Source organism: Musca autumnalis, unplaced genomic scaffold (assembly GCF_047663935.1).
Source record: "Musca autumnalis isolate F117 unplaced genomic scaffold, ASM4766393v1 scaffold_3, whole genome shotgun sequence".
Lineage (NCBI taxonomy): Eukaryota > Metazoa > Arthropoda > Insecta > Diptera > Muscidae > Musca > Musca autumnalis.
The window spans coordinates 42376838-42516409 of record NW_027411866.1 but is presented as its reverse complement, the minus strand read 5'-3'; the positions used below and the strand labels follow the sequence as shown (position 1 = coordinate 42516409).

Genomic DNA, 139572 nt, shown 5'->3' with positions numbered 1-139572 from the left:
CAATTGGATGGTCATGTCAAAGGCAAACTTTAGTAGCATCTTCAACTTGTGAAGCAGAGTATATTTCACTTTCCGAAGCAGCTAAAGAAGTTAAATGGATTAGACAAATATTGGATGATATAGGGCGACCAGTTAATCAACCAACACCCATTTTTAATGACAATCAAAGCTGTCTTCGCTTGGTGAATGATGATAAGTTTTCTTTCAAAACAAAACACATGGATACCAAGTATAAATTAACAAAGGATTATGTTAAGAAAGGGATCATTACATGCAGCTACTGTCCTACAGAAGAAATGATTGCTGACATTTTAACAAAACCTCTACCAAGGCCGAAATATGAAACTCTTTGTCAAAAATGCAATTTAAAGTGAATGAGGAGGAGTGTTGAATACTTTGAAACACTTTGTTGTTCTTTACTAAAAATTCACTTGTTTAAATTACATCAATAAAGTTTTGAGTTTTGTATTCTATACGTCAGAAGTTTATGTGTATACTTTTTATATTTTTCAAGTTAGTTCTAAAATAAAATCTGAATTCAAAACAACGATTGTTGGCCTCGTGGTATTAATTCAATAAGGATATTCAATATTGCGAAGGGGTTTTTTTGAGGTTCCACTTACAATTCAGATTCAACATATTTCATTAACATTGGGGATCACTTGGATCCTTCGATGAGCTGAATTAAGAAGGGAGAATCTAACAGAGATCAATTTTTAAGAGATGCTTACTCCATTTTCCCCTGTATACTGTAAATCCTTTAGATTCCCCGTGGACCAAAATAGGGGGAGTTCTCGTAAAATAAATAAATACGATAGGGAAGTATAATAAAAGTTAAACAAGTTACGGTGGAGGGTCTAAATAACTCATTACCGGCAGCATGCTTTGGTATGACCACAAGCCATGTGTCATCGAGAACAAGCTATAGTGATGCGCCTGAATAAGGTTTGCATGAATTGGCGCCTACGACTGTCCACGCTATAAGTGAATTAAAAATTAGTGATAGATTAGTTGACTATTCGGCGATATCTTTGAACACTGATAGAGAATGCTGCAAATTACTCTACTGCGGACTTTATGGGAGAGGACGACTAAGACAGGATATTTAAAAAAAAAAACAAAGAAAGGAACTCCTTGACCGACTGGAAAGGCTTGCTCCAGAAGAGCAGAACCAAGGCATATCACCGGAGGACATGACACTCAATCTGACCTTGATCGACAAGTTGGACACATATGACCTATACCGATAAAAAACATCCTAGACAGGATACCACGGAGACATTGACTGGTCATGGAGAATCTAGAAGACCCCAACAACAGTCAATTCATCTAAGGACAGAAATGCCAAAAAAGTTAGATATACAAAGTACTGTTAATGTGCTCTGTATCTCCGCAGATTCGTGGGAAGGTGCCCGAATTTGCACTCTAGGAAGGAGATCTCCATCAGAAGCAAACTCAGGTACATGGAAAAAAATTGAAAAAAATTGCGAAAAACGCGAGAGTAAGGAAAATCACGGGGCGTTGATTTTCATGATCAGAGGCTAAGGAGGCTGCGACGGCTAGCAAACAATTATAGAAGGCGAAGCCTGCTGCCCAAACAACTTGGTGGAGTCTGGCTTCGGCGAACACCCGATAGGTATGAGAAGGCCACAACCCTACCCCTAAACCGAACGAGGTAAGTAAATGTGAACAATTGGCGAAGGGACATGTTTCTAAGCCCAACTCAAACCCGGAAGGTAAGGAAAAAAATAGAATGACAAACTGCTGTGGACACGTCCACAGGTTGTAAGGAAGTTGGGCTGCCTGAGAAGACGAACCAAGTTTCGCAGCAAATAAAAAAAAAACTTCGAAGGCCTGCATCTTTTGCCCAAGAAGACGATGTTGACGATGACGAGGCTGTCAAACCATCGACCTCCTAAGCAGCCGCCATTTACCAGAAAGCCAAGGAGAAAAAGCCGATTGCTAAGAACGCAGGAGGAGGTACGGAAACTTCAAGAATAGCGAGCAAAGACGCAGGAAGCCTTATTTCAGAAGGTACATCAGGGGGATCGCGAGTTTGGCGGCGTTTTCCTCCACAAGGACGTCAATGCCATTAACTGCCATGAAGACGTGTGTAGTTGGTAGGAAGAGAAACGCACTCTCCTTTCTTCAGTCAATACCCATTCTAACCCTTTGAACCCTGATTATTTTCCGTACAGGTAACATATTTTTCGAGCACCCATCAGCAATGTAAAATTATCCGACATTTATAGCGCTTTAAGTGACCCTAACGGTCATAATACGAGAGCATAGTATTTAACAGTGTAAATTAACAGTATAATTATTATTTAACAGTAAAATTTCATGCATTTTTTGGTGGTGCTTTTATTTTGATGCTTTGGAAACTTAGGAGCGGGTTTGTAGAATAATGTTGTACATTTCTGATTGAGTTTAGGTCCAAAAATTATATCAGACGTTATTAAAAGGTAACTCCAAGGCTTCTGCGTGTATTTTGCCCCTTGGTATGCTGAGAAAACTATAAACTTTATGAGAAAACTCAGGAATTCGTATATTTAGCGAAGCTCAGGAGCATATATTATCCACAAGAACAACTTCAAAGCACTCTAGAATCACAAAATTATTGGTCCCACTGTATTTTCTGGGGTTTTATAAACAACCAGACTGAAAAACTCAAAGAAACCTGCAAGGGTCCGCTTTAACGAGGTATACGCGAAGTCTGACCTTAAATAAAGGCAATTAATCCACAAATGTGTTCCTATTTTGTCAAAAAGATATCATTGACAACCAAAGACGTTTGATAAAGTAATAAAATGTAAAAATTTGTATTGCTTATTCCATAAATTTTACGGTAATCTCTGTATTTCATTGGGGTGTATGTACACTTTTTCTCTATTAACTTTTTATTTTTAACCCTGCTATTACGTTGGGGTCATTTGATGACCCAAATCGTATTTATCATCACCGTATGTCTTACTGGTGGGATATAATTAAAAGTCCTTACTACTCAGTGCATGCATTTTTGAGATATACTGAAATCAATTAGTTTCATCAATATTTTGTACTTAGAAGTCTATTTATTGCATGTGTATACACATAGCATGTTAGGGTAATTTTATGACCCCGTGCGTATATAATGTGGCATGTCAAAATTTAATTTTATTTTTTAGCATTTTCCTTACATATTTTTCTTGTTGTAGATGACAACAAAACAAAAAATTGACGTTTATTGTTTTAATGTTTACATTCAATAACAACCAATCCTAATACCCCGTTTATATATAACCGGATTTAACAAACCGACTGGGTTTTAAATGTCAATTCCATTGCTTATATTTCATACAAATCCTCTCAAAGAAGGTTAACCCTGCAAAAAGCTCTAATATAAACAGCATATAATGCTTTCAGTTCAGTGACAGATTTTTTACCGATAATATTGACATCAGATTTATGTAAATTTTTAGTTCTTTACTAAATTTATTACTGATCAGACAAAAATTTTCTCTAATAAACATTTCAAGCTATTATCCCACGCCTTAAAAACCTTTTAAAAATGTATACTATATAATTTTTTCATCAAATGACCCTAACATAGCGCATGTGATTTTTTTTCTAACGTAGTAGCAGGGTTAAAGAATTTACCGTTATTCGTATTATGGAATATATTTTTGGTGTATTTAATTTTGTTCATTAGGCATATGAAATAGAACTATGTACTTGGATGTTCATAAAAATGTTTCCTTTCCCAATAAAACTCGAGATTTATAGGGTGTATGTAGACTTTTTTTGGTTGACTGTAAGTATAATTATAATTACAATAATAATTGTTCCACAAACATCCCTGGCGGGACAAGGGAGATTTCTCTCATATTAGCTTAATGATATGGTTATGACGCCACTTGTAGATATGTTTTACGTGGCTGAAATACCCAGGAAATGTCCCCAACATTACTGAGGGATATTTTGCCACCGTTGATCTTCGCCCTAAAAAGGCAAAATTTTCAAATAAAATGCTTATAATTTCAGAAATTAACAATATTATTCTGTAAGTTAGCGACCAATAAAAAGTAGTCGAAAAGTTCTACCGATATCAACAGTGTTGTCAACTTTTATTTGATTTGGTCTAATTTTATTTTATTTTGGTCAAAAAATGAGTTACAGAATCGCACTGCTGGTCGCACTGCTGTTCGCAATTTTGATCGAATCGTCACGATGGTGGCTGGGAGGTGAAGAAGCCTATTGATTTTGGTGATGGTCGGATCATATTGAGGGGTTGGAATGGGCAAAAAACTTCTGTGGAGAAATAGTAAAGGTTGCCAGATAATTAGACATCGGATTTTTGCATATTTTTGAATTTTCAACCAATTGTAACTATGTTATTATATAGAATTATATCGTTCCAATAACAGAAATTCGATATCATATTGAAAATAATGAATAATACCTACAAAGCTCCAGCTTCTATTGTTCAAAACAAATTAATTGCATTATATAATTTTCAAAACTATGCGAAAATCCGATGTCTACTGATAATGAAATTGGAAAACTTAACCTTTACATTACGTCATAAAGTTCATTTTCGGGCGACAAGAAATTAGCTGTCGTCGTGCATATTTACAAGTGAATAAAAAAGAAAAATTGAAGCATAAGTAACATTTTCATTTATTTTAAGTGAATTTGTTTAACATTATATACGTTTTTTGGTGTTTGAGTACTTATAATGGTAAAAATTAATACAAAACAGCAATTTGAAATGCGGGTTGAAAAAAGCGAAACTAAAGCCACATTTAGTGTGGAACTATGGAAGGATGTTGCGGAGCAATTAAATAGTTGTGGTCCACCAACCCGTACACCAGATGAATGGCGCAGAGTGTGGAAAGTCAATTTCAATGCCTCTACTATATAAATAACAGCGTCTTTTGGAAACCGAAAATAGTATTTAAACCTAAATTATAAAAAAATATTTTGATGATTGTTGGAAACAAAACATCTACTCACAATACTGATGCAATTCTAAAGAATTCGATTTTCCTCTTAAATGTCTTCTTTCTTTTAGATGCTACGTTAAGTATATCTCATCGATCATCAAAAAATAGTTCCACTGAGCTTATAATTTTAGAAAAATATTCCTTTTGTTTACAATTTGTTCTGATATTTTTTCTCATTTATTCAAATCAAAACAAAAAACACTCCGCTACATCGCCGATAAAAAGTTATCGTTATTATTTTCTATCGCTTTACGTTATACAAATTTTAAATTTTGGCGCAGTAACGACTGACAACGCGACACGAGTCGTGTCGCAATACGGAATCGACACATTGATTTTTGGGATTTCAGTTGTAATGACGAATATCACAGTTTTGGTTCGTGGCAATCCAAAAGCAAAGCCTAACAGCTATACCTAATTTAAGTCGTGACGTACAAAAAATATTCACCTACCTACCACAATAACGCTCTCTGAGCGTCCGTATTACCCAAATACTTTGAATCCGAAATTCCATTTAAAACACAAAAACCGCGACTGAAACTTTTTCATTCGTAAAACAAAAAATTTTCCTTTGCAATAAATTGTATTTCATGTTTTGTTGGGCTTTTGTTTTCAAAATACAAAACATACACATACATAGATACAATAACATATCGTACGTTCTGTCAAAGTTGAAAATGTTCAACTTACAAAAAGAATAAGCTCGACGTATTTCGGTAGTTCTCATAAGAATACATGTGTTCTACTCAGTGTTGCCGAATTTGCTGATTTATCGTCATTTTGACGATTTTTTGGCCCAAAATTAAAAAATGACAATTTGACTTATGATTTTGATTTTATGTTCCAAAATGACAGTTTTTCACCTAAGCCAGAAATGCATGAAATAAAAGACGATAACTACATTTTGACCAAAGTTTCACGAAAGATTTTAAGATTTTAAGGAAAGCAATGTTCCAAACTCGATTTTTGAGCTTTTTAATGTCTTATAGCCATTTCTAGACGGATTGGCTATATTTAGGCACATATCTGGCATATCTAGGCACAGGTATTTCATAGTTTTTGCCCCACATTCAAATTACATGAGCTGAAAATGTTCCTTTAGTTTTGGTAATAGATGAAAATCTTCCTTAAAAAGTTTTCGAGATAAAATATTACTTATATATATTTTGTTATAAAAAATATGAGTCCAGCTTTATTAACTTCCTACAAATGCCGTCTTTAAGTTTTCAGCCAGTTTTGAATGAAAATGTTTATCGATTTTCGACTGCCCAACAACCAAAATGTACGTGTACGGACAAATATGGACAGTCACACTGTCAAGCAAGCGATATTTGAGCTAAGCTACCATTTAAAATGGCAATGTGTACCCAGCTTTACCATACTGCATTGCTCCAAACTCGATAACCATAGGAAAACTATCATCTTCTGAAAGCTGTTTTTATAGCAGTATTTAAGCGATATTGGGTTAGATTTATTGCTGTGGATTGTATATCTTATGTTGTCAGTCTCATTCACAAAAATAGCAGCGAAAAATCGCATTAAACGGTAACCAAACCGAATTTTGGACTATGTTGACGATTTTTTGACGATTTTTCAAATATTGTTGACGATTTGACGATTTCTGATCAAAAACTGTCGGCAACGCTGGTTCTACTTTTTTCACCACACACGCCCTGGGAATACGGTCGTATTTAGGCATAGCAGTAACAATAAAAATAGAAAATCTCACACGCTACAATGTACAATTTTGATCGGATCGTTACGAAATTTTAGGGGTCCCCGAAAGGAAGAAGCCTATTGATGTTGGTGGCGGTCGGGTAATATTCAAGACTCAGAATGGGCAAAAAAAATTACATATGTGGCGGAAATTTCTTCGTTTTATTACGATAATATCTGCGCTTCTATTGAGGGTATTCAAAAGGAAAGCCTATCAATGGAAGAGGAATATATCACATTTACAATGATGCAAAATAGGTTGGCGTTCCATTTCTTTACTTGAATTTTAATGCGAATATCTCAGCTTTCATTGGACGAATTTTAACAAAAGTGGCGTAGTGGTGTAGGGTATCACATAGTCGGCCCCGTCCCGACTATAGCCTATCCTCACTTGTTCTTTTTTACTAAAATTTTCTTTATTATTTTGCCTGAAATGACTTTGGCGTGAATGTCATGCCTCCTATGTACCCAGGCCTTAAGACCAGAATTCACCCCCTGTGCAACTACTAAATGAACTTTAGTAGCAAACTTATTTTTTTTTGTCAGAAAACAAATTTCCAAGATTCTTTTTATTTGTTATTATTGTTATTTATTTTCATACCTACCTAAAATTTTCCCATACATCTTCCATAAATAGTCTTCAGAGAATTACATATGTATGTATTTATTTGTTCATTCCATTATTTTTAAACGCCCTTAAACTGCCACTTTTGTATTCAATTTTCGTCAAAGATTAAAGTTCATTATTTTGTTAAGAATCAATTAGCATAAGACTACTAAATGAAATTGCAATTATTTAACTATTTATGCGAATGCATGAATATGAATTGTGATGATGGTTCAAGATAGGAAATGTAGATACATATGTATGTATGTTAGTGATTTCGTTTTATGGGACATTTTCTTATTTAAGAAAATAATGAAAAAAATTGCAAAAATTAGATTTAAAGCCTCAATACATAAGCAGCTTGGCCTTCCAGCTTAAAAAGCATTTTACATTTAACATGTTTTATAAAAGTTGCATCATTTAAGTTGTCATACAATATCTGTCAAATAAATGACGTAAACTCCCAAAAACACTTGTTTTAAGTGTAAAATGCGTTTAAGTCGTTTCTGATAAAGGAATAAAGAACGAACGGCCGAACCAAACTCTAACTAAATTGTTCTTCACCTTTTATTATTTTTTCAAACTAACTCGAGCAAGATGGCCTAAATTAATATGTTTATTGTTGTTTTCGAAGGTGTCAAATATTAGATCCATTCTTGTTGCAAAGATTTCGATAGACAAAATACAAATGTGGATTAATGTTTTTTCCATAACTTCTGAAACTATCTTCTACAGAGTTTCAGTAGGTATGAAATACATAGCCAACGCCTATTTGAGACTGTCTTATCAAAAAATGGTATATATTTCGAAAACACTTGGTTTTAAACTTCAAAACAATCAGCTCCATTCAATATTCGGAATTGTGAAATAATTAATAGCTAGACTAACAAATTTATGGGTAAAGTAATATTAACAAATTTTATAACAATATTATTTATTAATTAATTATTTAGTGATATGACATCGTTTTGAGAGGTTGGTTATCAATTATGGAGACTATCAAAAAATGACTGTTATATAGAAAATCAAAGGGCATTTGTTTTGAACACAAAATGAGGAAGCAGGGAATGATTGAAACCGCATATTTTGGCCAGCCATATTGTGAGATAATAAGTGCTAATTAAAAAATGTAGTATGTAGCTAATATTACATACGTATAAAAAATTGTTTGATAACTAGAGAAGTGGTGGACGCCGAGGCGTATACATGTTGACAACAATTAATCATAGTAATGTAAACATTCATTTATATATTTTTCCACTTTATTTCCATAGGCCTCGCACCAAAATCATACAGTGTGAACAATTTTTTATTTAACAATAACGTCGATCAATAACCCGGTAAAATCAAATATTTCGATACTAATTCATTGGTCATAAATTTAAAACAATGAATGCATTTATTAACCAAAATCGTTTTTCTACTCCTCCCCCACACTTTCAAAACATTTATGATTAATAAACATTTTAAAACATCAATCAAATTCTATTCGGGCTACTAATTAATTATGAGCGTTTATCGTGATTAAATAAACTGTCGATAGATTTCTTCATCAGGCTTCACATCAAAAAAAGAAATGGATCGTTGTCGTACAAATATTGGCATAACTCAACATATTTTGGTTAAAATCAACTTGAAAGCAGACATATCAAAATATTTGTTGAATTCACAAACAAAAAATAAAAAAACACTGTAAAAAAACAAAATGAATAAAATTCCCAAAAATGAAAAACACTTGTGTGTGCATTGAGGAACAATTGAATTCGCATAACAGTTATGTTTGTTATTAGCAGCGAACAAAAAATTGAGGCTTCTTTATTGGACGCAACAAAAACTTGTTTTGGTATATAAGATTCTGTAGACTGTAGGTGTGTCTTTTTACGTGATAATTTGTAATAATTATTACGAAATGTTACTAAATGCTGTCTTTTTACACAAAAGTTCAGTAAAAGAGAGCGAAGTGAGAGAACAAGTTTGACAGTTGTTTGCTGAGAAATTGCTAAAAGTTGCTGAAAGAATTTTTCCCAGCAACCTTTAGCAAGTTCGATCAGCTGTTTTTTAATCATCTGCAAATGGTCAGCTGCTCAATGTTTATCTTATTTTTTGTACAAAAATACTATAAATATTGCGACTCAGGTTTATTTATTGATTATTTTATTAATATATTAATTATTTTCTATTTATTTTGCTTAAAATTGAAGAACTTTTTCGTTGCTTTGGAGTTATTTTTTCGTTCATGCATTGGCGCCAATGTTTTTGTTTTGGTTATCAACTGTTATCTTGCTAAAGTTTACTAAATGCTGTCTTTTTACTTTTTTCTTTATTTTCGTATCAAAGAGTAAAATCTCTCTTACTCTCTGAAAAGAAGTTACTGAATAATTATTACTGAAAAAGTAAAAAGACACAACTTGTGTATATCTGATGCTGGAATGAAAGATATCAAGGAACGGTCCTGGCCGATTTTAACATGACAATGTCCACGACTTATTTTGGTCCCTCTTTCATCTCAAGTAGACACTGAAAGTTGTTAAAGTTTGTGAGCTAACATACATATAAGCTGAAGCAACATTGAACAAATTTATAGCGCTAATTCCTGATGGCTTACAGGGTCTCTAGTAAAAACTTCATCACGCCATAACGCGGAAGTTCGACTCTCGGCGGATTTGTCCTTTGGTATTCTTAATATCATCACCAAGGGCTTTCATCTCCAAAAGGAAATATCTCTGCCCCAAAATTTGTGTTCACATTGTAATTAATTAATAAATGCAAAAAAACTAATTTCGAAAAAAATTGGGTGTAATTTTTTGCACCTCTCTGAGTGTTTTTGCGTTCGCGAACGTGTTAAAAAACAGCTGATCTAACTTGCTAAATGTTGCTGGGAAAATTTCTTTCAGCAACTTTTATAAATTACTCAGCAAACAACTGTTAAAATTGTTCTCTCACTTCGCTCTCTTTTATTGAACTTTTGTGTAAAAAGACAGCATTTATAAACATTTCGTAATAATTATTACAAATTATCACGTAAAAAGACACAGCTATTATGTGTTGGTTTTCTGAATAGTTCGAGAAATCAGACTTCTTCCACTGGCCTACGAAAAACAGGAGAAATTTGTATCAAAGGTAAAAAATTAGCTGTATTCTGGGACAACTATCACACAAAACTAACCCAATGATTACACATGCAAGTAACTTACAGACAGTTGTGTATACATATTATAGTCGAAACTTCAATTTTTTCGAACTGACACTTGCATGTGTAGACGTTCGGAAAAAAATTGAAGTTACTTTCAAAGCACTTACATTCATTACTGACAAGGAAATTTTGTCGGCAGTGAGGTTGTTAGTTGGTGTGGCAGTGAATATGTGTGAGTGTATTGGTGTTTTTCGAACTGCCACTTGCATGTGTAAACGGGGGGTTAATGAATACAAACCTTTCAAAGCAGCGGGACCGGATGAGATATTTCCGGCCTTACTCCAGAAAGATATGGACTACATTGCGTCCAAGCTATCTGGAATCTTCAACGCATGCTTAAAATTTGCGTATGCTACCCCTAAACCTGGGAAGGCAAGTTACGCAATTCCTAAGTCTTATCGTCCGATAAGACTAACATCCTTCTAGCTTAATACGGCGTTTATATTATAGTTTTTTTGCAGGGTTAACCTTCTTTATGAGGATTTATTTGAAGTATACACAATGGAAATGACATTTGAAACCCAGACCCACTGGGTTAACCCGGTTATATGTAAACGGCCTTTAAAACCATGGAACGTATACACAGAAAAAAATTTTAGCCATTTGATAAAACAATTGACAAAACAATCAATAATTTATCGATTTTCCGGCGATAAAAAAATGTTCATTTTGACAAAATTCGATAAAATTATTTGATCACAAAGTAAAAATACAACTGATAAAATATTTCACATATTGACAAAAATATTTATCAAAATATTCCGCATTGTGCTTGATAAAACAAAATATTTTCTTGATGAAAAATTGTTGAATACATTTTTTTAATCGGTAAAAAATGTTCATATTTACAATTATTTTGTTGTTTTGGTCGAGAATGGTTCGATATTGCTTTTAAATTAGATTAAAACTATATCGATAAATATTTCAGTCAATATGTGCAATTTTTTATCAGTTGTATTTTTACTTTGTGATCAAATAATATTATCGAATTTCGTAAATATGATTTTTTTTATCGCCGAATTTTTGTTCTGTGTAGTCGATACCATGATTAAGAGCAAAACTCCAAACGATATGCTTAAATATGTACAAACAACATGCATACGTTAAAGGAAACCGCATTACACGAGGTTGTACACCACATTGAGAGCACCTTCGACAGGAAGATGTATACACTAGCGGTATGCATTGACATTGAGGATGCTTTCAACAACGTTAGCACCAAAACCCTTATCCAATCTTAAGATACATTTCAGGTGAACCGGGCCCTTAGGGGCTGTATAAGCCACATGCTAAGGAATAGGTAGATAAGCTGCAGGCTATATTAGGTAATAATACGGGACAAAGTTGGTCAGGGAACGCCGCAGGGGGATCTTATCCCCACTTCATAAATAGCCACTACCATAAATAGCCTATTAAGGACTTTAACCGATGAGGAATTTGACCCAGTCTGCTATGCAGACGGACGGTGTCCTTGAAACAATTTTAAATGGAAGGGGCTTACACCTCGGAAGTTTTTGCGGATTCTGAAACTACAATGTTTATAGATGAGAAAAATCAAAAAACAAAAAAATCGCCGGAGCGCTTTTTAAATAAATCGCGATTTAAGTTGACATTTTTAAGGGTTGTTTAGGTTTTTACTATTATGTTTAGAAATCACAAGTCCTATCAAAATGGGGCTAAAGAAAATGTTGTAGCTATGAAAATTCTCTACAAGATCGACCTTTATGGTATTTTCGTAGTTTTTACCATTTTTGAGTTATAGAAGTTCAAATTGGGACAATGCACTGACTGTATCGCCCCCTTACAAAACAATGTCTGAAGGGTGTGCCTTAACTAACTTGTGATGAAAACCGCTTACACAGGTAAAGTTTTTGTGAATTCTGAAACAGCAGTGTTTATAGATGAGAAAAATCCAAAAACAAGAAAAAATCGCTGTGGGGATTTTTAAATAAATCGCGGTCAAAATCCACATTTTTAGGTGTTTTTTTGGTTTTCACGATTTTGCTTGGAAACCGCAAGTCCAATCGAAATGGAGGTAAAGAAAATGTCGTAGCTGTGAAAATTCTCTATAGGACTGACGTTTATTATTTGTTCCCAGCCTGTACCATTTTTGAGATAATGAAGCTCAGTTTACATTTTTAGGTTTTTTTGTTAGGGTTTCGCGATTTTGCTTGAATACGGTAAGTCTTATCGATATGGGACCTGAGAAAATCTTAAAGCTGTGAAAATTCTCTACAAGACTGGCTTAAGTAACTTATCCTTAGTTGTAACACTTTTTTAGATATATAAGTTTAAGTTGGGAATTTGCAGTCATGACATTGTTTTATAAGGGGGCGATACAGAATTGAATTGAATTTGAATTGTCCCAATTTGAACTTCTATATCTCAAAAACGGTGAAACTGCCGAGAATGCCATAAAGGTCAATCTTGTAGAGAATTTTCATAGCTACAATATTTTCTTTAGTCCCTTTTTGATAGGACTTGCGGTTTCTAAGCAAAATCGTGAAAACCTAAACAACCCCTAAAAATGTCAACTTAAATCGCGATTTATTTAAAAAGCGCTCCGGCGATTTTTTTTGTTTTTTGATTTTTCTCATCTATAAACATTGTAGTTTCAGAATCCGCAAAAACTTCCGAGGTGTAAGCACCTACCATTTAAAATTGTTTCAAGAGCACCGTGGACGACGTTATAAAACTTCTGAGGGGTAAGAATCCAAATTTGCAGAACAGCTGAATCAGCCCTAAAGCTCGCGTACAATTGGGCTAGACCAAGAGGTCTTAACGTAAACCTGGAAAAACGGAAATATTTCTTTTCATTAGGAAAACAAAACTGGGACACTTTGAAGAACCAGTTTTCCTAAACAAGACAATCAGTATTTCCATTAAAGTTAAATATATATGAGTAATCCTGGATAGGAGACTTAAATGGAAAGACCATATTCCAGAGAGAGCTAACAAAGCTTGTCTAAATATGCCTGATGAGCTGAACTAAACCACCAGCGAAACGATCGTATCATATTGGTTGGATGTGTGTGGACTTCGCTAGATATCGATTTTTCAATACAAAACTCCTTAGGAACCGAAAGCTCACTTAATTCAGTTAAAAAAAGCTTATAGATGTTGGTCAACCTGTAGAAGGGCTATAGGCTCCAAATGGGGTCTTAATCCTAAGATGACACACTGACTATATAAAAGCGTAGTTAGACCTATTCTTACATACACATCAGTAGTCTGGTGGACAGCTATGGATCAGAAAGGATCACGTAGCATACCATCAAAACATTTTACGGGTAACAACGGGAGAGTCAATGGATAACATTGTATCGGACGGTATGCCTGAAACAATTGTAGCTGCCTCATGCGAGATATTAATTCCAGACAGAGACTCGTGGATCGATGGAACTCTAGCACAAATGCCGACTGGAAACTGTTGTTATACAGATGACTCCATGCTAGGTGGGAGAACGGGACTGGGTCTTTTTATTGAAAAACCAGAGACCGAAATATCTCTTCGTTTACCGGATCACAATACGGTCCATCAAGCGGATATCCGAACAATTACAGAGTGTCTGAACTGGCTCAATGCTAACACGAGACCAACTACTGTTAACGTCCTTACGGACAGTAAAACTGCAATCAAAGCAATAACATCCAAGACAGTAAAATCACAAACAGTCTTGGATTGTATAAATTCGATCAACAACTATTCTCAACATGGCTCGGTGCGTATAATATGGGCTCCGGGACATGCGAGGAATAGAAATAGCAAATTCTCTGGCAAAAAATGGAAGGGAATTAGCAACTGTAAACTTAGGGAACGCTAAGCCACGAAATGCGTCTCGTCTAGAGTTAAAAACTTGGGCAAAAAAATTCCACTTATCCCTATGGAATAGGGAGGAAATATGGAAAACCACAAAAATCCTATGGGAAGACCCAAATGAGAAAAAAAAAAAACTAAAAACCTATTACTGGTATGTAAGGCAGAGTTGAGTAGGCTTACAGGTGTCTTTACAGGTCACCTGGGTTTACAAGCTCATCTGCACAACATTCATTGTGCAGATAACAGCATATGCAGGACATGTGGAGTATATGACGAAACACTGGAACATTTTTTCTGCCAATGCCCCGCTTACGCAAACATGAGATCCCAGTTTTTAGGGAACGACACAATACCAGATCTTAATTTGGTATTTACCTGAAACAATTAAGGGATTTTGTTAAGGGCACAGAATTAAATAAATAAAATACGTCAAAGTCCCCTTCTTCAAATAAACCTAGTCTAGAGCGCAAACATGCCTACTTCTGACTTAAGTGTGTGTCCACCAGGGCATGTGGCGATTACTCGCCCCTCTTTACGACCTTACCTTAACCATTGTTTTCGCAAAATTTTGAAGACGTCAGAACTCGGAATTTTATCCCATCTGTTCTCTTGGGATTTCTATGAAGACTCTGTTTAACTTCAACTATAGATATTTGGAAGAGTATCATCCGGTTATTCGAGGTGAAATAGTTTGACAGATGCTGTTGTAACAGTATATGTAAAGTGACCAATATTTTTGGATGAAAATAGAGTACATATACGAGGGCTGCTACAGAAGATTCTGGCCTAGGTAACAATATCCAGCAACATGTTTATAGCCAAAGAAGTAGATGAATCATCAATGCAAGTGATTTCGGACTACATCTTTTTACGTGAAAGAAGTTATGATTTTTACAAGAGCATGGTGCAACGAGGATAAAGTCTAGTTTACATCTTAAACACAGTTTATGCATTAGGTCCCAATTTACATTGGGCGAGTTTACTTGCGGCAATTGTCATTTTGTAGGAGGGAGAGGTGAGGCATATGGTAACCCTTTGCCTCTCAGCACCCACTCTCACCTACAAACTGACAATTGCCGCAAGTAAACTCGCCTAATGTAAATTGGGACTAGTTCTTTGTAGTGAATAAGTCCATATGTAAATATGGTCTAAGTATACATTGGCAAGTTTTTAATTGATTTTTCGGTTCATTTAAAAATTGATTCCTAAGGCCCATACCTAAATACATACGGCGTGTGTGGTGAAACAAGTAGAACACATTTATTCTAATGAGAACTACCGAAATACGTCGAGCGTATACTTTTTGTACGTTGAAAAAATTTAAATTTGACAGAACGTTTTTGTTTGTATGCCTGTGTGTTTTGTATTTTAAAAACAAAACCCCAACAAAACATGAAAAACAATTCATTGCAAACGGAAATTATTTGTTTTACGAATGGAAACATTTAAGTAAGTTTCGGTCGTGGATTTTGTGTTTTAAATGTAATTTTGGACTTAACCATGGTGGAAGAAGAGGTGTTACATCAAATCATGTCAAACGTCAAATTTGCTCACAATAATGCATTACTGTGAATTGCTTGTTTACATTTTGTATGAGATTTTATTCACAATAACGCATTTTGACAACTGGTATGAAGATCAGCTGTTTTTGGCGTTACACCTTATTATTCCACCATGGACTCAACGTATTTGGGTAATACGGACGCTCAAAGAGCGTTGTTGTGGTAAGTTGGTGAATAATTTTTGTACGTCGCGCTGAGAGTTAGGTATAGCTGTAAGCAAGAATTTTGAGGATATCGGAGAATAAATAAAAGTCAAATAAATATAATCATATAAAGTATTACTTTTTATGCTAAATAATTAGCTTTTATCACACAAAAATACCCCAAAACATCTTAAAAAATGTTTCTTTACTCACAGACAAACAAAGATCGCAATTACTTGATGATTACATGATTACTTTTTTGGATACATACATACATAAATTATTTTTTGTGTCATTAACAATTTTATTTGCAAAAAGTTATTCGGGTATGTTCTGAGACACACTAAAGCCTTAAACACATCCAACGTTTGAGTAAAGTTTTGTGCCATTTCTGGTAGATGAATAAAAGACAAATGGTTGCCAGGTTTCAATTTTTCTTTATTCTTCTACCAGAAATGACACAAAACTTTACTCAAACGTTGAATGTGTCTTTAGCCTTAACCTCTCACTTCACGCCTAAATCATTGTGTTTATTTACTCCTATTGTTTGCGAATTTCTTGGGGGTAAAATTCATTAGGGTATTTAGAAAGAAAAATACACCCTAGTCCGTTCATAAAATACTCGAAAAATAAGCGTTAATGGGTTGAACAAAATGATTGAGGCGTGAAGTGAGGGAGAACATACCCGATTATAAACTTAAACATAGATAAAATATGAAATTTTTTGAAATGGATTCAAATCGGATATTGTCAAAATGTGAAGAACAGAATGCATACTTCAAAGAACTAAGCAATCACTACCTCACATAGAACAAATTCAAATAAATTTTGCTGTCCATTGAAAGTTTGACATTTTTGGCATAAACGTACTTAGTACAGTTTGACGTCCACCATGTGTGATAATAATCGCGTTTTCATTAATAAGAAGAAATACATAACAAAAAGTGTGAGGGCATTTTATAATACTTTAACAAAATAAATAAATAAATAAAACAAGTAAGAAAAGCGTTAAGTTCGGTCGGGCCGAACTTTTTATACCCTCCACCACAAATTTTAGCCATTTCGGTGGATTAATGTGGCCACAACCTTCAAAATACCGAAATTCGGAAGGTACCGTTCTATGTTCTATCAACACGTGGACCTATATAAACATTTTATGGTAGAAATGTTTCTTAGCCTCTGGAAACACAAAATACAAAGTTACAACAGATTCTTTGGTCAAATGGGTCTAATACATTCAAAATGTATTAAAATGACGCGTACTTTATATGGGGCCTTATATGGGGCCTATACCAAAACGTGGACCTATATAACCCAACTTTGGTAGCAATGTTTTTTGGCCTCTGGAGACACAAAATACCAAATTACAACCAATTCGGTGGTAAAATGGGCCAAATATCTTAAAAATTCCTTAAAACGACGACGCGTCAAGCGTCATTTTGTATGGGGCTATACGAAAGCGTGGACCTACATAGCCCGCTTTCAATACCAAAAGTCCTACGTAAATATAACATATTTTCCCAAAATGTCATCAACCTACGTTAATCCGTTCGGACGCTAGAGTGATTTCCACAGACGGGCAGACTGACGGACATGGCTATATCGATGTAGAATTGCACGCTGATCAAGAATATATATACTTTGTGGGGTCTACAATGATTATTTTGAGTATTTACAAACGTAGTGACAAACTTAATATACCCCCATCCTATGGTGGAGGGTATACAAATCAACAAATTGTCATGCTTCTATTATTAAAACATACCTACCAATGTTTTAAAATCAACAGAAAAATCAGTGATTTAATTTATACCAATGCACAGTGGTTCCACCCATTGGCAAGAAAACTGAATGTTATCCGTACAACATCTGGCAACTCTGACAGCTATGACATGGACCTCTTTATACCCTCCACCATAATATGGAGGGTGTAATTAAATTTGTCATTCCGTTTGTATATATATTCTAGATCAGGGTAAAATTCTAAGTCGATATTATCATATCTGTCTGTCCGTCCGTTGAAATCAAGATACAGCTTGCAATTTTTAAGATACAGCTTTGTAATTTGGTATAGAAGTTTCTATTACTCCTAGGATGTTTGGTACTGCAAATGGGCTATATCGGTCCACGTTTTGATATAGCCCCCATAGAACGGTACCACCCGATTTTCGATATTTTGAAGGTTTTAGCCTCATTATCACACCGAAATGGCTGAAATTTGATACTTACTCTTCGTTGGGGATACAAAACTTTCTCCCAGAAATTTGTCGGTATAGGTCCACGTCTTCATATAGCCCCCATAGAACGGTACCTCCCGGTTTTCGGTATTTTGAAGGTTGTGTATTGTGGCCACTAAAATAGCTGAAATTTTGCATTTTGTCTTCATTTGGTATATTAAACTTTCCATATGAAATTTGTCGGTATAGGTCCACGCCTTCATATAGCCTTCATAGAACGGTACCACCCGATTTTCGATATTTTGAAGGTTTTAGCCTCATTATCACACCGAAATGGCTGAAATTTGATACTTACTCTTCGTTGGGGATACAAAACTTTCTCCCAGAAATTTGTCGGTATAGGTCCACGTCTTCATATAGCCCCAATAGAACGGTACCTCCCGATTTTCGGTATTTTGAATGTTGTGACGTCAATATCCCACCGAAAGACTGAAATTTGTTATTTAGTCTTCCATGCGGTTAAAAAATATTCCAGAAGAGAATTATCAGTATAGGTCCGCGGGTTCCTATATCTCGCATAGAAACGTACCTCTTGATTTTCGATTTGATATAGCCGCCATGAAACGGTACCTCTCGAATTTTGGTATTGTGAAAGTTCGCCACATTGTTTTGGGAAGTTGCTGAAACTTGGTATTTAGCCTTCTTCATAAACGAAAGGAAACTCATTTTTCCATTTTACTTCAATACAACTCGTGGTGGAGGGTAGAACAAGATCGGCCTGGCCGAACTTAACGCCGTTTTTACTTGTTTAAAACATATTAGTTTCATTCGAACTCGCTCTTGTTAAAAAGCTCCAAAAGTCGGAACATTTGACTAATATTTTTTGTTGTGAGTACAAATTACTATTTACGTGCAAGTAAATATATACAAAAGTTCGCGAAACTAATATGTATTGCAAAATATAATGGATTTGAAGAAGGAGGTAATAGCTTAACTTTGTTAATAGATACTGTATTAACGTGTTGTGAAATTTCAGTTAGCTTTATGTTTTCTTTGTGTATTTTGTAATGCCAATTCGATTATATAAGATTATCCAGTATTAATATGAGCTGCCATCCAGTGTTAGACTTTAAATGGTGGACCGCAGAATAAAGCTGCCTCAAAATATGGTTTCTATGGATATATTACGGTATACATCTGTTATCTGACCGCGTACATTAATATATTTGGCACCAATGGAAAGGTCAAGAATTCTTCTTCCATATATGACTTACGTGGGAGGTACGTGTCTTCCACGATAAACGCTATAAGATCTTTATTAACAAATTTACCAATTTTCAGACAAAAATAAATAATAAAATATTAACCCGGTAAATTCGTTGATTTTTATGATGTTTTGTAGATTGTTTTGTTTCCCCATGTCTATTTTTACATTATAAGATAATCGGTACTTCTGTTCAAGACATTTTGTATTAACAGCATAAAACAGTTCATACCATATACCCCCACCAGAGGGAAAAGGGGGGAGAATGCTACGCTCATGGTTTCGTATGACAATCTTCGCAGCAGCACAAAGCTGTACCCAGTGCATTAGGTTAGGTTCAGGATGCGCAACTGCCATGTTGGCAGCTACTCCACTCGGAGACCTTGAAGCCACAGCAGTGGAGATAAGACTCCACCTTGTGGGGTGCCCCTAGTGACTGACTTCCTTACGGAACTCTCTCCAATACTGAAATTGATCAGTCTGCTTTCCAGCATTCTGTCAATCCAGTTGATTAGGATAGAAGCTCTAGAGAAGAATGAATGGATTCAAGCTTCACATTATTGAACGCTCCCTCTATGTCTAGAAAAGCGGCCAATGTGTGATCCAAGTTATCCATATTCTTCTCTATATAACTTACTACCTCATGTAGCGCTGTTTCTGTCGATTTCCTTTTCATATAAGCATGCTGAAAGCTGCTTATAAGGTCACAATTTATGTACGATCTGATCTCCAAGTCGAGCAGCCTTTCTAAAGTTTTTAATAGAAAGGAGGAAAGACTTATCGGTCTGTAGTCCTTCGGCAACGCGTGGCTTGGCTTCCCAGCCTTGGGAATATAAGTCACTATAACCTCTTTCCACAGTGCCGGTACGTGCGACAGCAATAGAAAAGCCCTAAAAATAACCTTCAGTATGGTGATCAATTCCGGTGGTGCGTTCTGAAGCATCGCCGGAATGACACCATCTGGGCCAGGCGACTTGTAGGGTTGAAAAGTGCTGATCGCCCAAGAGATCCTTGAGTCACTTATCAACCTATCGACGAAGAACCTCTCATCGGGTGTATAGGTTCTGTTCGTTTCCGATCTCGGATACGAAACAGCGTCCTTGCATCCCGGGAAATGAGTCTCTGCCAATAGGTCAAGAGTCTCTAGAGCAGAGTTCGTCCACGTGCCATCATTTCGTTTGATGCTCCCAATAGGTTTGGGGTCCTTTAAGATTACCTTACGAAATCTTGCCGCCTCGTTTACTCCCTCTATCGACTCACTAAAGTTAATCCAGGAGTTTCTCTTAGCTTTCCTCACCTCACTTTTGTACTTATTGAAACTGTTCTTATACAGATCCCAATCCGTACTAAGTTTGGTCCTGTTCGCTTTGTTGTATGCTCTCCTGCTAACCTTCCTGAGGTTAGCTAGATCTTTGTTCCACCAAGCGGGCTGTGTTCTCCTACCTGGATAAGTCAATGGGCATGTCTTTTCATAGCAATCCCTGACGACATTTGTGAGATCCTCAACCCGTCTGTCCACTTCCCTCTCTGTGTGAGGTTCAGATACATATTTCACACAGTCTTGAAGAGGCCATCGAGTTGAATTTCTCACAATTAGTTTTCCTGGGATTCCTATGAGGTTGTTGCCGTTTACTTCCACTCGGGACTCGAAAGTGTATCGTCCTATGGTCCGAAAAGGAGCATTCCTCCGATACTCTCCAGTCCGTTATGGAAGTATCCTCCATATTTGTAAGGGTGAGGTCTATTACCTCCTCCCTTACCCTATTCTGGAAGGTGGCCGTATTTCCCCTATTACACACTCGTAGATTATTAATTAAAATAAAATCGAATATGGACTCACCTCTCGTATTAGTGTCACTGCTGCCCCAGTGGAAGCGATGGGCATTAGCATCACAGCCCATTATGAGATTACAACTGCCCGAGATCTCCTCCACTAGCTTGCGCACCAATCGACTAGGTGGGTCAGGTACCTCGTACGGCATGTAGACCGAGGCTAGCACCAAGGCCCTTCCGGAGCCTACTTCCAGCCTCACTACCGCCGTGTCGCCATCACTGTAATTATAGAGATGAATAGGGTTTAAACTTTTCTTCACTATAATACAAGATCTTACCTTCTCCCCATTCGACGAGTAGAACAGGGAGTACCGCCCATCGTTTAGTCCAGAAACCCTTTTTTTGTAGAGATACGGTTCCTGGACCAAAGCGATGTCAATTACCGAATTTGTAAGGGAGAGAAGGAGTTCTGAAGCCGCCGCCTTGCAGTGATGCAGATTGATCTGCACCACGCGAAGGCCCTTCTGCCCGAACTCCTTACTGAGGCTGTGAGAAGCGGAATCGAAGCCAACCCAACCCGAAGTCCAGCTCTCCCTTACAATTCTTGATGAACTCTGCGCTTGCACTGTCCATGGTGAACTTCATCACCGTGCCTTCGCCTTCTGGATAGGATCTCACCAATTTCCAGCTGTCAGTCTGGATGGGCGTGTTTTGCTTCCTGATCAGCTTCAACACCTGTGCCACATCCGAAGCAGGAGGTGGCACCCATGTTGTAGCCGCTACTCTTGATGGGATCTCGGCGATGGGAATCGCAGCCAGCCTGCAGCCGTCCCACAGAGCGCCAGAGCTATTTACTGTTTGGGTGAGGAAATCACGCGATTCCTCATCCTTGCAGTTGATAACTTTGACACCCTTGTATACGGATACCCTGCCAAAGCCGGTCTTCCTCTCATCTACATCATCGGAAGTAATGACATTCCTCAGAAGACCTTCTACCAGCAACCAGTGATCGTCACCGATCCTACCTTCAGGGTCAGTTCTATCAATGATTGCCACCAGAAGGTCATCTGGGGCCGTCATTCTTGCAGGCCTGTGTGGCTCATATGGCTTCTCTCCAGCAGGTTTAGGAAGTTTTTGGCCCGGGCTGCCTTTACAGGCCCTCCCTGGTTGAGCTCCCTTAACCGTCTGTCGGGCGGCCATTTTAGCATACGATGCCGGTCGATTGTCGGACTGGCGACCACCCAGCCTCTTAGCATCTGGATGCGGATCCTCAGAAGACCTCACTCTCTTCATACCTGGTTGTAGTGAAGAAGTAGTCTTCTGACCGCTAGCCAGCTTTGAGGTTGAAGGGCCGTCAGTCCCATCAATCACCCGACCTCCAGCAGAGCCGATATTCCCTTTCGGGCCAGTTTTGTTGTTCCCCGAGGGGCTGGATTTGTTCCTCGTCACTGATACCGCAGATGCCTGTTTAACAGGCTTCCCCAAATCAGCGGCCTTGGAACCTTTCCCGCCTATGTTTTCCCCAGCAGTGCATTAGCTTGATATTAACACGGGAAATATTTTTGGACTGTTTCTCCATACAAGTGGATCCACTGTGCAATGTATATATTATATGATACCCTACACCACTGTGAATATGTAAAATATATATAGGAGATATATTTCAATATGAACTGATTTCTATATATGGTAAACTTATTACTAGACAAAATTGCGTCACACATCCAAAATTTGGTCAAAATCGGACGTATATAGAGTGTTTGATGCAGCAAGTAGGTCAAATCGGCCGTAAATATATATGGGAGCTATATCCAAATCTGAACCGATTTCGATGTTATTTGGCACATTTATTTTTATACCGAATTCAGTCACACATTCCATATTTCATCGAAATTAAACATATATAGCGTGTTTGGTGAAGCAAGTATGTGAAATCGGGCGAAAATATATATGGGAGAAATATCCAAATCTGAACCGATTTTTACCAAAAGCCATAGCGTTCTTCCTATGGCTAAAAAAATATATTCACCAATTTTCAGCTGAATCGGACAAAAAATGCGACCTGTACGTTGCGAACAAAAATACATGGACAGGCGGACGGACACGCATAAATCAACTCAGAAAGTGATTATATATGTATGTCCCCAAATGGAACTATGGGTCTATTTCGTTTCCTTTTGATGTTACATAGAAATGCACAAAGACATAATACCCCTTACCACAGTGTGGTGTAGGGTATAAATAGAGGACATATAGTAAGTTTACATTTACGAAATCCACTCGATTTCAACTGTCAAATCCATAGCTTAAACGTCAAATGAAATCGAATTGATTTCGGAGGAGTTTTCATTTGACGTATACGCAAAGGAATTGACAGTTGAAATCGAGTGGATTTCGTAAATGTAAACAAAGCAATAGAGTATGTGCAATGAAAATAGAGGACAAATAGAGTACGTTAAATTAATAGAGTACGAACACCTAAAATAGAGTACTGTACTCTATAATAGAGAATAGTTCGATTTTTTCATTCACGAGCAAATACTCTATCGTATCGAATACCGTAATTAGACGCTGGCCGGAACACCGGTGATGAGTGATTCCGGGTCAACCCATCGCATTTAAATTGTTTTTGCTTTATTTAGAATTTTTTTTTTTGAGAAAAATGCGTGGAGCGGCAGCTCTCTTCGTTCAATCCCCCCAAAAAAAAACACAAATCAATTTGTATAGAAATTTAATAAAAAAAAACTGTTATACTCGTACTACAGTTATGGCATAACATTTAATTTAAATTTTAAATTCATGTACATATGTATTTGACTTTCCCCCCTTTACTTACCCACTCACATATGGAAATAGTTTAGTTGTACTAAAGTACTAAATTTCTGCTTGATTAGCACCTATGTCAATTGTTATTGTTTTCCACCCGCCACATATATTAGTTGTTTTGAACGCTAATAGTATATGTGGATATGTGTGTGTGTGCGCTTTTTGTTCTTTCCCTAAGAATAGCTTCCATTTATGCCCTCTTTTTCAATTATGTATATTTAGCATGTCATCTACAAAAGCAACAATGCGTGCAAAACGTCATATGAAAGTGGAGAAATAAAGGGAGACTGGATTTGGGAATGAAATAGAATGAAAAGGCTTCAGCAAATTAAAGATAAATCTCGAATACATGTTGGTATGGTCCGGGGAAATGTATCTTCAAGGGTTAAATTGTGTAGTATTTATATTGTTGTAGGGGCGCTTGTTCTGAACTTAAATTTCCCGCGATTTTTCTAGCTGCTTCCTTTAAGAAATACAAAACTCAAAGGGAATTTTCGTTCAGAATAGTCCCCATTATTTCAATGATTGCTTTAACTGATTCAAATACCTACTTTCTTTTATAACTTCCGTGTGCTATATTTTTATAAGACCTGTGGAATTTTATTTGTCTTCAAATTGAACTCTGTTACTGGGTGTGCTAATTTCAACACAAAACACACACAACATTCTTTCAAAAGGATTAATTGGCATTGTTTGTTTGAATGTCCACACAATAGACGAGGAATTAAAACCCCAAGCCATATCACTTGTAATGTAAACCATTTCAATGCTCTAGCTTTAGTTATTTACTACCCGTATAATGTCGCATGTGGGTGTCGGACAATAATTGACTTATAAAATGTAAACAATGCCGGGTGAATAGGCAATAGATGGCAAACAAATAAATGCTTTAGAAGAATATGAACTTTAAATACATTTAAAGCTTTTAGTACAAGTCAAATTGCCTTCACAGTATGATTATTCAGCTGTCAAAGGAAGGGGAACATATTTTAAAAAGATCTATCAGTGACCCTATTGAGTAGTAAAACATGTGTATGACATTTCTTTCGTTATAGTAACATCCACGATGAAATTATAAGGTGGTGTAAAACGAGCAGCCGATTGGTTTGTATTGGTTGTATGAAAACGTAAACAAACCTTTTGATATATTAAAGAATTTTCGGCCAAAAAAAAGTTGTTGTTGTGCTACTTCCGTGGCCTGATAAATATATCTTAGTAACATCAAACAAACAGATACGTTTGGAGTCCTCCGCTTTTCCAAAGTTAAAGCTTATCTCTTTTAACGCATTTACACTAAATGGGTTTTAATAACACATCATTTATTCTGTGAAATCCATTGAATATTTGGCAATGTTTGACGACTTTCAAATAACTACCACCTTCCCAATGTAAATTCTATATCTATTATATTACGCCAAGTAAATCCCCTTCCTAAATCCAGTGGATTGGTGGCGTATACGCAATGGAATTGACATTTGAAATCCCGTGTATTTCGTAAACCTAAATGTACTTATAACATTTCCTAAAACGCTTTTTATAGGCCATTTAGTTATGCCGGCCATGCACTATGACATGCAGGACAGCTACCGATAAACCCTTGTGTACGTGTGTGATTGAATAGTGTGAGGCATTCCTTCAATCCATATTCCAAACATGATGAATTTTTATTCCAAAACTCGATATTGGGTTGAGGTTTTCCATTTTTTTAATTTTCTCAGGCCCATACCTATATACGGACGTATACCCAGAAAATAAACAAAATTCATCGGATTTAAAGGGCTTCATTTACAAAATCAAAACAATTTTGAGTTCAATCCTGCTTAAAATTCTTACACATACATTGACAAAAACTTCAAAATTTACCAATACTATTACAAATGCTGTCGTGCATGCCCACAGTGTATGGGATACTTGGATTTTACATTTGCTTTTGATAAATTTAAAGAATGTTTAGATTTATATTACTGTAATAATTTCTAGTCTGTAAGGATTGTATTTCCATAGACTGAATAAATGAATAAATAAATAAATAGATACTTTATGAACTGATAAGCTAGATTTAGCGCTTTATAAGGATTTATTTGCTAAATCCGGCCATAATCTACCAGATTTATAAAAATAATACCCCGGTTACACTATTGAAGTTTAACCCACTGGGTTAAATAGATCCAGTGGGTTAATCTTTGCTGGTTACACTTAGCTTTTCGAGGATATAAACTGTCAGCTGATGTTTGTTTACGTATACATACAAAATAACTAATAAAGTCGTGTGTTACACTTTTACAATTTCTCGTATGAGATATCGTCCCCTCTTTGCTCATATTGGTATATTTAAACACAAGGATACATTTTTGTATCATGGTATCAATCGTACTTTTTGTTAAAAAAGTGTCTAATGAAAAAATAATAATTTTATGATTTCCAAATAACTTTAGATTTATTAACCCCATAAAATCTCATGCGACCAATCGTAAACGTGTAAAACACGACAAACTCTGTTGCAAAAACAGTTGCAACTTTTGGTACTTTTTGAGTAGAGTTGGATTTTTTTGCACAAATACCGAATACAACACTGTATTTTTGGTGGATTTGTGCCGGATTTAAAATAAACCCAGCCATGAGAGGATTTATTTTTTGTATGGCAAATCTTGTCAGATTTGAGCAGATTAAGCAAATAAATCCTCATTAAGTGGGTTAACCCGGTAATAGCACGGTTACACTACAGTTTTTTGCCGGGTTAACCCACTTTATTAGGATTTATTGCTTAATCTGGTCAAATCTGACCAGATTTGCCATACAAAAATTAAATCCTCTCACGACTGGGTTTATTTTAAATCCGGCACAAATCCACCAAAAATACAGTGTTGTATTCGGTATTTGTGCAAAAAAATCCAACTCTACTCAAAAAGTACCAAAAGTTGCAACTGTTTTTGCAGCAGAGTTTGTCGTGTTTTACACTTTTACGATTGGTCGCATGAGATTTTATGATGTTAATAAATCTAAAGTTATTTGAAAATCATAAAATTATTTATTTTTTTACATTAGACACTTTTTCAACAAAAAGTACGCTTGATAACATGATACATGTGTGTAAAATATACCAATATTAGCAAAGAGGGGACGATATCTCATACGAGAAATTGTAAAAGTGTAAAACACGACTTTATTAGTTATTTTGTATGTATACGTAAACAAACATCAGCTGACAGTTTATATCCTCGAAAAGCTAAGTGTAACCAGCAAAGATTGACCCACTGGATCTATTAAACCCAGTGGGTTAACCTTCAATAGTGTAACCGGGGTATAAAAAGCTGTAGTGTAACCGTGCTATAAATCCTCGTATTCAGTTGATTAGTTTTTAATCGGGTTAAAAAACTCGAATACGACACATGCTCTGTTCCAGAACCTGCAAGAAGCTACAATTTTTTACAACGATAACATTTTTTCCTTTAGGTTATCGGAATAAATAGTAAAAATTAGTAGATACTTGCAAACAAAACAACGCGCATCGAAGCAAAATAAAAAGAAATAAAATAAATAATAAAAAATGACACCAGTGAAATAGAAAATAAGAAACAGTGAAATTTATTTAATTTGTTGTTATTTTTTAGGCAGCCATGGTGGTTCTTTTGACATTGCTGCCAGATCTATTATTTTTTCGTTCCTTTGCTTTTGCGCAAAACTTGTTACGTGAGAGCAATTTGGACAGTTCTCTCTATTGCTACTTTTACTATTAAAAACGTAAAGGAACAAAGCTAATGATTCTAAAGTAGAAACAAGGCACATTTATACAAGGTAGAAATGACAATCAGCTGTATTCTTACTTTTTTGTAAATATACAGCCAGTTTCTGTATGTCGAAAGAAGAATGTGTGCGAATGAAACACGCCCGAACTTTAGTTTTCGAAATAATTTTACCTTAACTTTTGCTTCAAAACAAAAAACAAATTTGAAAAACACACAAGAGTTTGGACGTATTTCTTTCGCACACATTCTTCTTTCGACATACAGAAACAGGCTGTTTTCAAAATGTAATAGGGTCTACTCATGAAATTTGAAACTTCGAAATTTGCTACCATAAAATACTGCTTTTCATCCTAAACGTGAAATAAAAATTACCTACGAGAGTTCTGAATGCTTTATATATACATTTTGATTCAAATTTGTTCTATTTTAGAGGATTTTTAAAATGTATAGGGTGTTTTTTTAAGCGCGATAGAACTTGAAATTGTAAAAAATAACACAAAAAAGATAAATTGTAATCAAAATTTTTTTATTCGAAAGATCAATACGTGACATTAACATTTGAAAATGATTTCGGGCATATGGGCACCGCGGCTGTTCTTGACGAAGTTCATTCTGGACGCCCAATTGTTGGCCACTTTTTCGAGCACTGCTGGCCGTATATCACGAATAACACGAACAATGCTGGCCTCCAAGGCATCAATTGTTGCTGGTTTATCAGCATAAACCAGTGACTTCACGTAGCCCCACAGGAAATAATCGAGAGGTGTCAAATCGCACGACCTTGGAGGCCAATTGACAGGTCCACTTCTCGAAATCAACTTATCGCCAAATTTTGATTTCAATAAGTCGATGGTTGCGTTCGCCGTATGGCTCGTAGCGCCATCCTGTTGAAACCACATCTCCTCCGGATCAATGTCATCCATATTTTCAAACAAAAAATCATTGATCATGGTAAGGTAACGAACTCCATTGACCGTAACGCGAGCTCCGGCCTCATTTTTGAAGAAATAAGGTCCGATGATGCCACCAGCGTGAAAACCGCACCATACGGTGCATTTTTCTGGATGTAATGGAGTCTGTAGGGTCTCTTGTGGATTGGTCTCACTCCATATGCGGCAACGAATGGCTTGTTCAGATGGACGATTATGTACGCCATACAAATGACTAAGTCGTCTATAAGTTGCGCGAATCGACGACTGATTTTCAAAGTAAATTTGGATAATTTCGTAGCGTTGTTCAAGCGTGAGTCTATTCATGATGATTTGTCAGAGTATACTGAAACAAATAAAAAAAAATTTTCATCAAAATTTAATTTTTTGTGTTACTTTTTACAATTTAAAGTTCAATCTCGCTTAAAAAAACACCCTTTATTTGTGTTTTTCCTAAAACAATTTTTAGAACGACCCTATTATTCAATATTTTCGTTGACAATTAATTTTAAATAACAACAATGTTGTTTTTGTAAATTTGTAGTTGTTGTAATTCATGCATTTACCTTATATAAATTTGCTTTGAGTAGAAATATATAGTTCACAAACGAACTAGTTCAATTGAGCGATACATTGAAAAGAGCGTATGAACTAGATCAGCACCGACCGAAAGACAAAAGAACGACCCACCATTAACACGTTCGCGGACTTGAATGCCTTTCACGGTGATGTAGGATGACGTGAATGCTATGTCATTCACATGCAAAGTCAATTTTTGGTCATTTACTTGTGTACAATCGTATGTTTTTTGTGATTAATGTACATAATACGACTGATTTCATAAATATCCATAATATAATAAATAAAAAATTATAACATTAACATTAATTAATTAATAAATTAATTAATAAATACAAAAAAAAACTAATTTCGAAAAAATTGGGTGTAATTTTTTACACCTCTCTGAGTTTTCTTTTACGTCAGCGAACGTGTTAAAGAACGATTACACCAATCTAGTTCAGCACATCATAATCATCATGTATCATAATACCTTCCCAGCAAAATAAATTGGAAGTAGTGCAGTGTGGACTAGTTCTTTCATGGCATGTTTTGATGCAGTTCAAACGGAGTCGTGAAAAAGCACTCCATTCCTCTCATTTTAACCGCATTTGGATGCAATCCAAAGATTCACATCCATTTGTCACATTTTAACAACATCCGCATGCAGTTCAACGGAGTCGTGAAAAATGCACTCCAATTCCTCACAATTTAACAGCATCCGGCGCAGTCAAAAAGAAGTCGTGAAAAAAATGCGAACATTTTTGCAGTAACTTATGATAAGACAATTTCCCAATGGAGTGCTCTTGGAGTACATGTCGAAATCTTAGCTGGTGATAGGAAGACAATATCAACCCCATTTCGCAGATGAAGCAAAAACAGTTCAGCTTGGATTAAATAGAGAGCGGAGGAAACACGCATGGTTGCTATTGAATTCCATGGAGAATTTTCATAATTTGTGTTAATGTAATAAAGTTCTTAATATTTTTGTTTTACACAAACAATAAATGCATTTTATTTGTTCTGGGATATTTTGCAATGGCTTGCACACATTGCGTAGAATGCCTGTATCAAACACGTGCTTTGGAATGCATCCTATTCTACCCGAAAGGGTTAGTTAAAATGCAATGCAAAAGGGTTAGTTAAAATGCCGTGCCAAAGGTCAGGTAAAATGCAGTACCAAAGGGTTAGTTAAAATTTAGTGCAATGGAGTGCCTCTTTCCGGGGTCACGCTCTTGTAAGAAGAATGAGTGAAAATGCATAACTTGATGCACTTCCAAATCACTTGTGCATATGATTTAACTGCCTCTTTGGAGGCAAACATTTTGCTGGGCTTGTTCCTTTACGTTAAAGTTTTTTAAATAACACTGTGCAACACTGGAAATGCAAACAACTTCTAATGTGCATTTTCTGAAAGTACATATTGAGACTACAAAAACCTTAATTGGGTTTTGTGTTCTTAGATCGGGTTTAGATTTTATGGCATCATCTAAACCGACCTAAAATGAGCCTTTTTTCCAGTGATCGGACCTTTATCTCTGAAACTAATAAGAGTTTTGCTTTACAGTCTTCAGCAATATTGTAGTACTAAAGTAGTAGAACTTATGTGTCAAACAATTGAACTAGGAAAAGCTGCATCTAGCGCATCAAACTCGTTAAAAAATAGAAAACTTTACATAATTTCTGAAATTCTGGTCAGTAACAACTAAACTATTGGAAGTTGAAACAAGCAACCATTCTAAAAATGTTCCAAATAATGTGACCATAAATTCTTCAGAACACTCTGAACCTCTAAAATTGTTATTTCACGCTGTTTAAGGGGCATTTCATAACATACCTTTTACAAAACTTATTTCAAACAATGTCCACACAGGCTGTTTATTTTCATGTTGGGGATTTCAATGAATTATTGAAATATTTACCAAATTGTTGTTGAAAAATTTGCTATAAAAAAGGCGATAGAGGCATTTTACAACAACATAATGTTCTGAAGAGTTGTGTATTACATTCCAGAGAATATTTTCCCAAAAGGTAGCATTAAGAAGAATTTAATATTTTGGGAGAAACGCTGCGAAATTTACACAAATTATAGAATTTTTAGATATATTATAAAATTTGAGGCAATAAATGCAGTTTTTCGAGTTCACTATTCCTCCAAATATTTTCTTTTTGCTCTTACCTACAAGTTTGCTGCAGCTGTCAAAACAAGATTCGTATTGGTTTCAGAGATACAGCCCCGATTTGTTTTAAAAATTCGATCTTTAACCATTTTTAAATAAGGCCATAAAAACCGAACCCGATCTAAGAAAACAAAACCCAGAAATGGTTTTTGCCTATTGGTCCTCTACTTTCATAAAATTCTGGAGAGAAGTTGTTTGCACGCGATTTGCTCAAAAATGTTGCACAGTGTAATATATGTATATAATAATATGAATAATAAAAAATTCTTCTGTTAATGTTCCTTTTCGGTATATGTATACATTACATGTCAGAGCTTAAGGCCTCGACACATAAGAAGCATGGCATTCTTGCTTAAGTCATATCTGGTAAATGACTAAAAACCAAGTTCGACCTAATAAAAAGATTTCAGAATCACATTTGGATTTGGTCGAACTTGGTCTTTAGTCATTTACCAGATATGACTTAAGCTAGAATGCCATGCTTCTTATGTGTCGAGGCCTTTTTGACGAACGATTGAGCTACTGAACTAAAAGAAGGACTAGTTCGCTTAACTAAAAGAACTAAAGAGTACCAGTCTATTTATTTTAAAGGAACATAGTTCGTCAACGGGATGTCCACTTCATGTCGAGTTGCAAACGCCAAGTTAGCTTGGGCGCCACTTTCTTCTCGTGGCAGATGAATGTCTGGCAAGTTTTATGTAATTAGCTGTTCTGGTTCAATATAAGAAATGATCTTGACATTACCGTAACTATGGTAAAAAGACATTTAACACATTTTGTCTAAATTTGAGAGGATTAAACTCTGTGGCATGCAGATTTCCGCTTCTTAAGGGACCAGTGTTGCCGTTCGAAAAATTTTTTTCGGCCCAAAATTTTCCTAAAAACGGCCCAAAACGGCCCAACATTAAAAGTTAAAACAAGAATATATATTTCTCATAGATACCTTTTATTACTTTTAGAAAAATCGAAAAAAATATTGTCTAAGTCCCAATTTACATTGGGCGAGTTTACTTGCGGCAATTGTCATTTTGTAGGAGAGAGAGGTGAGGCATATGGTAACCCTTTGCCTCTCAGCACCCTCTCTCACCTACAAACTGGCAATTGCCGCAAGTAAACTCGCCCAATGTAAATTGGGACTATTTTTACGTAAAAGGTAGTATGTCGCAAAAAATTAAGTGCGTGTTTCCCGAAACGGCGCTATAAAACGAATTAACCGATCTTCATATGACCTTATTATATTATACATGTGAGCTTATTAAATACACAAAACGCTCGCCTTTACGCGAGACAGATTAAAAAATATTTTGCCCAATTTTTTGACAAAAAAGTCAATTTTTTCGGTAAAGTCGAAATGTTGACTTTGACAGCTTAAATTTTTTTAAGAATATTTTGTTTTAAATTCTTTGTAATTAGGTTCCTAAAACGCTTATAAAAATATACTATGATCGCATAAGTTTTCGAGCTATCGTTGGCACCGCAAAACGCTTTTACAAAAAGATGGTTTCGCAGATAGCCTCAAGATTATGCACTATTTTTCAACAACAAAAATTCCAAAGGTATTATAAGATGTGTTCTTTGAGATTAAAGAAAGTATAGTTTCACCGAGTCTTAGCAAATTCCAATCTGTTACTATTAAATCGGGGTCACATTCTACAAGTTCTGGGTTCATAATAGGCAAAACTTCGTTTGAGGTTACCTTGTATGGAGTTATTGTATTTAGTAGTTTAAGGGCCATTATTACATCCTTTCTTTTACTATTGGATGGATTTGAAAACGCATTAAAAGTGTAATTTTCACACTAAACGTTAATACATAGAAGGTCCTCCTTCAATGGGCAGAAATTATTCTTGTCACTGAAAGGGTTAAGTAAGAGTGCATAAATGTAATTGTCTGCTTTTGTGCCTACAAATATTTATGAAGTTTCGAGCTGGTACAATTTCTTTTTGTAGTCAATGACAATATATTGATGCTCTTTTTATTAGAGTTGTACAATCTAGTTCATTTGAAAGATCTAGTTCAATAGCTCAGCTCTTTAAACTGAACTAGGTCAGTAATCTAGTTCATAGTTCACTGTCCAGTTCAATCATTCGGATAAAAATCATTCACCACCGGCTCTTAATCGGTCGTTTGATGAAAACGCATACATACGCCAAATATAAACAAACAAAAGGCTAATATAATTTAACTACTCCATAACAAAAATAATACATTTACATAGTTTTATTGCATTCTTTAAGAAAGATTAATTAATTTTAGAAAAAACATCCTTCATTTAGGTGACTGGCAAAAAATCTTATGTTGTGCGTGTGTGTGTGTGTAGAAATTGTCATTGCGTAGAAGCTTTGTGCGTGTGTGTTTCTTTTTATGTTTTCCCTTTTTTTCTATCTAAAAAGGCAGATTCATTAGGTAATCGATTCGACATATTGTAATATGTTATGTCTCTGTTTTTGTAGAAATTTTCATTTTCGGACAGCTATTCCATGTACCTTGATTCAAAACATAAACAAACTGATCACATTACGAAGGCATCCCTTAAGATAGACGACGTCGTCACTTTATGTATTTGAAAACGACATGTTGAACTAGATTGTGAATCGTTCGTTGATCGTACGGTCACCGACTGATTATAGTTCAGTGAACTATTGAACTATAATGAACTATATCCACTGATCTAGTTCATACTCTTTTTTCAATGAATCGTTCAATTGAACTAGTTCGTTCATGAACTATACAACTCTACTTTTTATACCCTCAGCATTTATGCTAACGAGGGTATATACACTTTCATACGGGCAAAATGTGCCTCATCGAAATAATGGTTTTAGACCCCAAGTATGTTTGGAAGAAATGTGTTTCAGACAATTTGGAGTTGATTTAGCCATGTCCGTCCGTCTGTCTGTCTGGCTGGTGCGCACGATAACTCTCGAACGGAGCAACCGATTCGGTTCAAAATTTGGCTTTCGTAATATTTTGGCCAAACTTAGTTTAAGTTCGAAGATGGGTTATATCGGTCCACTCCTTCCGGTACCTCCCCCAGAAAAGTTCGAAAATGTTCGGAAAATATGTGCGCATAATAACTCTTGAAGGGATTAACCGATTTGGCCCACACTTTGTACATCGTGAAAGTTCTACCAGACTTGGATGAAGTTTAAATATGGACTCAATCGGTCCACTCCTTCGGGTACCTCCCATACAAAATTTCGGAAAAGTTCAGTTTAGGACCTGCTCTCGAATCGCTTTGATTTTTGTTGTAACAACTTGTATTCGCTGTCCCCCATACGACGGCATAAGTTTCATAAGGGGCAAGTCCATACTTCCTGAGAAAATAGCCTGAAAGGTCCAAAAAACCCCTATAGTCACATTCGTCTACCCACCTTAATACCCTTTTCCACCACTATCACTCATATTTCTCTCTCAATATTATAATTATCTCCTTACCTGTACAAACTCCTTTCTTTACTCTCTAATATCAACACCTGGTTTAAATTACTCTCTCTCTCTCACTCACTTTCTAAAATTTACTCTCGTATAATATAATCTCTCTTACTCGCAAATTGTCTCCCACTCACTCCCACTTTAGCTCCAATTTTTATTGATGTAAATAATTATTAGTTTAAGTCAGGGATGGAAAATTCAGTACAATAGTACTTTTTTCAGTACCATTTCACTATAAAAAGTACCCATGTACCCCCGCGGACAATTCAGTACCATTTCACGTACACGTTGAAAAACTGTATGTGAAACTAAAAAAAAATCTCAATTTCGTAGTCGGACTTTCGTTAGTTTGTCAGCTAAGCCATAGGAATGTTTTATACCATATCGAATAAAAAAATACCTAATTTCAGTCATTTCAATGGGATAATCAGGCCAAATCCTTAAAAATACCGAAAACCGGGTGCTATCGTTCTATGACCAGCACTGACAAATTTCTGGAGGAGAGTTTTGTAGCCGCAACAAAGATTAAATACCAAATTTCAACAAGTGTGGTATGATAATATGAATCAAAACTTCAAAATTCCGAAAATTTCGAGTAGCTATGGCATAAAGAAGAAAATATTGGTTGTACCGATGATATTTTTGAAAATTCTATATTAATTTTTTATAGCATATACAGTCAACCAAAAAAGTCTACATACACCATATAAATCTCGAGTTTTAAGGGTAAGGAAGCATTTTTATTAAAATCAAAGTACATATTTCTATTTCATATCCCTAATAAACAATATTACATACAACAAAAATATATTCCATAATACGAATAACGGTAAATTCTATAAAAATTAAAAAATTAATAGGGAAAAAGTGTACATACACCCAATGAAATATTAAGATTACCGTAAAATTTATGGAATAAACAATACAAATTTTACATTTTATTGCTTTATCGAATGTCTCTGGTTGTCTATGATATATTTTAGACAAAATAGGAACATATTTGTGCTTTAATTGACGTTATTTAAGGTCAGATTTCGCGTATAGCTCGTTAAGGCGGACCCTTGCAGATATCTTTGAGTTTTTCAGTCTGGTAGTTTACGAAACCCCAGGAAATACAGTGGGACTAATTTTGAGATCCTAGAGCGCTTTGAAGTTGTTCTTATGTATAATATATGCTCCTGAGCTTCGCTAAATATGCGAATTCCTGAGTTTTTCATAAATTTTATAGTTTTCACAGCATTCTAAGGGTCAAATTACAAGCAAGAACCTTGGAATTACCTTATAATAAATTTTTGGACCTTAACTCAATCAGAAATGTACAACATTAATATACAAACCCGCTCCTAATGTTTCCAAAGTATCAAAATAAAAGCACCACCAAAGAATGCATGCAATTTGTATGAAATTTACACTGTTAACTAGTATGCTCTCGTATTATGATCGTTAGGGTCACTTGAAGCGCTATAAATGTCGGATACTTTTACATTGCTTATTCAATGGATGCTCGAGGATTGTACCAGACCTTATTACAAGGTAATTCGAAGGCTTCTGCATGTAATTTGCCCCTTGGAATGTTGTGAAAACTATAAAATTTATAAGAAACCTCAGGAATTCGTATATTTAGCGAAGCTCAGGAGCATATATTATCCACAAGAAAAACTTCATAGCGCTCCTGGATCCCAAAATTGTTAGTCCCACTGTATTTACTGGGGTTTCATAAACAACTTGACTGAAAAACTCAAAGAAATCTGCAAGGGTCCGCCTTAACAAGCTATACGCGAAGTCTGACATTAAATAGCGGCAATTAATCCACAAATATGTTCCTATTTTGTCTAAAATATATCACAGACAACCAGAGACATTCTATAAAGCAATAAAATGTAAAATTTGTATTGCTTATTCCATAAATTTTACGGTAATCTTAATATTTCATTGGGTGTATGTACACTTTTTCTCTATTATTTTTTTAATTTTTATAGAATTTACCGTTATTCGTATTATGGAATATATTTCTGTAGTATGTAATATTGTTTATTAGGGATATGAGATAGAAATTTGTTCTTGGATTTTCATAAAAATGCTTCCTTACCCTTAAAACCCGAGATTTATAGCGTGTATGTAGACTTTTTTGGTTGACTGTATATTCATTGTTATATTAAATTTCACAAAACAAAAAAAAAAAATACAAAAACATAACTTTTATTCGAGTAGCTATGGCATAAAGAAGAAAATATTGGTTGTACCGATGATATTTTTGAAAATTCTATATTAATTCTTACCTATTTTATAATATGTTGGTAATATACATATGAGTAGTTATGATGTAAAGGAGGCAAATTATAATCAATGCAATCATTTTTTTTTTAATTTTTATGTATAGTTTGTAAGAACAATAATGTTTAATATTTTATTTATAGAGTAGCTATGAAGTAAGGTGGAATCTTTGTAATTATATCTGAATTGGCCATTGAATTATCCACATGGCTTCGATTGCAAAGTAATGAAATAAATAAAAAAAAAAAAATTTGGAGGTACCGTTGTATGACCACTATATCAGAACGTGGACCGATAGAGCCCCTTTGCAATACCAAACATCCTAAGAATAATTGAAATTTCTGTATTAAATTAAAAAACTCTATCTTAAATATTGCGAGGCGCATCATGATTTCATAGGGTTAGTTATGTTAGTTATACCCTCTAGAAGGGTATACAATATATACGATTCTGCAACATTCTTCAAATTTCAAAGATATAAGGCTTTGTTGTTTTTTTACTGAACAAAATATTTTTAATTTTTTTCTTAAAAAATAATAAAAAATACCTTTTCAATAAAAAAGTACCATTTTAGTACTTTTTGAAATTTTTAAATTTACATCCCTGGTTTAAGTCATTGTTTAAAGAGATATTTTGAAGTTCTAATTGATAATATAAGAAAATGTAATTAGCTGAAGAGTTTGAGTCGTAATCAAGATCTTGATAGGTTCATACCGTTTTTGTTTTAATCCGTTGAAATTTGTATTTGAATTCTGATGTGAAATATTAAACATAATAAATGAAATATATTTAAGTGTTTTGAAGAAATAAAGTGTTTTATTTGAAAAGGAAAGAATAAATGTTTTATCAACCCGATAATAACATAACTCTATGACAGCGTGTGTAGTGGTTGCAGCGCAAGATAAATCTCGAACGGAGCTGCCAATACCGTCCAAAATTTGGCCTTCGTAATATTTTGTCCAAACATAGTTTAAGTTCGAAGATAAACCATGTCGGTCCACTCCTTCAGGTACCTCCCTCACAAAAATTCAAAAATCTTCGGAAAAAATATGCGCACGATAACTCTTGAAGGGATTGACTGATGTAATCCATACTCTGCACATCCTAATATATCTACCAGATATAGATCAGGTTCGAATATGGATTATATTTGTCCACTCCTTTGGGTACCTCCCACACAAAATTTCGGATAAGTTCAGTTTAAGACCTGCTCTCGAATCACTTTGATTTTTGTTGAAGCGATTTGCATTCGGTACCTCCATTACGACGGTAAAAGTTTTTTCAGGGGCAGGTCCATATTTCTTGGGAAAACATCCCGAAAGGTGGAAAAAGCCCTATGTCACCACGTGTAGCTCTCGAACTGTTCCACCGATTTGGTGCAACATTTGGTCTTCGTCATATTTTATCCAAACTTAGTTTCATGGGGCAATACCGGTCCACAACTTCCGGTACTTCTACCCAATATTTAAAAAAAAAGTCACTAAAATGCTAGGACGATATCACTTGAATGGTGCAACCTATTTGGTCCAAACTTTGGATCTCCTAATATTTTGTCAACATTTAGTTTAACTTCTAAAATGGCCCATATCGGTCCTCCCTGAGGGTACCTCCCCCACAAAAGTTCGACATTTGTGTTAATTCCTAATCCACATTTTTGTCGGCAAGTTCAAATGTTGAAAAAGGGCCACAAAATTCTGAAGAGACGCTAAATACATTCTATCTGTCCGTAGATGAATGTTTCAATTCACATTGGCTGAGGGTATACCTCTGTCGGCAAAGCCGACTGACACTTTTTTACTTGTTTATTTTTTTTTTAAAAAAAAGACAATTTGAGTTGACACTCGCATACATATAGGATAGACCTGAACTATCTTCTTGAAATTCATTCTTAAGGTTGTTAATTATAGGTAAAATATATGCCAAAAATAGAAAAAAAACCTCTAGCTTGGCATGATTCCGTTGCCACCAATTTATTATGAACTTTTTTATTTATGAAAACAATGCATGAATCTTTACCAAATACTTAAGTATTATGAAAAATATATTTCAAAACCCGGTTAACTAAAATTTAAAAGTGACAATTAAACTACTAGGAGGACCTTCTTGGCATTAAGTTTTAATGTGAAAATTATATTTTTAATGCCACCAAATTGCTTTATTTTACGTTTTCAAATTTATCCAATAGTAAAAGTAAGCATGTAGTTTTGTTTTTCAAAATAGTCAGGCTTAATCCCATAGTCGTTGTTTTAATATTTTATTAAAACAACTTTAATTTATTAGTGGAAAAAAATTGGCGATTAAGCCTGACTATTATGAAAAACAAAATAGAAGTCGTCATCCCAAATAAAAAACGCCAACCCTCCTAAGTAAGCATGTAATAGTAGCCCAAAGACTATTATTTGATATTTTATAAAATATTGTTTAAAATGATTAGCATGAAAACGGCCAAAAGGGATTTGGGCCGCCCATCGGCCCAAAATTAAAAATTATTTTTTATTCGGCCCAAATTTGGGCCGAAATGCCCAAAACGGCAACACTGTAAGGGACATTTCAATGTGCTCACGAAGTGTTCACGCATCGTCAATAGGATATCATCAGTATAGGTAAGCAGTATTCCTTTTTCAGGCGATCCTGGTTTGTCGCTGATGAAGTTATACATGACTGGTACCAGTTGCGATTATTGAGGCACCCCTGCATTGACGGGTCGTTGTTCGGACATCCTGACTCCTACTGAAAAGACTCGATCCTTAAAATAGCAATCGAAGCCAAACGATTGTATTTTGTATATAATGTAATTTTGCAATACCGTATCGAAACCTTTGGTGAAATCCAGGCACACCGCCATTGTCCTTTTTTCGTTTCCCAATTTCCCAAAGGACCTATTATCGCCATTTTGGCCTATAACTTCCACGGAGACGAGCATCAGCTTCAGGTTTCGGATATTAATTTCAGAAACTCCTGATCAGCACTTCGATGCCCCCACCAGTGCGCTCATGTCTACACGGAATATAAGGGGTATATCTTTCGAGTTTTTGATGATGCCTTTCGATAGTTTAAGTTCGACCAATAACAGAATATCCGGTTGGTGCTTGCTAACAAATAAGTGCAGATAATGTCACATCTCAATTGAAACGGCAGAATTAATACACATTTTAACATAAATATCCCATGATATGCAACCAACCAACGGCATGGTTTCCCTTCCGCCTTTTCGATTTGCTTGAATTTTCCTCTGAAGGCTTCAAGGTCCTTAACCTTGTCTCCTATACCTTTGCCAAAATATGATCTTCATCCGTCTCCAATCTCCTTAGCTAAATTAGCAACACCTTGTGCGTGTGTAGCCTTTAGTACAGAGGTAGGCTTGGTGTTAGCTCCTATGCGAGCTTCTGTTGCTGAAGCAAAGGACACACCATATCTAATTTCAGCCAAATGTTTTGGATTTGCCTTCCTAGCAGCGACTTTCTCCTCTTGGCTCTCTTTCTCCTTTCGAAGCACAGCTTTCCTTCCAGGGCTGTATGTGAAACCAGGAAACTCTTTAAGGTTTTTGGGTTATGAAGTAAAGGAAAATTATGTATATGCTAATATTTGCAAGAAGCATATTCTTGTCGAGAATAATTTCAACAAAATCAATGGTGTCGCGTAACATGTAGTGGACCCCGTTGAAAATAAAAGTTGTCTGACATAAAAACAATAACTTGAATACGACGAAGTTCAGGCCCAAACTGATTGGATTTTTCTTGCTTTCGTTGCTTCATTTCTGGTAAAAGAAAGGTCGAAACAAATTCGAACTAGGTTTCTCTTTATTTAACCAGGCGGGGCAGCTTATGTACCCAGGCCTTTAAGGCCTACGTACATAAGCTACCTCGCCCGGTTGCCTTGCTTGCTTCTGATAAAGGAATAAAAAGAAAGGGCAACCCAGTTCGAAATTTGCTCGGCCTCCTTTATTCTTTTACGTCATGTCAAAAATGAAGCAGGGAAGCAAAGCAACCAGGCAAAGCAGCTTATGTACCCAGGCCTTTAGTGCTCGCTACCCAAAGAGAGATTTCTTAGAAATTAAAAATTACTTTTTAAAATATTTTCTTTGCAGCCTGTACACAAGTATATATGTATGTATGTACGACTGAATAGGTGTAAACAATATATCGATGTATGTGAGTGAGCCTCTCTCGTGTGTATGAAATTGGTTTGTTTTTAACTGTCTTTCTATAACGCGCTCTCATTCTCTAAACCTTCATAGAAAAGCTTTAATTTTCACATTTCTGTTTTTTCGTTTTCTGTTCGAAAACCAAAAAAGTGTAATACAAACGTTATTTTCTGTTCGAATTTCAAGTGTGAAATTTCAACAACAACCAGTGAACAACGGCGACAGACAATTGCACTTCCCCACACATGGTTGTGACGCTGATGGTAGTGGTAGTGATCGTTGTGGTGAAACACCATTGTTGGTGATAGTCCCGTCCGTACGTCTAGCATTTGTTGTAGCAGACTGCCAGCAGCAACGGCGCTTACTTACAGCTACAAATGACAACGGTAACAAAAACAACAACGCAACTAAAGTCAACAAATCACAACAACGGACAACACACAGAATGACTGTCTTTACCGAAACGACGATCAGCAACAGAATTAAATATAAAAAAATAACACAGAAAATGTAAAGAAGAAGCAGCAAAAACAACAACAACAGGCGCAAATAACTAAATGAAGACGACACACAGACAGAATGTGAAAATCATTTAATGTGTGTAGAATTTGACCGTTTAACGGCAGTCAGATGACGAACTCCATAACGATCGTACATTAGAACCGTGCCAAGTTGAATAAAAAAACAACATAAAACGAGCAACGAAAGATTTCCGCCGCTATCAGTAAAAAAGGAAGAATATAACGGTTTTAACATTCGAATTTTCCAAAACGAACCTTAATAAAAAGATTACACGAAAATATTACAGAAAATCACAAATTTTGTCTGGAATATCTTTAAAAAATCTTTAAAAATATTTATTTGAAAAATATTTAAAGAAAGTTGAAGTGCAAGCATTTATCCAATTGGAAAATATAAAATTTGTAAATATTTAAGCAAACTATTAAACATGTTTTAATATTTAAAATAAACAGTGAAGTGCTAAATCAAGGATCAGTGATTTAAGGTATAAAATGTTTTCAAATTGGTCAAAATACGAAAAAAGTTAACGGTAATACATTTGAAATGTGTGGAATTGTGAACGTTTTTTGAATTAATCTCTCTAGAATGCCGTCCTGTGGGATTATTGTGCAATTTGTTAATGCATATTTAAAGTTTGCCGAAATCAAACCGGAGTTATAATCCTGGCTTAAAGGTTTCTAGCTGACTAACCTATCCTTAAATATAGTTTGATATTTGTTTTCCTTACTTTAACTCATGGATGTGTAGTGCAGAAGATCGTATTTATTGAAATTGTGATACATATTTCAATACTCACAACTTTTCGTGCCTTGTACGTGATCTTTGGATATCTTCTTGGCATGTGGTGTAACCAATATAATGTATGATTTTTAATAATCCTTTAAGGCTGAGATACATAAAATGATTATTTTGCTCCCATAGGTCATAGACTAGTATGGAATGGAAAAGAATAAAGGGAAACGGCAACCCAATCCAAATGTGGCTCAAGTCCTTTATTCTTTACGTTTCAAGACCATGACATATGTAAAAAAATCAATCGCACCAATCCTTAGTTAGGAATTATGATCCTATTAAATAATTTATGATCCCAAGATTCAGCTTAACTACTTGTAACATTAATAAAATTAATTTGTTTGACATTTATTATCCAGGAATCGCCTCTTCAGTTTTAAATACCTGGGTGCCACAAATAACAAGTTCAAATGATTTGCATTCTGCAATAAAAAATAAACGTATAAATGAACATAAATGCGCCATAAATAAAAAACAACAAACAAAACAAATACCAAGACAACTTAAAATAAAATTTTGCAAGCCTGTAGTACTACCGGTACTTACACCCAGCTGTGTAACCTCTTCTTTGAGAAAAAGTAATTAGACAAATATACGGAGCAAGACGAGAGGGAGATTGAGACTTTCAAAGAAGAAGGAATGGTGAAATCGATGGGAACTAGGAGCTAAGTTGGGCATTGTATGTAGCGAAAATATTAGTAAAAGAGCACAAAATACTAAATGGAAAACCCAACATACACGCGGGCAAAAGGGAAGCCTATAACAAGGTGGATGGATTGGGTAGAAAAAATGACAGTATGCTAAACATCACCCTACAGACTGACTATTGAAACGTATTTTCAATGTTTTCCCATTAGCGAAATTCTGTAATTATTTTTTTTTTGTTTTTTTTGTTTTTTTTTTTTTTTTTTTGACAAAAGTCTGTGAAATTAAAACTTCAAATATACTACGCCCGTTTCAGTTTGGGTTAAACAGAGATTGATAGTACGTCTACATTGTATGGGATTTAGAAAAGCAATTCCTCCGCATATTCGTCAAAAAATCCCCATAAAGAAGTTAACCCGGCAATTAGCTTCAATATTAATATGCTATACGCCCCTTAGATTAATCGCATCTTTAGATATGAGAAATATGATAATGACTCATTTATAATAGTAAATACCTGGGTACATAAGCAGCCTCACCTACTTATATTGCTTGCCTGCTTCATTTCTGACATAACAAAATTAAAAGAATAAAGAAGAAAAGGGCAACCCAGGCCTAAAAAGCTTTAGAAGTACATTGGAGTGCATACTTGTTGATAATACGTATACGCCATCGTAGTCCTTACCGAACGTGACTGGTCAGAAACAAGACGATCTTCAAGAAGACAATCCATATTCAATTCTCTGACCTCTTATGTACTCTTAACAATCTCAAGAAACTCTAAATACCTAGCTCGGACAAGAACCAAAGTTCAGCAGTAAAAATGGGAAATAACCTTTTCAATCTTTAAACCACATAAAGCCACTGGTCGTGAAACTCTGTTTTTTTTTTTCGAATAGTTTTGTTGTTTTTTTTTGCATTTTTTATAGCCTGTTATCTGTCATTTCACGCTTATAAAGTTTCATTTGACCTATGCATTTCCACGCAATTGGTCTAAAACGCAAGCTATTCAAAAAATCGATTTGTTTTTTAATTTTCGACTTTTGATGAAAATTTCAATATGCGATAAAAGTTTAATCCTGTTTGATAACTTCGCAAGAAAAAGTATTTGCAAGTTCTTACTTACAACTACTACTCATTTCTCTTTTAATGAACAAGTTTGTTATCGAACAGCATTTTGTAAATGTTTGTACAAATTTGTACAAACTTTTGTGTTATCGAACACACCTAATGTTAGATTCATATAAAGTCAGGGATTTGTAAAGGGCTGCGTACATAAGCTGACTTGCCTGATTGCCTTGCTTTCCTTCTTCATTTCTGACATAACAAAAAGAAAAGAATAAAAAAGAAAAGGGCAACCTGGTTCGAAATTTGCTCGGCCCTCTTTATTCTTTTATTTTATGTTATGTCAGAAATGAAGTAGGAAAGCAAGGCAACCAGGCGAGGTAGTAAAGGGCTGCGTACATAAGCTGACTTGCCTGATTGCCTTGCTTTCCTTCTTCATTTCTGACATAACAAAAAGAAAAGAATAAAGAAGGTCGAGCAAATGTCGAACTGGGTTGCCCTTTTCTTTTTTGTTCTTTTATCAGAAGCAAGCAAGGAAAGCAGGCCTTTAAGGCCTGCGTACATAAGCTGCCTCGCCTGATTGCCTTGCTTTCATACTTCATTTCTGACATAATAAAAATAAAAGAATAAAGAAGGCCGAGCAAATTTCGAACTAGGTTGCCCTTTTATTTTTTATTCTTTTATGAGAAGCAAGCAAGGTAAGCAGGCAAGGCAGCTTATGTACTCAGTCCTTTATGAATGTAGTAATACCCTAGACAGGCGGCAGCGTTAATTTGCATTAAAGGTAGAAACACAATGACTTTTGTTGCATGCTTCACGCTCAGTTTCATGTAAACGAACAAAGGCCAGGTACTATCTAACACAAATGCGATACTGGATTTCTTTATTCTTTTACAGAAATTGAGGCTTTGGTAAGCATGAATTTCTCATTCTGTTTTCACCTTAACATCTGCATATAATTTTTGCCTGACAGACGACAGTTTCTGCAATTACGAAACAGCTGATTGCTGGTAGACAACTGTTTTGTTGTTGTTTACCCTGCAATTTGTTTTTTCCTTGTGTCTCAGAGCATGAATATATGAATATGATCTCTCTCTTACATGAATATGGGCTCTTTTTTACGGTATTACCATATTGAAATACCTAAATCCACTTTAAATTCAGTTTGAATTTGTGCATTAAGAATGTGGATAATGCACGAATTAGTTTGAATTAAGGCAGTAAAGGCCTACGTACATAAGCTGCCTCGCCAGGTTGATTTGCTTGCTTCTGATAAAAGAATAAAAATGAAAAGGGCAACCCAGTTCGAAATTTGCTCGGCCTCCTTTATTCTTTTATTTTTATTATGTCAGAAATGAAGCAGGAGAGCAAGGCAATCAGGCAAGGCAGCTTATGTATGCAGGCCTTTAAGGTAAATTAACGCTGCCGTCTGTCTAGGGTTTACAAGTATTTTCTCAATAAAAAACCAAGGGATGGGATTGGCATATACGAATACACCTATATTATATATTTTAAAATTTTTTGGCACTTTAAAAGAAGGACCGATTCCAGAAAAGCTATACTTTTTAAAGCATTTTTTTAAATGCTGTAAAAGTCTCAGAAATATCATTTTCATGTACAATTTTAAGTTTTCTCTCAAAAAATTCTCGGCGTTAAGTGGATTAAATATCAAAGATATTTAGGAGTTGTCCCATATATTCCATTTTTATACCCTCCAACGTAGTATGGAGTTTGTTTTTTCCGTTTGTAACGCATTGAAATAACCATTTGCGGCCCTATAAAGTATATATAATCTTGATCAGATAGATTTTTTTTATTAATTTCTCTTTCGAGTTTAGCTGAATGATCGAAGATTTTCGCAAACAAAAAGGAAGAAATTGTAGAGGATACCGCACAGCCAGCATATTATGCGACCGGTTCTTTAGGCTGCGAATCAGGAATATTGGATGTTGGGTCTCCAGCGTCATTGCTGTTAAAGCCTCGCTACATAAGCGGATTTCTTCCTTAAGTCGTTTCTTGTAAAAGACTAAAAGGCAGGGAGATCTACACTAGAGTAACGTTATGTCTTGTGTACCGAAGCCTTCGGTGCGAACAAAATGTGAAATTCATGCTTATCCTAGCCTTAATTTATGTAAAAGAATATTTTATTATTTTACATGAAATTGAACGTGAAATAAGCCGCATATTTCATTGTGTTTGTACCTATAGGCTGTTTGTCATTTTTGCTGACTTCAGTATCGTCCTTTGCTTTGGTTGTTAAAACTTCGTCAAAATATTTGAGTTGCACACTCATGCATTGTTCCTCGAAAATGCAACTAAATGCATCAGAAATAAAAATGATACATGTTTGCTTTTTACCTGCGTTAAAAATGTGTATTTTTGACGTTTTGAAACACGTAGCTTCACAGTTGTTAAGTACACGGCGTTAAGAAACATAATAGCTTTGTTCCTTTAATTTTTTAATGGTAAGGGTGGTAAAAGAGAAAAATGTCAAAATTGCTCTCTCATGAACATTTTTACCAGAAAAGTAAAGGAACGGAAAAATTGTAGATCTGGCAGCAATGTCAAAAAGAAACAAAAAATCAATTTTCGTCTTTTATTTCACAGTTTTTAATTTAGTTTTGTCAGCGTTCGACTTTTTCTTCTGTTTTTTGTCCATTTTCTTTTTCATTGTGAAATCGTCAAACAAAAGTCGAAAAATCAGTTCTGCCATTTTTTACCTGCAGAAATTTTGCTGGTTGCCTGTAGTAGAAGAGAAAGCCATTTTCGGTCTCTCTCTCCACTCTCACTCTCTTAAAAATTGCTTCCAGTTTTGCCACTTTTCGGGGTTAAGGAACGCTTTGCAGGTTAAAAATGGTAACAAATGGTAAAAATGGTAACCTCAGGTAAGTAAAGGAACACAGCTAATACTTCACACATTTGCAGTCATTTGCCAAGCAACCGACGATACGGAAGTCATCCTTTCACGACATCAGCTTGTCAATAACTACAGAGAGTTTTCAAGATAGAAATTAGTGCAATGCTTTGTGTCCCATACTGTTGATTGCGGAATAAACTACATAGCAAAAAAAACTCACCTTATTACGGCATGTCACCAAAAATCAGTAGTTATTATTAGGTCACTAAAAGTCGACGAATAAGTAGTTGCGACTTGTAGTAGCCAAAGAGCAACCTGCCTCCGGACTCAGAAATTGTTTCATTGATCATATGACTCGATCAAGTATACGAAGTTATTGAAACTCCGGCAAGTGAACACAAAATAAACACCAAGGTTAAATGGTGATCGCATTTGTAAACCGTTAAACTGTTTAGAAATTTCTCTATAAGCATGATATGACCCACAACGAATCCTGCTCATATAACTTCTTTGATTTTGGTATTTGATATCAGTATTTATTTATGAAGCATTAGCTTTGTTCCTTTACTTTTTTAAAAGTAAAAGTAGCAAAAGAGAAAACTGTACAAATTGCTCTCAGGTAACAAGTTTGGCACAAAAGTAAAGGAACGGAAAACCAGTAGATCCGGCAGCAATGTAAAAAAACAAATATGGCTGCTTAAAAAATGACAACAAACAAAATAAATTTCATTGGTTTAAATTTTTTATTATTAATATTTATTTTATTTGTTTTTTATTTTGCTGTTTGCGTGTAGTTTCCTTTTGCTTTAATTTTCATATAAATGTCAAATCAGCGGTCCCTTTTAACACCACGAAATTAGTCGATCTGAAAGTGGTAGAAGAGAAAGCCATTTTGACATACTCTCCCTTAAATCTTGCTTCAAGTTTTACTACGTTTTGGGCTTAAGGAACGCTTTCCGAGTTAAAAATGGTAAAACTTTAGAAATGTAAGGGAACAAAGCTATTTATCAAAGCCACTGGGCCTGGGTACATAAGCTGCCATAATAAAAGAATAAAGAAGGCTTAACAAATTTCGAACTGGGTTGCTCTTTTCTTTTTTATTCTTTTATCAGAAGCAAGCAAGTTAAGCAGGCGAGGCAGCTTATGTACCTTAAAGGCCTTGGTACATAAGCTGCCTCGCCTAATTGCCTTGCTTTCCTGTTTCATTTCTGACATAATAAAAATAAAAGAATAAAGAAGGCCGAGCAAATTTCGAACTGGGTTGCCCTTTTCTTGTTTATTCTTTTATCAGAAGCAAGCAGGCGAGGCAGCTTATGTACCCAGGCCTTAAACGTTCAGCTAAGTTAAACCCACAAATTTATTCTAAAGATATGTATGTAAATATATCATTAAATGATTTCAATCTAAATCGGACAACGGCCTAGATGTGATAGAGTCTATGTTGATATTTATTCTTCGTCTATGTCATTGTATATTTTTTGACAACAAATCAGTTTCTCAGATAACGTGAGAGTGCGATCAACCTTTATACACTACCCCGTGTAATGAAAGGTATATGAGGACCGTTGTTCCGTTTGTAACCCCTTCAAATACTTAAATATTATGGAAAGAGGAAAAGATTGTGTGTTTGATAAGTTTTAATTGGTTTTACGCTATGAATATTCCATAAAATAATGTCCGAAGATTTTCAAACATTTCATACACTTTTGTTTAAAAAGTACGGAAACGAAAAATTATAAAAAAATTGCAAGCAATCTGGCAGAAATGTCAAAGTATCTTCAATCAGATGCAAGCAAGTATGAGTACGGAGTATAGAACACTTTTCTAGCACAAAATGGAAAAAAACACTAGATAGTTTCCCAATAAAATGTTCGATGCCAAGTGATGAAGGTTAATTGGTGCAAGTGATCCGGCATGTCATCCCAGCAAAAAGTTTGCATCCGCGGATGCAGTTAAATCACTACAAGTGTACAGTACATTTGCCGAGTACATCTTTTCCTATGAATTCACTTATGAATTTTACAAGAGAGCGCGCAGCTAGGATGCACTCCATTTTGCTTCCATAGCACACAGCTAGGATGCACTCCATTTTCGATCCAAACCACAACTTTTTATGTAGTCTTTTGGATTGAATTTATAGGCACTCTTCGGATTGTGTTTTTAATCAATCCAAAGAGGCAGTAAAAATGCAAGCTATTGCGAAATATCCCAGAATAAATAAAATGCACTTATTATTTGTGTAAAACAAGAATACAAAGAACTTCATTATATAAACATAAATTAAAAAAAGATTCCATTAAATTCAATTGAGTGTACTTCCTCCGTTGTCCATTTAATCAAAGCGAACCTGATTTTACTTCGTCATCCTAAAGGGTTTTTATGTTTCCTTCCCATCACTAGTTCAGCTTTCGGCATGGACTCCAACTCCACTCCATTAAAAATTTCCGTCTCGTAAATTACCACACAAATGTTCGCAACTTTAGTTTGTATTTTTTATTTTATAACAAATTCTTCGAAAAATTTTCACACTTGTTTCTCTTTTGAAGAAATTATGTCGGCAGCGACGGGTAGGGATCAACCAACTGTTTTTGTTTTGTAGGGTTCTCTAAAGCAACTGCTTATAAAATGTATCGAATGGGGTGCATTTTTCATACCTCTGTTGGACTACATCGAAAGATGTTGTGAAATCATAACTCCAATTGCACAACTTACAATTTTTTTTTTTGCTGGGATCTTTTTAGCTTTTTAAATCATGAGCGTAACCGAGTTTTGCAGGTTTTGACGATTTTTTGGACCAAAAATGAAAAATTACGATTTCACGTTTTATGGCCTAAAATGACGATTTTTCACTTAAGACAAAATTGCAAAACTTTTTCACAGATGCTGTTGGGCAGCGCAGAATAAAAATTGTCTATTTATGTATAAATAGGCTAAGTACATGACTAAAGCACGTCCACTTTGCGCTCAGAAGGTTTGCGGCTCAATCCCTGACCAAAACATCAACATTCTCGGCTGTGGCAAATCCCCTCCGAGCAGAAGCCTAGGTACATAAGCTGCATCGCCTGCTTGCCGTGCTTGTTTATTATGTTTTGCTTCATTTCTAACAAAATAAAAATAAAAGAATAAAGGAGGCCGAGCAAGTTTCGAACTGGGTTGCCCTTTTCTTGTTCACATTTGAATTAGGTCGAACTTCGTCTTTAGTCATTTACCAGATATGACTTTTGCAGGGTTAAGCTTCTTTATGAGGATTGGTTTGAGGTATATGTAATGGAATTGACATTTGAAACCCAGTGGGTTTGTTAAATCCGGTTATATATAAACGTACTGTAAGTCTGATTAGAACAGATTTATGGCTGTGGCGGAATATCTGATCTGAAGGCTATCAATGACATACAAATCTGCTAAAAATTTATATTAAACGGCCAACAATCTTCGTTTAGAACATTTTGACGATTTTCGGTCAAAAGCTGCCGGCAACACTGTCGGGACCCCCAAGAGATTTATTCATTTTCGGATCCATGTCATTTTCACCAACCCTTTGGCATGTTATTTTTACCAACCCTTTGGCATGACATTTTCATGTCTTGGTTGGAAAATGTTGTATTGAAGTATGATTTTCATGTCAAACAAAACTCTCTATTAATTCAAACGAATTCATGAAATAACTACAAATTTCACTTTAAACAGCGTTTGCATTATAACTTTTTGCCGGGTTAACCTTCTTTATGAGGATTTATTTGACGTTTTCGCTATGAAATTGACAGTTTATTAAATCCGGTTAAGTGCGAGCGGGGTATTAATCACCGTCGCTGTACCCCAACAGATGTTTACTTCCTTCGTTCTTCGCACTGACTTTGTTTCATCTTACAAATGATTTTTCTATTATCTTCCCATCAACAGTTCAGATTTCGACATGGACTCCAACATCACTCTTTTAAGATTTTCTAGTTCGTGAATTACTTTTAATTTGTAGTTTTGTTATTTTAAAACAACATTTTGTAAATTTATACTCGTTTTTTGGGAAGAAATGATGTCGCTACTTGTAGGGATCTACAACCCGACTTGCTTTTAGGGATCTCTAGAGATTAGAATGTAACGAACGGAGAGAGTTTTTCATGAAAATATAATTAATGCGTTATTAATTAATTTTTAATTTGTAAAGGCCTGGGTACATAAGCTGCCTCGTCTGCTTGCCTTGCTTTCCTGCTTCATTTCTGACATAACATATATGGTCTGTTCCAGAACTGCAAGAATTTACTAATTTGTTCCGATAACATACGAGTAAAGAGAAAAATGCTATCGTAGTAAAAATAGTAGCTTCTTGCAGGTTCTGGAACAAAGCAATATGGTATGTTCCAGAATTACAAGAATCTACTAATTTTTACTATTTTTTCCGATAACATAAAGGAAAAAATGTTATGGTAGTAAAAAATAATAGCTCTTGCAGGTTCTGGAACAGAGCAAAAATAAAAAATAAAGAAGGCCGAGCCAATTTCGAACTAATTTGCCCTTTTCTTCTTTATTATTTTATTTTCTATCCACAAGTCGTTGCTTCTTTCATTTCAGATTCTTGTTTCGGACTTTTTGCTCAAATTTCGAGAAGCGAGATTTGATTTGACATTTACGAAATCGAGTGGATTTTAACTGCCAATTCTTTTGTGTATAGGTCAAATGAAATCTCATCTGAAATTCATTGGATTTCATTTTACGTTTAAGCAATGGAATTGACAGTTGTAATCGAGTGGATTCCCTAAATGTAAACCAAGCATAAGTCAGTTTTAGAATAGATAAGGAACTTTTGTAATATCAAAGAGTGCAGCCCCCTTGATGACTGCGGACTTCTTTTTTATTGCAGAGTCTGAAGGACGTTTCGAACTTCGTACAACACTAACAGTTTAGAAGTTGTACTTGTTGATATACAGGAAAATCAGGGTTACGTTTACACATGACAGGACAGTTGAGTAAATGTATTTGATTGTCAAAACCACAAAATTTGGCTGTGTGACGAAGGCGTCCAATTGTAAAATTATGAATGAAAATCGTCGATTTCCTTTTGTTTTCCATTTACATATTTTGTGTTTGTTCATGTTCTTTTGATTTCAACACATTTCAATTATTTTCTCATTTATTTTTACAAAAATGTCAATAATTTGTCAAACCGACTGTCTGTGAAAAAATTATGGACGGCTGGGAGAAAGCCGACAAATGTATGTAAGTGTTAGTAAATCAGAGTTCTTTTTGAAGACAAATTGTCTGGTGCAAACGCCTAGTGATTTCACAGTAAATAAAAACCTTATATAGGTTTAAAACATATTTATAAATAAAAGAACATATGCAGGTGTATAATTAAAACACAAAGTTCATCTCTATTGCATCGATGTGATGGGATCAAATGCTGATGAAAAGATCGGATCTTTCACGACTTATTTTGAACCAATGCAAAAGATCCTATGAAGTCAAATCATCGCAAGGAAGACCTTCCTTCAAATTTTGCTGGACATAGACTAATGAATGTATAGACAAACGGGCATGTTCTGGAATTCACCGTGCATCCATTTCACATTACACATGCACTTCACCTGTGAAAGCAATTGCGTTTCTGTATTTCACGTGAAAAGAGCTTTCATCAACGAATACACATGCGTGTGCTTTGTTCGTTTGATTGTTTACGAAACAGACGAAATAACATGTTGAATTTGGTACTTTAAGAAAAAATAAATTTTTAAAGCATATTTTGTTAAGGAAATTGAATTTTTTTTAAATGTTCATAGAGAACACATTAGATTTTAGTCCTATGCAGTTTTTTGTAGAAAATTTCAATTAGTTTCATTAAAAAATAGAGATTTACTCAGCTCTCGCCATCAATATTACAGTAGCTGTGTTCGTTTACTCAACAATTTGTACAAGTTCTGTAACTTCTTGTAATCGGCTAAGGTCTTTTGCTTTAGTGTAGAGTAAACGAACAACATCCAGTAACAATTTGTACAAATTTTGAGTAAATGAACACACATGGTGTGAGGAATACACCCCAACTAGGTGTAAAGTATGTTGCATAACAGCTGTAGGTGTGTTCGATACACGTGAGGTGCAGAGCTGAATGCCAGAACATGCCGGAAAGAAATCCTCTTACTGAATATATACACTTAAATACAATTAAAATTTATTCTGGTAAAAGGTAGTATCCAGATCTACATATATAAACACCAAAATCTTACAATTTACCCTCAAAAGGTGTCTTCGTTTGAGTCACACGACTGTGCATAATAGGAGTATTTATTTGTCTATGATTCAAGGTATTTGTGCTGTTTTCAAGAATGAAACACCTTAAGAGAGCCCCTGTTTATTATGGATTTTTTTATTTTTTTTTATCACTTCAAATTTCATTTTCAATACGGCACCACATTAAAAGGCTTTCAGTTGGTAGTTCTTAATTTTGACATTTATACGTGTTAGCAATTTTACGACAATTTCCTATGCACGTTTTTAAAAATTTTTGTTAAAGACCATTTATGGTATTCGTACTTAATAACGTAACGACAGCATGACCATTGCTGAGCATAGAAAGAGTACTGACATTTTTTGTGGTTTAATATTAAAGCGTGTGTTAGTTATAAGCATGGGAAATGTTGGTAAAAAGTACAGTGAAACCTCGGCGTAAGCGAAATAAGTTAAATGTACTGTGTCATTTCTTCTTAACGGATTATAGAGAGCATAGTTAACTCGATGCATTGGAATGCTGAATACATCTGTATATCTCAACTGCCTCGGATATACATATATTGGAATAAGAGAAAGTAATTCCTCTGAATTTATTATATTATTGATTATGTCAAAAACAAAAAGAGCAGACTGCATTCTCCGCCGATGCTCAAGGGTTTGCAGAACCAACAGAAAACATTTTGAAACGTAAGGACTGTCGGTGGGAAATGATCTTAGAGCATAATCTTCTACCAGAAATGACGCAAACTTTACTCAAACTTCATGACTTACGTCATTTTGGTGAAAGACTAAAAGCCAAGGGCAACCTAGTTTGAATTTGGCATTGCGACTTATGTATCGAGGTCTTTACTTATGGTAGCACTTAAGGCCTGTGTACATAAGCTGCCTTGCCTGCTTACCTTGCTTTCGTACGTCATTTCTGACATAATAAAAATAAAAGAATAAAGAAGGCTGAGCAAATTTCGAACTGGGTTGCCCTTTTCTTTTTTATTCTTTTATCAGAAGCAAGCAAGGTAAGCAGGCAATGCAGCTTATGTACTCACTCACCCCTTTACGTCCTGTATTAAGGCCTTGGTTCATAAGCTGCATCGCCTGCTTACCTTGCTTACTTCTGATAAAAGAATAAAAAAGAAAAGGGCACCCCAGTTCGAAATTTGCTCAGCCTTCTTTATTCTTTTATTTTTATTATGTCAGAAATGAAGCAGGAAAGCAAGGCAATCAGGCAAGGCAGCTTATGTACGCAGGCCTTTACTCTTTTATTTTTATTATGTCAGAAATGAAGCAGGAAACAAGGCAATCAGGCAAGGCAGCTAATGTACCCAGGCCTATATTTTGTTGGGAGCTTCCTTACTCTGCTTCTTCGCTGCGACCTTTTGTTTCCTGGCAGAATTTTAGCGGACATAACATGGCTTAAGTCCTCGACACATAAGAAGCATGACATTCTTGCTTAAGTCACATCTGGTAAAGACCAAGTTCGACTTAATTCAAATGTGATTTTGAAATCTTTTTACTTGGTCGAACTTGGTCTTTGGTCTTTTTATCAGATATGACTTCAGCAAGAATTCCATGCTTCTTATGTTTCGAGGCCTTTACACACTTCACAAATGCATTTAACAGGCTGTTTCTGTATGTCGAAACGAAAATGTGTGCGAATGAAACACACCCAAACTTTAGTTTTCGAAATATTATTACCTTTTCTTTTGCTTCAAAACAAAATTACATTTGAAAACACACATACGAGTTTGGTAGTATTTCATTCGCATACATTTTCGTTTCGACATATAGAAACAGGCTGTAAATGAATGTCAAAATGGAAGTTTTCGAACAAAAAACATTTGATTGATTTTCATGACTCTCATCAAATGTAAAATTACCGAAATTTTGATTTTGGCGCCAAAATTTAAAACAATATTTGGAGTTTAAGGCGGAATAGAGTTAGAACTTACCCATCTAAATTCAACTAAAATGTAACACAAGTATTTTTAACTGATATCTTCAAGCATGTCATTCAAGCGATCACATATCGTGTGACATATTTACATGAACATTTTAGTGTAAATAATTGTCATTCATTCAGTTTTTTCTCGCTGCAGTTATTTATACCTACCAACGTTTAAAAAAATGCATTTAATTCATTTTGTTTTAATTTTTTGTTTCGTTTTTGTGAAGAACCGCGATTTTACATGAATCACACAAAAGATTTTTGGAATATTTTTAAATTTGTTTTAGTGTTTTCATGTAAACCACGTAATTTATTTAAGATGTATTAATTCTGAGTGCTGATCGCAGGTTACTTACTGCCTACCTATCGCTACCGTATATTACGTTATACAATTTCATAATCATAACTTTGGATGAAAAATTACTGCTTTATTGTTATGAACTAGCAAGTGCCCGCTACTTCGTTAGCGGAGAATTCACACGAATATAAAGGAGGATAATCATTACTAAAGGGATTTAGTTATGCCATATTCGAAGTAGTGTAGGGTACCAAATGTTAATGGTATATGTAGTTTTAACAATAGTCGTTGGGAATATAGTTTTAAAAATACTACGGCCCACATTTTTTGAAAACAAAATGTTGCCGTTGATAGCTTCTAGCTACTTCTACGCGTCATCAATAAAGCAAAATTAACACAAATCGATTTATGTAGTTCTATTTGAAAACCACAGGTATGATATGTGGTAAAACCTTAAACTATCGTACTTTACTGGATAAAGAATTTGTAAATAGGAACGGGTGAAACTATATTCTGCATTTTAATTTATTTATTTATTTATTATCGTCCTTTACATTCGTCTGAATTCTCCACTAACGAAGTAGCGGGCACTTGCTAGTAAATAAATAAATTAAAATGCAGAGAATAGTTTCACCCGTTCCTATTTACAAATTCTTTAACCAGTAAAGTACGACAGTTTAGGTATTACCACATATTCTTTCGATAATTACCGAAATTATAAGCATTTTAATTTTACCGACACTTGTCAGTAACTCACAAAATTAGTTTGTGAATCGCACTACTGAACAGATTTCATTACACATTTGTTTTAAAATAATTGTTTGGTGGATCGAATATACGGAATCGGGAGAATATATGGGAGCTATATCCAAATCTCAACCTATTCTCGTCAAAAGCAATAGCTATAGTCCTTTGGACAAAATTGCGACCATCATAAATTTTAACCCGGATAGGATAATAAATGCGTCAAAAGTGCATTAACGGATGGACGGGCACGTATAAATGGACTCAGAATGTGATGCTATGTAGATCATCGAAAGGAACCATTGACCTATTTCGTTTCCTTTTGCATGCTACATACAAATGCACAAATTGATAATACCCCTTAAGCTACTTTGCTTCATCAAAAAAGTCATCCCAATGAGCAGTGGGAAAACAAATATGATCGGGAACTTTGTTTCGCAACTATTTCTTAAACTTAAACGAATCTAAACAAAACCAAATGGTAAACTTGCTGATCTCTACAATTTTATCGTAGTTTGCGTTCACCACAAAAAATATTTTAACTGATATTTTTCCTCATAAACCACTGTTTTGTTTTGACACATTGTGTGCGCAATGTAAAAATAAAGTGGACTTCAATAAGAGCGCTGTTGAAAGATATTGTTTTTTAATTCGTTATAGGGAGGTTATTTTGTGTGGGAAATATAATTTGTGCTTAAAAAAACTTCTTTATAGAGAAGTATTCGTTATAGGGAAGTTCGTTATATAGAGGTTAAAATAGGTGAGCATGGACTGAAAAAACTGTGTTTTCAATATTTCTTCGTTATAGAGAAATTCGTTATTGGGAAGTTCGTTATTGAGAAGTTCGCGCCATACTTTTTGGGTCCCCTCTCATTAGACAATATAACGTCAACAAAGTACTTTAAAGGGCTTGAAATCTTCTCTGTAGAAAATTCGTTTCCCTATATTTTACGGGGAGAGCAGTGGTTTTTCCTATCCCTTCGTGATAATGCTTTTCTGACTTTTTCACGTAACGCACATATTCCAAAATCGTTTTCAATTACAAAACCAACATTTGATTCTGGTTTGTGGTCTATTATTGATTTCCTAAATTATTTAGTGACGAAAAGTTATAGACTCTACATTTCTATATATTTTTGACGGAATCGACATCCTCAGATGTAAAAGAAAATCTTGCAATTTTTCTCAAAAATCTACTTCGAAAAATGTTGAGTATTTTGGTTTGAGTCTGTTGACATAATTTTCATCTCATCAGAAAATATAACGTCATCAAAGTACTTTAACGGGCTTGAAATCTTCTTAGTAGCAAATCTGATTCGTTCGTTTATATTTTGCGGGGAGAAAACTTTTTCCTAACCCTTCGTGATGAATACTTGTTATGTAATACTTTTCATGTAACACACATACTCCAAAATCGTTTTCAATTACAGAACCAATCTTTTGTCTCTGGTTTGGGGACTATTATTGATTTCATTAATTATTTAGCAATTTCTTCAAATTACAGATTTTGAAATTGAAAATTGAATAGTTATGACTGTACATCTCCATATACGATAAAATCCTTAATTGCAAATAAATCGTTGTAATATGCACAATTTTATTGGAATTTCATTGATTTGCAAACATTTAGTTATTACCAAAAATTCAGGTCCCTACAGTTTTTAGTTGTTGTTATTTCTGGCCGATTTCTGAATTCATTCCCCTAATGTTGTCTTCAACAGCAACTCATTTGTTCAACAAACCCAACATTATTTATTGAAAGAATTTTTGTTTTAATTTTAAATTGAAAATCAAAATTTTTACAAATGCATCGTTTGTAATCATTTTTTCTAACTGGATTTTAACGAATGAAAATCTTTTGTGCGACACCTGTTATGTGAAAACAAAATCAGGATCGGTTTGTATTTTTTGCGTAATTGTCTTTCTATTATTTAGTGGTTTACGATAAAATAAGTGCGCCTAGAAGTAAACTACAAAATTTGAAATTATGTGTGATCTCTTACGATATCAAGAAGTTATAGCATTGTTAATTTGACACATGTCTTGCAGAGGGCCAACTAAGTGAATAAGTACGTAATAGTAATGAAAAATAAGGATTTTTGTTGTTGTTATTTTTTGTGGTTCCAGGACGAATTTTCTAAAACCCGACCTTATCTCGCACATTTGCATCAACAGTGACCCACTGGTAAAATTTCAAGCTCCTAGCTTTAGCCGTTTTGGCTGGGCGTTGATGATGAGTCAGTCAGTCAGTCAATCACTTATCACCAAGCTCATTTATATATATAGATAAATGACTGACCACCAACCGCTGATGGACTGTTTGTTGTCGGTGTGAACTGAAGGCATTGAACTAGTCCAATAATAATAATGATGTTTATTAATAATGACGCTTGGAAGCGGAAGGTTTCCTGGAGACATAAGCTTATCAAGACATAAAAACGTGACCACATGGTCGCCACAAATCATATCAAGTATGAGGATGTCTTCATTATGGGCGGTGGTGTTAAATGAATGGTAGTGGCGTTTGTCATTTCAGTAACTTATTGCCGGATCATTCACCTTTATTAAGCAGTGGATTTGAATGAGGGTAGTTTGAGTTATAATAATATGAAATTAGTTTAATTGAATCATTTTTGTTAGAGAGATTTCTTTTAAAACTTTAGGTGAAGGCACATAAAGCCGAAAGCACATCACATTTTTCAGTAAGAGAATAAAGAACAATTTGAAATGACGTCCAACCCATGGTGGAATAAGAAAGTGCTACATGGCATCATACTAAACGTCAAATTTGATCACAATAATGCATTACTGTATTGCTTGTTTACATTTTGTATGTGATTTCATTCACAATAAAGCATTTTGACAACTAATATGATGATCAGCTGTTTTTGGCGTTTTATCTTTATTATTGTGCCATGGTCCAACTTTACTGAAACGTTGGATTTGTTTTCGGCTTAAGCAGCATGACATTTTGCTTAAGTTATATTCGATAAAAGAATAGAGAACGACCGGGACCAATTCGAACCAGGTTGCTCTTTGACTTTTACCAGGAATAACTTAAAATGAATGCAATCAAGGACCAAAGCCGCATTTACACGTAGCATGTTTAATTTAACGTTTTGAGTCATTTTTGTTAGAAGAATAAAGCCCCAAACACATCCAACGTTCCTTTCCAAAAAATGAACCCATGTTCGCAATTTTTGGTGGAGAAATATGTTGGAATCTTAAATACCAAATACCAAATCGGCCTGAAAACGTAGCCAAAAACAGCAAAATAACTGAAATCGGCCGGAACAATTTTTGTGATTACCACAGATGGACATGCATATGTAAATCGACTAAGAATTTTATCCTGATCAAAAAGATATATACTTTATAGAATGATTATTTTAAAGCACTTTACACGGAAAACAAACTTAAGGCCTAGGAACATAAGCTGCCTCGCCTGATTGCCTTGCTTTCCTGCTTCATTTCTGACATAATAAAAATAAAAGAATAAAGAAGGCCGAGACAATTTCGAACTAGGTTACCCTTTTCTTTTTTATTCTTTTATCAGAAGCAAGACAAGCAGGCGAGGCCGCTTATGTACCCAGGCCTTTAGAATACCTTCCATATTATGTCGGAGGGTATATATTATTAAAAACAACGTTTTTACATTTAGCATTATTTTTTGGCATTTCAATATTTATTTTAGTATTTTTTAGTATTATTTCAAAGCAGATTCAGCTGCAACACTTTAGCTTTGTTCCTTTACTTTTTTAATGGTAAGGGTGGTAAAAGAGAAAAGTGTCAAAATTGCTCAAAATTGCTCTCTCATGAACATTTTTACCAGAAAAGTAAAGGAACGGAAAAATGGTATATCTGGCAGCAATAGGTGTGTACGATAACTTCGCAAGTGAAAAGTACTTGCAAGCACTTAGCAAGTTCTCAGTAACCTCTCTCCACCAATTTTACTCTCTCGAAGCAAAAAATTTGCAGATTGTTATCGAACAGCAATTTGCAAAAACTTGCAAGAAGTCAGCTGATTTGACAAACAAGAAGTTGACGGAAAAGATTAAATTTAACGATTGAAGATGTCTACCATTTCTTTTTTATTTTCCATTTTTATACCCTCAGCCTTTAGGCTAAAGAGGGTATTTACACTTTGATACGACCAAAAATGTGCCTCATCGAAATAATGGTTTTAGACCCCAAGTATGTTTATACGATATCAGACAATTTTGAGTCGATCTAGCAATGTCCGTCCGTCTGTCTGGCTGGCTGCAGCGCACGATAACTCTCGAACGGATCAATCGATTCGGTTCAAATTTTGGGTATCGAAATATTTTGTCCAGATTTGATTTAAGTTCGGAAAAATTGTCCGCACGATAACTCTTGAAGGGAGTAACCGAATTAGTCCATACTTTGCACATCGTGACATTTCTACCAGACATAGATGAGGTTCCAATATGGACTCTTTCGGGTACCTCCCACATAAAATTTTTCTAAGTGCAGTTAAAGGCCTGCTCTCGATTCGCTTTGATTTTTGTTGCAGCCATTTGTATTCACTACCCCCATTACGACGATATAATTTTTTCAGGAGCAAGTCCATACTTCCTCAGAAATCAGCACAAAAACTGCAAACAACCCATATAATACCATGTGTCGTAGTTGGAGCGCACGATAACTCTCGAACGGATCAACATATTTGGTCAACATTTTGTCCAAACTTAGTTAAATTCGAAGATAGACCATATCGGTCCACTCCTTCCGGTACCTCCCCCACAAAGGTTCAAAATGTTTTGCCAAGATTGTGGGCATGATAATTCTAGGAGGGAGTAACCGAATTGAGTCAAACTTTGCTATTGGTAATATTACTTTCAGGCATAGATTGGGTTCTAATATGGACTATATCGGTCCACTCATTTGGGTACCTCCCACACAAAATTTGTGATGCAGCAGGTTGCAATTGCGGCCCCTGTTACGACGTTGTAATTTTTTTTTGTGGGCAAGTCCATACTTCCTGAGATAATGACCCAAAAAGGTTCAGCATGGTTTACTTATACCATGGGTTCAGAAAATCCTACCGGCACCACCTAAACTGGCTAATGTGTAAAATAACCCTTTAAGAAAGAAATCGATTTAACTCAAATTTTGTATATTGAAAAGTAAAATTGTAATATATTTAAATTTCAAAAATTAAGTACAACATTTTTTATTATATAGTCTGTAAGGAAAATATCCATAGACTAATAAAGAACAAAAATATTTCCTACAGATTTGTATTAGGTCCGAATATATACTACATCGGATCACTCCTACGGGATCATTCTGAATTTTGTTGCAACATGTAGTTTTTTGCGGCCTTTTCCATCCAGGAAAATTTTCCCAACAGCTAAAAAATCTACAGAAGTATTGTGTTAACTTTTTTTCTTCGGGTACGTGGCTGAGGGTATATCTCTATCGGCTCAGCTGACTGATACTTTCTTACTTGTTTATTTTCCATTTCCTTTAGGTACCTTCCCCACAAAAGTTCAGAAATGTTCGAAAAAATTGTGCGCACGATAACTCTTGATTTGGTCCTAATATATCTACCATATATAGATCAGGTTCGAATATGAACCATATTTGTCCACTCCTTCGGGTACCTCCCACACAAAATTTCGGATAAGTTCACTTTTAGACCTGCCCTCGAATCACTTTGATATTTTTTGAAGCAACTTGCATTCGCTGCCTCAATTACGATGGTAAAATTTTTTTTTAGGGGCAAGTCCATACTTCTTGAGATAACAGCCCGAAAGTTGTAAAAACCTCTATGGCACCATACGTAGTGGTTGGAGTGCACGACAACTCTCGAACTGAACCGAACAACATCGTCATATTTTGTCCAAATTTAGTTTTAGTTCGAAGATGGGCAATACCGGTCCACCAATATTTAAAAAATGTCACTAAAATGGTAGCACAATATCTCTTGAACGGGGCAACCAATTTGGTCCACACTTTTGATCTCCTAATATTTTGTCCAAATTTCATTTAACTTCTAGGGTACCTCCGCCACAAAAGCTCAACATTTGGGATCCTTGGGAAATGTATACCGATGCTGTTCGTTGTGGTCCTGGCTTCGGTACATAAGGCTGAAATCATTTCTGCCTCTTATGTGACGAGGCCCTTATAATTCCCTTTCCAATGCACAAATATAAAACATACTGGAACGCAGTGCATTCATTGTGTTTCTCCTACTCCATGGATGCACCGCTTTTTGCTGGGATTTGATACCTTTAAAATAAAAAAAATAGTCACCACAAACTACAAAATAAGTTATTTTACATACATTATCGTTTTTCATAATTTATTTAATAATTTTTTCCCTTTTTTATATCAATTTATTTTAATAGCCAAACGTTTGTTTATGTTTTTGCCAAGAAGTTCGCCACAAAACGTTCGAATTTAAGTCAGCTGATCAAACTTGCAAATTCTTACAAGAAAAATTTTCCTTGCAAAAACTTGTAAACAAAAGTCTCCAAAACTCTCCAATATTCTCTCACAATTGTCTCCAAATTCTCTCTCTTTTACTTTGCAAGTTTGTTATCGAACAGCATTTTGTAAAAGTTTGTGCAAATTTGCACAAACTTTTGGGTTATCGTACAGACCTAATGTCAAAAAGAAACATAAAAAATCAATTTTCGTCTTTTATTTCACAGTTTTTAATTTAGTTTTGTCAGTGTTCGACTTTTTCTTCGGTTTTTCGTCCATTTTGTGAAATAATCGTCAAACAAAAGTCGAAAAATCAGTTCTGCCTTTTTTACCTGCAGAAATTTTGCTGGTAGCCTGTGGTAGTAGAGAAAGCCATTTTCGCTCTCTCTCCCCTCTCACTCTCTTAAAAATTGCTTCCAGTTTTGCCACTTTTCGGGGTTAAGGAACGCTTTGCAGGTTAAAAATGGTAACAAATGGGAAAAATGGTAACCTCAGGTAAGTAAAGGAACACAGCTTTTTTTAGATCTGTAGTGCGATTCTCTAACACATTTTTGAGTTACCGACAAAAATCGGTAAAATTAAAACGAAAAGTTATGAATGAAAAGTTCAAATAAAAGTTGAAAACACTCTTCCTATCGGTAGAACTTTACGACGACTTTTTATTCGTCGCTAACTTACCGATAAACATCGTTAATTACCGAAATTATAAGCATTTAATTTTTACCGATTTTTGTCGGTAAGCCAAAAAATGAATTAAAGAATCGCACTACTGGTCACACTGATTACCATGGAGATTCAATCTGGGCCCAACGCTTTGGATGATTTAGCGCTCCTGATGACATTCGCAACATCATCCATTATAAGTGCGAAGTAGTACTCTTATCATCGTCATGTCACACTTGCGCACCTCTTCCGATCAGTCCGCGTAACGTCGCAAACGTGACTATCTTCCTTCTTTCCAGAGTTCGAGAATGACTTAACTGTTGCCCACAATTGACTTATTCCGGGTCCAATGTTGCATCTCTTCAGGCGAGCTATCAATTTGCTCTGCCAGCATTTTACCCCTCTGGTCGTTTCCGAGGACCGAATGCCACAATTCATGATGAGCATTAAATTCTCCTAAGACCAGACGGGCATAGCCTTTCGAAAGCGGGCTAATGTTGGGCCTATAACCTGGAGTGCAGCTATTTATCGGCGGGGTGTATACGTTACGCAACTCAACATCGGCAGTTCCACCTCTTCTACCGCAATATATTCCATGTATATGTCATAAGAGCCAGGCTCAAGCGATATAGGTCTGTATTGAACAGACTGGAGCAATAGGAAAGCTAATCCCCCACCACCACTTTTTGTGCGTTCTTTCCTCAATACGTTGTAACGTTCACAACGCTGTAAGCTGCATAACCTGGAAAAATGCTCATGAAATCCGCTATTTCCTCGATCTTACCACGGAGTCCATTGTAATTAAATTGAAAACAGGATGCATTTTCAGGGACTGGAAGAGCAACTGCTGTCATTGGTCCTTTTTGGTTGGTTTTCCTTCGTCCCGGCACGGACCATTCCTGGATATGCTGTTCCTAACAGAGAAAAGCGATACGAATACAAACATGTTTACACTGAGGTGGCAGCCTCTGGTCGAAACACGGGTGCTGTGTGCTTTCAATCCGGTATAGGAGAAGCCGCCGCCGTGCGTTTAATCAATGTTTGAGTAAAGCTTTGCGTCATTTTTAATAGCAGAATAAAAAACAAGGGCAACCAAGTTTGATTTTTTTTTTTTTTTCAAAACATTATTCAAACGTTGATTGTGTTTTCGGTTTAGGGTCTTAAGCTCTATTTATATTGCACCACACGAATTCAAGACCACTTCTACTCCAATATCATCCGCTTTCTTGCGAACATTTACCAACCTTATTGGGAAGATTGAAATTATAATCGACAAATTAAATCCATTCTTTAATATACATATATGAATCATCAATGAATGCAACGTAATAATTTTGGTTTTCCGCTATTGACACAGAACCCATGATGGTCAACACAGCAACAACCGGTGGGTTGGTAATAATACATATATCATATTTTTCTGCAATCGAAAACCCGAGTATGGAGATATAACAATCGATTAATTATTATCGCCATTGTTTATCATATTATTGCGAATATACAAATGTTTGACAATTGTTAAATAAAGTCGGTACTATTTTTCTTTTCCTATTGTGTCTCATTATGCTTTCTCTTGTTCTACTCGTTGTCTACTACTGATTGGCCTAACTTAATTACACTGTCATTGTCTTAGTTACTTACTTAATTTTGTGCTTTATTTCTTATCGGTACGACGACAAAGTAAAGCAGCGCACAATCATCCCAATCCCATGTGACCCAGTACTTGATTTTTACTTTTGCAATTCAACACATGTGTTGGGCTAGTATACAATAAACAATTAACAAATCAAAACAACCACAACAAATTAATGTTAATAACAATCGTTATATTTTATTATTACAGATGTAAAATAGTTGGTAATTGGTGCAGTATTGTCATTTAAAGAGAATTTGTATCCTCGTTGTGGGTTTTAAATGTCAATATTGGTTTATTTAAATTATGGAAAAGACAGTAATTAATTTGTGGCGGCATAAAATGAAATAAAGATAAATGTAATGGAGTTTAATATATTTAATATGAGGCTATGTTTACAACAGAAGTGATTAAAGTCAATGGAATAAGGAACAGCCGAGCCAAATTCGAGCTAGATAGGTTGCACTTTGTCGTTTAGTCTTTTACCAGAAATAACTTAAGTTAGAAAGTTAGTTGCTTATGTACTTAAGGCCAGAGCAGAATCCATCGTCGCTTGCTTTGCCTGCCTCCCCAACTGTCAAATTATAAAGGAATGCCAGAGCCTCTTTGCAAATCCGCCTGCGTTACCCTTTAGGAGGCTCTGGCATTCCTTTATAATTTGACATTTGGGAAGCAGGCAAAGCAAGCGACGATTGATTCTGTTCTGGCCTTTAAGCTAGAACACATCCCAGCAAAAAGTTACAAATGCCATTGGAGTACATCTTTTTCTATGAATTCACCTATGAATTTTACAAGAGAGCGCGCAGCTAGGATGCACTCCATTTTGCTTCCACAGCACACAGCTAGAATGCCCTACATTTTCGACCCAAATCACAGCTTTTTATGTAGTGTTTTGGATAGAATTTAGAGGTACTCTTCGGATTGTGTTTTTAACATGAAACAAAACATGAATACAAAGAACTTTATTGTATAAACTTAAATTAAAAAAGCTTGCATTAAATTGAACCACATTTTAGCTTACTTCCTCCATCCTCCATTTAATCCAAGCGCATCTGATTTTGCTGCATCATCCTAAAGGGTTTTTATGTTTCCTTCCCATAAGTATTTCAGTTTTCGACATGGACTCCAACTCCACTCCATTAAAAATTTCTGTCTCGTGAATTACCACAAAAATGTTCCCAACTTAAGTTTTTATTTCTTTATTTTATAACAAAAATTCTTAGAAATGTATACACTCTTTTTTATTTGTGGTAGAAATTATTTCGCCAGCGGCGGGTAGGGATCAACTTTTTTTTTTGTAGGGATCTCTAAAGCAACTGCTTATAAATTGTATCCAACGGATTGCATTTTTCATAACTCCGTGTGGACCGCATCGAAGGATGTTGTGAAATCATAACTCCACATGCACAACTTCTAAAATTTTTTGCTGGGATCCAACGTTTCAGTAAAGTTAAAGAATAAAGAATTGCCCTTACTAGTTTATTTTTTTATCAGCTTGAGACAGGCGGAGATATTTTCATAGTCCCGGTCCACACTAAAGTGATTTCATTAAAAAAATTGCATGAAATTATGCGTCTCTAGATCGACTTCCATGCTAGAATAAAATCTTAAAATTACTGTAATGGGGAATTTGTTTTATGAACGCCTAATTTCATGAAATTTTTTAATGAAATTCCCGCTAGTGTGGACCAGGACATACATAAGCGGCATGATATTCTAGAATAAAGGCCTAGATACATAAGAAGCGTCGCCTCCTTGCCTTGCTTGCTTCTGATAAAAGAATAAAGGGCTGGGTACATAAGCTGCCTCGCCAGCTTGTCTTGCTTTTCTGCTTCATTTCTGACATAACAAAAATAAAAGAATACAGAAGGCCTAGGCAATTTTCGAACTAGGTTGTCTTTTTCTTTTTTATTATTTTATCAGAAGCAAGCAGGCGAGGATTCTTATGTACCTAGGCCTTTAATCATTGATTGTAAAAGAAAGAATAAAGATCAAGCATGGCCTAATTCAAAAATTAAAAAAAAAAAAAAAAAACTATACTCAAACGGTACATAAGTTCTCGGTACAATCAACGATTGAGTAAACTTTTGCGTCCTTTCTGGTAAAAGAATAAAGAAAAATTCGAACTTGGTTGCCCTTGTTTTTTAATCTTCCACCAGAAATGACGCAAAACTTTAGTCAAACGTTGATTCAATCCCACGGCGGCGGGTTCTTCGATAACGGATTGACCCGGAAGCACACAACACCCGTGTTCCGACCAGAGGCTGCCAACTCAGTGTAAACATGTTTGTATTTGTATCGTTTTTCTGTGTTTGGAGCATTACATCCCGAAATGCTTTTTCCGAATCCTTTTGATCCGTGCCGAGACGGAGGAAAACCAAGGACCAATGACAGCCGTTGCTCTTCCAGTCCCTGAAAATGCATCCTTTTTGCAATTTAATTGCAATGGACTCCGTGGTAAGATCGAGGAAATAGCGGATTTCATGAGCATTTTTCCAGGTCATGGTCGTGGCGGTGCAGAAAACCAAGGTCAACAACATTTGCAGCTTACAGCGTTGTTATCGTTACAACGTATTGAGGAAAGAACGCACAAAAAGTGGAGGTGGGGATTAGCTTTCCTATTGCACCAGTCTTTTCAATACAGACCTATCTCGCTTGAGCCTAGATGTCAGAGGTGGAACTGCCGATGTTGAGTTGCGTAACGTATACATCCCGCCGATAAATAGCTGTACTCCAGGTTATAGGCCCAATATTAGGCCGCTTTCGAATGGTCATGCCCGTCTGATCTTAGAGGACTTTAATGCTCATCATGAGTTGTGGCATTCGGTCCTCGGAAATGACCAGAGGGGTAAAATGCTGGCAAAGCAAATTGATAGCTCGTCTGAAGAGTTGTAACATTGGAGCCGAAATAAGTTAATTGTGGGCAATGGTTAAGTCACTCTCGAACTCTGGAAAGAAGGAATATAGGACGACAGTCACGTTTGGCGACGTTACGCCGACTGATCCGAAAAGCTGCGCAAGTTAATTCAATTGACAGTTTGTCAAACACCCCCGAGAGTGACATGGCGATGATAAGAGTACTACGTCGCATTTACAATGTATGATATTGCGAATGTCATCAGGAGCGCTAAATCATCCAAAGCGTTGGGCCCTGATGGAATCTCCATGGTAATGCTGAAACAGCTGGATGAGTCGAGTATCTCACTAAAGTTATCAACCTCAACACGAAGTATAGAAAATGGGCAGGGTGGTCCCGCTACTGAAGACAGGGCCTGGGTTCTTGTTCATTTGTTTCTTCAAGTTTTTTTTTTTCCTTTATAAAAGTTTTCATTTCACACTTACATTTCTGACAATAAAAATAAAAGAATAAAGAAGGCCCAGCAAATTTCGAACTGGGTTGCCCTTTTCTTTTTTATACTTTTATCAGAAGTAAGCAAGGTAAGCAGGCAAGACAGCTTATGTACTCAGCTCTTAATAATCTTGTCCTTTGTCGAATTTAAAAAAAAAGTATTAAAAACAAGTAAAAAAGTATCAGTCGGCTTTGCCGACAGAGATATACCCTCAGCCTGTGCAAATTGAAACACTTTTTTCACAAAAAACTTATGTTTTAGGGCGTTTCAAAATTTTGGTCGTATGAACCGACAAAAATGTTGATTAGGATTAAAGTTCAAAAATGTTGCGGAAAAGGTACTTAAAGGAATGGACCGACATAAACCATGGGGATGCCATAGGGGGTTTTTACACCCTTCGGGCTGTTTTCTCAAGAAGTATGGACTTGCCCCTGAAACAACTTTTACCATCGTAATTGAGGCAGCGAATGTAAGTTGCTTCAACAAAAATCAAAGTGATTCAATAGCAGGTCTTAAAGTGAACTTATCCAAAATTTTGTGTGGGATGTACGGGATGGAGTGGACAAATATAGTCTATATTCGAACCTGATCTATATCTGGTAGATATTATGAGAAGTTGTAAAGTATGGACCAAATCGGTCACTCCCATCAAGAGTTATCGTGCGCACAATTTTTCGAATATTTTTGAACATTTGTGGGGTAGGTACCTGAAGAAGTGGACCGATATGGCTTATCTACGAACTTAAACTAAGTTTAGAAACAATATTACGAAGGCCAAATTTTGGCCGGAATCTTCATTTCCGTTCGAGAATTATCTTGCGCTTCCACCCATAAACATGGTGTCATAGGGTTTGTTTTTCAACTTTCAGGCTATTTTTTCAGGAAGTATGGACTTGCCCCTGAGGAAACTTGTACCTTCGTATAGGGGACAGTGAATACAAGATGTTACAACAAAAACCAAGGCGATTCGAGAGCAGGTCCTAAACTGAACTTTTCCGAAATTTTGTGTGGGAGGTACCCGAAGGAGTTTACCGATTGAGTCCATATTGGAACCTCATCTAAGTCTGGTAGAAATTTCATATTGTGCGAAGTTTGGATCAAATCGGTTACTTCCTTCAAGAGTTATCGTACTCACAAATTTTCCGAACATTTTCGAACTTTTGTGGGGGAGGTACCGGAAGGAGTGGACCGATATAATCCATCCTTGAACTTGAACTAAGTTTGGACAAAATATTACGAAAGCCAAATTTTGGATCGAATCGGCAGATCCGTTCGAGAGTTATCTTGCGCTCTAATCACTATACACAGTGTCATAGGGTTTTTTGTAACTTTCAGGCTATTTTCTCAGGAAGTATGGACTTTCCCCTAATGAAACTTACAGCGTCGTATAGAGGACAGCGAAAACAACTTGCGTAAACAAAAATCAAAGCGATTCGAGACCAGGTCCTATACTGAACTTTTCCGAAATTTTGTGTGGGAGTTACCCGAAGGCGTGGACCAATTGAGTCCATATTGGAACCTCATCTAAGTTTGGTAGAAATTACACGATGTGCAAAATATGGACCAAATCGGTTATTCCCTACAAGAGTTATCGTGCGCACAAGTTTTGCGACAATTTTTGAACATTTGTGGGGGAGGTACCTGAAGGAGTGGACCTATATGCTCCATCTTCGAACTTAAATCGAATCTGGACAAAATATTTCGATACCCAAAATTTGAACCGAATCGATTGATCCGTTCGAGAGTTATCGTGCGCACCAGCCAGCCAGACAGACAGACGGACAGACAGACAGACGGACGGACATTGCTAGATCTACTCAAAATTGTCTGAAACGGATATCGTACAAACATACTTGGGGTCTAAAACCATTATTTCCATGAGGCACATTTTTGGTCGTATTAAAGTGTAAATACCCTCTTTAGCCTAAAGGCTGAGGGTATAAAAATTGTGTACTCTCAAAGTCAAAATATTGATTTAAACGAAAAATTTACCGTTTCTTCTCAAAAAATGGGACATACAAATTTAAAAAAAAATCTGTCTCGCCCAAGACAAGTTTTTATGTATTTCATAAGCTCACCAAACCATATGAAGATCGGTCAATTCGTTTTCGAGCTATCGTTGGCACCGACTTCAAAAATGCCATTTCGAGAAACACGCGATTAAAGTTTCTATGCTACATACAAATCACAATAAATTGTTACCTTTGAAGGTTCAAATCTCAACAAATTTGGCTCCGATCGACTTTAAATTTTTGCGGCATACTCTATACTACCTGTACTTCAAAATAAGTAAATAATTTTTTTTTCGATTGTTTGAAAGTGATAAGTAGAGGTAACCCCTAAAGCATTGTAGAACAAGAAAAGGTAGCAGCAATACCCAGCAGACTCAACTGAGCTGTAGTGTTAGTGTCAAATTCCATACGACATTTTATATATTTATTTCTATGTTCGATGTATATTAGGGATATATATTTTTTGAAGAAAAAAATTATTCATCTGAAATAAAAACAATTTCCCATAAAGACTCCTTCATATCATTGACATGTAACCTCCTCCAGGTCCGAACGGACATGTCGCACAACACAACAAACACCACTTATAGAGGCGGTACAATATTTGTTAATATGTGTGGTATTTTGTTAAACTTGAAAATAATAAAGCCCTAATAAACATGTGCTGTTTGTTTTCAACAACAAAAGATTGAAACAGCTTCTCTTTTTTCAATGAATTACGAGCGACCCCAAACATTTTTGCAAGAATTCTACTTCCTGCGTGATATTGTGCATTTAGTGGAATGATATGGAAACATTCAAACTGAAAATCTTTCATGTTTTTCAAAATATTCAATCAAATGTGAAAAATTATTAGTTTTTTAAATTCCAATAATTTATAGACATTTCCTTATTTTGTTTACATTTATATTTGACACTATCGTTCCAAACAAAAACAAATTCCTATGTGGTTGTTGTTGAGTTGTATTTGTTGTAGTATTAACTTTACCTTATATTTGTTCTACCGTGCCCCTTAAGCAAGAATATCATGTTTCTTGAACCTTATTTGTAGAACACTCAAATGTAATTCAAGCTATTTTATATATGACGTTATTAGATATTTTTTCGAACTTCACAGTAGCAATTTGATTAAAATTGTTAATTAATCTCGTGAGAATTTTATTGTTTAGGTAAATTAACACTTCAAAATTGTATCATTTGAAATGCTAATGACTTGGTGGTATCTGCACGATATTTTCCAAAAGGCAATAAAATATTTAGCAGATTTTTTATTTTTAATATATCATGCGTAGGTGTAATAAGGAATATTAGCAGAGCTCCGAATACTCGCTCGAATTTGCTCGAATTCCACTCGCGAGTGAAATTCTTCACGAATTCGAGCAAATTGAGGGGGAAAACTTGCCTCATCCCCAACAGCACGTGGGCTAACATACAGTTATGGCAAAAATTGGCATTATTTTTTTAAGTTATTTGGCAAAAGAAAAAGAACGTCGAGCCAAATTCGAGCTAGGTTGCCATCTTTGCCCTTTACCCTGTGTTTACACAAGACAGGACAGTTGACTTCATGTATTGATTGTCAAAATCCCACAACTTGCCTGCGTGACGTAGGCGTCCAGACAACTGCGAAAACAATTGTAAAATTATGAATGAAAATCACCGATTTCTTTTTGTTTTCCGTTCACATATTTTGTTTTGTACATATTCTTTTGTTTCAGCACATTTGAATTACATCTCACTTCTTCTTCACAAAAATGTCAAAAAATTGTCATCCCGGCTGTCTGTGAAAAACTGATGGACAGCTGAGAGACAAACGACTAATGTATGCATGTGTTTGTAAATCAGAGTTGTATTTGAAGACAAACCGTCTGGTGTAAACGCCTAGTTACCAGAAATAGCTTCATAGGTCGTTACGCCAAATTAAAATTATAGCTTGTGATGGCTGAGACAAGCTCTAATGCAAGCAGTGTTTTACACATATTTATATTTTTGGTCCTTCGAGGCGCATGAATATTTTCTGCTATCAAGATTTAATGGATCAATAATGAAAACAATGTTATTTCAAATTAGTTGAATGTCCCAAATTTCCCCTGCATGAGCATTGGTAGACAACTTGGAGCACAGTCATTATTTCCGCATTCAATGAGAATTTTTTTTTCTCTATTCTTTCATGTGAAGTTTCCATGCAGCATTATAAATATTTTATAATTGACAATTGCGGTACTTTAAACGTCAAAATATTAAGTAGTAGTGCTTAAGATTATTAGAGTGTGCCATCATAAATCAATCAACATTAAATCAAAAAAATATTAAATTTAATATTTGATAATTACAAAGAAATGTATGTCCCACAAAACAAAAATTAAAATTATCGCTTTTAATAAAAAGGCCTCTTCTTATCTATTGCCAGCAATGGTAAAATTTATTATTTACATACAAATGAAATCAACGACAATGATGAATTGTATGAAATTTCTGGTGAAAAAATATCTAGAATATATCTAGACGTCTAAGTAAAGTTAATGTAAATAAATAATAATAAGGTTAGCACTTCTATTGGAAAAGAAAAACTGAATGTCTAAAAATTTTATGGCTGACTAATCATTTGTTTTTTTATGATTTTTTATTTTGATTGCTCTGGTTTTGTTCTTTGGAAAAAGCATGATAATTAATGCCTGATTTAGACTATGCTGGATTTAGCTAATCTAGTGAATTTAAAGCTCTGTTCCTTTACGTGCCTGAGGTTACCATTTCTTACCATTTTTAACCTGCAAAGTGTTCCTTTACTTTGAAAATCATACAATTTATATGAGACCAGTTCACCACTTTTACCATTTTTTGCCACTGTTACCATTTTTAAAAGTAAAGGAACAGACCATTAGTTGTCATTTTCATACAACATATGTCAAATAAAGCCAGATAATTGCTAAATCCAGCATAGTCTAAATGAGCTTTAATATGACGTAAAAAATTGTGTCGAATATGTGCATATTGTACATTGATTATAAGGTGCGTAAACTCCACTTAGAACCGCATTCACAACAAAAAACGCCTCATTCATTTATGTTGTCAACTCCATTGAATATTTGTCAAATAAATTATTTATTTGCGCAAAACCTTTTTTAAAGGGCCAGTCTAAACTATTTTTTAGACTAGTGAAGTATTTAAGGACATACCAAGGCACATTTATAGAAGTGACAATCAGCTGTATTTTAATTTTTTTTTTGTAAACTTGGTTTTCAAAATTTTGAAACTTCGTAATTTGCTACCATAAAAAAAATTGTTTTCTCTTTGTTTTGTTTTCATTGCAGTTACATTTCTTGTACATTGTTTCAAATTCGCGTACAAATCTAGAAACTAAAATCAAATACAGACTTTCAGTAAAAAAGTTAATTCGGATGGTCTCTCTCTCATTAATTTAATGGAAAATTTGGAAAAAATTATTGGAAACACCAAAACTGTGAGAAAATCTAAGAAACTTGAACAGAATATATTAAAAAAATATTTTATGGAAGGACAATTAATTTTCCAGTTCATATGAACTAATTTTACATGTCTTGCTTGAATTTCCCTTTAAAATCAACAGACAAAGAGTATGAAAATATGATCTATGTTGATATGAAGGATGTCGTATGAACGGGTTAATTTGTGTACGTAATTGTGTGAGCGAACAACGTAAATTAAGCTCAGGTATGAACATGGCATTATGCTTGGTTTACATTTACGAAATCCACTCGATTTCAACTGTCAATTCATTTGCGTATACATACGTCAAATGAAAACACATCTGAAATCCATTGGATTTCATTTGACGTTTAAGCAAAGGAATTGACAGTTGAAATCAAGTAGATTTCGTAAATGTAAACCAAGCATTACATTCATCCGACATGTGTCCAAATCTGGCAAACTATCGTTATTCCCAACATTAAGCTGGGTACACATTGTCAGTTTTGAATGTCGATATTTCGCAATTATCGATAACTGTCAAACCGTCCAGCAACCACAAAACATTTCGTGGTTGCATGATGAATGACAAAAATGAACGGTCACACTAGCAAGCAACAACAAAGCTGTCATTCAAAACTGACAATGTGTACCCAGCTTTAGATATTTTCGATATATTGATATCAATGGATTTTTGAAATGATGATGATAATGACGATCGTTAATTTGTCATCACCATTAATTTGGAAATGAAAATGGCGGAAATGTCTATGCTTTTGTTGACATTTTGCACAAGTAGTTCACAGAAATATAAAGGAGAAACAAATTTAAAGCAGCACATGAGCGGAGCTGATATGGCTTCATACGAAATAACAACACGATTGATTTAAAATAAATACTCTTACTCTTTATTTAGTTAACTTGGGCAAGCATGGAAGATTATAAGCCTTCAATGGTTGCTAAACGAACGAGAGTGACTTTATTGAAATATCATTTTGCTTAAGTACTTCGTATGAGAAGCGAGTTCCTCGTCTAATATTAGTTGTATACAAAAGGTATTAAAATGAAAGATGTCAATTAATAGTACTGTTTACAAAATATTTACATAGTTGCATTTTTAACCGTTGAGTTCAAATATTGAAATTAGGGTTGCATTCTTAATAATCAAATGCTAAATGACAAGAAAGTGTTTAGACTATCGTAAATAAAATATGTACATAAGTGAAAAGTAAACAGATAAAATAAAGTCAAAATAAAACAGTCCATGGAATAAAAAGTTGATCTGCTTCAAAAATGTGTACGTGTGATAGGGACTTACTTTCTCACATCCAGAAAACTGAACAGCCACGAAATTTCTATTTATTCCAATGAATTTTAGGTTAGGTTAATCCGATAATATCTGGTCTGTTCCTTTACTTTGGAAAATGGTAAAACCGGCAAAAGTAGTAAAAGTTGTAAACTGCTCACATATGAATTGTATGGTGTCAGAAGTAAAGGAACGCTTTTCGAGTAAAAAGTGGCAAAACTTGAAGATTCTTGCACGTAAAGGAACAGAGCTATCGATAGACAAAACTAGCTGTCGATATTGAATTTAAAAATAGTGCCATCGATTTTTTGGCAGCTCTACATGTGCCGGTTTCAATTTTTATATTGATCATAGGCTTTACTATGCGTTAACACCAGACAATTTGTCTTCAAATACAACTCTGATTTACTAACACATACATACATTTGTCGGCTGTCTCCCAGCTGTCCGTCATTTTTTTTTCACAGAGTAGTAGGGTTAACAAATTTTTGAAATTTGTTGTAAAAATGTGTAAGATAATAATTGAAATGTGTTTAAAACAAAAGAACATGAACAAAAAAATATGTGAACGGAAAACAAAATGAAATCAATGATTTTCATTCATAATTTTACAACTGTTTGTCGTTGTCGGTACACCTATGTACGTCACACAGGCAAGTTTTGGGATTTTGACAATTAATACATGAAGTCAACTGTCCTGTCATTTGTAAACGCTGCTTTACATTTACGAAATGAAATCGACAACTGTCATTTCCATTGCTTTTACGTCAAATTAAATCCAATGGAATTCAGATGAGTTTTCACTTGACTTATAGTACGTTTACATTTGCAAAATCGAATTTCAACTGTCAATTCCTTTGTATATATGTCAAATGAAAACTCATCTGAAATCCATTGGATTTCATTTGACGTTTAAGCAATAGAAATAACTGTTGAAATCGAGTGGAGCCTTAAAAAGTCCAACATATTTTTAAAACACTTTACGTTTTCTATATAGCACAAAAACAACAACTACTGAAAAAAGTATAACAGATAATTGTATTGAAACTTATCTGTATCTTGCTAAATTATTGGTAAAGAATTTTCAAGTGTGAATTAACCTTAACTAACAATAAAAACAGAATAACAGTCATCAACAATCAACACTCTCACATTCCGTCTTTCTTTCTCTATTTTGTCTCCACACTCCACAAGTTAGCCCCATAACTTGTGATAATCAACGGTGTAAACAAAACATTGTTGCATTTTCGAGCCTATTGATATGTAGTGGTTTGGCGGCGGGCATTAGTTGATCGACCGATCATATATTCGGTCGGTCAATCGGTTGTTCGTCTATGCAATTCGAAATGTACTTAGTTTTAGATTATTATTGTTTGTGTTTTTTTTAATCAGTAATTAAATATAAACCAAATCCAATCATGAGTAAAACACGATTAACATTGTGTTTTCATTATCAAAGCTAATTTGTAGAGCCCACAACACGTTGTCGCAGAGAGTGAGAGCGATAACAAATCGTTTAATCACACAAGAATTGACTTATTAAAGAAGAAGAAATACAAAAAGATAACCTTGATTTGTTTTCAATAAAAAATAAAACATTCGGTTCAAACGATCACGAGCATTGATAATGTCGTCATTATCCTTTTGGTAGGTGAGTTACGAGGGTCATTTGAAAAGTATCAGAGCATTTTCATCAAAGGGGGTGTGCCGTAAAATTGCATTAAATTTGAAATTTCTATATCATGTAGGTCACATTTAAAGTACGATTATTATCGAGATAATGGCTTTATCTCGGTTTCGTACACTACGTCAAATCGAGATAATACACATTTTTAGAATATAATAGTACGTTCATATATAACCGGATTTAACAAACCACTGGGTTTCAAATATCAATTCCTTTGCGTATACGTCAAATAAATCCTCATTAAGAAGGTTAACCCTACAAAAGGCTATAATATAAACATGGTCTAAGAGTTTAATAGTAGCTCTGTTCCAGAACAAAAAAGTTTTTACAATTTTTACTACTTTTACACATTTTGCGTTCCCGTACACAAAATTTAATGAAAATCGTTTACGACTTTTACCACTTTATAAAGTACGAGAACAGGCCAAGTGTGTTTGCATATAACCGGATTTATGGCCTGTTTCTCTAAGACGATTCGAACCCAGCAAAACAAATTGGAAGTTGTGCAATTGGAGTTATGATTTCACAACATCTTTCGATGTAGTCCAACAGAGTTATGAAAAATGGACTCCGTTCGATACATTTTATAAGCAGTTGCTGTAGAGATCCCTACAGAAAAAACCAGTTGGTTGATCCCTACACATTTCTTCAAAAGACAAACAAGAGTGTATACATTTCAGAGAATTTGTTATAAAATAAAGAAACAATAACTTAAGTTCCGAACATTTTTGCGGTAATTCACGAGACGGAAATTTTTAATGAAGCGGAGTTGGAGTCCATATCGAAAGCTGAACTAGTGATGGGAAGGCAGCATAAAAAACCTTTTGGATGATGAAGCAAAATCAGATGCACTAGGATTAATTGGAGAACGGGGAAAGTAAACTCAAATGTGATTGAATTTAATGGAAACTTTTTTTAATTTGTGTCTATATAATAAATTTGTGTTTATATAATAAAGTTCTTTGAGTTCTTGTTTTACACAAATAATAAATGCCTTTTATTTATTTTGGGATATTTCGCAATGGCTTGCATTTTTATTGCATCTTTAGACTGATTAAAAACACAATCCGAAGAATGCCTTTAAATTCAATCCAAACGACAACATCAAAAGTTGTGATTTGGATCGAAAACGGAGTGCATCCTAGCTGTGTGCTGTGGAAGCAAAATGGAGTACATCCTAGCTGCGCGCTCTCTTGTAAAATTCATAAGTGAATTCATAGGAAAAGATGTACTCCAACGGCAGATGTACTGTACACTTGTAGTGATTCAACTGCATCCGTGGATGCAAAATTTTTGCTGGGAATTCAAATTCGTTCGAATTACTCGAATTACTACCCCTGCTGCTGTAGAACATTTTTGTTTGATTGAAAACAAATATGAATCAAATATTTTTCAAAAAATAGAAGTTCGGTAGTAGTTTGAACGAATTTTTATTCGAATCTTCTTAGTGAAACAGGGCATTCATAAAACCACTGGGTTTCTAATGTCAATTTCATTACTTATACGTCAAATAAATCCTCATAGCGATGGTTAACCCGGAAAAAAGCTCGAATACAAACGGTGTTTAAGTGCGTTTACCTTCAGAGTTGAGTCTATGATTTATGCCAGCCGATAACTCCCAGCAAAAAGTTTGCATCCGCGGATTTAATTTAATCATTACAAGTGTACAGTACAAGTGCCGTTGGAGTACATCTTTTCCTATGAATTTTACAAGAGAGCACGCAGAGGGGACGCACTCCATTTTGCTTCCACAGCACACAGCTAGGATGCACCCCATTCTCGATCCAAATCACGGTTTTTGATGCAATGCTTTGGATTGAACTTATAGGCATTCTTCGGATTGTGTTCTTAATCAGATCAAAGATGCAATAAAAATGCAAGCCATTGCAAAATATCCCAGAATAAATATTTTTTTTTTATTTGTGTAAAGGCCTGGGTACATAAGCAGTCTTGCCTGCTTACCTTGCTTTCCTGCTTCATTTCTAACATAACAAAAATAAAAGAATAAAGAAGGCCAAGCCAATTTCGAACTAGGCTGCCCTTTTCTTTTCAGTTTATGTACCAAAACCTTAAAACAAGAATATTAATGTTAGATTTTGGATTTGTTTATTCCTTTATACAAATTCAGGCTTGGATAAGCATGAATTTCTCATTGTGTTCTCACCTTAAAGGCCTGGGTACATAAGCCGCTCGGCTTTCTTGCTTAACTCATTTCTGGTAAAAGACCAAAGACCAAGTTCGACCTAATTGAAATGTGGTTCTGACATTTCTTCATTGCTTTACCAGTAGTGGAATTCTGTAACTCATTTTTCAAGTTACCGACAAACATCGGTAAAATTAAAATGCTTATAATTTCGGCAATTAACGAAATTTTTCGGTAAGTTAACAACCAAAATAAAGTCGTAGATAAGTCCTACCGATAGCAACAGTGTTGTCAACTTTTATTGATACTTTTCATTCATAATTTTGCGTTTTGATTTTACCGATTTTTGTCTGTAACTCAAAAAATGTGTTACAGAATTCCACTACAGAAATGAATTAAGCAAGAAAGCCGAGCGGCTTATGTACCCAGGCCTTAAGAACTTTATTATGTAAAGACTAGACATGTTGCACATCTTTGCTCGCCCAAATTTGTCAGGTAGAAAGTTTCTTAAGAGAAAACTATTCAGCGCCATTTTCGTTCAAAGAGAGGTGAGAATTTTGTAACTTTTTTGGTGTACGGGAACGCATTTTGGGGAAAAATGTGTTAAGGCCTGCGTACATAAGCTGCTCTATCTGATTGCCATGCTTCCCTGCTTCATTTTTGACATAATTGGTCTGTTCCAGTACTGCAAGAATCTACTAATTTTTACTATTTTTTCCGATAACATAAAGAAAAAAATGTTATCGTAGTAAAAAATAGTAGCTTCTTGCAGGTTCAGGAACAGAGCAAATAAAAATAAAAGAATAAAGAAGGCCGAGCAAATTTCGAACTGGGTTGCCCTTTTCTTTTTTATTCTTTTATCAGAAGTAAGCAAGCAGGCAAGGCAGCTTATGTACGCAGGCCTTAAAATGTGTAAAATCTTTTTAGTTCTGAACGAAGCTTTATTCTTTTACTGGAGCAAAGCAAGCAACAGGCTGATTGCGTTTCTACCTTTAGAGCTTTTAGCCGAGTTAACCTTCTTTTGAGTATTTATTTTGACGTATACGTAATTGAAATGACATTTTAAACCCAGTGGGTTTTATTAAATTCGGCTATAAAGGCCTGGGTACATAAGCTGTTCGCCTGCTTGTCTTGCTTTTCTGCTTCATTTCTGACATAACAAAAATTAAAGAATAAAGAAGGACGAGCCAATTTCGAACTTGGTTGCCCTTTTCGTTTTTATTTTTTTTATCAGAAGCCGAGGCAGCTTATGTACTCGGGCCTTAAGTCCCGGTCCACATTAGAATCAATTCCATTTGAAACCCAGTGGGTTTATTAAATCCGTTTATATGTCAACGCACTACAAATAATATTTTATTTGTATTATATATTTAGTTATACATACATGTATGTATATTTAGTTACAAAATTAAATTTACGTTTAAAATGACAATTATAAATAACATTTGCTTAACGCGTTCTCATCATAAAAAGTAATATATTTTCATTTCAATTTACATTAACTTGATTTTATTTATTTAATAATCTCTAGACAGAACGACGTCAAAAAACAAATAACCTTTTTCAAGTAAAAAGCAACGCTAAACCGTTAGAATATTTTATGTTTTATTATTTACTAACCCATATTTTATTGCTACGACATGGTGATTACGTTAAATGTTCCACCACTCAAAAGTTTTATCTCTACAATATAATTTAAAATGTTACACCATACCAGCCAGCTGTTTGCTTTGCCTCTTTATTATCTGATCTCCGCCTCTCTGCCTATAACAATTTTGATTGTTTTACACTTACAGAGATATCAATAATTATGACAAATAACAAAATTTAGGTGTATGTCACTAGCACATTTTATTACTTCATGCCATTACATTGATTATATGTACGCCGGAGAATTATCTCAAGTAGTAAGTGTGATGGACTTGAAAACTTTCCTCAAGTGTTATGTAGAATTGCTGACTACTTCGCTGCTTCGGTGGACAACACGTCAATTGCAATTGAAGCGTTGTATTGTTTATGAAACAAATGAAGTCTTTGAGGATTTTGTCACTTTAAGTACGCTTTAAAATTATTTAAACAAACATTAAAAAATATTTTATTTATGGCTGCGTGTGTGTGTTTTTTTCATCTTGGTCTTAGGGGGTTTGCGTCAAATGCTTAAAGGGAAATTTCTCTCAAAACTTATTTAAAGGTTATTAGCACTTGTGGTTGTATTAAAATTTGTTGAGGTGATTAGCCGAATAATCATTGGGTAGATATTATAAAAGGGGTTTTGTCTCTTCAACACTTTTGTAGACTTAAAGGTGAGAACACAATGAGAAATTCATGCTTACCTACGCCTAAATTTGTGTAAAGGAATAAAGAAATGCGGGATTGTATTTTTATTAGGTAGTATCTGGCCTTTACCGATTTACATATAATTGAGCATGAAGCAAGCAAGTCTTATGGCCCCGGCACATACGGTACGTTGTGCGTCGCGTTACAACAACCACATGAAAACTTCAAGAACAAACTTGGCATCACTTACATTTTTTTCATGTGGTTGTTGTTTTTAACGCGTGACGCAACGCACAACGTACCTTATGTGCCGGGGCCATTAAGGCCTCGACACATAAGCCGCTCGGCTTTCTTACTTAATTCGTTTCTGGTAAAGGAATAAAGAAATGCCAGAACCACATTTCAATTAGGTCGAACTTGGTCTTTAGTCTTTAACCAGAAATGAATTAAGCAAGAAAGCCGAGCGGCTTATGTACTCAGACCTTAATGTACATAAGCTGCCTCGCCTGCTTACCTTGCTTGCATCTGGTAAAAGTTCGAAATTTGCTCGGCCTTCTTTTATATTAATTATGTCAGAAATAAAGCAGTAAATCAAGGTAAGCAACCTCGTCGCCTGGCTTTATTGCCTTCCTTCATTTTTGACACAATAAAAATAAAAGAATAAAGGAGAAAAGGGCAACCTAGTTCGAAAAATTGGCTTGGCTTCCTCATTCTTTTATTTTTCAGAAATGAAGGAGGAATGCAAGGCAAGCAAGTGGTGCAATGTACAGTCCTGGGTACATAAGCTGCCTCGCCTGCTTGCCTTGATTTCCTGCTTCATTTCTGACATAACATAAAATAAAAGAATAAAGAAGGCAGAGCTAATTTCGGACTCGGTTGCCCTTTTCTTCTTAAGTCTTTTATTTTATGTTGTCAGAAATGCAGCAGGAAAGCAAGCGTATCCGCCCCAGTGGCGAAGGCGCCCCATGTTACCATATAGAAACATTACCCTTAACAGGTTGCAGTTAATTCAAAATCGCAACCAAGGAGGAAATGGTATCAGAAACGAAATTTATGAATTCAAGGATCTATTCAAGAATAATTCCATGTCAATTGGATCGGTAAATTCGGTTTAATACGTAAAAATGTATAAAAGAAAAAAATGTTATTTCACCATATCGTAACATAACATTATGTTAAATTCAAAAGCCATTCACTTAAGAATGATAGCAAAAAATGTCTTATCTTGTTGTATTTATGTCTTTGAATTTTATGTCACCCCACGTCTATCCAATCTAAAAGAAATCAGAAATAAAATAATTAATTCACTTTTATTTACAGCCTGTTCATGTATGTCGACCGAAAGGTTTTTTGCGCTTCGGAAGTGCAAAAAAATCATTTTCTGTTCATGTAAACGCCTTCGAAACGAAAATCTATGCGACCGACAAGCCATACGAAGTCACACGTAAACGTACACTTTTCCATTAAATTTGGGTTTATGTATTTCGAAAGGACTGTCTCTTATAGAAAGAGAATGTCAAAATCACTCACTTGCTTTGTAGCTGCCGAGTATCTTAAAACAAATTTATGCAACACATTCTTGAAACAAAATAAAAATTTTATAGACACGTTTTAATGGCGGATTCATACATTATTTTGAAGAAATCAATCAAATAAAATAATTCAAAATACCGACACATTTTATTTTTCAAACAAAACAAATCACACATATTCCAATGTTTGTGTGTATATGTGGATTTTGTTTTCATTTCTCATTTGGCTCTCATTTATGGAACATAGTTGTACAAATGTACATTCAAATTAGTAGTATTTCGCATAGGATACGTAACGGCAGTCGCACGATAGTTTGCGAAATACATGAACGCATTTTTAGACGGAAGTGAGTGACTGCTTTCCTTTCGTACAGGTTTCCGTGCGACATACATGAACAGGCGGTTACAATTTTTTTATACCAAACTTTTTATACTTCTATTTTGCCGATATGTTATTTTTTAAATAAACTTCTTCGGATTTCATATCACCACTTCCACCACAAAGAAATGCTAAAACAACGAATTCAAGTATATAGTTGTTTGCTCGCTAGCTTGCTCCCTTACCTTCTTGTCATTCGCCCCTAAAAGACAACAACATCCATAGCCTCAAGTAATAATCATGTTCAAATGGAACAAGCTACCACCAAAAGCAATCATCATATGTATGTACATATGTTGTTAAAGTACTTCACAGATTAAAAATCAAAACGTCTTTTCTGCACCGATTTGCGGTCTCGAGCAAATGATAACTACGGTATGTAGGTTATTTGGATGAAGAAGGTTATTGAAACATTAACATTACAAACATTTAGTGTCAGAGAAAAAACTAATCTGCAAACAAATAGAAAAAACGGCTACGTCATTATAAATCGAACTTTAAACTACGGAGATAGGATGAAAGAGAGAGAGAGAGATTGTGGTCTATCTAAATATGGCCGGTAATTGTATTATTTGAACATTTAAGTGGAATTTCTTTTAATGAATGAAGAATGAAAAATCAAAGCGATTTACTGGTCCCTTAGCCAAAGAGCGATACTCTTTTTCCAATATATCTTAATTGTATTAAAAAACTTCTGCCACTTAAATTAATTTGTTCAGTATTGCAATAAATATTACACGAAACTATATTGATATTACAACGTTTATTGACACTTAAATAAGCAATAAAAGTCCATTTGATAAAGATTATTTTTAATTTCTACCGTTCAGAGTCACATGTATACCAGTTTTATAGTAATCGTTTATACCCTGTGCAGCTAACTAAACAATAAAGTCATTTCATTTTGGATGTTTTCTAAAAAGAATTTATCGCTTTCGTCATCAGTGTTAAGGTATGTCGTTTTTATATGGATTTGCTTAAAGCCGAAAACACATCCTACCTTTCAGTAAAGTTGGGCATCATTTCTGATAAAATAAAAAGAAAAACAATCTATCTATGTTGCCGTTTCTTTTTTATCCTTTTATCAAAAATTGCGCCCAACTTTACTGAAACGTTGGGTGTGTTTTCAGCTTATGTTTTCAGCGATTTTCAAGTCCTCGGTATATAAGTAGCTTAGGATTTTTCCTTAAAGCCAAAAAACACAATCAACGTAATCCTGAAAATGCACATCCAACGTTTGAGTAAAATTTTGTGTGACTTCTGGTAGAAGAACAAAGAAAATTTGAAACTTGGCAGCACTTTGTCTTTTATTCTTCTACCAGAAGTGACACAAAACTTTAATCAAACGTGGGATGTGGTTCCAGCTTAATGGGGTTTCTACACGGTATGTTTTTTACATATTCATGCATAGCAACTGTCACTTTTATTCGCCCATATGTAATTCCTTCTGCACGGCAAAATTTTATTTTTCATTCGTTTTCTGTTGTTTTCTTTATTTATATCGCGTACAAACAAAACAGGTGTTTGTTTACCTTTGGTTGTACAGACGAGAATAGAGCTCGTTCTATTCGAAAAAATACATATGTATGTATGCACATAACACTTTGATGCATTGAAATTTCTGTATGGTTCACACCATGTGTGCAAAATTCAGATTTGTAAAAAGTGACAGTTGGTATGCACAGATATCGACGCCTCCAAACAATAGTATGCTAAGTCGACTTAGCATGTTTTCAAGTTCTTTACATTTTAATATATAACGTCCTTTTACTTAAATTCTGTCAAATTTTGGTAATGATCGGACAATCCGAACAGAAGTTATAAACAAATATTTCCTTAGGATAGTACTGAAGGTCAAAGAAATTTCCAAAATTTAAGAGCTTGTCCTGCAAAACTCGCTGTTCAGAATTAGCAAACTATTATTTGGAGGTGTCGAACGTCCTTTAACTTAAATTCTGTCTAATTTTGGTAATGATCTGTCAATCCGAACAGAAGTTATAAACAAATATTGACTTAGCATAGTACTGAAATTCAAAAAAATTTCCAAACTTTGAGAGCTTCTCCTGCAAAACGCACTTTTTAGACTTAGCATACTATTATTTGGAGGTGTCGGAGGTGTATGTAAAAAACATACCGTGTAGAAACCGCATAAGTAAAGTAAAGAGTAAAGTTGTGTGTCATTTCTGATAAAAGATTAAAGAAAAAATCGAACTTGGTTGCCCTTTCTCGTTTATTATCAAAGATGTCAATATTATAAGATAGGAAAAGTCAATTGTGAAAAATTAACTGTAGAGGGAGTTAACCTCTGTTGCTACGATATCATAGCAACATTCTGTTAAACGAAAACTGTTACTCATTGGAATATTGACAAGAAAAACATTAAAACTCAAATTTTACGGCGCACAGAGGGGAAATGTGTGTTAAAAGTTGATCAAAAGCCCTAGAAAGCTCATTTATAGTCGGATTGATATAAAATTTTGCACGAAGCATATCTTCTGTATAAAGATTAATCCTATAGAAAATAATGAAAATCGGTCCAGATTTGGATGCAGCTTCCATATATATTCGCATCTGATATGAGATAAAAATGCACCAAAATCACTGAAATTTGACACATGCAACCTGAACTAGCCTAAAATAAACATTGTGCCAATTTTCAAACAAATCGGTGCAGATGTATATATAAGCTGTGTTCCAGAACTAAAAAGTTTTTACAATTTTTACGACTTTTACACATTTTACTCGAAAAAGCGTTCCCGTACACAAAAAAGTTGTAAAATGTTAACTTCTCTTTAAACAAAAATGGCGCTGAATGACGCTCTCTTTAAAAACTTTTTACACGACAAATTTGGGCGAGTAAAAAAATAGTAACATGGTTGCCGGCGTCTGATTGGCTGATACGCCGACTTTGACATTTGTTCCAGTTTTTTTGACGTATTTTCCATTTTTCCGTTCCCGAACTATTTCAAAAAACTTGTGTGTGAAAACAAATTTTTTTCAGTTCTCTCTTTTACGAGTTTTACTATTAAAAAGTACGGGAACGAAGCTATAGTCTCATATACATATATTTCATTCCAAATTTTATTTTTTGAAACTTATATAAATTAAATTTTTCTCAATTCACATGAGAAAAGCCGTGAATGTTTCTGAATAATGCAAACATATTTGATAGGCGTTGGTTTCGTCTGATAAATAAGAGCCCCGGTTATAAGGCGGAACAAAATTTAGTGTGAGTAAACCTTGCAATTCCATATAAAAATATTTCCTATTTTAGTTAAGAAAAATTAGATTTTTTCGGAATAGCGCAAATATGCGCAATTTTTTATGAGTGAATCTGATATTTGAGAATCAAGCGCATAAAAATTAGAAGAAACTATGGTCGGGAAACGACGGGGAAATAGACTTTTTCACTATTGAAATTGTAGTAATCTTAAAAATTATCATAAAAAATGTTCATAATGAGGATATGTATCACCATTATTAAAGAGCAAAGATGTAAAATCAATCTGAAAATTTTAAATGCTAATCTTGTTCGGAGACTGTACAAAAACAATAAATCTTGAAAAATATAAATTTTCGCGCAAATAATGTCATTTTAATGTTCACCTAATTTCTTAGTTTTCGAAAATTTACTTTTTGTTTTCAGTATGGCTGAGTTCAATCGACTGCTGCATTGGTTTGGTTAATCTTACAAAGTCGATGATGGTTATAGCAAATGTAGAAAAGAGTCTGATTGCCGTTTATCAACATTTTTTTCATAAAAAACGATTTTCATATTTTGAGTTTTGAGCAACTTTAGGCCTATCTTTCCCCTCTGTGCGGCGTTGACTTTTGTTTTTTTTTATTAAATAAAAAATAAGAAATAGTGAAGAAATAAATTTCAGCCACAAAACACGACGTTAATGTTTTCTGCCGCGAGAAATAAGAATCAAAAACGATTGGCATTGCTGTTATCAATTCCAGTGAGTTGTGTAGCCATCTGTAACCAAAATGTGGAACTATTAGCATATGTTTTTGGAAAATGCATTTGTTCGGGTCTTTATTGCTATACGTCTTTGTTATTATCATATGAATTGTATAGTGTCTGAAGTAAAAGAACGCTTTTCAAGTAAAAAGTGGTAAAACTTGAAGATTCTTGCACGTAAAGGAACAGAGCTGGAATGGAAATTTTCTTCTCAATTTCTTTTAAAATTTCATTGCAGTTTAGACACGCAAATAATATTTTTGTCAAATTTCTGATTCTTCTCCGCACTCATTTTCTCGTTTGATAATTCAAAGGCAATACTTATGCAATAATGCTTATAGAAATTAAACTAAAGTTCATTAAAAATTAAATAAGTACATACATATGTATATGTTTACTATTAATTTTTACAGATAATTTTTTGTCCAATTTATTTTTCATCACAAAAGTTTTTGATTCAAATGTATGTGTTCTTGTTTATTTGCAAGCGGAGAAAATAAAATGAAAGAAAATGCAAAAAAATCTGCAAAGAATAAAGAAACAAAAGAGTATTTGCGTTTATAAGGGTGTGTACCCCCTCTTATTACTCTATACTCCCTCGCCCATAAACTCAATTTTCTTTCCCATTAGGTCTGTACGATAACTCAAAAGTTTGTACAAATTTTTACAAACTTTTACAAAATGCTGTTCGATAACATACTTGTTCAGTAAAAGAGAAATGAGAAGAACTTGCAAGCAGTTGCAAGAACTTGCAAATGTTTTTTACTTGCGAAGTTATCGAACAGGCCTATTAACTTTGAACGTCTAAACATCGACTTACCACAAATTGACTTGGCGTTTACACAAGACAGACTGTCTGCAAATACAACTCTGATTTACTAATACATACAAACATTTGGCTAGTTGCCTCGGCAGTGTCTGGTAATTTTCGTAGACAGTAAACATGGACATTTTTGAACAAATGAAAACAAATCTATTTCAAATAACAAAAAAGACAACAGGGCTGGGATGCAACACAACAAAAACAAAATATGTGAACCGAAAACAAAAAGAAATGGACGATTTTCATTCATAATTTTACAACTGGTTTTGCAGTTGTCTGGACGCCTACGTCACACAGGCAAGTTTTGGGTTTTTGACAATCAATACATGTACTCAACTGTCCTGTCATGTGTAAACGCAGGGTAAGCAAGCGTGTAGCAAAGCCTTTAGTCTGTGTTTAGACACACAAATTTCTCGGGAAAGTAAATTGAGTTTTTTGGGAGAGAGCGGAGAGGAAAGAGCTCCTCAATACTCTTTCCTACCCCCTATTGCCTAAAAACTGAATTTACTTTCCCGAAAATTTGTGTGTCTAAACACGGACTTAAAGACAAAACTCATTGGATTATTCTTGCTTGATTCGCTTGTGATTTCTCGTAAAAGAATAAAGAACGGCAGAGATAAATTCGAACTAGGTCGCTCTTTGTCTTTTATTTTTTTCCGGAAATAATTAAAGTATAAATGCCATGTGAATAGAATGAAATACGCTGCTTTTTCACGCTCAGATTCATGTAAAAGACTAGAGGCCAAGTACTACCTAATTCAAATTAATTAAGCAGTATTTGAATTAGGTAGTACTTGGCCTTTAATCTTTTACATGAAACTGAGCGCGAAAAAAGCGGCGTATTTCATTCTATTCACACCCAAGATCTATTTAACAGGTCACGTAAGTAGCACAACAACAACTCTATTTTGGCCGAAAATTCTTCAATATGTCAAAATGTTTGTTTACGTTTTCATACAATTTATTCACAATAACAAAATATTTGACAGATTGAAACCAATCAGCTGGCCGTTTTACGCCACCTTATAATTTCATCATGTTCACACCTTAGTCAGGCAATGGAATGGGAAGTCGACTTGTTGGTAGAAAGCATGATGAAATTGTAAAGTGGCGTAAAACGCCAGCGTCGTGGTTTCAATCTGTGAAATATTTTGTTATTGTGAATAAATTGTATGAAAACGTAAACAAACATTTTGACATCTTGAGGAATTTTCGGTCAAAATATAGTTGTTGTTGTGCTACTTACTCTAAAGCCACACGTTAAAACATTCATAAGAAACTTTCACAGCTTTTGTGAGAGACCGGAAGTGAAGGAGCTCCATCTCCTCTCTCTCCCAAAAGCTGTGAAAGTTTTGTATGAAAGTTTTAACGTGTGGCTTCAGACTTACGTGACCTATTATTTTGGTAGAAAGAAATGCACCAGATATTTCGTAAATCGTAGAAAATATAAAAAACTCTTTACAAATTCCAAATCCTTTACGTTATGTTGCACTTTGTGTAAACATTCTTTTCCTTGATATTTTTACACTTCATGAGGGAGACGCCACTTCGAGTGCCAAATGTGCGTCATTTCAATATTAAAATTGACATGTGATAGCAAAACATGTTTTATCTGTAGATAACTTTGAAATGTCATGCTTATTTTGCTGTTTTTGAAATTTTTACGCAAATCTAGAAAAGAATAGAAACTGTTTATACCTGCAATGTGACGTATAGCCAGAGAAAGGAATGTATTAGAAAAACAAATATATTAGCGGCTTTATACTATTACCCCACTGGATTCAGTATATAAGTAAAATAAATCATCCTTGAGGAGGTTAATCCAAAAAAATGGTCTCAGTCCCCAGCTCTTGCCAATGGAATGGACCGAGGTAGGGGGAATGGATTGATTTTCTTCTTGTTCGTAGACAGAACCAGCTTCGTCTCTTAAGGCCTGCGTACATAAGCTGCTTTGCCTGATTGCCTTGCTTTGCTGCTTCAATAAAAAAATAAAAGAACAAAGAAGGCCGACCCAATTTCCAACTGATGGCAACCCAGTTCGAAATTTCGTCTTTATTCTATTATTTTTATTACGTCAGAAATGAAGCAGGTAAGCAAGGCAATCAGGCAAAGCAGCTTATGTACGCAGGCCTTTACGGTTCACACCAAGAACATTCTTGTGTGTACATCTCAATAGTTTGACTAAATCTCCTTGCATGAGTTTCGATAGAGTTTGTGGCAACTTCCCGCTAAGCATGATGACCAAGTCGTCAGCATAAACGATTGCTTTGATTCGTAGTTTATCAAATTCCTTAATATTTCGTTTATCACTGGACGCCACAATAGTGGTGTGCTCTGGTGAAAGGCTTCCGAATGAAACTTTCAACGATGTTTAAGTTGATTATCCTGCTGCTGAGCATTCCGTCAATCCAATTGATCCGTGTAGAGGAAACACCTTATACTATGTTTACATTTACGAAATCCACTCGATTTCAACTGTCAATTCCATTGCTCAAACGTCAAATGAAATCCAATCGATTTCGGATGAGTTTTCATTTGACGTATACACAAAGGAATTGACAGATGAAATGGAGTGGATTTCGTAAATGCAAACATAGTATAAGTTAGAGAATGAGTTAGGGATGGATTCAAGCTTAACGTTATTAAAGGTACCTTCTATGTCAAGAAATCCACTCGATTTCAACTGGCAATTCCATTGCTCAAGCGTCAAATAAAATCCAATCGATTTCGGATGAGTTTTCGTTTGACGTATACACAAAGGAATTGGCAGATGAAATCGAGTGGATTTCTTGACATAGAAGGTACCTTTAATAACGTTAAGCTTGAATCCATCCCTAACTCATTCTCTAACTTATACTATGTTTGCATTTACGAAATCCACTCAATTTCAACTGTCAATTCCATTGCTCAAACGTCAAATGAAATCCAATCGATTTCGGATGAGTTTTCATTTGACGTATACACAAAGGAATTGACAGATGAAATCGAGTGGATTTCGTAAATGCAAACATAGTATAAGTTATAGTACGTTTATATATAACAGGATTTAACAAACCCACTGGGTTTTAAATGTCAATTCCATTACATATACGTCAAACAAATCCCCATAAAGAAGGTTAACCCTGCAAAAGGCTATAATATAAACATGGCCTTAGAGAATGAGTTAGGGATGGATTCAAGCTTAACGTTATTAAAGGTACCTTCTATGTCAAGAAATCCACTCGATTTCAACTGTCAATTCCATTGCTCAAGCGTCAAATAAAATCCAATCGATTTCGGATGAGTTTTCGTTTGACGTATACACAAAGGAATTGACAGATGAAATCGAGTGAATTTCGTAAATGCAAACATAGTATAAGTTAGAGAATGAGTTAGGGATGGATTCAAGCTTAACCTTATTAAAGGTACCCTCTATGTCAAGAAAGGAAGCTAACGTGTAGTTTAAGCCTTCCATATTTCTCTCTATAAAACCCAGCCATGTTGGGTAGAAGAAGTTATAAGTCTACTTGAGAGCTTGACCCTGATTCCAATAACCTTTCTAGGGTTTTCAATAGAAAGGAAAATAGGTTAATTGGCATATAATCTTTTGGAAGTGTATAACTTGACTTCCTTGCTTTGAACCGAAATGAACGATAAACGCAGACAAGATCTGAAAATATGTTCCAGATGTGGGATCAAAATTCCCATGCATTATGCAGCATAGCATGATGATACATATATTAGTTTAAGATGATTTTTGGCAACTATACAAGTTCTTTCCTTATGGGAATTGGTTGCTGCTTTTGTTCGTCCACTACTTTTGTACTAGACAGAACCTTATCCCTCCTTGTCCAAAATGTAGTTTGTCTTCGCAAGTTCTTAGGTTTTGTTGGTGTTTGTTGATAACCTGATAACAAGACCCCCCTCTGCCGACTGTGGCTAACCAGTTTCCATGTTCTTATGTGGAGTTTGGGGGTTCTGTCAAACGAGTATTGTCAGTATGCGTGCAGGGCTTAATGTTGGAGGTGACACCCATGTTGATAAAAACCTTCTAAAGGGTATCTTCTTCACATTAACAACCGCTAGTTGGCACCATACCCAGAGTTCGTCGAGTTATCTAACGTAGAAGTAGAAAATTCTATCCATCAATTAACACTGATCTTCCCATCTAGATCAGATATGTCGACGACTGCTACTCGAAGCTCCTCTGGTACCATTGGTCTACGGTTTCCTTTTCAGCGCTGTTACCAGTGAAAAGACATCTGCAAGACAACTTGTGGCTCAGGTTAGCTTGTGAGGCTAACTTGGGAATGGTATCTTTAGAGCTCTCTGTCTTTTGGTAACAAGTTGGAAGGTTTTGGGTTTCTTGCTCGGATTAAATTTGTTAGCCCTGTGGCGTAATTCCGCCGTTGACCTAATTCTCTTCACCGTAGTCTTTGATGGAAAAGAGTTGGTTTTGGTAGGAACCACATGCTGTATCAGGGAGAACGGTTCCATGTCAGACTTCCCACCTTTCTGCATTTCTGGTTTAATCTCTTTCTGATTCATTCCTTCGACTTTGAGAGTTGCCCTGTCTGGGCCTCTCATCAAAGAGAGTCGTCGAGTCGAGGCAACATCGCTGATTTGGCCTTTGAAGACTATGGGAGTCGATGTTGATATTGATCTCGATTCGGTTATCGAGATGTGATAGAGCTTATTTAGTTCCGGATTTTTCTGGGGCAAGTGAGTGTTAGCCCTTTCGAGCTTGTTCGCCACCTTGAAATTTATCCTGAGTAGTTTCAACTCTTTCATCGATATGGACGAGGGTTTCCTGCCGATGTACTTCTACCTATGGTATGCACTATTTTTGGACTTGCAGAGCTAGTTGCGTCAGTGTGGTTGACGTTTAATTTGTCTCTTCTATTGAGGTAATGGTATCTCCTTACCGGTGCTTGACATGCAATGGGTTTTGCAAAGTAAAAGCCAATCAGAAGCCGTATAAGCACAATAAACGTTAAGGTAGACACACAATGGATTTTCGTTGCATGCTCCGCTTGCTTGACGTGAAATTCAATTGTACTGTTTTCAATAGAACAGCCCTCAACGAAGCAAGATTTCAGGCGCCGAAGTTAAAAATATGAGGAAAAATTTTGTTTACCTAAAAATGTCACGCTTCGATGTGTGATACAAAGAAGCAGCGTGGCGAAGCATTAATTTTGACATTTGGAAAGCAATCAACTGACTGATTGTGTTTTTACCTTTAGAGTGCTGCTGCTGCTTTTTGTCTTTTGTTCTTTTACCAGAAATGACGCAATACTTTACTCAAACTCTGATTGTGTTTTCGGTTTTATCCCCTGCTCCAAATAAAAAATCAATTTTTTTCAATTAATTGTAATAAAGCATGAGAGTTTATATTACAATTTATGATGCTCTAAATCTCAATCAGCTGATTTTTGTTTACATACATGCGTACTCACACACAAATCGTTGTTTACCTTAAGGGGAGTACACATTATCATTCAAAATTGACAGTCAGCGTACTTTTAGGACAATTTTCCGGCAAATAACAACTTTTATTTAGCTAAAAACTTTTGAAATACAATATATATGGTATTTTTTAGAGATTACAAAAGAAATTTTTCAGTTAGGCTTTGATATTCACGAAATAGACCTCGATGACTGTCAGTTTTGCTTGTCAATGTGTACTATACTTTATAGGTATTACTTTTTCCACAAATTGTATACCATCGTCTCACTTATTTTGTTCTTAAAACTCTAAAGACCTTATCAATTATATTCCTTTTGGGTTTTGTTTAAACATTATACAGAGCATTAACTTGTCGATATGGGACTTTCTTTAATTACTTACGCTTGATCGATTGTACTCAGAATAATGAATCATTCACCCCAATTCGAATAAACGATTTTCCCACAACCAACCATGACCTATGAAGAGAGATCTTTTAGCGGCGTGTAATCTGCTGCAATAAAAATATTCTAAAGTCCGAAATGTTTTCACGTTGTTGGTACTTCGGCACTCCCAGGTTCCATAAAAACGCCCAACCTCGCCGCCTCATAAATATTTTGATGTCACCCCAAATAAATTTTGACAAAATTGATGAGTTTTTCCACACAGCGATAAAGATTAAGATTTCCGATTTCATTTTACGAAGCAGGCTTCTTGCTAATAATTTTATAATTGGCGTTTGTACTTCATTGTCAGATAACTGTATTATTGATATGATTACAGAAAACAAATGTGCCTGTCTTATTTAAAGGCAATGGAAAAGGCTAAAGAGACAACAACACTAAACATGGTTCCAGAACGCTTTAATTTGTCTTGTATTTCAATGGTTGTCGAAATCGAATACAGACAAACAACAATAAACTGCCGCAAAACTGAGACAGTACTGAGGTCTGTTTAGACAATACTTTTTAGCCAAGAATTTTTTTCAGTTAACAGCGAGAGCGTGTCTAGTAGAAAACGTGATTTTTCTACGATTTTTGTACTTCGTCAATAAATAAATCAAATTTTTATTTTTTAAAGTTGTAAATAGAAAAGAAAAAAAAAACGCAAAAATAACAATAAATAAAATCAAAACAAAACACATTTCAAATGTTTAACGTTAACTATTTTCGCGCATTTATTTACATGCAAACAACGAGACAAAATACGTGTGCCTAAGCTTTCGTAAAATTAAATACCAAACATGGTCAATCTTCTTTTAGCATTCTCTCGCTTAGCAGATTCCCAACGATCCGCTGGTCTACGTAAGCGGAAAAGGTGGGAGGATTCAAAAAAGTCTAAGAAATCGTCCGATAATACTGCTGGATCTAATCAACATCCTGATGATACGTCATTAACAAACTGTGATAAAAATTCAACTAACACTACTAACTCCAACGACAGCCACAGGATGATGTCACCGAAGCGTATGATCTTATTATTAATTTTCTATATATCATATTTGATGTTTGGCGCCAGTATTTATTATCACATTGAACACGGTTTGGAATATCATCGACGCCAGGAGGAGTTGAAGGAGCGCATAGCCATAAATGGTAAGTTTAGAATTGTGGAAAGTGCTTGTAAAGGAACGTCACAGTGATATCAACATAATTAAGATTTCGTGCATTCGAATATTTTTGTTGTTCCTTCAGATATTAGGTCTGTACGATAATTTTCCCAGCAATAATTACTCAGCAAGTTCCCGCAACTTCTCTCTGTGGATTTTACTCTCTGCAGAAAGTTATCGAACAACATTTTGTAAGAATTTGCAAGAAAGTCAGATCTTTCCTAAAATGTATTGTTACGGAATTAGATTTAACTAATCTCCGTGTAGACGTTGTTTTATTCCCCGATACGATTTGTACCAAATAAAACAGGGTTCGTTTTAGATTACGTTTCTACAATGCTTTATTTACTTTATTAACTTATTCAGAACCGACTTTAATTACAAAGCACACAGCAAGTCTCTAGTTAGCACGCAGCTCTTATTTAACCGATCTGTTCAGTTCAACGCTTAAAACACAACTACTCCGTCATTGCCATTTCCCCGGTATTTATACCCCAAAGTCTCCCTGTTCTAGAGTCCTCCAGAACACATATGGCAACATCTCGAATCTGTGCAGCGAACACACAGACGCACATTCGCACTAAGCGAACAACCATACTCACATACATACATGGGGAATGATCAATGACGTAATTACAACAACAAATAAATGCAAGAAAAGAAGTAACAAACTAAACGATAATTACATGATTATGGCAAAACAAACAAAAGAACATTAACAAAAGGTAATGTAACGACTAGAATGATGAAGAGAGTTCTACATGGTAGTTGTTGTTGCTTAAATAAAATAACTACGTAATAAAACGTTACGTTACAATTCAAATTTTTAAATTAACGGAAATTAAACTAAATTAACTTAAACCTATCAGTTACATTCGTAACAGTATGAAAATTGTTTTTGTTTCTTTTGATATTTTAAACATAAATGGGACAAAAACATACATTTTAATATTTAATTTTACTTATTTAAAACAAAACACTTTAGAATCTTAAAAATGTGAAATTTTCTTAGTCAAAAATGTTGACATTTCAAGTTGTTTACATTGAACAGCTGATTAAAAGTCTGCTGGCCAAACTTACAAATTTTTACAAGGGCTCAATTCTGTTTCTATGAAAATGTGAAATGAAAACATTTACAAAAGAAACAAATGTCAAATGAAAAACTATAAAGGAAATCTTATTCATTTAAATTTTCATAGAACAAATTTTCCCAGCAAAAATTTGTAAGTTCTCGGTCACAGAACTGTCAAAAACCCTCTTTCAATTCGCTCTCTTTTACAGGATTTGTACAAATTTTATCGTACAGACCTTTGTAAAAGTTTTCAAATTTATAAAGAAAAAGTGTAAAAATGGCAAAACATTTCAATCCTTGCAGGTTCTGAAACAGAACAACTCTCATGATACAATTACTACAGGTAAAACTAAAGGCATAGCTACATAAACAGCCGACTTTCTTGTTTAGGCTATTTCTGGTAGAAGACTAAAAGGTTCGAATTTGGCTTAGTCGTTCTTTAAGACCTAAAGGGCAAAATCCAATCAGCTCGTCGCTTGCTTTGTTCACTTTACTTGCGTCATTTCTAGTAAAAGAATTAATGACAAAGGACATCCTAGTTCGAATTTGTGACGAACGTTTTTTATTGTTTTACCAGAAATAAAGCGACACAAGAAAGAAATATATATTGAGTTTTGGCCTTAAATACACAAGCGGCTGGCTTTCATGCTTAAGTTATTTCTGGTAGCAAACTATGTTTACATCTACGAAATCCACTCGATTTCAAATGTCAATTCCATAGCCCAAATGTCAAATGAAATCCAATCGATTTCAAATGAGTTTTCATTTGACGTATAAGCAAAGGAATTGACAGTTGAAATCGAGTGGATTTCGTAAATGTAAACATAGCACTAGTTGGAATTTGGTCCGGCCTGGGTACATAAGCTTGCCTGCTTCATTTCTGACATCATATGTCCCAATTTACATTGGGCGAGTTTACTTGCCGCAATTGTCATTTTGTAGGAGAGAGAGGTGAGGCATATGGTAACCCTTTGCCTCTCAGCACCCTCTCTCACCTACAAACTGACAATTGCCGCAAGTAAACTCGCCTAATGTAAATTGGGACTAACATCAGAAACGAAGCGGGAAAGCAAGGCAACCAGGCGAGGCCTTAAAGGCTTGGGTACATAAGCTGCCTCGCCTGTTTGCCTGCTTCATTTCTGACATAATAAAACTAAAAGAATAAAGAAGGCCGAGCAAATTTCGAACTGGGTTGCCCTTTTCTATTTTATTCTTTTATTTTAAGCAATGGAATTGACAGTTGAAATCGAGTGGATTTCGTGAATGTAAACTTAGCATAAAAAAGATTTTTCTCTTTCACACCGAAATAAAGAAAAAATAAAAAAGACAGCATTTAGTAAACTTTAGCAAGGTACAGGCCGCGGCACATACTGTAGCGGTGAGTTACAACAACCACATGAAAACTTCAAGAACAAAATTGGCATCATTTACACTTTTTTTATGTGGTTGTTGTTATCAACGCTTGACGCGACGTAAAAGGACCGTATGTGCCGGGGCCATAACTGTTGATTACCAAAACAAAATATTGGAGCCAATGGTTAAAAAAAAGTAACTCCAAAGAAATGAAAATTTTCTTCAATAAATAAAAAATAATTAATATATTAATTAAATAATTAGTAAATATAGCTGAATCGTAATATTTGTAGTATTTTTCCACAAAAATCAGATAAACATTGAGCAGCTGACCATTTGCAGATTATTAAAAAACAGCTGATCGACCTTGCTAAATGTTGCCGGGAAAAATCTTGTAGCAACCTTTAGCAAGTTCTCAGCAACCAACTGTCAAAATTGTTCTCTCATTTCACTCCCTTTTATTAAACTTTTGATTGTTACAAATTATCACGTAAAAAGACACCTATTTTTGAGCAAGAAAATTTCTAATTTTTTAGATTCTAAGGGCGAAACCTATAGCTCTGCGTGGCTCGTGCGTTCAAAAATACAAAAACAAAATACATGTATTTGTTGTTGTTTTCAATTTGAAATACATGTATTTTTGAACGCACACGCAACACGCAGAGCTATAGGTTTCGCCCTAAAGGATTATTGCTTTAAATAAGTCCATATTTACATTTTTCCTTGCGGCAAGTGTCATTTTGCTGGAGAGAGAGGTGAGGCATATGGTAACCCTTTGCCTCTCAACACACTCTCTCACCACCAAACTGACAATTGTCGCAAGGAAAATTGCCTAATGTAAATATGGCCTAAGTAAAATGTCAATTTAAAATTTATGTTTTTGTTCCATTCAGGGTTTCGGAGTCGAGGTATTTTTGGCTCGACTCCGACTCCAGACGAGTTTTTTCACGACTCCGGGTTCCGACTCCGAGAGTGAATTCCTATACCACTAAAAAAATGGCCTATATAGGCTAATCCTTACATATTCATTAGAAAGGGCATTCCTTCGAATACATTCGAACATATCAATATTGTTTCTGCCGAATCTTACATTGAAAATAGGAAATTTAGAAAGTTTTTTTTTTTGAAAATTTTGCCTTTTTAGGTGAAGATCATTTTTAGTAATAATTTTTAATTAATTTCTCGTTGGAAATCGAGCTTAATGACCACTAATGCATCTGAAAAAGGAAATCCGACGACTCGAAAGTTTTTGTCGGTTTTCCTTTTTTGCACGAGTATATTCTGGACGGAATTCTTCTGCGTGAGAAAATCTTTAAGCTTTCAAAATATGTGAAAATGAAGGGGCAATACAAATCATAAGGACTACATGCAATAAAAATTATAATCAATTCAAACTGGAAGTAACCCAACATTTTAGTACGCTTAGCCTTAAAAGTAGACCCCCAGTTGTAAAGCTCAAAAAGTCATTTTTCATGATTTCTTCCGAGAAAACTACGTAACTTTTTGCGTGATTTTTTTTTTTTCATCTGAAAGCGAAAAATATTACGAAGTTTTGAGACCGTCTACGAAACCCTGTTTTTATTAAAGCATTTTGCGGTGCCAGCTAACTCTACCGCGAAAACTGATAAGCCAATTGTCATATATTTTGGTGGCCGATTTCGAGAAAAACACAGTTTATTTGCTGCATACAAAATAAAATAAATTGTTCCCATCCAGCGCTTATACTATGGCAATATTGTTCCGATCGACATAAAAATTTGATCACATATTCTATGCTATACTATTTATACTAAAATTCAGCGCTCACATTTTGAACTTTGGTGTGGAGTGGATACTTTTATTGAAATTGAAAGATATATTGTGTAAACAACCCATCACGTAGGCAGACAGATGTTTTCTGGAAGCAAAAAATTAGCACACGAAAAAATTAGCATGAAAATATTCTACAAAAATGTTGCTAGGAAAATTTTATGTAGGGTCGGTCCACTAAGACAAGAAATCGATATTGTCAGTTTCCATTGTCCTTTATCCATTGTCCTTTATTGATTGTGTAGAAAACTCGGATACACATGAACTATGTCTGTTCCTGGCGGACAGATCCGGTTATTTGAATGTCTACGTCTAATGCCCTCATTGAGTACATAAAGAATCCTAGAAGAAAGATTCGCCGTTTGTCAGACTTCTGAGTTATGGCGGGATGAATCTGTCGTTGACAAACAACGAATTTAATCTGAATTTCATATATAGTTAATAGATTATGCGAAATTTACCGAAATACATAAAGACCACAATGCCTTTAATAGAGGACAAGGATGATTTCTCATAAAAAACAGGTTGAGAATACCAATAGACCTTTGTGAGAAAATCTGTAAGACTTCTGACGAAAGAGGTTAAAGGTCCAATCTTAATTTTATTGTCATAGAACTTTACTTTTGTTTGCTCAAATGTAAAGAATCATTTGGATCAACAAAATAGGGATGAATAGACTACACTTCAGAGGATAGTAAATATCCTGTGAATTGTCCTTTAAATTAGTATAAAATACCGTTTGCTATATGTTTTCTTATAATTTTCTTTAAAATAAATAATGATTTAAGAAAATGTCCTTGTTCCAAATTTAATCTTATGTTTCTATAACGTGGAAAAAATTTTGCCCGGAGTCGGAGTGGAGTTATTTTTTCCGACTCAGACTCCGACTCCAGCAAAATTGCTCGACTCCGACTCGTAGACTCCGACTCCGAAACCCTGGTTCCATTTGGTTTAAAATATAGAAAGAAACAAAAACAATTTTCATATATTTGCGAAACAGCTGACTTTCTTGCAAATTCTTAAAAAAATATCGTTAGATAACTTTCTGAAATTTTTCTTGCTTGATAGAGTAAAGGATACTTTAGCCTATAACTCTGTTATCTGACCACGTACATTAACGTAATTGGCATCTGTGGCAAGATGAAGAAATCTTCTTCCATATTCGTCTTAAGTTGGCGGTACGCGCCTTCCAGGAAGAACTCTATAAGATCTATATTAAAAATTTTACCAATTTTCAGACAAAAATGTTGATTTTTTAACCCGCTAAATTGGTTCGATTTTATGTTGTTTTGGAGATTGTTTTGTTTCCCCAAGCCTATTTTTGCATCATAAGATAATCGGGACCTTTGTACATGTCATTTTGTATTAACAGCATAAAACAATTCTTACCGTATACCCCCTCCTGAGGGGAAAGGGGGGAGAATGTTACGCTCGTGGTTTCTTAAAACACTCTTCGCAGCATCACAAAGCCGTAACCGGCGCATTGGCTTGATTTTTACACTCTAAATATTTTTGGCCACTTTCTCCATACAAGTGGATCCACTGTGCATTGCCCACAATTTACTTAATCCTTTACCAATGTTGCATTACTTCTGCCAGTGGCTAGACCAATTTTTCCGCTTACGTTCGCTACTAACCTGTCGACTTTAAGAGTAAGTTCTGTAACCCTTGGGTCTTCATGGTTCGAATGGCAAAGCTCATCAGGCACATTTATATTTGTGTGCATTTATGTGTTATCAGCGTGCCGTCTCCAAACAGCTCGGCTGGTAAGTCATCGGCGCTAGCTGCCTTATTGTTTTTAGGCGGTTTATTGCTGCCTTAACCTCATCTTGGCCGGGCGGTATACCATCAATGACATTTTCTGGCATCGGGTCGGTGGTATGTTCGTCGTCTTCGCTAGTATTGGATACCAACCTGAGCACCTTACTCCTCTCTACAGAAGAATGTACCTGCGCCAAAGCCATCAGTTTGATATTTTACTCTTTGGTAGAATTTTCAGCATTCATTCTGGCTCCTCCACATCTCGATTTTTTTACACTCCCGCTTTTCCATTTCTTTCTTTTGGCCATGGAAAAATAAGTGTCTCCTTTTCTCCCGATACCTCTCTCGTGCCTTTCGTGTTGCTACTGATTGTCCTATATACCGTATTTTTCCCTTCGGTAGTAGCACGACACTACTGGTCATACTATGGATTCCTTGGTGGAGGACTCTTGTATCCAAGTAATGATTTTGCAGTTGTTGGTATAAAGTAGGCAATACTTTGCCACTGTGCTGATATGTTATCGGGACGAGGTATGGCTTCATTGTGTGTTGTGATTTCAGCTTACCGATGTCCAACTTACGAGTTGTACATGTTCGTTTTTTTTTTTTTTTTTTGTTTTGGTAGGTTTTATCGGTTACGTACCTATGCTGCAACAAGGTAGTGATCTGAGACATTGTTTGCTTCCCGGGTTGATCGCACATCCAGCACGCTCGATGAGTGTCTTCCATCAAACACAGCGTCATCAACATGGTTTGTTGATATGGCGACAGCCACGTGCCCTTAAGGGGCGTACACACTATCAGTCAAAAATGACAGCCAACGTACTTTTAGGACAATTTTCCGGCAAATAAGAACTTTTATATAGCAAAAAACCTTTTAAATACAATATATACGGTATTATTTAGATATTACAGAAGAAATTTTTCAGTTTGGCTTTGATATTCACGAAATAGACCTCGATGACTGTCAGTTTTGCTTGTCAATGTGTACTATACTTTAGTCGAATGTCACACAAGACTAGTTTCAGAATTTACTTAAGGAAGAATTCCATCCGCTTATGAGACCTTTAAAAACGTAAAAAATAGTCGTATATTAACACGATTTTTCAGGATATTATCTTCAGATTTCTGTAAGACAAAATCTGGCGCCCGACTGGTTATTATAAACTGTGGATATAGCGTGCAAAATTGCGTTGCCATCATTTTTTTTTCTATAATCACATAAAAAAGTGTGAGTTTGTGTGATTATAACTTCTGCTAAAGCTAAACCCATTTAAAATCAAGTCAGTGGCATGGGCAAAGTTTAACCTCTTAACTCATAATAAAAGCTCATAATCGTCAGCTGGGATAAGAAACTTGCGTGATTAATTAGATCATTTTTATTGTGTTGATATAAGAAATTAACACATATTTTTTGGCTATTAAACCCGTAATAAAATCGTGCCAATACAAATCACAGAATTAAAAAAAAATATAATATGCTTACAATTTTGAAAAAAATGGATATTAAACATCAAACGTCGTTATGAGCTACGCACGATTTCCGGTGTAATATAATACGCAAAGTAGCACCTCTGGAAAGGTCTAACAAAAATCAAAATTCGCCTTTTATTATCAATGGTTGATGATCATAATTTTCATACTACTGTTAGTTGAAAATCAATCAATGCCCATCAAAATTATATGAAATTATTTTTACGATTGTGACACTTCTTAACCTAGCAAAAAATTAAGACTAGAAGTTGAAAATTCCGTCACCTTAGAATTAGTTGGTAGCCGTCACATATCAGTAGTATAAAAATTATTATATATGCCATATAGATGAAGTTTATGGTGCGGACTTTATCTGCGACTTTTATGGGCAAAAGAAATCATAAACTTTAATGATGAAAGTGTTTTGACGTAAAAGATTTTGAATTATAGCTGTCCGTCGAAGTTGTGCAAAATAATTTGTCTGGATTGAGATTCGTGCAGGGAAGTGTGTATTGTATATAAATGAAGGCCACTTATTTTTTTTTTCTTAGAGTATATCCTCAAACCTAACTTGAAATTATAAGGGCGAAGACAGAAAGGCAGAGGGTAGGGTTGGTTAAAGGACGCATATTTGTCGTAACAGTTAAGTTATAGAGAAAAACAGGTGCCGTGGAAAGAAGGAAGAATTTATATAAATAAGATTTGAAAATATATTGAATATTTAGGTGTAGAGAAAGAAAGATTACCACTTTTTCGTGCAGTATTTTATTCTCGCTGAAGCCACTTCAGGCTCTTGGCAAGAAAAAGCAGCCTTGTTAGTTTGGTTTGGCAGCAGGTTGTCAGAGATTGGATCGTGAGTTCACCCATGATTCACAGTCTCCGGGCCGTGAGCATTGGGCAGCGACACAATAAGTGCTCGATTGTCTCTGTTTCTCATCCATCCTTCTCATTTTCACGACATTGACCTTATTCTACAGTGACCTCAACATGGAAAACTTCCTTCCACGTTCCTACTGTTCCCGATTCCATTTTGGAGCCATCGGTATTTTCCACTATGCTTGCAGTAGGTGGGGAGGTTGTGGGTCCAGACCTCAATTTTGAAGTATAGCTTTTATGATATATAATCACTGATTACCTCCGATTCCAATGGTAGTCCCGATCGTAGTAAAATTGCAGCGTGACCATACTCGAAGCAGCGCCATAAATTTATCTCCTTGAGTCGGAGAGCACTTTTGCCTGCCGGTTCATACTCTCTTGAATCTCTTACTTTCAATGGATGAAGGTCAAGTAGTACATTCAGGGCCGCCTTTGGAGTGCTTTTCATGGCAGCGGTGATTTTTGATGATGCCGTTCTTTGGACATTATTTAGTTTATGAAGAAACGGTGTCTTGCTCAAATCATTCTACCATACCAGAGAACCATAAAGAAGAACTGGGCGTACTATGGTAGGTGGAGCCTTCCATATTCCCCTCGATAAAACCCAGACATCATTCAGTGGGGTCTCCACCGATTTGCATTTGATATAGGCATGTTAGGCTGGACTTATTACAGTACTTGAAAGCCTGGCCCTGATTCGAAGGTCCCGCTTCCTTTCTATGGGTTTCAATAGAAAGGAAGCTAGGATGATAAGTCTACAGACTTTGGGGAGTGTGTGGGTTGACTTCCCCGCTTTGGGAACCTTCAGCCCATTTTGTAGCCGTCTAGACCGGTCGATTTAAAAAGCTTGAAAGTGTTTATTTGCCCAAGCTATCTTAGGACGACTTATGATTTCGTTGATGACTATCATCTCCTCGGCGCCTGGCTGTGTGTGCTGTTGGATCGTTTGGGCGCTATGCAACGAATGCAACGTGCAGGGAAGTGTGTATTGGGTAGAAGATCCAAACTTTCTGCACCGGAGTCATTCCATGTGCCATCTTCCCGTTTAATACTAATTTGGGGTCCTTCGAGAATACCCTACGGTATTTGACTACGTCCATTACTCCCTCTATCGACTCACTAAAGCAGTTCCAAGATCTGCGCTTAAGGCCTCGACACATAAGAAACATGGCATTCTTACTGAAGTTATATCTGATAAAATAGTAAAGACCAAGTTCGACCTAATAAAAAGATTTCAGAATTACATTTGAATTGGGTCGAACTTGGTCTTTAGTCATTTACCAGATATGACTTAAGCAAGAATGCCATGCTTCTTATGTGTCGACGCCTTTCGTCTTCTTTATTTCATTGTTGTACACGGTGCACCGTGTGTACTTATTGAAAGACACTTTGTGGTTCACCAATCTGTGAACAACTTCGTTTTATTGGCTTTGTTGTAAAGTCTTCTGCTAATCTTCCTAATATTAGCTAGATGACTATTGAACGATAATAGCTTGGAGTTAGCTAATTTAGTAAATTTGTTCCAATCAGTTTTTCGTGGATTTCTCTTTTGTGGTTGTCGAATACAGACTTGAAGGAGTATCTTCCGGTGTTTCGAAAAAGACCCCTCCTCAGATACTTTCCAGTCAATAATGAGGGATTCGTTTTTGTTAATGAGAGTTTTATCGATAACCACCTATTTTGTTACATATTCTAAGATTATGTCTTAAAATAAACCCGAATGCGGACGTACCGCAGTCATTTGTGTCGCTGATAACTTAATGAAAATGGTGAGCATTGGCGTCACATCCTAGGATTATGAGGCATGAGCTCCCCATCTCCATAACGAGTCTCTCCACGTCGTGGATTGCTGGGTCAGAAATGACTTAAGCAAGAATGTCATGCTTCTTATGTGCCAAGACCTTTAAGGCCAAAACTCAGTGGATTTTTTTGTTTGCGTCGCTTCATTTCTGTTAAAAGAACAAAGAACGACCGAGACAAAATCGAAATAGTTTGCCCTTTTTCATTTATTATTTTACTCATGGTGGAATAAGAAGGTCTTACATCAAATCATACCAAACGTCAAATTTGATCACAATAATGCAGTGCTGTGAATTGCTTGTTTAAATTTTGTATGAGATTTTATTCACAATAATGCATTTTGCAACTAGTCTGAAAATCAGCTGTTTTTGTCGCTGTACCTTCTTATTGTGCCATGATTTTACTAGAACAAAGCTAACAAAGCAAGTGACGAGCTGATTGAGTTTTGTACTTTAAGGCCTCGGTAAATAATAAGCCTCGCTGTCTGGCTTAAAGGCCAAAACTCAATGGATTTTTCTTGCTTCCGTAGCTTCATTTTGGGTAAAAGAGTAAAGAACGGCCGAAACAAATTCGAACTCGATTGCCTTTGTTATTTATTCTTTTAATAGAGCCGTACTTTATTCTTGCCAGAAATTACTTAAGCAAGACCCGGTCCACAATCAGATCGAGTTCCCACTACAGCAATTTCATAAAATTATTTTAGTATGGAACTTGATCCAAGAACGCCTAATTTCATGAAGTTATTCCATTGAAATAGCTTCTGTGTGGACCGGGATGAAGAATGTCATGCCTCTTAAGACATAGGTACATAAGCTGCTTCGCCTGCTTGCGTTGCTTGCTTCTGATAAAAGAATAAAAAAGAAAAGGGCAACCCAGTTCGAAATTTGCTCGACCTTCTTTAAGGCCTCGACACATAAGAAGCATTCTTGCTGAAGTCATATCTGATTAAAGACTAAATACCAAGTTTGACCTAATAAAAAGATTTCAGAATCACATTTGAATTAGGTCGAACTTGGTCTATAGTCATTTACCAGATATGACTTAAGCAAAAATGCCATGCTTTCTTATGTGTCGAGGCCTTTAAGGCCTGTGTACATAAGCTGCCTTGCCTGATTGCCTTGCTTTCCTGCTTCATTTCTGACATAATAAAAATAAAAGCAAATTTCGAACTGGGTTGCCCTTTTCTTTTTTATTCTTTTATCAGAAGCAAGCAAGGTAAGCCGGCAAGGCAGCTTATGTACTCCCCTCTTTATTCTTTTATTTTTATTATGTCATGAAATGAAGCAGGCAAGCAATGCGAGGCTGCTTATGTACCCAGGCCTTTATGTATTGAGGTTTTCAGTCATTTCTGGTAAAGGAATAAATAAATATCCCAACCAAATTTGAATTGGGGCTGGATTCTTGCTCTATGAAAATTTGAAATGTAAAATATATCCTTTATATTTTTTTTTTTTGGTTGACAGTTTTCTCCTTTATAAAAGTTTTCATTTCACATTTTCATAGAAACAGAATTGAGCCCTTGGTCTTTGTTATGACTTTATGTAGTACGTTTACCTTTAAGAAGTCTACTCCATTTCAACTGTCAATGTCATTGCTTACAATTCAAATGAAATCCACTCTATTTTGTAAATGTAAACGTACTATTAAGCAAGAATGTTAAGCTGCTTATTTGTCCACGATTTTATAATATATCATGAGAATATTCTGAGAATAGTTTTAAAGTATTTTTGCCATAATTTTTTTAAAGTGATTGATGCGTCACTGGACACACATTTTTACTTGCCACAAATTAGTCAAAAACTGTGATTTGTATAATCAGTCGCTCGTGATATTTACTTACTAAACACTTGCCGACTCTTTATTAATTAACGCTAGTTAATGAAGAATAAAAAAAGAACACTCGCACATAATTTTAAAATTTCATGATTTCAAAATACTAAACATAAACTTAATCTCATGAAGCAAGACATATCGCTTTTACAATGCCAAAGCTCTAGAATATCTTTCTCTTTGATATTATTTGTAAGGAAGACAATTTCTTAGATAATGTCATTTATTTGCTCAAACAATTTTTCATAATTTAAAATAAATTTAATAAAAACCATTAGCGTCAAATGTCATTTATTTTGTAAGCTCGCATTTCATTCATATATTTGTGATATTTTTCACATATAGCTATTGTAGTCATACGTTTGTTGTAAGTGTGTTTCACACTTTTTAGTTGTCGCTGTTGTTCTCTTTGGTCTGCAAAACCTCAACGTATCAAGCATGAAAATGCTGCTGTAAACATTTAAATTAATTTGATAATCTGACTGATGACTGAATGATATAATGGCTGGTGGCAACGATAGCTTGTGCTTGTGTGAAGGTAACCGGTAGACGTGACGTATGTTGCATATGCCCAGTTATTTTTTTTAGTAATCCGGAAATCAAATAAACAAGAACACCTATGTTGCACTTAGAAAATCCACAGTGGTTCGTTTTGAGCTTCCGTAGAAAGAAAAATGTACGGGAAGCCTTGAAATACATAAAATATATTTTATATTTGCACCTAAAAGAAGTAGGTATTTGGGGCAAAAAAGTCATTTATTTGACAGAAGCTCAATGATATTAACGACTTAAATGACGCATTTTTAACGAGTTAATTGTAAATGCGGCTTAAAGTCTTTATGATGTTGTAAAACGCCTTTTAAATTAGACACTTATACGATGATTAAGTACATATTCCGATTTATTTGACATATATTGTACGAAAATGACAACTTAAATCTGGATTTGATAAATCAATCAATCTTGATAAATCAATCAATAATACCGCCAGTCAATTTAATTTGCCATTTTCATACATTATATGTCAAACAAATCGAGATAATGTACTTAAGCATCGTATAAGTGCATAGTCTAAACCAGGTTTAGGGTCCTAAAAGCATTGAGCAATGTATGTTGTTATCAAGCTTAAACCACATCCAACGCATGAGTAAAGTTGGGCGTCATTTCTAATAAAAGAATAAAAAGGCAAGCGATCGAATTTCCTTTATTCTTTTATCAGAAATGACGTCCAACTTTACTCAAACGTTAGATGTGTTTACGGCTTTATACCATGATTGAGTGGATTTGTCGATGGACACACTGGAGTGGTTTCGTGAAACAAATTGCGTTGTTCAATACAGAAATTTCATGATTTTACTTTAGTGTGGGTGTCGATCTAAGAATGCCTAATTTAACCTAACCTAATTTATTTCACGAAACCTTCTTTTTCTGCTTAGTCTGGCTCTGGGTCTATCTCCCGTTCTAGGAAAGTGGCTGCTTCAATGCGTTGTAGCCACAAAGCTACTAGAGTTAGTGGAGTAGGCTTGGCAGGGTAGATTAAAAAGGTGAAAAGGTGTGTCGTGCACCTATGTTGGATGTTGGCCATATGTTCTGCACGATGACATCGATCCTTGCCCTATAGGAATTTAGACGGGCGTAGTCGACCCAACACTACCCAGCAAAAAAAGGAAGTTGTGCAATGTAGAGTTATGATTTCACTACATCCTTCGATGCAATCCACACGGAGTTATGAAAATTGCACTCCGTTCGATAATTTTGTACGCATTTGCTTTAGAGATCCCTACAAAAAACAGTTGGTTGATCCCTACAGACGACACATTTCTTCAAAAGACAAACAAGAGTGTATACATTTCGAAGAATTTGTTATAAAATAAAAAATACATAAACATAGATAACTGAACTTGCAAACATTTTTGTGGTAATTCTTAAGACGGAAATTCTTTATGAAGTGTAGTTGGAGTTCATTTCAAAAGCTGAACTAGATATGGGAAGGCAACATAAAAATCGTTTTGATGATGAAGTAAAATCAGTGGCGGTTGTATAAAATACAGAGGAGAAGGGGGAAGAAGATTTAGTTTCAATTAAAATTAATGGAAACATTTTTATAATTTTTATAATAAAGTTTTATAATAAAGTTCTTAATATTCTTGCTTTTCACATATGTATAATAAATGGATTTTATTTATTCTGGGATATTTGGCAATGGCTTGCGTTTTTTTGCACCTTTGGATAGAGTGCTTTCTAGCTGCGTGCTGGGAAGCAAAATGGAGTGCTTCCTAGCTACGTGCTGGGAAGCAAAATGAAGTGCTTCATTCTGCGCGCTCTCTTGTAAAATTCATTGTGGAATTTATAAAAATAATATAAATCCGCGGCATTTGTACTGAACACTTGTACTGATTTAACTGCATCCGTGGATGCAAAATTTTTGCTGGTAACTACTATGGTTTGTCGTGGCAGCTGAAGCTGTTTAGCTGCGATAGATAATATATGTTTTCCGAGGACCGCATTCACACGGTAGTTGTTTATCGCATCTGCGACTGCATCCGTGTGAATGCTATTTAAACCTGCTTAATAGGCTTGTAACGTCGGACATCTATTTCTAGATCATGAAGATTCCCCCTGACATGCCTGGGTGGGGAGGTCCTATCCACCAAATGCTGATTGGGATGACTCTCACGGTAACACCCGAACATGTAGATAAAAGATGTCTTCCGAGGACCGCATTCACACGGTAGTTGTTTATGGCATCTGCGAGCGCATCTGTGTGAATGCTATTTAAACCTGCTTGATAGACTTGTAACGTTGGACATCTATTTCTAGATTATGAAGATCCCTCCTGACATGCCTGGGTATGGAGGTCCTATCCACCATATGCTGATTGGGATGGCTCTCGCGGTAATACCCGAGCAGGTGCTGCAACGAGAGCACACTTTTGTGTTGCTGTACAGGAAGAATATTTGTCTCCTCATATAGATGGTCCACTGCAGACGTGAGGAGGCACTCTGTTGCATATCTCAAGACAGCTTTCTGACAGGTTTGAATATTTTTCCATATCGTTGCACAGTCGGCGCATAGTTTACCCTAGACCGATTAATCGCGTTATACGTGGTCAAAAATGTTTCTTTATCTACACCCCAAGCGCTGTCGGCTAGGGACTTGAGGACCTAGTTGCTGTCGAATGTGACCCTTACTATCGACCATGACATTCAACTAAAGGCCTCGACACATAAGCGGATGGCTTTCTGGCTGAAGTCATTTCTGGAAAACGAATAAAGAAATTTCAGAACCACATTTGAATTAGGTCGAACTTGGTCTTTAGTCTTTTACCAGAAATGACTTAAGTGCTCACCTCTCTAGCCCATGTGGTGAACAGGGTTGACGTAGATTTAATGGCAGAAATTTGAATATTTCTCGCATAGTGGTAAGATCAGTCAAATAGCAAATCAGCCTTTCACAAATGACATCAGTAGTGGAATTCTCTAACGCAATTTTTGGTTACCGACGAAAATCGGTAAAATTTAAAATGCTTACGTTTTTGTAATTAATGAAATTTGTCGGTAAGTTACCGACCAAAATAAGGTTGTTGCTAGGTACTCTCGATAGCAAAAGTGTTGACAACTTTTATTGGTACTTTTCATTCATGATTTTGCGTTTTAAATTTACCTACTTTTGTCGGTAACCAAAAATTCCTTAGAGAATCCCACTACAGGGATAGTGCCCGACGCCAAGATCTTAAGGGCTGGGTACATAAGTTGCCTCGCCTGGTTGCCTTGGTTTCCTGCTTCATTTCTGACATAACAAAAATAAAAGAATAAAGAAGAAAAGGGCAACCTAGTTCGAAATTGGCTCGGCCTTCTTTATTCTTTTATGTTATGTCAGAAATGAAGCAGGAAAGCAAGGCAACCAGGCGTGGCAGCTTATGAAACCAATCCTTTTAAACACCCCCATACATTATGATCTGAAAAGTTCCAGACATATCACCCCACCTTGGAGTACTCTCTGTTTCAACCTACGGGACTTGGAATTCTTGTTCCTGAATTGCACGTACGACTGGCGTCCACTCATAAATTGATTATCCAACGTCACAAACTTGGCCAGAGGGTAGTCTGCTCGATGTCCTCAAACAACGTGGAGTGCTTGACAGTATGAAAGGCATTTGAAAAGTCAAGCGACACCATCACGGCTTGCTCTGGTAGAATCTTCAACCTTGCTCTCATCGGCAGCTGGATAGCTATTTCTGACGCTGGGGAGGATTAAAGCCTCAAGGGTCTTTGCTACGGGCGAAAAAAGCGAAATCGGTCTGTACGAATCACCTCTGCAGGCATCCTTGCCTGGCTTCAGTAGCGGGACCACCATTTAGTGAAGTACTCGACTAAATGCACAACGTTACCATGCAGATGGATGATTTAGCGTTCCAGATGTCATTTGCAACATCATCGTGGTTCATCCTCGACATTTTTGTGGTTCATCCTCGACAGTAAGAATTCTAATGCGTCGGAGTACTGTTCTCTTCGTCCTGTCAATTCCGGAATGCTCAATAAACTGTCGATAAAAATAATTTGCGCACCTCTACGGGTCGGTCACCGTAACTGAGGTCCTATCTTCCTTCTTTCCAGAGTTCGAGAGTGACTTAACCGTGAGTGACCTTTTCGTGTTCCAAAGTTGCAACTCTTCGAATGATTTAGGTCCCTTTCCGCTTATGCTCACCAACCAACCTTTTAACTTCCAGTATTCATTTCTTAGCTGTGGAGTTACAGGGGTTGGCACGCTAATTTGCTAACCCGCCTCTGCTGGGAAATTTTGTCTCACTTCGGCTAGTCGATCAGCAGATATATGGCGAGCGGTTGAACTTCCTTTCTCCTACCCGAACATCAGAATGGTTGGGCAGATCTCTGAAGAGGTGATTAGTGTACTCTCTGAAACAGAGGTGATGAAATCGGGCAGTCTGATGATGGACAAAATTATGAGGATATGGTCTGACCTAAGAAAAACGACGAGTTGTCGGGTTGGTAGGTGATGTCATTTGTCAGACCAGGGGCTAGATTCTCGTTCTATGAAATTTTGGAATGAAAAATATTTTATTTATAATTTTTTTCATTAGAAATTTTTCTCCTTTATACCCTAGACAGACGGCAGAGTTAATTTGCATTAAAAATGTCCTAATTTGAATTAATTTTTCACCCTGACAGACGATAGTTTCTGCATTTATGAAACAGCTGTTTGTGTTGTTTGTTTGTATCCAGCAGACCATTTCATAAAGCTTTACAAAAGTTCGCCAAAATATGCGAAACAAATACACTTTCTACCATTGACCTTTTCACCACGATGAAGCAAAAATAAATTTAATTTATTCGCGATATTTTTGAGTCTTTTTAATATTATAAAAATATTGCAAAACTTTATAAAAACATTTGAAGAAGATATAATTTTCGATAGAATTGGTATGGTGGGTAATGAATTTTTTTGTGAAAATAAAAATTTGAAAAAGAGATCTGTTAGAAGGCGTGAAAAACGATTAGCTGCTATTCTACTCGCGAAAAACCACTATTTATTTTGAAGAAACGCGAAACTTGCTGATTTGCTTTCCATTTTTATTTTCTTAAACATGGAAATTTGACAAAAGACAATTGAATTTCAACAGCATTGCCATATTGAAATTGCTAAATTCAGTTTAAATTTCCTTTGATTTTGTGCATTAAAAATGTGGATAATGCTCGAATTAATTTGAATTAAGGCAGTTAATGCAAATTAACGCTGCCGTCTGTCTAGGGTATTAGAAAATGTTTGATTCCACATTTTCATAGAAGCAGAATTGAGCCCCAGGTGTCTGACAAACAGTTACATTCTTCGCTAATTCTGGTGGGGCGTCCTCATTGACCGTGCAAAATGTAGAGCTATCAATCTGCCCAGCAGCACTATATCCCTCTGTTCGTTTCCGAGGATCGAATGCCACAACACATGACGTGCATTAAAGTCCCCCAAGACTTGGCCGTTATGAACTTCTAACCCTGCGTTTACAAATGCCAGTATTGGCACGACAATAGCAAAAATACAAACCTTTTTCACAAATACATTTATAAAATTTTAAATATGTATAGAGAAAAGTATGAATGTATTGGTGAAAATGGTTTGTAACTTTGCTATTGTCTTGCCAATACTGTCTGTGTGTAAACGCCTAGTAAAAGCGAGCTAATGTTGGGCCTATAACCTGGAGCAACTCTACCTAGGCAGTTCCACACCTGACTGCTACCCCCATACATTCCATGTACGGGTCATTAGAGTCAGGCTAAAGCGAGATAGGTCTGTATTGAACAGACTGGTGCAATAGGGAAGTTTATCCCCCACCTCAACTTCTGGTGTGATCCTTCCTCAGAACATTGTAACAACGCTGTAAGCTGCAGTTGTCAGGCTAAAGCGAGATAGGTCTGTATTGAACAGACTGGTGCAATAGGAAAGTTAATCCCCCACCTCCACTTCTGGTGTGATCCTTCCTCAGAACATTGCAACAATGATGTAAGCTGCAGTTGTGATTGAGCTTGGTTTAATGTACAGCCGCGGCCATGGAATCCGCTATTTCCTTGGAATCCAGCAACAAACAGCAACGTCAGGTGTTAAGTGCTGCGTGTGTGCTGATGACAAAGACTCACAACGACAACACATCCAACGTTTGAGTAAAGTTGGGCGTAATTTCCGATAAAAGAATAAAGAAGAATTCGATCTATGTTGTACTTGCTCTTTTAATCTTTTATCAAAAATGCCGCCCAACTTTACTCAAGCTGAAAAACATCCAACTTTTCAGTAAAGTTTGGTTTTGATAAAAGAGCAAGCGCAATATAGATCGAAGTTTTCTTGATTATTTTATCAGAAATGGCGCCCAACTTAACTGAAAGGTTGGATGTGTTTTCATATGTTTTTCATGTGATTTCGATATCTTAACGAAACTTGTATGAAGTGGTTGACATAATTTCGGACCGAAATGTCGGAGCGAACTCGGCTCGATTTCGGTCAGAATTTGGAACGAAATCGGAAAAAATTCCTTGGGAAATTCGGAAGTCGAATTTTTTCCGAGTTTTCTTACAGATTTCTGAACGATTTCGCAATAATGTAGTATGAAAATCGGAGATACCTTCCGAATCTTTGTAAAGATTTCTGAACGATTTTGGAATAATGTCGTATGAATAGCGAAGGAAAAAAAATTCTCTGACGCCTCTTTTTTATTGATCAATGTTTTCTTTGTAATGTTTTTTTATTAGAAGATTGTATTTTCAAACGTTTCTAATGATTTTCACTGTTGTTATCATTTTGAAGTTATACAATGCTTATAGAACAATGTAAACTTTGTGTACGAATATGTTGAGTCTATCTGCACTAGCTTGTGCTCTGTTTCAGAACCTGCAAGATGCTACTATTTTTTACTACGATAACATTTGTTCCTTTATGTTATCAGAAAAAATAGTAAAAATTAGTAGATTCTTGCAGTTCTGAAACAGGCCATTAAATTATTATATGTTGCATTTACATACTGTTACGGAATTAGATTTAACTAATGTCCGTGTAGACGTTGTTTTATTCCCCGATACGATTTGTACCAAATAAAACAGGGTTCGTTTTAGATTACGTTTCTACAATGCTTTATTTACTTTATTACACTTATTCAGAACCGACTTTAATTACAAAGCACACAGCAAGTCTCTAGTTAGCACGCAGCTCTTATTTAACCGATCTGTTCAGTTCAACGCTTAGAACACAACTCAACTCAATGTTGCCATTCGTAACTCTATTTATACCCAAAATCTCCTTGGTATAGAAATATCTAGAACATATGGCAACCTCTCGAATCTGTGCAGCGAACACACAGACGCACATTCGCACTAAGCGAACAACCATACTCACATACATACAAGTAGACAAGCACAGTAATGACGTAATTACAACAACAAACAACTACACGAAATACAAGAAGTAGGAACTAAACGATAATTACATTATTGTGGCAAAACAAACAAAAGAACATTAACAAAAGGTAATGTAACGACTAGAATGATGAAGAGAGTTCTACATGGTAGTTGTTGTTGCTTAAATATAGTAAATGCGTAATACAAACTTTACGTTATAATTCAAATTTTTAAATTAACGGAAATAAAACTAAACTAACATAAACCTATCAGTTACATTCGTAACAATACATTTAAAATATTAAAAAAAATTGTATGCGAATTTTATAACCAACCATTTTGTTTTTCGACAAGAAACTAAAATGAAACCAACCCTTGCTGTTAGATATATACCAAAGGTGGTTGTTGTGCGAAGGGAAATTTATTTCCGACATATCAATCCGAATTCGTACCGAAATCGAAGAAAAAATTGGTATATTCGAAGGGAAATTTACTTCCAAACTTCTCTTCGAAATCTGAACGAATTCCCCTATGAAAAATCGTATAGAAATCGGAACGAAATCTGAACGATTTAGCGTTCGAATTTGTTCAGATGTGCCGGAACAAGTTCGTGTACAAGTACGTCAGCCAGGCCAACGAGGCCTTTAGAATTTCTACAAAGAGCCCAACTTCACTTTAAATATAACGGACGGAGCTCTTTTTATACCCTCCACCATAGTATGGAGAGTATATTAAGTTTGTTTTTCCGTTTGTAACGCATTGAAATACTCATTTGCGACCCTATAAAGTATATATATTCTTGATCAGGGTAAAATTCTAAGTCGATCTGAGCACGTCCGTCCGTCTGTGGTAATCTCTCTAGCATCCACAAAAATGGAGATAGGACGCTGAAATTTTGGGAAGATGCGTCTTTTGTTTGCAGGCAGGTCAAGTTCGATGATGGGCTATGTCGGTCCACGTTTTGGTATAGCCCCCATATAACGGTACCCCCCGATTTACGGTATTTTGACGTTTTTAGCTACATTTTCAGACCGATTTGGCTATAATTTGACATATAGGGTTCTTAAGTGTCAATAAACTTATATAACAAAAATTGTGGACATAGGTCCACGTTTTGGTATAGCCCCCATATAACGGCAACCCCCGATTTACGGCATTTTGACGTTTTTAGCTACATTTTCAGACCAATGTAGCTATAATTTGACATTTAGGGTTCTTAAATGTCAATAAACTTATATAACAAAAGTTGTGGACATAGGTCTACGTTTTGGTATAGCCCCCATATAACGGTACCCCCGATTTACGGTATTTTGACGGTTTTAACTACATTTTCAGACCGATTTAGCTATAATTTGACATTTGAAGTTCTTAAATGTCAACAAACTTATGTGACAAAACTTGTCCAAAACGTGGACCTATGTCCACATATATCAGACCGATATAGATATAATTTGACATTTAGGGTTCTTAAGTGTAACTAAACTTATATAACAAAAGTTGTGGACCTAGGTCCACGTTTTGGTATAGCCCCCATATAACGGTAACCCCGATTTACGGCATTTTGACGTTTTTATCTACATTTTCAGACCGATTTAGCTATCAGTTGACATTTAGGGTTCTTAAATGTCAATAAACTTATATAACTAGTGGACATAGGTCCACGTTTTGGAATAGCCCCCATATAACGTTACCGCCCGATTTCAGGTATTTTGAGAATTTTACCAACAAGTTTTAACCGAATTATCTGTATTTTGAACATTTGAAATTCTTAGTGGTCACCACACCTCTCCACCAAAAATTGTCAAGAAAGCCCCCATATAACGGTACCTCCCGATTTTCAGTAATTTGATGATTTTAGCTACAATATTAAACCGAACTAGCAGTAATTTGACATTTGAAGTTCTTTGTGGTCGCAACACCTCTCCATCAAAAATTGTCAACATAGGTCCATGTTCGGATATAGCTCCTATGTAACGGTACCTCCCAATTTTCAGTAATTTGGCAATTTTAGCTACAATTTTTAACAGACCTAACTGTAATTTGACATTTGAAGGTTGTAGTGGTCACCACACATCTGCATCAACAATTTTCAACATAGCTCCAATATAACGATACTTCCCGATTTTCGGTACTTTGAGGATTTTACTTAAAATGTTTAACCAACGTAGGTCCATGTTTTTGTATAGCCCCAAAACAAAACTCAAGATTTTCCGTATCTTAGCTTTATTTTTTGGACGAACTTTCTGTAATTTGAAATTTAAAAGTCAACAAAAATTCTGCAACAAAAATTGTTCATTTAAGTTCATATTTTCGTATAGCCCACATACCTCCGAACTAGCTGTTAATGACATTTGAAGTTCCCATGTTATGTACCAATTTTCGGTATTTTGAGGATTCTAGCTGCAATTTTTAACCGAATTAGGAGTTATTTGACATTAAAGGCTCCCATCAAAAACTGTCAACATAGGCCCATGTTTTATTATAACCCCTATATAACAGTACCTCCCAATTTCTAGCCCAACAAAAATTGTCAACAGTTAGATATAGGCACCATAAAAAAGGACCTCCTGAATGAAGCATTTTATGTACATTATCTGGTATTTTAACGTACTCACTTAAAGTTGGGGACAGCAATGAATATTTTATGGTGGAGGGTATGAAAAGTTCGGCCCGGCCGAACTTAATGCTTTTTTACTTGTTTACATTAAAACAATCAGTGAAATCACAACACCACCTGACACGACTTCCACATCCTTTTTGTTGGGGCATTTATTTTGAATGTCAATGTTATTCCCATCGTACATTCCAGCAACTCTTCCGCAAATACAGATCGTTAACGTAACAATTTCCTAATCCATGTAATTTGATCAGCATATCGTATCATCTCTGGTTAACTGAATCATTTAAATTACATAAAACGTTTACATTAATTAGTCTGTTTCATTCATTCTGGGCGTTATTATTGTGTCGGCAGTGATCCACTAGTCTGACCGATTAAAAACAAGTGATAAGAATCCATTGTGTTAGGTTAATTGTTTGATTAAACGTAAATTTAGGTGTGTTTTGCCTACAAATGATTTGATTACATTTTTTTTAAACCAATTTGATTTGCAATGATTTAAATTGATTAGTTGGACGGAAATGTTTGCCGACAATGTGCAGTTTTATAGGGGATTTCATTTATTTAGATTTTTTTCATTTGTTTGTTGTAAATTGACATTGATATTGAACTTTTTGTGCTGGCCAGTGGAATTTTATTTGTTAATTTTGAGAAATGACCTTGAGATGTAATGTGATAAGGGAATTGAGAGCGAGTTTTGCGTGGCACAGAAATTTGCAATCAGAGATTTAAATTTGCATTTACATAAACATTTGTGAGGCTATTCTGAACGTGGGTTTTGTCTTTCTGCCGTTTCTACTTAAAGGAGAAAGTGAGAAAACTCACGAGGAATTTTTGTTCAGAATAACCCCTTGGTGATTTGCAATATGTTTTTCAATTTATCTCTTCAAGATGAATAAATAGTATAATGAATGTTTTCTTTTTTTTACAGAATATATCCTCGAACAGTTGGATGATAAAAATGTCACAACACAAAATGAAGTATTGGAACGTATTACGGAATATTGTGGCAAACCCGTTACAGACTATCGGAATGATGAATATGAAATACCCTACACATGGACATTTTATCATTCATTCTTTTTTGCCTTTACGGTGTGCTCAACGGTCGGTTATGGAAATATATCACCGTCCACCACCCTGGGACGTATGATAATGATTGTTTATTCGGTGATAGGCATACCAATTAATGGTATATTATTTGCTGGTTTGGGTGAATATTTTGGAAAAACGGTAAAGATTTTTGTAGCAATATATTTAAACACTTAAAATGTTAATAAGTTCATATTTTTTGTCCCCATCACAGTTTTCTGCCATATATCGACGTTATAAAAAGTACAAAATGACCCATGACGTCCACTATGTACCGCCACAATTGGGTCTAATAACAACGGTTCTCATAGCATTGGTTCCGGGAATAACGTTATTTTTGTTAATACCTTCATGGGTATTTTCATATTTTGAGGACTGGCCATTTTCATTGGCCTTCTATTATTCCTATGTAACAACCACAACAATTGGTTTTGGTGATTATGTACCAACGTTCCAGCCTCAACAGGTAGGCTACAGTTTTGCTATTCTTTTTATTATAATATTTAATTTACCTGTCTTTTTATCTCTTTTACTTTAGCCTCGAGAATTTGGCGGTTGGTTTGTGGTTTATCAAATATTCATAGTTGTCTGGTTCATATTTTCTTTGGGCTATCTCTTGATGATTATGACCTTTATAACTAGGTAAGTTAGTAAAGCATCGAAACGGGCACATTTTCGGGAGTGTTTTTTTTTGGGTTTTATGTATAAATGAAATCGGCACCAAACTATTAATGGAACACTTAGAGCCAAAACAGAATGAAGCTGCTGTTAGACCTAAAATCATTGTACTGAGCTTGACGTCATGTAAAGCTGTTTGCTGGGTTAACCGAATTAACCTTCTTTATGAGGATTTATTTGGAGTAAACGCATGGCTTTCATTCTGTTCTGGTCTTTATATCACCGTAACTTATCTTATTATTTTCCAATTAAATTGAATCTAACACTAATATCTTTGCACACATATCTATTTCATTCAGATTAACAAAAGCCTCAATTTCAATTCATAGTATACCCCTTACTATAGAAACATCAAATCCCGACATCATCTACTGCTAGTCACAATCCATGTTGGACTTCATTAGAGTTGTGTCAATTTAGTTCAATTGAACGATTTAGTTCACTATGTAGTTCCAATCGATTGCATCGTCATCTTCACTCATACGTTTTGGAACTAGGACCAATATTGCCCAACTCTAGACTTCATCCCCATATTATTTCTTTTTCTATTTGGATCTACATGACCACATATTTTGTGGATTAAGCTGTTCTTTTCTGCTTTTATTATGGTTTTCCAATAAGATGCCCTCTGATCAACTTTAGGCCTCGGTACATAAGCGACTAGATTTCTTGATTAAATTATTTATGGTAGTAGACTAAAAGGCAAGGGGCAACCTAGTTCGAAAAAGTCCTCGGTACATAAGTGATTGACTTTCTTGCTTAATGTTCTTGAGACGATTCGAACTCAAATTCGTTCGAATTACTACCAAACTCCTGTTATTGTTTAAAATTGTTGTTTGTTTGAAAACACAAATGAAACAAATATTTTCAAAAAAAAAAAAAACAAAAGTTTGGTAGTAGTTCGAACAATTTGAATCGTCTTACCCTGCGTTTACACATGACAGGACGGTTGAGTACATGTATTGATTGCCAAAAACCCAAAACTTGCCTGTGTGACGTAGGCGTTCAGACAACTGCAAAAACAGTTTTAAAATTATGATTAAAAATCGTCGATTTCTTTTTGTTTTCCGTTCACACATTTTGTTTTTGTTTTGTTTCATCCCTGTCCTGTTGTCTGTTTTGTTATATGAAATAGTTTTGTTTTCATTTATTCAGAAATGTCCATGTTTGCTGTCTACGAAAATTACCAGACAGTGCCGAGGCAACTAGCCAAATGTTTGTATGTATTAGTAAATCAGAGTTGTATTTACAGACAATCTGTCCTGTGTAAATGCCATGTTAGTGAAACAGGCCACAATAAAGGCCTGTGTACATAAGCAGCCTCATCGTCCGGCTTTCTTGCCTTGCTTCATTTCTGACATAATAAAAATAAAAGAATAAAGAAGAAAAGGGCAACCTAGTTCGAAATTGGCTCGGCATTCTATATTCTTTTATTTTTATTATGCCAGAAATGAAGCATGGTAGAACAAAGAAGGTAGAGTAAATACTACAACGAATACAACTCAACAACAACCACATAGGAATTTGTTTTTGTTTGCAATGTTAGTGTCACCGGTAAATGTAAAGAAAAAACAAGGAAATGTCTATAAATTATTAGAATATATAAAACTAATATTTTTTCACATTTGATTGAATATATTAAAAAACATTAATGAAAAATCGTTACATTTTCAATTTGAAAGTACTCATATCATTCTACTTAATGGATAATTTCACGCAAAAAGTAGAATTCTTGAAAACATGTTTGGGTTCGCTAAAAATTCATTGAAAAAGGAGAAGCTGTTTCAAACTTTTGTTTTTGAAATCAAAGAAGCACATGTTTATTGGGGCTTTAATTGTTTCAATTATATAACAAAATACCACACATATTAAGAAATATTTAGTTTTAGTTTTAAAATATCAAGGCCACCGCCGAATCCGATAACTTTCCGAAATAAATCCAAAACTAATTGGGCTAAATTCGGAAAACAAGTTAAAGATAGACTAGGGCAAGAAGTTGAGGTTTGCCTAAGCAAAGAAGGTATTGATAGGAATGTCAATAAACTAACAGAGGCTCTAGTAAGGTCTTTCGAAGAAAGTTGTCCACTTCGAGAGAGGAAATCTGCCTACGAAAAACCCTGGATGACAGGGGAAATTCGTAACAAAGGCAAAGAGGTCCGAAGACTTTACAATAGGGCAAAACGTAAAAAAGCAGCTGTATTCTGGGACAACTACCAAACAAAACTAAAAGAATACAACAAAATGACAAGAAACGCCAAACGGAACTCCTGGAAGCTTTTTTGTGAACAGGTAGATAGCGTGAATGACGTCTCTAAAATTAAAAAGTTTCTATCTAAAACTCACTCACAACCCGAGCTTCTGGTTGATGAGACGGGTAAAAAGATGGAAACAGCCGAGGAAACTCTAAGCCTTCTGATGAGAACGCACTTCCCGTCGAGTACTACGGCACATACAGTGTCACCGATGGAGATAGCTTATGCATCAGAAGAAGCACCAAAAATCAACAACTTGATGATTAAAGAAGCAATAATGAGCTTCTCACCATACAAAGCAGCGGGACCAGACCAGATTTTCCCAGCCTTACTTCAAAGGGAAGTGGACTATATTTCGTCCAATCTGGTCGAGATTTTCAATGCTTGCTTAAACTTTGCGTATACTCCATTGGCCTGGCAAGAGGCAAGGGTAGTATTCATTCCCAAGCCCGGCAAGTCAAGTTATGCAATACCAAAATCTTATCGTCCGATAAGTTTAACTTCATTCTTACTCAAAACAATGGAACGGACGGTCGACACCATGATAAAGAGTAACATCCCTAACGATATGCTCAAGTACAAACAACATGCATACGTAAAAGGTAGATCAGTGGAAACCGCATTACATGAGGTAGTACACCACATAGAGAGAACCTTCGAGATGAAATTGTATACTCTCGCAGTTTGCATCGACATCGAAGGAGCGTTCAACAACGTCAGCACCGAAACGCTAATCCACTCCTTAGACGAGTTTCAGGTAAACCGGGCCTTGAGGCACTGGATAGACCACATGCTAAGGAATAGATGGATAAGCTGCGCGCTACAAGACGTAACAAAAAGAGACAAAGTTGGTCAGGGGACGCCACAGGGAGGAATACTATCACCTCTCCTATGGGTTACCACCATAAATAGTCTACTAAGGAACTTAACCGACGAAGGATTTGAACCCATCTGCTATGCAGACGACGTTATAATACTTCTTAGGGGAAAGAATCCAAATATACTCTGTAGAAGGGCCGAAACGGCTCTAAAAATAGCATACAACTGGGCTAGACCGAGAGGTCTAAATGTCAACCCGGAAAAAACAGAATTATGTCTATTCACTAGGAAAACGAAAATAGGAGCTTACGAAGAACCCGTTTTCCTAGATAAGATGATAAACATTTCTACAACAATTAAGTACCTGGGAGTAATTCTAGACAGGAAACTTAAATGGAGAGACCATATTCAGGAAAGGGCTAATAAAGCCCACAGATGTTGGTCAACCTGCAGAAGAGCTATAGGCTCAAAATGGGGTTTCAATCCTAGGATGACACACTGGTTATACAGAAGCGTAATTAGACCGATTCTAACTTACGCTTCTGTGGTATGGTGGACAGCTACGGACAAGAAATGCAACGTAAAAGTACTGCAAAAAGTCCAAAGAACGTGCTGCTTAAGTATTAGCGGGGCAATGAGGACTACACCAACTAGGGCTTTAGAGACAATTTTATTTGTCCACCCAATAGAAATTCAGGTAAGGTATGAGGCAGCCATCGCAGCTATAAGACTTAAGTCGATGAGCGAGTGGATCGTAAGAGACCACCAAACATACCACCAAAACATATTACAGGTTACAACGGGTGAGTCAATAGATCATATTGTATCAGACCGTATACCTGAAACAATTGAATCCGCCTTGTGTGAAATTTTAATACCAGACAGGGACATGTGGATCGATGGAACCCTAGAACGGATGCCAACTGGAAGCTGTGGGTTCACAGACGGGGCCGTTCTAGGGGGGAGAACGGGTCTGGGTCTATATATCGAAGACCAGGAAACTAGAATCTCCCTTCGACTGCCGGATCATAATACGATCCTACAGGCCGAAATCCGAGCGATCACAGAGTGTCTGAACTGGTTTAAAGCTAACACAAGGCCAATCACTGTAAACATCCTAACGGACAGTAAAGCAGCAATTAAAGCAATAACAAGCAAGACGGTGAAATCAAAAACTGTCCTGCAGTGTAAAAAATCAATCAACGACTACTCCCACCATGGTTCTGTTAACATTATATGGGTACCAGGACATAAAGGGATTAGGGGTAACGAGATAGCCAACTCCTTGGCAAGGCAAGCCAGAGAGCAAGCTACGATAAGCCTAGATAATGCTAAGCCTTTAAAAGCGGCGCGTCTAGAGTTAAAAGCATGGGCAGAAAACGCCCATACATCCCTCTGGAATACTGAAGAGAAAGGGAAAAATACAAAAATCCTCTGGGGAAACCCAGACCAGGATAAAACAAAGGAACTCCTTCAAATGAGTAAAAGAGACATTAGTAGACTGACAGGCATCTTTACAGGACACCTAGGGCTACAAGCACACCTGCACAAAATCGGTTGTGCAGAAAGCAGCGAATGCAGAGCATGCGGAGAGGACGACGAAACGTTGGAACACTATCTCTGTCATTGCCCAGCCTTCGCGACGCTAAGAAACCAATTTCTAGGAAATAACACTATACCAGAACTCCACCAAATTAGGGCAAGCGAGTTCAAAAACTTAAGAGATTATGTCAATGGCACAGAATTTCTTAACTGATAAATTTATTTTCTTTTCAATAAATTAAGCAATAAAAAATTTATTCCCCTTAGGCTTCCGAAATTAGAGCGCACAACAGGCCTATACTGGCTTAAGTGTATGCCCCATACGGGCATGTGGCGATTCTTATATTCGCCCCTCTTTTCAACCTAACCTAACCTATGGAATTTGACACTAACATTACAGCCAAGTTCAGTCAGCTGGGTATTGCTGTTACCATATATTGTTCTACCATGGCCTTCAAGGCCATCCTTGCTTTCCTGCTTCATTTTTGACATAACAAAAATAAAAGAATAAAGAAGAAAATGACAACCTAGTTCGAAATTGGCTCGGCCTTCTTTATTCTTTTATTTTATGTTATGTCAGAAATTAAGCAGGAAAGCAAGGCAACCAGGCGAGGCAGCTTATGTACCCAGGCCTTAAGTCATTTCTGAAATATAATAAAAGGCAAATGGCAACCTAGTTCGAATTTGTCAGGTCTACGTTCTGACAGGTTCCATCGCGTTGTACTTATGTTCGCGGACCACAATGGCAGCAACCTATCGCGTTGTATGTGGTCAACAAGGTTTCTTTGTCGACTTTCTTCCTACAACTCAGCTTGTCGCTAATAGCTGTGGCATGCGCGGTTGGCGTAAGCATCAAAGACATAAGCTTTGTTCCTTTACCTTTTTAATGGTAAGGGTGGTAAAAGAGAAAAGTGTCAAAATTGCTCTCTCATGAACATTTTTACCAGAAAAGTAAAGAAACGGGAAAATGGTAGATCAGGCAGCAATGTCAAAAAGAAACATAAAAAAATAAATTTTCGTATTTTATTACACAGTTTTTAATTTAGTTTTGTCAGCGTTCGACTTTTTCTTCTGCTTTTCGTCCGTTTTCTCCTTCATTGTGAAATAATCGTCAAACAAAAATCAGTTCTGCCATTTTTTACCTGCAAAAATTTTGCTGGTAGCCTGGGGTAGAAGAGAAAGCCATTTTCGATCTCTCTCCCCTCTCACTCTCTTAAAAATTGCTTCCAGTTTTGCCACTTTTCGGGGTTAAGGAACGCTTTGCAGGTTAAAAATGGTAACAAATGTTAAAAATGGTAACCTCAGGTAAGTAAAGGAACACAGCTATAAATACAACAAGATAAGACATTTTTTTTAATCATTCATCAGTGAATGGCTTTTGAAGTTAACATAATGTTATATTACGATATGGTGATATAAAATTTTTTTCTTTTATACATTTTTACGTATTTAACCGAATTTACCGATCCAATTGGCATAGAATTATTCTTGAATAGATCCTGGAATTCATAGATTTCGTTTCTGATACCATTACATGAAATGTTCACCCTTGGTTGCGATTTTGAATTATATAACTGCAACCTGTTAAGGGTAATGTTTCTATACAAAGTTTCGTAAACATTTTTTTGTTGCATGCATTTTGTCTAGTCTTATACTATGTTTACATTTACGAAATCCACTCGATTTCAACTGTTAATTCCATTGCTCAAACGTCAAATGAAATCGAATCGATTTCAGATGAGTTTTCATTTAACGTATACACAAAGGAATTGACAGTTGAAATCGAGTGGATTTCGTAAATGTAAACATAGTATTAGTTGTATTTATGTCTTTGTAAGCATGCTGTCGAATGTTACCCCTCGGTTCTTGGGTTAGTTAGTGTTCGAAATTCTGCTACCATCGACCAGGAAATTCAACTTTATGATCATCTCAGCAGTTCCATCTTGTAAATAGATTGGCGGTAGACTTGGTGACTAATATTCAGCATTACCATGAGATACCGTCAGGCCTAAAGACAAAAACGCATCCAACGTTTGAGTATTGTTTTGCGTGATTTCTCGTAGAGGAATTAAAGACAAAGTGCAGCCAAGTTTGAATTTTTCTTTATTCTGCTACAAGAAATAACGCCAAATCCGATGTGTGTTTCGCATTGGTGACATTTGCAACATAATCCATAAAGTTTTTATATGAAACTTACTTCGAAATTTCGTTTTTAACGTATACTATGATATATACAAAAATATGTAAATGTATGTCACTGCACTTTATTGTGATTACCTGTATGTGTACTTTTTGTATAGAACATAGTTTTTATCGTAAATAATACCTTCATAGATAATACTAACGCAAATTTTGGCTTTCAAAAATTTTATTATATAAAACAGCAATTTCTTATGGCAATTCAAAACCAAAACAACACATGTTTATATATGCATATTTTTCTCGATTTCGTTTTCAGAGGTTTACAAAGTAAAAAACTCGCACAGCTGGAACAACAATTATCATCGAATATTAAAGCCACTCAACATCGTATTTGGAGTGGTGTTACCAAAGATGTCGGTTATTTGAGAAGGATACTCAATGAATTGTATATATTGAAATTTAAGGTAATTATTTTAATATTATTGTGCGAATTAATTGTTAATTTACAAAATGCGAATTTTGTTTTGAATGGGTTGCACACTTGGGCGTTATTTTTATTACACTTGATTATGCACACTCAATGGTTATATAATATTTTGGGTTTACTGTTTTTTGTTCACTCCCTCTTTCCTGGGTTTATTTATGAGTTTTATTATTTTTTCATTGTTCATATGAAAAGTAATAATTTTTTTCATAAAAGATTAACAGATTTTTTCCAATTGCTCTTAGTTTTATTAATAGCAATGTCATTGAGGGAGCAATATCTAAAGTAAGTATTGGAATTAAATCACAAAGAAATGTAGTATAAACTTGGTATTTGGATTTATTTAACAGTGAATTTAACTCTCGAAAAGCATATTTGAACAAAAAATCGCAAAATATTTGTTGTTATGTAAAGAAAACTATAAACCTTTAAAAATATAGAGAACGAAACTTTATAAATCCCCTGGCGGGACTCCTGGGCAACTACCTACATGTTCAACATGGTTGCTTTGAAAAAAAAAATGGGATTTACAGCATGTTTATATTATTGCTTTTTGCCGGGATAACCTTCTTTATGAGGATATATTCGACGTAAAAACAATGGAATTGCCATTTGAAACCCAGTGGATTTATTAAATCTGGTTATATGTAAACCTATAGTTCATTTAGACTAGCCATAAATCCTCAACTGGATTTAATAAATCCAGTACAAATCTCATTGCATTCAGATATACCTTTGGAGGATTCAGCTGATTTTTGCTAATAGCACAATTACCAAGGTAGATGCATCAGCCCATCTGATCGAATTTGAAACGTCAAAAGAAGTGGTTGTAAATTGAATTCGTCTCAAAAAACATACGGCAAATTACAAATGTATTGTTTAATATTGAAAAGGTTAGCACATTATGCTACTAATGAGCAAATAGTGAATTATTTTATTAGTCCGGTCAAAATAGACATGCGTATAAGGGGGAAATAACAAAAATTCCCACAAAGCTGAATTTTGGTGGAGAGCTAGGGTTAGCCATTAGAAGCAACGTCCTAAAAGTCCCCATCGGTCGCATGTGTGCAAAACAAGTTATTCGGGGTCAAAGGTCATTTTTGGAGGCATTATTCAGTTTTTTTAATTTTTCTAAAAAACGGTAAAACTTAGCAAAAGCCGGCTAAAGTAAAAGTTGTAGATTTAATAATTGTCTACAAGAGTGATCTTTATGATTCTTAAAAAAGACTTACCATTTTCGAGATATCGCCATCTAAAGGTCAAATAAAGAATTAGCCGCGTAAGTACATTATGAGGCGAACCGGTTAAAGTAACGACAGTATGTGTTAGTTACTTCCGTAAGCTTTCAAACGATATCCACTTTGCAGTAATCGGTTCAGTAGAACCGCGTCTAACCCGGTTTTTAAATTTGGCCTTTCGGGTCGAATAACCGGCTAACCGGATCCGCAACCGTTGAAAATTATACATTTCCGTAATCAGCGCAACACACCCTACCTTCGGACAAAACTTGAAAAAAATCGGAGAGTTTTCGTTAGGGTCGTTCCCGTTGGGCTTTCGATTATACACATGGGTTAAATGGGCTATTTTCGCATAAAATGACTCTAACATTGAATAACTCTACTAAACACGCTCCGATTTTGTTGGATTTTTTTTTAGAAGATAGCTATAATTTCGCTCTTCAAGAAAATATATATTTCTTCGGGGACAGACCCGACTACTTCGCTTATTTTAGCCGGATCGTCTGAAATATGTGCATATTGCCCTTATAAGTGCATCAAAATGATGTGTTTTTTAGAACAGCTATATCTCAAGAATGGTTCCTCCTAGGAAAAAAATTATAAAAGACAAACTTGTAGATAATTTTCTTGTCTACAATATTTACTTTAGTCACTTTTTGATTAGATCAACCGTTTTCAAAAAATAAATCCGAAAACCTAAAAAACCCTTAAAATTTGACCTTTGACCCCGAATAATTTTTTTTGCACACTTGGGATCGATGGGGACTTTTAGGACGTGGCTTCTAATGGCAAACCCTAGCTCTCCACCAAAATTCAGCTCTGTGGGAATTTTTGCTATTTCAATGTCTATTTTGACCGGACTATATCGTTTAGACATCGTATATATTACAGCCTGTTTCACTATGTCGAACGAAAATGAAAACGAAAGAAAAACCACTAAACTCGTGTATGATTTTCAAATTTGTTTCGAAGCAAAAACAATGTCAATATTACCGTGAAAAGCAAAGTTTAGGTGTTTCTCGCAAAGTTTATCAGCCTGTTTCTGTATGTCGAAAGAAGAATGTGTGCGAAAGAAACACGTCCAAACTCTTGTGTGTTTTGTGTTTTGTTTTGAAGCAAAAGCAAAGGTAAAGGTAAAACTATTTCGAAAACTAAAGTTCGGGCGTGTTTCATTCGCACACATTCTTCTTTCGACATACAGAAATTGGCTGTATGTGTTTCTCGTTCGCATTCATTTTCTATCGACATAGTGAAACAGGCCCTTAAGGGCTGAGTACATAAGCTGCTTCGCCTGGTTGCCTTGCTTTCCTAATTCATTTCTGACATAATAAAAATAAAAGAATAAAGAAAAATTTCAGACTGGGTTGCCCTTTTCTTTTTTATTCTTTTATCAGAAGCAAGCAAGGTAAGCAGGCGAGGCAGCTTATATACGCAGGCCTGAGTACGTAAGCTGCTTCGCCTGCTTGCCTAAAACGGCGTTGCATTGGAGCTTTTTGCCGGGTTAACCTTCTTTATGAGGATTTATTTGACATTTGCGCTATGGAATTGACATTTGAAACCCAGTGAGTTTATAAAATCCGGTTATACCCCGTTTGCAATTAACCGGATTAATAATCCCACTGGGTTTCAAATGTCAATTCCATAGCGCAAACGTCAAGTAAATCCTCATAAAGAGGGTTAACTAGGCAAAAATCTCTAATGCAAACGCCATTTAAAGTGCAACGGGGTATAAGTATTGCGTGATAAAGTACATTATCTCGATTTGAATTCACGTAATATGTTTGATTTGTCAAATAAGCAATGTTTATAGCTCATTTAGACTAGCCATAAATCCTCGACTGGATTTAATAAAACCAGTACAAATCCCATAGCATTTAGATATACCTTTTGGAGGATTTAAATGGCAATCAGCTGATTTTTGTTCATAGCACAATTACCAAAGTAGATGCATCAGCCCATCTGATCGAATTTTAAACGTCAAAAGAATTTTTTGCAAATTGAATTCGTCTCAAAAAACATAAGTCAAATTACAAATTTATTGTTTAATACTGAAAATGATAGCACATTATTCTACTAATGCTAACTAAAGAGCAAATAAATAATTATTTTATCGCAGTTTGCCCACCTAAAATAAATAAACGAATTATTTTATCGTTTAGACATCGTAAATATTAGTCTTGGTTGATTAAAATCAACTTTGTATATCAAAAAAGATTTATTTTTTCCGCCTTGTTTACAAATTTTTACATTTTAAATTATTTTTAGTGTAGCAATTCACCGATGCATCTACCTTACTTCTTGTGCCAGCTTGCAACTTTTTGTATTTTCTAGCAACATGTTGCAAAAAAACAGAGTTGTATACGAGGATTTATGCAAGATTTAAAACAAATCCACTCAATACGAGGGTTTATTTTTGTATGGGAAATCTGGTAGATTTTGGCTGGATTTAGCAAATAAAACCTGATAATGTGCTAAATCCGGCTAATGAAGTCATATCTAAATGGGCTATTCCACTCATGCTCGGAAATCCAATCGATTCTCGAAATCCTCAAATACACCCAGAGATGATTTCACACTTATTATCTCCTCTTCATAACAGTGAATGCAGTTCGATTCGATCCTATTTTATCAAACCCAAACAGCGTGTCGGGCAGCACCTATTATAGGGACTACTTTTACGATTCTCCCTCTCAACTGTGTTTTATTTATTTTATTTTAGCCAATTTTAATTCACACTTATCTCTTTTTTCCTCTTTCTAGCCCGTCTATACCGAGCCTGCCGAGTATGAATACTCACTACAACGTTCCCTTTCTTGCCCTGAACTAACAATGTACAGAGTGGATCCCATTCCAATACCAAGTCGTAAACGTGCATTTTCCGAATGTTATGATGCCATTGAAGCTCGCGGTGAGGGTACACCATTTACAATGCATGCTTCATCAGATACTGAGCTAAACAGAATCGATCGTCAGAAATCATTTGAAACGGCTGAAGCCTTCCGACAAACCACGGGTCTGTTGGCAAAAGTGGTTAGTGCTTTGGCCACAGTTCAACCACCGGCACAAGATGAAGACACTACCTTGGGAGCGGCCAGTATGTACGGTGGCTACCATGGCTTCTCCGATTCACAAATATTGGCCAGTGAATGGTCATTCCCCGGTACCAATGAAATACCCAAACCCCGAGGTAGAGCTTGTTCCGATTTCAATTTGGATCCAAAATGGAAAACCGCTAGACGTTCCACAATGCCGGCCCACCAAGAGTGGACTTGGAGTGGTGATAATAATCAAATTCAAGAGGCTATTAATATTCGCTGTCGTCAAATGGATCGCGAACGTGAAAATATCTATCGCAGCAGTTTGGGTCTACCCACTCTCGATCACGTGGTTGATGTAGATGAGGAAGAATTAAATAAGAAATCTCAAGCAGGCAGGCCAAAGAAATTCTCCATACCCGATGGTTTCCGTAAGTTATTTCCATTTAAGAAACGACCATCGCAGGCCGATTGGTCTATTGTGGATGGTGAGAAGGCAGATAAACGTAAATTCTCAGTCGCAAGTGTACCGGAGGCCATACAGCACAATGTTCCCCCACTTGATTACTATAGTACAGTGACGGCCAATGCCAGTCCCACCTATTTCCGTAATGGCAAACCACCATTGCAAACTTCAAATGGCAGCCTTAACACTCGTTTATCGGTTTTGGGTTTGAACAACATCAACGAAAATCCAGGACCAGAGCTAAGTCAACTAGCGGAACCAAACAATGGCAGCTCAATAACAACCAATACTTCGTACACCAGAAATCCACAAGCTCAAGCAGATCGCAAACGAAAGGTATCTGCATTTACACAAAATCCAGCTCTGGCCAATCGCAGATCCAGTATGTTTCCGCCGACCAGTGCTGCAGCAACATTTGCTCAACGGCGAGCCAGTGTTTTCAATCCCGAAAGAAGGGGTAGCACTGTTTCCACAGCTGGTTTTAATCCAAACGCCCGCAGGGGCAGCCTCTTCCCACTGGCTGCCAACGCCAATCGAAGGCCAAGCCTATTCTCCACTGCATCCCAAGAAGATGTGGACGTTTTGGAAAATACTACATTGGCTGATTTGATAAGAGCCTTGGAAGCGGTCCACACCCAGGCTGTGCTGGATGAACAAGTTGAGGCATCATCTCTTGCCAATAAATCGGGAGGCAGTGGACTTTCTAACATGTTCCGTTCCGACAAAAAGAAACGTAAAGTCGGCACTGCTGGCCTAGATACCGATTCCCAAATACCACCCCTATTATCACTGTTTGGCAATGATTCCAAGACCATGAATGCAGCAGCTGCCAATCGTTTGTATGCTCGTCGGTCCACAATTGTTGGGACATTACCACAGACCTCACAGCAGCTCAATCAAACATCTCTAATACCCACCAATTCCAGTAATATATTAACCAGGCGAAGACAATCGACGATACAACTCAAAGATCCTCCACCCAGTTATACGGAGAGAGATAACCAATCTTCGGTGACAAGCACTCCCTCAAGCCAAACTAAATTCAAACGGCGTTTCAGTGTAAGACCAACAGCATTGCAAATACCACCGGGAATGGCACCACCACCGGGAGTTAACATCAATGCCGTTGTATCACAAACACCTTCGGGACCCTCAACATCAGCTGGAGCAATATCTGCACTGGGAACGCCTTCACAAACTGTTCTTCAACGACGTCTGTCATTGAGGCCATCGCCATTGGCTCAGCCTACAATAACCACAACATCGCCAGATGGCTCCACCACTATAAATCCATTGCCATCAACATCGGCGAGCAGCACAACTCGTTTGTTGCCCACTCGACCATCCAACACCAGCACACATTCGCCTTTGTCACGCATTGTCCAAATATCACAAGCTCAACGTAAATCTAGCATGCCGGATGGCTTTAGCTCATCACACAAACCAACAGATAAATAAGTTCAAGGCAGGTGGAATATGGATTTTTTTCTTTTTATTTCATTTTACTTGCAACACAATGTTGTAATATTAAACTTTGCATAGTTTGTTGATTGGAAGCAAACGAAAGTCGTGATGCATTGTGTCTCCGAATGACTTCCATAACCTGACTTTAGAAAAGTCACTAAACATTCTAAAAAATTATTGTTTTACTTTTATTTATTTAATAATATTTCCAAAATATTGCCAAATATTTGTTAAAAAGACAATAAACAATGTTTTTTTTTTGTAGTTTTAGTCATTAGTTACGCAATAAGTAAAATAAATATGTAGACATCTATACATAAGTACAAGTATTTAGTATTTATTGTTAAAATAAACGAGCAGAAATGAACAAATTTTAAAAAAGCACGAATTAAAAAATTTTTGAAAAAGGCTAACATTTGTGGTTTATTTTCTTTCTCTTTGGTTGGGATTTAAACACATTAAACCCCTTTAAATCAGCCCTGCTCAGAACGGTGAAATGTTTCTCCATCAATTCTCTTTCGGTTTTTGATGAAACAAAAACAAGTGAATATTTGTGTAGATTTGTTGTTAAAATTATTAATTGTTTAATCAGGGGAATCGTTTTTGAGGATACTGAAGTACAAAAAAGGATGAAATATCGAAAGAAACTTCCAAAAATCGTTCTTTCCTAATTTCTCTTAAATGGTTTTAAGAGCAGCCATGCTTAAAAACTCCCAGGCCAGATAGCACCATACCTGCGATGATGCAGAATACATCTGAGCTGCTGATCCCTTGTCTGGAGAGTATTTTCAGAGCGTGTCTGATTTTGTCATACATTACAGCTCTATGAAGAGAAGACACGGTGACATTCATCCCTAAGGCGGGCAAACCTCGCCACACACTTCCAAAAGACTATAGGCCAAGCATGGTCACATTTGGCACGGCGGTGCCGATGATTTTCGCCAATTTACACGCACACGACCCGAATGCACTGAAAGAGCGTACAAAAGAGAACAAATGTTTTGATTTGTTATTGTTTTATAGCTTGCGTGAATACAAACTTACTAACACAGTGTTATAAGTTGCCAATAATTTGAATACATTCACATTTTCTCCGTTCTCTTTTTCGTCATGCCTGCTATAGGCCGATCAGACTGTCATCCTTTCTGCTAAAAACTCAGTTCTGCTCTGGATGTCTACGCTAAAGGGAAATCGGTAGAAACTACGCTGTTGTCGGGTTTATTGAGAGGAATATGGACAACTCTAATTTTAAGTTAGTCCCGGCCCACACTACAGTAATTTCACTGAAATTTTGATATGAAATTATGCGTCTCTAGATCGACGTCCATAGTAGAGTAAAATCATTAAATTGCTGTAGTGGGGAATTCGATTTAAGAACACCTAATTTCATGAAATTATTTAATGAAATTCACGCTAGTGTGGACCGGGACTTAGCAGCCTTTCTAGATATAGAGGGAGCCTTTAATAACATTAATTTGGATTCAATAATAATTCACTTGTGGACGAAATGCTTAGTAGTAGGATAACAAATTCAAACATCGGTGACAGTTCCATTAGGAAGTCTGTCCCCAGAGGCATACCTCAAGGAAGAGTACTGTCACCATTACTGTGGCTCCTATTGATCAACGAAATGTTCCAGGAATTTGACAAACTCAGTATTAGAACCATAGCATACGCCGATGACGCTGTTTTGATAAAATTCCCACAGACCATATCGGATGTTATGCAAGGAGCCCTGGTCAAGTTAGCGGGATGGGCCCATCGAAACGGGGTAAATTCCTCTAAAACAGAGATGGTCATTTTCACATAGAAGAGGAAAATTGATACATTCATTCTATCAACTCTGGACGGTGTCACTTTAGAACACTCTTCGGAAGCCAAGTATCTAGGCATAACTATGGACCATTAGCTATCATGGAAAAGAAATGTTGAAGAAGGCGCCAAGGAAGGACTGATAGCACTGTACACAGGCAAGAACTCCATTGAGTAAATAAGAGTTGGGGACTGAGACCACGAGTCATACACAGGATGTTTATGACAATAGTACGCTCAAATCTCACCTATGGAGCTCTGGTTTGGTGGAATATTCTAGGCAATAAATCATATCTGCATGAAATAAACAGAGTTCAAAGAGCGGCATCAATGCTCATAACTAGTGCTGCAAAGAGTACTCCACAGGCTGGATATAAGAAACTGCACATGTATCTTATGTGATGTTCCTGTACAGTATAAAAAGCTTCATCACGAACGAAAATATGTAAATATTCTTGAAATATTTTTTTCTGTGTATAAATGGGGTAGAACCGGGGCACACTTTACGAGGATGAGGAGGCAGACTTTACGAGAATGAGGAGGAATTAGAGACAATCGAACATTTACTATGTTGCTGTCCCATGCTTACGAGCAAAAGGCCACGAATCTGTTCTGGTTTAGTCCTATACTGTTGTGTGCTGATATGGCGTGTAGTGCTGTTCCAGTACTATGCACTTTCCTGGATCGAGAGTGATTTAACCGTTGCCCACAATTTACTTAAACCTGTACCAATGTTGCATTGCTTCAGGTGGTCTATCCACTTTTCCCTAACCTGTTGACTTCAAGAGAAAGTTCTCTAACCCTTGGGTCTCCACGAAGCTCATCACGCTCATTTGCTAGTCCTATCGCCTCTGCTGGGAAATTTGGTCTGATTTTGGGTATTCGACCAGCATGTATGTAGCTAGCGGCTACTGCTGTGATGTCCCGGAAAGTTCTCTCGTCTACCCAGGATCTGACGGAATGGGCAAGCTCTCTGAAGCGGTGATTGGTAAATTTTCTGAACCCTTGCCAATCAGCTTTCCCATGGTTCAGAAAAGTACAGCGTTCAGACCTTATGAAGTCAGGTGTTCTATTTAAATAGACAATGATATGAAGGTGGTCTGAGCCAAGGGAACTGACGGGTTGTCCGGATACGTCATTTACCAGACCAGGGGCTCAATTCTGTTTCTATGAAAATATGAAATGAAAACTTTTATAAAGGAAAAAACAGTATCCAGCCCCAGTAGTGCGATTCTCTACTCATTTTTTGAGTTACCGACAAAAATCGGCAAAATTCAAACGCAAAATTATGCATGAAAAGTTCAAATAAAAGTTGACAACACTGTTGCTATCGGTAGAACTTTACGACTACTTTTTATTGGTCGCTAACAAACCGAATAAATCGTTAATTACCGAAATTATAAGCATTTTAATTTTACCGACATTTGTCGGTAACTCAAAAAATGAGTTAGAGAATCGCACTACTGGTGCCACAAATGGTGATATCTGGCGAGCTGTGACAATCACCTCTTATCCTCGTAGGAACATCTTCATCAATTTGCAGCGCTGTATCCCTCTGGTCACTACCTAGGACTGAATGCTGAATACCAAAGATGCGCATTGAAGTCCCCTAGCACTAGACGGTTATTGCCCTCTAAAAGCGAACTGATATCGGGCATATAACGCAGGGCACATCTATTCATCGGCGGTAAGTATACATTAAGCAGCTCTACCTCGGCAGTACCACACTTTACTGCTACCCCCATAAATTCCATGTATGGGTCACTAGTGTCAAGCTCAAGCGAGAAAGGTCTGTACAGCACCGATTGTTGTCCCCCGCTTCTTGTGCGATTCTTCCGCAAAACATTGCAACGTTGCAAGCTACAGGTGGCGGTGGGCTATGCTTCCTTGATGGCGGCGACTATGAGGTTTTTCCGACTCATAAAGTACACAACTTGGCTGACCTTATTGCGGAGACCGTTGCAATTAATCGGCCATCGTAATAAAACGTTTCACATTGTCGTAGTTTTTAATTTTCAGGAAGAATCCTGATATGGTGTCATCAGTCGTTGCCTTTGTCATGTGCGTTTTGCATTTCGTATACCAATTTTTTTATTGTCGACTTTAGGAGCGTGTATCCAAACACATAACTGTCCGCTTGGCATTCGATGTCGTTCGTTTTAATAGTGTTGAATTCATCTAAGAACTTCACGTTTTAAACCTCTTCATGGTTTTTAATTCCACTAGGTATTACTGTAGGTATCACCATTTTTGAGATGTATGTGTATCTACCCGCTTGCGACGAAAATTCCAATTGTCGCAATTCAAGTAGTCCAGAACTAGTTATAATCAGTACTAGTACAAATATTGGCCCCTAACGACGAGTTGTATAAGTAATTCACATTTACATTTTCTTCATAACTTTAATATAAATGAAGCATCCAATAACAGAAGCTAGTGTTGATGGACTGAATATCTTCGTACATAGTGTTCTGGTATAAAAAAGGAATATGAAGGAAATATGTAAATCGCCCTTTTCTTCTCTCTACCCGCTAGCAATTCCAATTGTCGCAATTTAAATAGTCCTTATCTAGAGGTAAGTGGTACTATTTCCAATTGACCCATAAGTAATGCGAAGGGAACCAATTGACACCTATATATCCCCAAGTAAACGACGAAGCGTCAGTTGTGACTATTTCCCACCGCTTTTTTTTATAAATAAACTGGTATATGACTGTAAACCTGGAACTAGTACAATACCACCTACAGGTAATGCATAGTGTGTCAATTGGTTGCCTCCTATGGCATCCCCATGTTAAAGTTTACAGTTGATTGCACTGTGAGGGGTCAGAAGTGGAACTAGTTACTGTAACGCTGAGAATCGACGAGTTTCCGATGCCGAACTAGCCCATCGCCCCAGCGGGTAGCTACATAGTATCTCACTTCTCTTATTGACGGATGGCTGTTATTCTCCTGGGATCTAAAGCGGGAGAATGCATTCTCTAGTTTTCCTGTACATTTTTTATGAGAGCAACCACCGACAGACCATGTCTATTAAACCTTCGAGATCTCTTGGATCGTAAGTTTGCTGGGGTTACAGAGCAGCATCTAACAGAGAGTAATATCTCAAAGATGCTTGCTCCTCTCTCGTCCGCATTCTGTGGATCCCCAGTGGATCAAAAATCGATCGAGGTAATTCCCCTAATGAGGTGAAAAAATAAAGGAATAAACTTACAACGCAATGCCTAAATAACGCAATACCGGCGGCAAGCGTTAGTTAGATTAAGCGATTGTGATCCGGCTGTCTTTGGTGTAGATGCCGTGACACCTACAGCTGCGCTTGCTACAAGTGCACAAAAGATTAACGATAGGAAAGATGATGAAAAGGCGATCTCTAAGGACAACGATAATGCCAAGATGAGTGCAAAGCAGTCTACGGATGATGGGGAACGACCAACACGGACGCAGGATGTAACAGGATCATTGGTTGATGGTCCCATTTCCCATTTAGAAACCATCACCTTCTGAGGAGACGGACAAAGCATCGCAGCCAAAAACTGTGAAACCGATTCGTTCTTCAGTCCACTCATCAACTTCCTACGCGTCCAGTACCGAAAACGCAATGTCCTCATCGGGAAAACGACATTTGACGCACTCAGACAAGGGCGTAACAAACCTTATGTGAGACCGGCCCAATGGTACCCGCTGACGACCTCCAAGTGGCAATCATCGAGCGAGTTGACGGGAGAATCGGCGAAACTAATGAAAGCGGCCTTCGGATTGCCATTGCTTGTTTTTGTGATAGTAAATCAGGGTGATCGTCAGTTCGGCATTGCCTTCCTTCAAAAGGGTGTCTAGGCCATTAACAAGAAATAGCGAGATTTCCTCGTTAATGCTGAATTTCGGTTTGGGATGGGTTCAGTTCCGTCTGAATCCACCTCCGGCAACTCAGTAAGAGGTGGGAAGCGGCAAGCGATATACACCTTGCAGATTAATCTGCACCGTTGTAAAGCTACTCTTCTCCTTAATTAATTCTGAAGAAGACATTGCATTATTTCAGGAGAATGTTTGTGGTTTCTGAACTAGCAATGCCAACTTTGACGTCTTCGCTTCGTCCGAGGGGGACAAGGTGAGAACGTTTTAGTAGGTAGGAAGAGCTTTAATTTAATCTTTCTACCTAATTAAGTGATGGAAACTGGAGCATGGTGCGGGGAAGGACTCATTCCTGTCATCAGTCTACAAAACATGGGTGTCCGCAAGATGCTGGATGAAAAGATGGGCGTGTGTAACGTTGTCCTGGGATGCGACGAAAATGCCCACAATTTTTATGCAGTGTTAAGGACACCAAGACCTCTGCAGTTAATCAATTTGTACAAATTGTTACTGGATGTTGTTCGTTTACTCTACAGCACCACGCAAAATACATTAGTTGATTACAAGAAGTTACTGGACTTGTACAAATTTGTACAAATTATTGAGTAAACGAACGGACCTAATATTCGACTTTATTTTATCACATACTTTACGAATAGTATGATACAAGTTTTAAGATACAAGTTTTAAAATTAGGGACAGAGAGGAGGTCATTGATCTATCTCTGTCCAAACTAGACGACTCTGTTATCAGAAGCGGGTATGTACCTGACAGATGTTCCTTATTGGACCAAATGAAGATACTTTTTGAAATTTGATGGAGTCTGCCAAAAAAAACTTATAGAAACTTAATAGTGTAAGGTCGAGATCAAACGAGCAATGAACATGTCTTGCGTGTCGCTACCAGTGTTCGGAAACAACAACACTAAAAAAATTATAAAGTTTATGTACAAGTACACAAACTTTAAAAATCCATTTTATACCCTAGACAGACGGCAGAGTTAATTTGCATTAAAAATTCCTTAATTTGAATTAACTTTTTACCATGACAGACGATAGTTTCTGCATTTATGAAACAGCCGTTTGTGTTGTTTG

General features: G+C 35.9%; 1 protein-coding gene across 1 annotated transcript; it reads left to right on the top strand.

Moving 5' to 3' along the window:
* Nucleotides 1–41527: 41527 nt before the first annotated feature.
* Nucleotides 41528–133195, top strand: Ork1 (open rectifier K[+] channel 1). The gene is made up of 7 exons (XM_073973189.1): nucleotides 41528–42338; nucleotides 94767–95099; nucleotides 118534–118835; nucleotides 118909–119160; nucleotides 119233–119336; nucleotides 126444–126591; nucleotides 130610–133195. The coding sequence occupies exons 2-7, from the start codon at nucleotides 94955–94957 to the stop codon at nucleotides 132806–132808; spliced, it is 3150 nt and encodes a 1049-aa protein (XP_073829290.1). The 5' UTR covers nucleotides 41528–42338; nucleotides 94767–94954; the 3' UTR covers nucleotides 132809–133195.
* Nucleotides 133196–139572: the final 6377 nt, after the last annotated feature.

Coding starts and splice junctions, on each gene's coding strand:
- Ork1 (XM_073973189.1), top strand. CDS start 94,955: ATGATGTCACCGAAGCGTATGATCTTATTATTAATTTTCTATATATCA. Junction 118,836..118,908: donor GTGAATATTTTGGAAAAACG/GTAAAGATTTTT, acceptor TCCCCATCACAG/TTTTCTGCCATATATCGACG. Junction 126,592..130,609: donor TGTATATATTGAAATTTAAG/GTAATTATTTTA, acceptor TCCTCTTTCTAG/CCCGTCTATACCGAGCCTGC.